We start from the raw sequence: 144,179 nt of genomic DNA, 5'->3' as shown, positions 1-144,179 counted from the left end.
CAGCCACATTACCCGTCAACTGAAGCGTCGCCGGTGGGAGTAAACCTTCCATTTTTCACTTCGTTAGCTATTCTCTAATGGTAAGTAACGATGTTCTCTTTTGGCTTGCTAATCTGTGGAGAGCTGATTTAACTTCAGATTTTTTCTCTTCATCTCTTTCAATCACTTCTGACACCATGTATTGATTTCTTTGTGGGTTCAATGACGAGACATTTATGAAAGAGAATGACTTTTAATCTAAAGCTTGTTCAACTCTTTTATACAGCTTTTACAGGAGACACGATGCTTGTGATGCATCTAGAACGAAACTGAAACTAAACTAACTGCCTTGCTTCTCTCGGTCACATGCCCTCTGCTGGTCAGGCACAAGCAATCAATACATGCAAACATGCTATTAAGGCATCATAATCGAACAGGCAAATACCATCTCTATTTGCTGATATCATTACAATCTTGGCCTCAACTCCACTTCCCTGCCCGCTCCCCATAACCCTTGACTCCCCTATAGTTCAAAAATCTGTCTGTCTCCACCTTAAATATATTCAATGACCCAGCCTCCACAGCTCTCTGGGGTAGAGAATTCTAAAGATTCACAACCCTCTGAGAGAATAAATTCTTCCTCATCTCCAATTTAAATGGGCATATTCTGAAACTATGCCCCCTAGTTCTAGATTACACCATGAGTGGAAACATCCTTTATGCACCCACCCCGTCAAACCCCCTCAGAATCTTATATGTTTCAATAAGATCACCTCTCATTCTTCTAAATTCCAATGAGTATCGGCCTAACCTGCCCAACCTTTCTTCATAAGACAACCCCCTCATCTCAGGAATCAACCTAGTGAACCTTCTCTGAACTGCCTCCAATGCAAATATATCCCTCATTAAATAAGGAGACTAAAACTGTATGCAGTGCTTCCGGTGTGGTCTCACCAATGCCCTGTACAGTTGTAGCAAGACTTCCCTACTTTTATATTCCATCCCCCTTGCAATAAAGGCCAACATTCCATTTGCCTTCCTAATTACTTGCTGTACCTGCATGCTAACTTTTTGTGTTTCATACACAAGGACCCCCAGATCCATCTGCACTGCAGCATTTTGTAGTCTCTCTCCATTTAAATAATAATTGGCTTTTTTATTCTTCGTACCAAAGTGGATAACCTCACATTTTTGCACATTATACTCCAGCTGCCAAATTTTTGCCTACTCACTTAACCTATCTATATCCCTTTGCAAATTCTTTGTGCCCTCCTCACAACTTGCTTTCCCACCTATCTTTGTATCATCAGCAAATTTGGCTACATTACACTCGGTTCCTTCATCCAAGCCATTAATATAGATTGTAAATAGTTGAGGCCCCAGCATTGATCCCTGTGGCACCCCACTAGTTACAGTTTGCCAACCTGAAAATGACCCATTTATCCCGACTCTCTGATTTCTGTTAGTTAGCCAATCCTCTATCCATGCTAATATATTACCCCCAACCCCGTGAGCTCTTATCTTGTGCAGTAACCATTTATGTGGCACCTTATTGAATGCCTTCTGGAAATCCAAATACACTACATCTACTGGTTCACCTTCATCCACCCTGCTCGTCACATCCTCAAAGAACTCTAGCAAATTGGTCAAACACGATTTCCCTTTCATAAAACCATGCTGACTCTGCTTGATTGTATTATGATTTTCTAAATGTCCTGCTATTACTTCCTTAATAATGGACTCCAGCATTTTCCCATTGACAGATGTTAGGCTAACTAGTCTATAGTTTCCTGCTTTCTGTCTCCCTCCTTTCTTGAATAGGGGCATTATAGTTGCGGTTTTCCAATCCGCTGGGACTTCTCCAGAATCCAGGGAATTTTGGTAGATTACAACCAACACATCCAACCAACACATATCTCTGCAGCTACTTCTTTTAAGACCCTAGGATGCAGGCCATCAGGTCCAGGGGACTTGTCCACCTTTAGTCCCATTAGTTTTCCTAGTACTTTTTCTCTAGTGATAATGATTGTTTTAAGTTCCTCCCTCCCGATAGCCCCTTGACTATCTATTATTGGGATGCTTTTAGTGTCTTCTACCGTGAAGACAGATACAAAATATTTGTTCAAAGTCTCTGCCATTTCCCTGTTTCCCATTATTAATTCCCCAGTCTCATCCTCTAAGGGACCAACGTTTACTTTAGCTACTCTCTTCCCTTTTATATACCTGTAGAAGCTCTTACTGTCTTTTTATATTTTTTGCTAGTTTACTCTCATAATCTATCTTCTCCTTCTTTATTATTTTTTTAGTCACCCTTTGCTGGTTTCTAAAAATTTCCCAATCCTCTGGCCTACCACTAGTCTTTGTAACATTGTATGCCTGTGTTTTCAATTTGATACCATCCTTAACTTCCTTAGTTAACCACGGATGGTTCATCCTTCTCTTAGAGTCTTTCTTTCTCACTGGAATATATCTTTGTTGAGAGTTATGAAATATCTCCTTAAATGTTTATCTACCGCCTTACCCTTTAATCTATTTTCCCAGTACACTTTAGCCAACTCTGTCTTCATACCTTTGTAATTGCCTTTATTTAAGTTCAGGACACTAGTTTGAGATCAACGTTTCTCACCCTCAAACTGAATTTGAAATTCTAACATGCTATGATCACTCTTCCCTAGAGGATCCTTTACTATGAGATAATTAATTAATCCTATCTCATTACACAATACCAGATCTAAAATAGCCTTCTCCCTGGTTGGTTCCACAATGTATTGTTCTAAGAAAACATCCAAAAAGTAAGTTTAACCTTTTTCACTTATGTTATTGTGGAGCCAGGAGGAGCAGTGATGCTCGCCAGGCTCCAGATTAAAACCATCCACCAGCCACCGCTTCTTCTCCTGGACTATCATGAGGCCCAACTGCTTACCCCCCGCAATCCTTCAGCTGCTTAAGGGGCCGTGAATGGTGCCCGCAACCTGCCCGTGACATCCTAGTAAGGCTGGCGGACCAATTTATCACAGCCCTGCTGCCAGCCTTTAAACGCAGGCAGTGTATGCTGCACCATGGTCGTGCTCTGATTCAGGTGCGATCCAATTTCTAAGCCTCAACTTTTAGTACTTTGGCTTGGATGCTGATTCATTGGGCACTCATTACATCAAATCACAGTTTTTCCATTTTTATTCCATATCCTGAAGCACTATTTTGTGCCACTGAGTTACTATTAATAAGCCTATCTGCTTTGGCCCACAATTGCGTAGACTTGCTGGAATTTCATATGGGCATCAAGGAGAAAATTAATTTTAATGGCACATCACAACTGCGGAGGTCATTGTCTCTGCAGGATTGCCAGGCAAAGTGTAGAATATTGTTAATTAATTTACTTTTCAAAAAGCACAAAAGATCTCTTTGGACACCTGACCTATTGGGGTGCTCACAATAAAGCACTGCCAACACTCCCATCCTGTGTGGAGTAATTTGCCGCACGAAGGTCGGAGGAGGTGCGCCATCTTAAAAAACTTAATGAGGCCCTGTTCATATGGGCTGGACCTCTTCCTTTGTGGCACACAACAAAAGCAATAAAAGGGTCAGTTTTGAATTCAGCGGTGTATCTTGCTGGATAGAAAAGTAGGCAGCAGAGAAGTCACTTAACACTGAGGGCATTTTGCAGTCCGTCCTCCCATCCAGCAAGTGATAACCCCAACTACTTTTGTTAACTACTAATATAAAAAATAGTATGTAACAGGAAAATGGCATATATATTGGCATGAGTTATGGAGCCACTATTGCACTCAACTGCAGGGAATTGGAAAGTTGGGTGAACAGGCCTTGGGCATGATTTGTGCCGAATTCCTTCTGCAAGTGATTTTCCTGCCTGCTGTGTTTTGTGTGCTGGAGGTTACTTGTACACATTTTGTGCCATAGTCTCTCAAAGGCCCCAGAATGCACATACGAATATTTAAATGAATATTTGGTGCAATTTCCTGACTTTTGTGACAGGAATGGACTTCTTAATTGAGAAAGCCCATTTTGAATGAGTGCAAGAGAAGCTCATGGCCAAGCTTTCGACATAGGCGGAATCATGCACAAAGGCAATCTTGAAAGAGAATCGGCTTAGGATTTTCATTTTGGTTGCAATGCTTACAGCAGCTTTTCAGTATTGTGTTTTTATTACAGATTTTTTCAATCATTTCTAACATTTTTATTGAGAAAATGTATTTTTGGAATAACCTCTGGGGGATGAATATTAATTGTGCTCCTTAAGGTAGGTTTGTTTTTTCAACATCCTGTAATAAATGATCCATTATTACCAACTAAGTTACTGGAAAGACTAACATTTACAGGATTTCACCAGAATAGGAAAGGTGAAAAAAGAGCACATGAAAAGGAATCCTTCATATTGTAGGAATCAATGGATTCCTATCTAAATCACTGAGGTCGAGTCAGTTCAATAAATTAACCGAATTTAATTCAACTGGTGAACAAAACAAAAACATGCAGGAACAACAGCAAACAGGTCTATACAGTAGCTTGTTCCACGAGGTCTGAACTCAGAACCTCCCACCTCTGACGTCATGACGTCATCACGTTTCCCGCCACTCGGGGCACCACGTGACCAATGTGATGACGTCATCGCGTTGTTTCAGGGTTTTTACAGAAAGCTTGTTTACACTCAGCAAACGGACATAGGTGCTGTAACATTGCTTTAAAGACAGTTATTCATTTGTACAGGAGTTCATTGGTGGTTTTACCACATTCGCCCCCTCCAGAAGTGTCTTTAATCATCAAAGTCAATCGCAGAGGAGGTCGGACAATCCTGTCGGAGCGACTCCGATATTCCCGGAGAGGAATGGATGGTGCAGGAGAGGAGCTGGGCCGCGGGGCCGATGGGCCAGGCGTAGCGGCCGCAGGCAGTCGCCCACGATGCGGCGGCTGCGCTGTTTCGACTGGCTGGCTGAGGTCCAGGTGTGCAGCCTTGAGGCGGTCCACGGAAATGTAGTCGGGCGTCCCGCCAACGTCTACCAGAAAACTCTTGGCGCCCACCTTCAGTACCCAGAAGGGGCCCGTGTATGGAGGCATGAGGGGACTATGGTGGGCATCGTGCCTTACAAAAACGAATTTAGCCCTCCTGAGCGTTGGCGGAACATGTGACGCAGGCAGTCCATGCTGTGAAGTCGGAATGGGCCGGAAAGCGTGCGCCGCGGCTCGGTGAGCCTCCAGTTGTTCAGTGGCGGACCACGGACGCGTCGGCGACGGGAGAAACTCGCTGGGGATCCTGAGCGGCTGGCCGTAGACCAGTTCGGCGGCCGACGCCTGCAGGTCCTCTTTAGGCACCGTGCGCAACCCGAGCATTACCCATGGCAACTTATCCATCCACGCGGTCCCTTGGAGGGTGGCCCGCAGCGATACCTTCAGAGAACGATGGAAGCGTTCGCATAACCCATTGGCCTGCAGGTGGTAAGCCGTGGTGCGATGAAGCTTGGCACCCAATTCTGAAGCCATGGCGTTCCACAAAGCAGAGGAGAACTGCGGCCCGCGGTCCGATGAAATGTCCAACGGCACGCCGAAACGGGCAACCCAGGACGAAAGAAAAGCCCGGGCGATGTCCGCGGAGGTGGTGGACGTCAATGGAATGGCCTCCGGCCATCTGGTGGTACGGTCGACGATCGTCCGCAGATGCGTGAACCCTTATGACGGTGGTAGTGGGCCCACGAGGTCGATATGAACATGATCGAATCGCCGCTCCGGTACCTTGAAAACGGCGACAGGAGCTTTAACGTGGCGCTGCACCTTCGCTCTCTGGCACACGACACAGGTGTTGGCCCAGTCGCGCACATCTTTTCGCATTCCCCTCCAGACAAACTTGGATGCTAACAACTTTTGTGAAGCCCACACACCCGGGTGGGCGAGGTTGTGCATGATATCGAAGACTTTCCTGCGCCAGGATGACGGAACGATCGGGCGTGGGTCTCCCAGGGAGACATCGCAGAGCAAGTATGTGCCATCTGAGTGGAAAAGTACATCCACTGGCCGCAGGCTGGACGAATTGGAACGGAAAGCGTGCGTCTCCGGGTCAGCCGCTTGGTCGACCGCCATTAGTGAATAGTCGAGACCCAGTTGGACGGCCGCACGTGAAAGGCAGTCGGCAACCACGTTGTCCTTGCCGGCCACATGACGGATGTCGGTGGTAAACTCGGAGATGAAAGTGAGTTGCCGTTGCTGTCGGGCCGACCACAGCTCAGTCGTCTTGGCCATGGCAAACGTCAGGGGCTTGTGATCCACGAAAGCGACGAATTGGTGTCCTTCCAATAAAAAACGAAAGTGGCGGATAGCCAGGAACAACGCCAACAGCTCTCGGTCAAATGTGCTATAGCTACGTTCGTTACTACGTAACTGGCGGCTAAAAAACGCCAGCGGTTGCCATGCCCCGTCGACCCATTGCTCTTGCATGGCGCCGACGGCGTAGTCCGACGCATCTGTAGTGAGCGCGATGGTGGCGCTGGGCAGCGGCTGCGCTAACATCGTCGCATTGGCGAGGGCCACCTTTGTGTCCCCAAATGCGCGGTCCATGACCGACGACCAGATCACCGGTTCTTTCCCCGGTTTCCCTCGGAGTGCCTCGTACAGCGGCCACGAGCTGGGCGGCCCGGGGGACAAAGCGATGGTAAAAGTTTACCATGCCGAGGAATTCTTGGAGCGCCTTGACGGATTGCGGCCGTGGGAACGCCGCGACGGCTGCCACTTTCGTCCTGAGTGGCAGTGCCCCTTCCGCGGTGATGCGGTGGCCCAGAAAATCGATCTGCCTCAGTCCAAATTGGCACTTGTTTGGGTTAACTATAAGGCCATGCTCCTGGAGACGGCGGAAAAGGATGCGCAGGTGACGTAGGTGTTCTTCATTTGACGCGCTGGCGACGAGGATGTCATCGAGGTATACGAAAAGGAATTTGAGATCCCGGAGCACCGAATCCATGAGGCGTTGGAAAGCCTGCGCCGCATTTTTAAGCCTGAAAGGCATCCGTAAAAATTCAAAAAGGCCAAATGGGGTAATGACCGCCATTTTCTGGACATCCTGAGGGTGGACGGGCACCTGGTGGTATCCGCGGACGAGGTCGACCTTGGAGAACCACGACGTGCCGGCCAAATGGGCGGAATAATCTTGAATATACGGTATCGGGTACCGGTCTGGCGTTGTGACCTCGTTGAGGCGCCGATAATCACCACAGGGCCGCCACCCACCGCCGGGCTTTGGCATGATGTGTAGCGGAGACGACCAGGGACTATCAGATCGGCGAACGATGCCCAACCACTCCATAGTGGCGAATTCCGCCTTCGCGGCCTCGAGTTTACTGGCCTCTAATCGCCGAGCCCGGGCGTAAACCGGGGGGGCCGGTCATCGCGATGTGGTGTTCAACACCGTGTTTGGCGGTCGTCGCAGAGAAAGTGGGTTGAGCGAGCTCTGGAAATTCCTTGAGCAGGCGGGCAAACTCGTCGGGCGGCGACTCGGTACGGGCAACCGCATGGGTCGTGCCGGAGCCCCGAAAACAGGGGATGGGGGCTCGTGAGGCGGCATGGATCAGGCGGCGATTACGTACGTCGACCAGTAGGTCATGCGTGCAGAAAAAATCGGCACCGAGGATTGCCAGTGGTATCATGGCGGTGATAAACTCCCAGTGGAAGAGTTGGCCGCCGAGACACAATCGGATACGCCGCTTCCCGTACGTACGGATGGCACTGCCATTGGCGGCCTGTAGTGGAGGACCGCGCCGCCCAGATCGGATGTCAAGAACCAAAACGGGGAGGATGCTGCACTGAGCGACCGTGTTGCATAAGAAACGCTGGCCCGAAATGGAGTCGGTGATGTACAACAATTTCCCGGAATCACCAACTGTCATTGTGGAGGCGAAACCGACCTCGGGGCTTCCCTTCCCATCGTGCAATCGGTGTTGCTGCTTTCTCGGTGCCGGCGGCATGAATTTACACGGGCTTTGGCAGCATCTGGCTTTCTGACCGAAACGGGCATGGCAGTAGCAAAGGCCGGTCTGTGGAGGTGCCGAGGCGGGGTTCTTGGAGGCGGGGCGCATCGAGGTGGCGCAATACTGTTGCATCACCGCGTAAATGGTGTCGGCTTCGGCCGCGAGCGCCACACCGTCCGTAGCCGTCGACCTGGCCAGGGCTGCTTGTACCTGCTCAGGGAGCTGGCTCAGGAACAGTTCACGAAATATAAAACACTGCGGCTCAGACCCGAGGAGGGTGAGCATGTGGCTCATCAACTCGGAAGGTTTAGCATCGCCTAACCCGGGGAGTGCGAGCAAGCGTCGTGCACGCTCCGCCTTTGTGAGACCGAATACTTGCATGAGGCGCGCCTTTAGCGTTTCGTACTTGTTCTCCATGGGCGGGGTCTCCAGCAGGCTGATAATGCGGGAAGCTGTCGAGCTATCTAGTGCGGAGACCACATACAGGTAACGGGTCTGATCCAGCACTATGTTTCGCAGTTGGAACTGAGCCTCCGCTTGAACGAACCAGGAGGCTGCCTGTTGTTCCCAAAATTGAGGGAGCTTCAAACTCGCTGCATTTACATCCATCTTGTTCTCGAGCTTGCCTCCACGAAAATCGTCCGCGAAGCTTCGGGGTCACCAATGTAGGAATCAACGGATTCCTATCTAAATCACGGAGGTCGAGTCAGTTCAGTAAATTAACCGAATTTAATTAAACTGGTGAACAAAACAAAAACATGCAGGAGCAACAGCAAACAGGTCTACACAGTAACTAGTTCCATGAGGTCTGAACCCAGAACCTCCCACCTCTGACGTCATGACGTCATCACGTTTCTCGCCACACCACGTGACCAACGTGATGACGTCATCGCGTTTTCAGGGTTTTTACAGAAAGCTTGTTTACACTCAGCAAACGGACATAGGTGCTGTAACATTGCTTTAAAGACAGTTATTCATTTGTACAGGAGTTCATTGGTGGTTTTACCACAATATACCAATTTTCACGGTTGCTCAGGGAGTGACAAGGTATCTAGATGCAAGGTGCAGAGTCCATTGTGGGCAGCAAGTGAAGGAAAAGTTAATGATGGAACTGGTTTTGACGCGCTCCAAAATAAAGCGATTAATGGTTGAAATGGAACAAGATGAATAAAGACATGTTAGGGCATGTGAGCTGCTCTCACCACAGTGCTGTAATGAAATCAACTGTGTCTGCCGGTGCTGCCACACCTACCTGCCAATGAACAAGGACAAATAACTCCACAGGTTTTGGGTCAGCAGGAAGTCAATTGCAGAGTTTTGTCATCTGCTGCAAGAACACTTGCAGACAACCTGCAACATAGGCACTGCACTGCCAAGGTCAGCACTACCCTCGATCGTTCTGCCTCCAATTCATTCTAGGTAGCACTGTTATGTCAGATAACATGCTGGCACCACATGCATCAAACAGTGAACTGATGCATCAGTCACTACGGCCAATGCATTCATCTTTCCTGTTAAAGAGCATCAGGAGCATGGCACGGTTGCTCAATTTGACCACCCTGCTGCTTTTGAGAAAGGAGCAGGGGTCACTGATGGCTGCCATATGGTCATCCAACCAGCAAGTTTCTGTTCCTCTGCACCTGAGCATTCTGGCTCACTCGGTACTACCACTACAAGTTCACAAACTGTATCCTCCAGGATGTGCGAAGCTTTGCTGGTTCTTGTAAGTGTTGGTGAGAAGGACCCAGGGTGCTGTCTTGCTCAGGGTTGCTAGCAGTATGGCTGGCTGCTCTTACAGACTTACAATGACACAAAAGAAACAAATGCTAGAGTGCTGGTCGCAGCAAATACCTTCAGAGGTTACCTTGCAATATATTAGTTGTGTTTGCCTGTGTGGGAAGGCAATTAGTGTGAAGAGGGCAAGACATAAGAACAGGGTGATACCAACCCAGACCTGGAGGGAAGCCTGCAGCTTCCCCGTTACTTCATATGCATCGATGTCCAGGGTAGGTTCCTCCAAAGGGGGGCGGTCTCGTGATTTATGAGCCCTTCTTCATTCAGGTCTGTTCCCTGTATTATATCACATAAGCAAAGATGTATTCTTCAGATGTTGTTAGTTGAAGGAGCACGTAAATAGTGACAGACAAAAAGTGTAGTCTGGCAGCAGATGGGGAGACCAATCAAAAACTGGATCTTTGCTACCATTGCTTGTGCAGAGGCTGTAAATTTACATTTGCCTGCAGAAGTCATGCACTTTGTGAGTCAATGGCGCTGGAGAAAGGTAAAAACACCTATAGTAAAATTATTAGATCATAATTCAGCCCATCTAAATTCTTCCATTCAGAAAGATCTTAAAGTCCTCTCATTTCAGCATCCAGTTGTTTCTTAAATGATTCCAGGGTTTTTGTCTCTACTACTCTCTCCATAAGTATGTGACTCTTTATATGAAGAATTCCCTGAACATCAGACCTAAATTTACCTTTTACTAGTGCAAGTCGTTCAGATTGTCTGACAGTTAATAGAGGTCAGACCCATGGAACAGACAACTCGAGACAGAGATTTCAGAGTAACCTATTCTTTACTTAAATCAGCAAGAGGTTACAAGTAAGCACCAAATACAACCCGTACGCAATTCATTTACTTATTACAAGTAAGCACGCACAAATCTAAATCATTTACTTTACGCTCAAGTGATCATAAGCAACCGCATACGTACTAACACCAGTGAGAGGTCAATTCAGCGATGGCTAGACGTATGACTTTAACTGGCAACTGACCAAGCTGCCCTCGACTGCAGCAATGAGTGGTCAATTTACAGCATCTTTTATACCCCAAAACTTGGCAACTCACCCACAGCATTCATGCCCTGAACTGTGTGAATAGAATTGTTTTCTCTCTCTTACTTTCTTTCCTATCTGTTTTGATGCTTGGTTAACCAAGGCCAGATGTTCAGGGGGTGTAAAAAGTCCTTGTTTATGCATCTGAGGGTGTTCTCACTGAACTTTTCAAGATCTTATCTTTTGGAGGAAAGAACAGCTTGCAAGCACATCATTTATTTTACAAATGTTTAGCTAAGAAGTCTCTTGCCCTCAAAGCTTGTCGGTAGATTTGGTCACTTTAGCTTCAATCAAGTTTACCGTGAATGGTGTATTCTTACACTAGATTGAATCTGTGTCTCCTTGTCCTATTCTTATAATTTAAAGTAATATTTCAGATTTACCTTTTTTAGTACCAATTATTTTATATACCTCTATAGGATCACCTCAGATGCCTCCTTTTTTTAAGGCTAAAAAGCCCAAATTTCTCTAGTCTTTCCTCAAAACCCATATTTTAAATACAAGGGATCGGCATCGCGATGACAACAGCTGGATCCAGTATTCAAGGAGCAGTCTGACCAGAGCAGTGTACAGTTTGGTCATAACTTCCCTCGACTTACATTTGACTGTTTTGGCTAGGTACTTCAATATTCTATTGTTTTGTCAATTGCTGCTCTGCTTTGGTTGGATATGTTTAGTCTCCAAGAGGTTCTTCAGCTTATTTAAACGCCATTCATGCGACTATTTTTTCCCCCTTCCTTTGTGCATTACTTCGCACATGTTTGCATTAAATTTCATCTGCTATTGTACTTCCCACATACAGATTTTCGTCAATTCATTCTGTAATTTCTGAGTTGCCTCCTCCAATTCTACTGCACTTCCCAGTTTGGTATTATCACAAAATTGTTACTTTGCATTGAATTTCTGAATCCAGATGGTTTATGCAAATTGGAAAGAGAAGTGGTGCCATAAGAGAACCCTCGGGCAGGGGTTTTCAAACGTTTTGCTTCTGAGGCCCTCCTCTCGTGTTATAAAAATTCCACAGATCCCTTGTAACACAGTAGTTTTTTTGTATAAAAATTAGTTATACAATTAAACATATATATTTATTATTTTTGTTTTCCATATTTAGTATGAAACTTGTTGCTGGTGTTGAGCAAAAATTCTACCAAGACGTGGAGATATCTTCGACAAGCACACGCGCATGTCAGGGTCAGTGTTCATCCTGGCTCTGTACTTTGTTTTCATTGTCATTTCTGAACATCTAGCTTCATGTAAGTAGCTTGTACTAAATGGTACCAACGCTTTCAGTGCTGCAGAAGAAGCAGTGCTGTATTCATCGGAGCATTCGCACCAAAATGTCTCCAGCGCATTTCACTGAACTTGGTCTGGTGAAATGTCAATGAGCTCTTCTAATTGTTTTGATGGGACAGAGGCTGGCAGTTTAGCTTCAATATTCTCACTAAAGGGGTTTGTAGCCCACAGGTGTGCAGCAGATTGTTCCGTCATGAGTTCTGGAAAATGAGTATGAAATTTGTTGAGTAGACTAGAAAGATGCGCTGCCAACTGTGGTTTTGATTACGTCAAAGTCAATGTTTCTTTCTTGAATGAAAGAATGTAAGCGCTCAAACATATCTTTAATCCCCACCCACCTCCCCGCAGACAAGAACTTTCCAAACTTGCAGTTTTCTTTTGAATGCGCCAATTCTTTCACCCTGGGCAAAAAAATGAATTCTCCGACTTTGCATCGTTTCATTCGGCTTATTTATTTCACTATGTCTGTGAGGTAACCCAGTTTAGCCAGCCACACGCCATGTTTCAGCACCTCGGTAAGTTCAGATTTCTTATCAGCTAAGAAGGTACATAACTCTTGAGATGAAATATATGGGTAAGCATTCTGCCTCGAAATAGCCATATTGTGGCGTACCGACCACAGAAAGGACACAATCCGCTTTTCGGTCTGTAGACTATAAATCAGGCGTCATGCATTTAAGAAACATAGAAACTAGGAGCAGGAGTAGGCCATTCGGCCCTTCGAGCCTGCTCCGCCATTCCACGAGATCATGGCTGATCATCCAAACCCTAGCACCCGGTCCCTACACCGACAGCCATCCCACCCAAGCCCTATCCCCATAACCCCACATATTTAATCCCCCCTAACACTAAGGGCCAATTTTTATCATGGCCAATCAACCTAACCCGCACATTTTTGGAGAAACTCGATCTGCAACATAGTTAAGCCCAGAGCGGGGGAGGAGGAGTCAAAGCTGTGGACTGATGAAAGGCAGTCGGACTTGGTGTAGGCTCTGACGCCATTTTGTGTTCAACATGCAGTCTCAAGTATTAAACCTTTTCTGTTGAACCTCTCTGAGTTCAGTATTTTTTGCTAGGAGTACGTAGACTCCTACATTGGTGAACCCGACGCTCAAGACAACTCCTAAGCGTAACCATGGCTGACACAAATGCAGTTTCTGTGAAGCTGCCGGAGTTCTGGGAGAACCTAGCCACCGCCTGGTTCCTTCAAGCCGAATCGCAATTCCGACTCCGCGGCATCACCGCTGACGTAACGATGTACGACTACCTCCTCGCCTCCCTGGGCAGCTCCACAATCACGAAAGTCTGGACAACACTACAACACCCTTCGGAGGAAGGCAAGTACGCACATCTCAAGGCCACGCTCCTTAAAAAATTCACAGCCTCCCAATTTTTGCGCAACTGCCACCTCCTCGACCTCCCGGGCCTCGGTGACTCCACGCCGTCAGACTTGCTCTGACACATGCTTGCTCTGACAGACGAGAAACCGCCCGGCTCCCTCTTCCGCACGCTATTTATCCGCCAACTACCTCCCAGCATCCGCCCGGCAATCATGGCGTCCAGCCTCACGGACCTTGAGGTCCTGGCCGACGAAGCCGATAAGCTCCTGTCCGCCGGCTCCAACCACGCCGTCACCCCCGACCTGGCCTCCGCAGCGTCGGCGCGCGCTCCACCCTCTATCACGTGGCCACACGGCTCGGCCATGAGGCCCCCCAGTCCCCCAAGCCCTCCGACCCAGGGCTACTGCTACTTCCATACCCGGTTCGGCACACGGGCACACCGCTGCAGCCATCCCTGCACGTTTCCAACCACCCCCACACCGGCCTACATGATGGCCGTGGGGCAAGCAGGCGCGCTGCTGTACGTTACGGACAGTGCCTCCGGACACCGTTTCCTATACGACACGGGCGCGCAGCGCAGCATCATCCCCGCGTCCGCCCTCGAGATCCAGCGAGGCGGCCGCGGCCCTGCGCTGGCTGCCGCCAACGGCACTGACATCCGGACGTACGGCACCCGCACCGTCACCATCGACCTCGCAGGCCGCCGCTACCACTGGGAGTTTATCACCGCCAAGGTGCTCTCCCCGCTCCTTGGTGCGGATTTCCTGTGCGCCCATGGGCTGTTGGTCGACATGCCTCGGCGCCGCCTCGTGGACATGAACACCATGTCACCTATCCCGGGCACCATGGCCCCCCCACAACCCGCCGAAATGGCGTGGCAGTGCCGCGCCCGCTCAATGGACGACTACTCAGCACTCCTGGCTGAGTTCCCAGCCCTCACCAACCCGACCTTCTCCGCGAAAGTTGCTAAGCACGGGGTAGAACACTTCATCCCCACCACAGGCCCACCGGTGTATGCCCACGCCCGCAGGCTGGACCCGGCCAAGCTGGAGATCGCGCAGGCCGAGTTCGCCACAATGGAACAGCTCGGCATCATCCGCCGCTCCAACAGCCCCTGGGCCTCCCCACTCCACATCGTCACCAAACCCGACGGGGGATGGCGCCCCTGCGGGGACTACTAGCGCCTAAACGATGCCACCACGCCGAATCAGTACCCCATACCGCACATTCAAGACTTCTTGGCTAGACTGGCCGGCCGCTCAGTTTTCTCCAAAGTCGACCTGGTGCGCGGTTACCATCAGGTGCCAGCCCACCCCACGGACGTTCCCAAGATGGCCATAATCACCCCTTTTGGACTATTCGAGTTCCTCCGAATGCCCTTCGGCCTCAAAAACGCGGCCCAGGCCTTCCAGCGGCTCATGGACTCGGTCCTCTGGGACCAGAAGTTCCTCTTTGTCTACCTGGATGACATCCTGGTAGCTAGTTCCTCCAAGCAGGAACACATGGAGCACCTCCGCACCCTGTTCCAGCGGCTCAGTGAGCACGGGCTCATCATCAGCCCAGCCAAGTGCCAATTTGGCCTCAGCAGGATCGAATTCCTTGGCCACCACATCACGCAGGACGGAGCCATTCCCCTGCCCGCCAAGGTGCAAGCCATCCAGCAGTTCCCCCGGCCTACCACCATCAAAGGCCTCCAGGAGTTCTTGGGGATGATCAACTTTTACAACCGCTTCATTCCCGGAGCGGCCTCCCTCATGCAGCCCCTATACGAAGCCCTCCGGGGTAAGAAAGACAGAATGGCGATTGAGTGGTCGGCGGACATGTTGACTGCTTTCGACTCGACCAAAAAGGCGCTCGCCGACGCCACCATGCTCGCTCACCCACAGCCCAACGCCAGGGTGGCCCTCACCACGGACGCCTCCGACCACGCGGTCGGCGCCGTGTACGAACAGTGGGTCGATGGGGCCTGGCAACCGCTGGCCTTTTTCAGCCGCCAACTGCGCCCCCCGGAGGCCAAATACAGCGCCTTTGACCACGAGCTCCTCGCACTGTACCTGGCAGTCCGCCATTTTAGATTTCTTCTGGAGGGCCGCCCCTTCACCGCGTTTGTCCACCACAAACCCCTGACATTCGCGATGGCAAAATCTGCAGACCCGTGGTCAGCCAGGCAACAACGCCAGCTCGCCGCGGTGTCCGAATTCACCACGGACATCCGGCACGTCTCCGGTCAAGACAACGTGGTGGCCGACTGCCTATCCCGCCCCGCCGTCCACGGCGCCCACCTGGCAGTGGACTATGCTCAACTGGCAGCGGAGAAACGCACCAACCCCGATCTGCTCTCCGCGCCCACAACCCTCCCAGGGCTGCAACTGACCGACGTCGCCTGTGGCCCATCCACCGTCACAGTCAAATGCGACACCTCCTTGGCGCAACCCCGCCCCGTAGTCCCGGCGTCCTGGCGAAAACAGATGTTCGACATCGTCCACGGCCTCTCACACCCCGGCACCCGCGCGTCCATTAGACTGGTGGCCAACCGATTTGTCTGGCGCGGCCTGCGCAAAGATGTGCGCGTCTGGTCCAGATCCTGCATAGCTTGCCAGCGTGCCAAAATCCACCAGCACGTCAAAGCCCCACTCGAGGAGTTCACCGTGCCAGAAAGAAGGTGTGACCACGTCCACATCGACCTCGTCGGCCCCCTGCCGCCATCACAAGGTCACATGCACCTGCTGACAATCGTGGACCGTACCACCCGCTGGCCCGAGGCCATTCCACTGACGTCCACCACCACCGCTGACATTGCGAGGGCGTTCATCGGTACCTGGGTCGCTCGGTTCGGCGTCCCCTTCGACATGACGTCGGATAGAGGCCCGCAGTTCACCTCTGATCTGTGGGCCGCCATCGCCCGAAACCTCGGGGTGGCCGTTCACCGCACCACGGCTTACCACCCCCAAGCCAATGGACTGTGCGAGCGATTCCACAGGTCCATGAAGGCGTCCCTCCGCGCCAGCCTCGAGGACGAGGCTTGGATCGACCGCCTCCCGTGGGTGCTACTTGGCCTACGCTCCGCGGTCAAGGAAGACCTGCAAGCCTCGGCGGCAGAACTCGTGTACGGCCAGCCGCTGCGCGTACCCGGAGAGTTCCTGCCCACCGCCACGACCCCCTGGTCGGCTGACCAGCAACGCTGCGCTTTCGCCAACCAAGCACAACAGTTCGCTCCGGTACCCACCGGCTGGCACGGCGAACCAGCAACCCGCGTACCACCTAGCCTGCACATGGCCAAATTTGTTTTCGTGCACCATGACACCCACCGAGGACCTCTACGGCCCCCATACGACGGATCCTACAAGGTACTCCAGACGGGGAACAAGTTCTTCCTCCTCGAAGTGGGCGGCAGAACTGACAAGGTGTCGGTCGACCGGCTCAAGCTGGCGCACCTAGAGCCCGATGAACCCGTTCAAGTGGGCCAACCCCCACCGCGGGGCAGACCGCCTAAGAGCCCGATGCGTCCGACCGCCCCGCTCCCGACACCAACCGCCAAGAGCCGTTCAGGCCGTGCCATCAAGCCGCCACGCCGGTTCGTACACTCCCTACTAGCGGATTCTGGGGGGAGCTGTGTGGCGTACCGACCACAGAAAGGACACAATCCGCTTTTCGGTCTGTAGACTATAAATCAGGCGTCATGCCTTTAAGAAGGATCACATCTTTAAGAAACTCGATCTGCAACATAGTTAAGCCCAGAGCGGGGGAGGAGGAGTCAAAGCTGTGGACTGATGAAAGGCAGTCGGACTTGGTGTAGGCTCTGACGCCATTTTGTGTTCAACATGCAGTCTCAAGAATTAAACCTTTTCTGTTGAACCTCTCAGAGTTCAGTATTTTTTGCTAGGAGTACGTAGACTCCCACAATATCACCTCTGTAAAGATGAGCAAGGAATTGTGCTCTGCATCCACTGCCTCAAAAAGTGCAGCAATTGTGCTGGTTTACTAAAATTAACAAGTGTTAACATTATGTTGAGAACACAGCGATGACTTGGTTCAAAATCTTTCGCAGCAAGTGCCTCTCGCTGTAAAAAGCAATCCGGCCAAATAACGCGAGGTGCAGTGGTTTTTATTTTTTGCACAATACCAGAATGCTTTCCGGTCATTGCTGCAGCCCCATCAGTGCAGACCCCAATGCAATTTATCCAGCTGATTTCTGCTACAATCATTAAATCATTTAATAATTTGAAACTACCATCTGACTTTTTTGTTGTCTTGTGCTCTTTGCAAAACAAAAAGTCTTCTTTTATTTCCTTATTTCACACATACCAAACATAGGTGAGTAAATGGGACATTTTTAAAATGCCTGTGGATTCATCAAGTTGTATAGCAAAGTCATTCTCACGCAACCGGTCAATGCACTACAAAACGATGTCTTCTCACATTAAATCAATCCGTCGTTTGACAGCGTCATTTAACATCAGTATTTTTTTTTTACAGTTCCTCAGCCTTCTGGTCTCCAAACATTTCCCTTACATTTTCAATGGCACACAGCATTATCAACTCCTCAGCAACTGTACAGGATTTTTTTTGCTTTAACAATTTTCTGCGCCACTAAGTAGGATGAGACTACAAGCTTTTATCAGCGGTAGTTGTAGATTTAATTATTGCTTTAGTACCGAGCAGTTCCTTAGCCTTTCACTAAAAACAATGAATGTTGCTTGTCCTTATATATTTCATGCTTGGTAATTAAGTGTCTCTGTAATATGGAAGGTTTCAAAGATTAATTGCACAGTACTTGTGCACAAATTACACACTGCGCTTGAGGTATGTTTCCACTTCCAGTACAAATAAAACCAAAATTCAAATAGCTGTCTTCATATTTCCTTAATTTTGCAGGGTTAATGGTGACTTTTTTTTTTACTCGCACCTCCTCGGTGTTCTTCAGCCCTTACAGTTGAACTTGATGAAGAAAGTTCTGTATCATCGCTCATATTTAAAATTAATTAAAGTACAATTTAAACATTTAAAACAAAAATTTAATATTTTGAAAAATAAATTTAAATGTTTTAAAGGGGCTAACAATAACCGTAACTTATTTTACAGATGTTTTAATGCTAAAATAATTGAATTTTTAAAATATATTCATTTAAACTCTTATGTTGGTAAAAGCAGGCCTTACGCCTGCTTTTACTAGCCCTAAGAATTTCACGGGCATTCGCTGGGCAGCAGTTGGGCAAATAGCCTAACTCTCTGCCCGCAGATGCCCTTTTCCTGGGGATGGCTACGAGCTGTCAAGAAGATTCTTGACAGATAGCAAGTTCTGGGTCTTCGTGCATGAAAACACTGAACCTGCAGGGGCCTTACGGGCGCGTACACACCATGTAGGCACTGGAAAATACGGGCCAAAATTTTTTGCACATTCTTTGGTTATTTTTGGCGGACCCCTTGAAACCTTCTCACCGGCAGCTAGGGGGCCGCGGACCCCCGGTTGAGAATCCCTGCCCTAGGGCACCCCACTGGGTGCTTCCCTGCACTCCGACATAACTCTTGTAACAAGTGCTCACCATTTTCTATCCTTCAGCCAGCTTCTTATTCATTTCCAGCGTTTATCCCAAATCCCTACAGCTTTGAGGTTAATTAATAGCCTTTTGTGCGGAACTACGTCAAATGCCTTTTGGAAGTCTATGTTGCATGGTTTTTCACAATCCACTTGGAATGCCACTTCCTCAAAGAAGCTGAAGAGGTTGGGCAGACAGGGCCTTCCCCTTCTGGAGCCACTGTTTAATAGGCTCTTGTTGCACAGATGATCCTCAAGTTTACGCCTGAAAACTGATTCCATTACATTGCATCGGATGGAAGTAAGGCTAAGTTGCCTGTGTCTGATTTTTCACTCTCCAATGTCGAGTGACTAGGGTTGCCAACCCTCCTGGATTGCCCTGGAGTCTCCAGTAAATTACAGATTAATCTCCAGGACACTGCTGCAGGCAACCCAGAAGTCACAGGAGCCTTAAAAAAGTGTTTTTTCCCCCCGTTTTCATCTTTCTTTCTTTGTCCATGTTTATTGGTTATAAAAATATTGAAGATGGACAAAAAAGGCTGTTTGACCGACAGTGAAGAATGATCCAATCGGATAACGAAGTGTCTGTTCGCATTCCAATTGGTGAGAAGGCAGTGTGCGGCAAGGTTGGACGTGTCGGGCAACCATTGGCAGGTGTACCAGGGGTGGGGCGTTTGAAGGAGGGCAGTCATGTGATGAAACCTCCAGGAATATGTCCAACCAGAGTTGGCAACCCTACCTAATGGTTGTTAAGAGTCTCACAAATCTCCTCCCTCGTCTCCTCAGAACTCTGGAATAAGTGCCATCTATCCTGGGGATTTATTTGTTTTGCGTCCTTTTAGCCTGTCCAGGATTTCCATCTCATTTATATTGAAATCATAAATGGGCTGGATTTTTCAGTCAGCGGTGAACTTGCTCAAAGATTTTTTTTATGGGCTTTTGCAGTGGAAGTTCCCGTCAGCCAACTATCGAAAAAGCACAGTGCCCGGTACAGGGTATCTGGGGACCTGCGTCAACAGGGCAAGCAACTGTGTATCTCCTTAACCAATCAGATTATAGAATCGTTAATGAGCAGCGCAGAATCTGAACCAGGAAGTGTCAGTTAGAAAATGTAATTCAATGTCCAATCAGGTACAGAAAGTGAAATAAAGAAAGGGAAAGAAAGATTGGATTAAGAGAGAGATAAAAGAGACAGTAAGGAAAAGTTTAAAAAATGTTGTATTTGAATTTATTTTTTTAACTCTCCAACACTAATTAAAATCTGAAAGATTGAGACTCCATACTTGTTAAAGTTAACTTTCAATGGCAGAGAGGTTGTTTGGCAGAAATTAAGGCTTATCACGCCGTTAAAAGGGAATTTACACTGGAATGGACAAACCTTAGCTTTTACTGGTGAGGTTAGTGTGTATATATCTGGTAAATACAGCAAGTTCACCCCATTCCATGTATGTCAATGCCGAGTCTCTCAGCGAGATGCTCATTATCACACAGCTTCTGGAGGAGCAAGGCATCTCTGACAGCAACTTCCTGATTTACATATTTAGTTGCGCGTGTGCGGTCATTAGAAGTTACTCTCTGATTTACACGGTAGTAACGGTGAGCGCTGTTAGCCTCACCATTATTTTTACTGCAAAATCCTAACTTTACTTTGGCAATTTCCTTCTGGGAAGAAGAATGTTGCTCGTGTCTTCCCTCGTGAACACTTGGAGGAAGTAATCATTCAGAATTACAGAAGACATTTTTATAACCTGCCTGATTCAAATGATTTAAGGCTACTTACATAGCCTGTTTCTCTTCTGCCTCAAACAAAAAAACACTCAAATATACCTGCAACCATTTACGTTCAGATTCCTTGACTTAATTATATAAACATTTTTTCTGGTACTATAATTGTAATTTTAAAAAACGGAATGCAGTACAATTAAATGATGTTCGGTGAGGTTCCATAACCACAAAGTGCACTCCAGTACCTAGTAGAAGGAATTTGAAATTAAATAGCAGTAAAACTCTTGCTGAGATTATTTTCCCAGAAGCCTGTGTTCGGACATGTCTGCTGCTCACTCCGCCAATAGAGCCTTTCTAGTGACTTCATTCCAATGGTTTACATTTCCCCCAATAGTTGTTCTAGAAACTTTAAATGTAGAATCATAGAATGGTTACAGCACAGAAGGCGGCCATTTGGCCCATCGAGCCCATGCCAGCTCTCTGCAAGAGCACTTCAGCTAGTCCCACTCCCTTGCCCTTTCCCTGTAGCCCTACAAATTTTTTTCCTTCAGGTATTTATCCAATTTCCTTTTGAAAGCCATGATTGAGTCTGCCTCCACCACCCTTTCAGACAGTGCATTCCAGATCCTAACCACTCGCTGCGTAAAAAAGTTTTTCCTCATGTCACCTTTGGTTCTTTTGCCAATCACCTTAAATCTGTGTCCTCTGGTTCTCGACCCTTCCTCCAATGGGAACAGTTTCTCTCCATCTGCTCTGTCTAGACCCATCATGATTTTGAACACCTCTATCAAATCTCCTCTCAACCTTTTCTGCTCCAAGGAGAAAAACCCCAGCTTCTCTACTCTATCCACATAACTGAAGTCCCTCATCCCTGGAATCATTCTCATAAATCTTTTCTGCAAACTCTCTAAGGCCTTCACATCCTTCCTAAAGTGCGGTGCCCAGAATTGAACACAATACTCCAGTTGAGGCCGAACCAGTGTTTTATAACGGTTCATAACATCTTTGCTGTGGTACACTATGGCCGTGATTTTGCCGGCACTCAGAGGGCGGGTTTGGAGGTGGGTCAGCTGTTAAAGTTGCAATGATTGACGGCGGGCGAACCTGCCTCCGTGAGTTTCAAGAGTGTCGGATCTTCCATTTCACAACAGACCTGACACCAAGCGGTGGGTAAGGGATTTAAGGCACTGAACTCCTTGTTAACTGCTATTTTGACAGCTTTTTGCTATTTTCCAACATGTTCAACGGGTTTCACGTTTGCAGATCACACCAGGTTAGTGTGTCGAGAAGACCAACGAGCTGGCTACTTCACAGCTGCAACTGCAGTCTAAAAGTTGCGCTCTCACATCTGCTCAATTTCAAATGTCAGAGGTTGCTGATTTAACGATTTGGGAGACACAGACGGCGATTTTGCCGGTGCTCAGGGGTCGGAGGCGGGACTGCTGGCAAAATCAGAAAGATTGGCAGTGGGTCCCGAACCTGCTTCCAATTAATCTTCCCGGGAGTCGGGTCCCCAATTTGTGCAGGGACCCGAATCCTAGTGGCGGGAAGAGGATTATAGCCACTTAACTGCTTGTTAACAGGCAGTTAAGAGGCTTTTTCTAATTTTGACACTTCTACTGCGGGCTTCCCGATGTCGGGAAACCCTGCCAGGGTAAGTGTGGTGTGCTGTGGCTCTACTGTAATGTTTGTGTATAGATGACAGCTGCAGAAGTGGTGTGAAGGATTCAATGGGACACTGGTGAGTTGCAGAGGTAAGAAAAGTTTTGAAGTGTTTGTGTAGTCCCAGCTCATTGGGAGAACCTCTCTCACCAGTGACAGATTGCTTCTGTAACCTCACCTGCGGCTGCCATCTGTTTTAGCCTAAGGAGAGTCACTGGAGAGCCTGGGTACAAGGGCTCACCTTTTTACAGTGATTGTCAGTGTTTGCAGCACCTCAATGCTGTCAAACACTGAAAAAATCATGTAAAAAACAAATGGTGGTGGCCCCTTTAAGAAAACCGGCAGATGATGCGTCATCAACTGACATCAGCGGACACCCGCTTTCTCTTAATTGACCGGCAAGCCCGCATGGCAGGCTTAACAAGGCCAACTGACGCAAAATAGCGTCTGTGCATCATTGGGGGCGGGACTAGAACCCGAAAGGCAGCAGTCCCGCCCCCAACGCGCCTCTTCAGGTAAGATCCCGGCCACATTCTATCTCGAGGCTGTAAGTGTGTGGTGTTAACTCTATATCCACTGTCGCCTGCATTGCTGGACATAAAAGGCACCCTCACCCTTCACTGTGCCACCTGAAATTGTGAGCACACATATGGCAACGATGTCAAACATTCATACAACATTTATTTATTCCAACAGAATAAAAGAACAAAAACTTAACATTGGATTCCAGCAGAACACCCAAGTGAGAACCCTTGTGATTATTTATGTGTCAGCTTTCTCTTACGCATGCTTCTACGTCATGCTACCCCTGTGGCTTCAGCAGATGTAGAGACAGCCTGCTCACTTTCCTGCTGCACCTGCATAGATGCCTTTGGCGGTCGTCCTCTGGGTTTTGGAGCGTGTGAAGGCCCCACCAAAGACTGCTCCTCCTGCGGCTGCACAGGGGCAGACTTGGCCATCACTGCTCAGGTAGTCATCTGGGGATTTGACCGAGTGATTGGTAAGGGGATGGAAGTATAAGCGCTTGGAGAGGAGCCCCCACTTGCCTGTAGCCTCCCACCATCATCCCTCTCATGGGTCACCCGCAGTTCAGTGCTAGCAAGTAGCTGGAGAGCATCAGTAGGGCCATGAGGACCCGTCTCTGTACCGACAGTCCTCATATCGGTGATAGAAACATAGAACATAGAAAAGTAGGAGCAGGAGTAGGCCATTCAGCCCTTCGAGCCTGCTGCACTATTCAATATGATCATGGCTGATCCTCTATCTCAATACCATATTCCCGCTCTCTCCCATACCCCTTGATGCCTTTTGTGTCTAGAAATCGATCTATCTCCTTCTTAAATATATTCAGTGGCTTGGCCTCCACAGCCTTCTGTGGTAGAGAATTCCACAGGTTCACCACCCTCTGAGTGAAGAAATTTCTCCTCATCTCAGTGCTAAATGTTCTACTCCATATCCTGAGACTGTGACCCCTCGTTCTAGACCCCCCAGCCAGGGGAAACATTCTCCCAGCATCCAGTCTGTCTAGCCCTGTCAGAATTTTATACGTTTCAATGAGATCCCCTCTCATTCTTCTAAACTCTAGTGAATACAGGCCTAGTCGACCCAATCTCTCCTCATATGACAGTCCTGCCATCCCAGGAATCAGTCTGGTGAACCTTTGCTGCACTCCCTCTATGACAAATATATTCTTTCTTAGGTAAGGAGACCAAAACCTCACACAGGTGTGGTCTCACCAAGGCCCTGTATAACTGTAGCAAGACATCCTTGCTCCTGTACTCAAATCCTCTTGCAATGAAGGCCAACATACCATTTGCCTTCCCAACTGCTTGCTGCACCTGCATGTTTGCTTTCAGTGACTGGTCACCCAGGTCCTTTTGTACATCAGCATTTCCCAATCTATCACCATTTAAATAATACTCTACCTTTTTGTTTTTCCTACCGAAGTGGATAACTTCACATTTATCCACGTTATACTGCGTCTGCCATGTATTTGCCCACTCACTCAACTTGTCTAAATTGCCTTGAAGCCTCTTTGCATCCTCCTCACAACTCTCAATCCCACCTAGTTTCGTGTTGTCAGCAAACTTGGAAATATTACATTTGGTTCCCTCATCCAAATCACTGATATATATTGTGAATAGCTGGGGCCCAAGCACTGATCCCTGCGGTACCCCACTAGTCACCGCATGTCACCCCAAAAAAGACTCATTTATTCCTACTCTCTGTTTCCTGTCTGTTAACCAATTTTCAATACATGCCAGTATATTACCCCCCAATCCCATGTGCTTTAATTTTGCACACTAACCTCTTATGTGGGACTTTATTCAAGGCCTTCTGAAAATCCAAATACACCACATCCACTGGTTCTCCCTTATCTATTCTACCAGTTACATCCTCAAAAAACTCCAGTAGGTTTGTCAAACACGATTTCCCTTTCATAAATCCATGTTGACTTTGTCTAATCCCGTTGATATTTTCTAAGTGTCCTGTTATCACATCCTTCATAATAGACTCTAGCATTTTCCCTTCTACTGATGTTAGGCTAACCGGTCTGTAGTTCCCTGTTTTCTCTCTCCCTCCTTTTTTAAATAGTGGGGTTACATTTGCTACCCTCCAATCTGCAGGAACTGTTCCATAATCTATAGAATTTTGGAAGATGACAACCAATGCATCCACTATTTCCATGGCTACCTCTTTTAGTACTCTGGGATGCAGATTATAAGGCCCATGGGATTTATCAGCTTTCAGTCCCATTAATTTCTCCAGCACTATTTTTTTTACTAATACTAATTTCCTTTAATTCCTCCTTCTCACTAGACCCTTGGTTCCCTAGCATTTCTGGAAAGTTATTTGTGTCCTCTTCCGTGAAGACAGAACCAAAGTATTTGTTTAATTGCTCTGCCATTTCCTTGTTCCCCATTATAAATTCTCCCATTTCTGACTGTAAGGGACCTACATTTGTTTTCACTAATCTTTTTCTTTTTACATACTTGTAGAAGCTTTTACAATCCGCTTTTATGTTCCTTACAAGTTTACTCTCATACTCTATTTTCCCCTCTTAATCAATCTCTTGGTCCTTTTTTGCTGAACCCTAAACTGCTTCCAATCCTCAGGCTTGCGGCTTTTTCTGGCAACTTTATATGACTCCTCTTTGGATCTAATACTATCCTTAATTTCTTTTGTTAGCCATGGCAGATGGAGAAGCATTCTGTCACTAGGTTGTTCTACTGAGCCCATCTCTGCATCCTCCACTTTGAGCTGTTCCACAGATCCAGCTATGTCAAGAGCGGCCTCCTCAGCATGGGTTAGCTGTGAGAAGGATGGTGGTCCTCCTTCTGTTCTCTCCCTCTTATTGTGGGCTTTCTTTTCCTGCAATGAGGGAAAGAAGTGGAGTTTCAGTGAGAGTGATGGAATGAGCATAAAGAATGGATACGATAGATGTTCAGAGGGAGACTGTGATGGAGTGGGTTCCCATTACCAAGTTCCCTCCTTTTGAGTTGTTAGTTGTTGTCATTGCATAACCTTGAGGGTGGGTGTGAGGGGTGCATAGTTAGATGGGGAAGTGATTCTGTACATAGGGAGAGAGGGATGGGTGATGGTGCAAGGGATGTTGGGTTGAGTTATGATGTGCAGGAGTAGGGTTGGCAATGCAGAGTGATGGGGACTGTGATGACAGGCAAAGCAGAATTAAGGTAAGTGCTTTTATACTCACTTTTCCAGAGCGCAGGAGATCATTGGACCGTTTCCTGTATTGGACCCAGGTGCGTCTGACCATGGACCTGGCATTGACCTCCTCAGCTATTCGCAGCCAGGTTGCCTTCGTCTGCTGAGGAGGTTTCCTTCTTCCATCACCTGGGTATAGGACCTCCCGACGTCCTCTGACTCCCTCCACAAGAACATGGAGGGATTCTTTGTTAAAGCGGGGAGCTGCCTTTTGTCTCTCTGCAGACATCGTGGAGAGCAGCAACAGTCAGGAGCATCAGAAACGATGTGAGATCTAATTGTGAAATGGCCCCCTTAAATACACCGGCTGCAAACGCATCAGCAGAGCAGCTCAGCAGACCCGCACCTTGTGATCAGGGCGGGTAACGCACACGGCAGGCTTAACGAACCCAATTAACGTAAAATTGTGTCAGCAGGCCGTCAGCGGGACCGGAACCCGCTGCCAACCCACCTCCAAGCAGAAAATCGTGGCCTATGCCTCTATATATGAAGCCCAGGATCCCGTTCGCTTTTTTAACTGCTTTCTCAACCTGCCCTGCCACCTTCAATGATTTGTGCACACATACCCCCAGGTCTCTCTGTTCATGCACCCACTTTAGGATTGTACCCTTTAGTTTATATTGTCTCCCCTCATTCTTCCTACTAAAATGTATCACTTCGCACTTTTCTGTGTTAAATTTCATCTGCCATGTGTCCGCCCATTTCACCAGCCTGTTTATGTCTTCCTGAAGTCCATCTCTCTCCTCTTCATTGTTCACTATACTTCCAAGTTTTGTGTCATCTGCAAATTTTGAAATTGTGCCCTGTACACCCAAGTCCATGTCATTAATATATATCAAGAAAAGCAGTGGTCCTAGTACCGACCCCTGGGGAACACCTCAGTATACCTTCCTCCAGTCCGAAAAACAACCGTTCACCACTACTCCGATAGCAAAACTCTAGAAGGGTTTCGACCCGAAACGTTGACTCTATTTCTCTCTCCACGGATGTTGCCTGGCCTGCTGAGTTTTTCCAGCATTTTCTGTTGTTATTTTGATTCACCACTACTCTCTGTTTCCTGTCACTTAGCCAATTTGGTATCCATGCTGCCACTGTCCCTTTTATTCCATGGCTTCAACTTTGCTGGCAAGCCTGTTTAGATATCTCGGATGGTTGTAGGGCTTGAGGAGATTACAGAGATAGGGAGGGACAAGGCCATGGAAGGATTTGAAAACAAGAATGAGAATTTTAGAATCGAGTCGTCGCTTTACCGGGAGCCAATGTAGGTCAGCGAGCACAAGAGTGATGGGTGAACAGGATTTGGTTTGAGTTAGCAAACGGCAGCAGAAAGTGAATGAGAATTGAGAAAGAAAAAAAATAAAAGACTTGCATTTATATTGTGCATTATTATATTATGTATAAAGCTAGTTCCTGCTTTTAGCACTACTGCTCTTCACCAAAAACATATGGTTGAAAGAAAGTCATATAATTACCACTGACAGTCACATTGAATTACAAGAGTCAACTACCTAACATACAGAGATCCAACTTGATAATTTTGACTATAGGACAATATGATTTGCCCATGCTTCACTGCATACAGTCCAAGTTATTAATATATATCAACAAAAGCAGTGGTCCTGGTACCAACCCCTGGGGAACACCACTGTATACCTTCCTCCAGTCTGAAAAACAACTGTTCACCATTACTCTGTTTCCTGTCACTTAGCCAATTTCGTATCCATGCTGCCACTGTCCCTTTTATTCCATGGACTTCAACTTTGCTGGCAAGCCTATTATGTGGCACTTTATCAAACGCCTTTTGGAAGTCCATGTACACCACGTCAACCGCATTGCCCTCATCAACCCTCCCCGTTCCCTCATCAAAAAACTTGATCAAGTTAGTTAAACACAATTTGCCTTCATCAAATCCGTGCTGGCTTTCCTTAATTCACTTGTCCAACTGACTGTTAATTTTGTCCCTGTTTATCGTTTCCAAAAGCTTCCCCATTACCAAGGTTAAACTGACCGTAGTTTATCCTTACCTCCTTTTTTGAACAAGAGTGTAACATTTACAATTCTCCAGTCCTCTGGCACCACACTCTTGTTTCTAAGGAGGATTGGAAGATTATGGATCCAGGTCCACGCTGTCCTTGGGTCCCGCTCTGTTAAAGTACTGGCGCCTCTGATGCCGACTCCTTCCAGGTCTGCGTTACCTGGATTAGCCTTATCTCAAAAGTAGCTTTTCCTTGGTGCAGTAGGAGGCTGCCTGATTTCCTCCCTCCCTTGCAGCGTGCTATTATTTTGTCCTTGATAATTTGCATTTAAGAGATTATTTTTTAAAATACCAGGCTGCATCACGGAATAATGACCAATATGGAGTTAGTATTAACACTGGATTTTCAAGAACTGGTAGCATCAACACTACAAGTTTACCGTTGGTGCTTGATGGGGTATAAAGGGCTGAATTATCCGGCCAAAGCAGGAGTGCTTCCCCTGCCCTGGACTCCCCTACTTCCCATCCGCGAGATCCTCCCGAAACCTTCTCCCTCACCACTTACTTGAAAGCTGGTGGGTGGCCAAGGGCCTCCTGATCTTTGGCAGCTGGTTGCGCCCTTTTCATGCTTGTTCTGGGGGGGACATACATTGTTGGCATTTACATAGATACATAGAAGATAGGAGCAGGAGTAGGCCATTCGGCCCTTCGTGCCTGCTCCGCCATTTAATGAGATCATGGCTGATCCTTTAATTCAGTATCCCGTCCCCGCCTTCTCTCCGTAACCCTTAACCCCTTTTGCCCGTAGAAATATATCTAATTCCCTCTTAAATATATTTAATGAGCTGGCATACACTGCCCTCTGTGGCAATGAGTTCCACAGGTTCACCACTCTCTGAGTGAAGAAATTCCCCCTCATCTCTGTCCTAAATGGTTTAGCCCTTATCCTTAAATTATGTCCTCTAGTTCTGTTCTCACCCGCCAAGGGAAACATTCCTTCTGCATCCAGTCTGTCTAGACCTGTCAGAATTTTATACACTTCTATGAGGTCCCCTCTCAATCTTCTAAACTCCAGTGTGTACATCCCTAAACTACATAGTCTCTCCTCATAGGTCATTCCCGCCATTCCTGGTATCAGCCTGGTGAATCGCCGCTGCACCCCCTCCATGGCAAGAACATCCTTCCTCAGATGAGGCGACCAAAACTGTACACAGTACTCGAGGTGTGGTCTCACCAGTGCCCTGTACAGCTGCAGCAAGGTATCCCTGTTCCTGTATTCTAACCCTTTTGCTATGAAGGCCAGCATACCGTTTGCCTTCTTGACCGCCTGTTGCACCTGCATGCTCGCCTTCAGTGACTGGTGTACAAGAACACCCAGGTCTCTCTGTACCTCCCCCTCTCCCAATCTATTGCCATTTAAATAATAATTTGCCCTCCCGTTCCTGCACCCAAGGTGGATAACTTCGCACTTGTCCACATTATAGTGCATCTGCCATTTATCCGCCCAATCGCCCAGTCTGTCCAAATCGCTCTGGAGCTTCCTGGTCTCTTCCTCTGAGCCCACCCCCCCTCCTAGTTTAGTGTCGTCTGCAAATTTGGAAATGCTGCATCCGACTCCCTGATCCAGGTCATTAATGTAAATTGTGAACAGCTGGGGGCCCAGGACAGATCCCTGTGGTACCCCACTTGTTACTGCCTGCCATTCAGAAAATGAGCCGTTTATTCCAACTCTCTGTTTTCTATCTGACAGCCAGTTCCCTATCCACGCCAAAACTTTCCCCTTTATCCCATGAGCCTCAATTTTCCATGCTAATCTTTTATGTGGGACCTTATCGAAGGCCTTTTGGAAGTCCAGGTACACCACATCTACTGGCTCTCCCCCATCTATTCTACCAGTTACTCCCTCAAAAAATTCCAATAGATTAGTCAAGCACGATTTACCCTTTGTAAATCCATGTTGACTCTGTCCTATCCTGTCCCCATTTGCTAAGTGCTCCGCTATTTCATCCTTAATGATGGACTCCAGCATTTTGCCCACAACTGATGTAAGGCTTACAGGTCTGTAATTACCTGCTTTTTCCCTACCCCCCTTTTTGAATAGTGGGGTAACGTTAGCTACCCTCCAATCCATCGGCACTGTTCCCGAGTCTAATGAATTCTGAAAAATCATCCTTAGTGCATCCGCTATCTCTAGGGCCACCTCCTTCAGTACCCTAGGATGCATGTTATCAGGCCCTGGGGATTTGTCCACCTTCAATCCCTTTAGCTTCCTTAACACCATATCCTTAGAGATATTGATTTGCGTCAGTTCCTCCTTTGCCAATGTCCCTATTTTTCCCGATATCCCAGGGAGGTTTTTTGTGTCTTCCTTCGTAAAGACTGACCCAAAGTATGCATTTAGTTGATCTGCCATTTCCTTATTTCCCATTATATATTCCCCCGTATCTGACTGCAATGGACCAACTTTGGTTTTCACCAGTCTTTTCCTTTTGATATACTTATAAAAGCTTTTGGAGTTAGTTTTTATATTTTCCGCCAGCTTGTTTTCGTAAGCTATTTTGCCCCTCTTGATCATGCCCTTTGCCCTCCTTTGCTCTATCTTAAACTGTTCCCAATCTTCCGCTCTGGCGCTTTTTTTGGCTATTTTATACGCCCTATCTTTGGATTTTATGCTGTCTCTAATTTCCCCTGTTATCCACGGTTGAGTCACCTTTTTAGATTTCCTTTTATGCCAGATTGGTATAAACAATTTTTGCAATTTTGTCATTCTATCTTTAAATGTTTGCCATTGTTTATCTACCTCCAGTCCTCCCAGGAACGTTGTCCAATCAGACCTACTCAGTTCCCGTCTCATGGCATCATAATTCCCCTTGTTTAAATTCAGGACCTTAGTCTCTGAGTCAATTTCTTCGCTCTCCATTTCGAGTGAGAAATCGATCATGTTATGATCGCTCTGACCCAAGGGTCCCCGTACAACAAGATTACTGATTAGTCCCTTCTCATTGCACAGTACCCAGTCCAATATAGCCTGTTCCCGAGTTGGTTCCTCGACATATTGATCCAGATAACCATCCCTCAAACACTCAAGGAATTCCTCCTCCTCATTATTTTTACTGATTAGGCTAGTCCAATCTATATGTAAGTTAAAGTCACCTATGATGACAGCTGTGCTCTTATTGCACGCTTCTCTAATTTCCCTCGTGATGCCCTCCCTAACCTCTATTTTACTATTTGGAGGCCTATATACCACTCCTATTAATGTTTTTCGCCCCTCGCTATTTCTTAGCTCCACCCATATAGATTCTGTATTAACTGAGTTAATATCCTTCCTTTCAATTGCATTTATCCCCTCTTTTACTAGCAATGCTACCCCTCCTCCCTTTCTTTTTTGTCGATCCTTCCTAAATACTGAATACCCCTGTATGTTAAGCTCCCAGCCCTGCTCACCCTGCAACCATGTTTCCGTAATCCCAATTAGATCATAATTATTAACCTCTATTTCCACAGCTAATTCATCTACCTTGTTCCTGATGCTTCTCGCATTAAGGTATAAAACCCTCAGGCTTTTTTTATGCTCACAATTTTTATGAATTAGTTTGGCCCTTCGTTTTTTGTTCCTCACCCTTTTACCATTTATTTCTGTCTGCCTTTCACTTTCCTCTATTTCACTACATAGGTTTCTAGCCCCCTGCCATACTAGTTTAAATGCTCCCGAACTGCTTTATCAAAAATTACCCCGAGAACATCAGTTCCATCTCTGCACAGGTGTAGACCGTCCCTTTTGTATAGGTCACACCTACCACAAAACTGGTTCCAATGCCTCAAAAATTTAAAACCCTCCCTCTTACACCACTGCTCAAGCCACGTATTTAGCCTAACTATCCTGTTCTCTGTACTCTTACTAGCACGTGGCACTGGTAGTAATCCAGAGATTACTACCTTCGAGGTCCTACTTTTTAGCTTGGCTCCTAACTCCCTAAATTCTACTTGTAGGACCTCTTCCCTTTTTTTAGCTACATCGTTGGTACCAACATGTATCACGACAACTGGCTGTTCCCCCTCCCCCTCCAGAATGTTCTGCACCCGCACGAGTTCCAGCAGTTAAAATTGCCATGGCGTCCCACTGCCCGACGGGTGGGAAATTAACTCGCCAGAAACTCACTCTGAGTTCAAATCCGCCCCAGGTCTTAAAGGTCTACAGCAGCCTAAACGGTAGTGCATTTTTCCTGTTCAAAGAGCAACGTGTCTCCATGGCAACTAAAATCTTCTGGCAATCAAGGGAGTGGTAGGCAGCCTGTTTTTGGGTGGGACTGAAAAAATCTTTGTAGAGCAATTTAGGGAGAGACGGGACGAGACTTCGCAGTTCACAATTGTAAAAACTAAACACTACTGAATGGGTATGTAAGAAGTTCAATAACCTCACTAGGTGCTCTAAAGTAGGAAACCACACTCACATCTCTATGTTTCAACTCTATAGGGCATGACCCCATCTCTCTCATCCCCCCAATCTGTCACTGCCTTGGATGCTTCCTTCAGTTAGCCATTATGCAGCAGGGAAGACTTTGGTGCACCTTCTTTCTGCTTTTCCTCACAGTCTATGAACTTCTGCTTTTTTCTCAGTTTGCTTTGCTACCTAATTTTATATCAGCAGAAAAATTCTATATTATTCCTGCTTTGCCTATGTCCAAATTATTTATATATATATGGAAAACCAAAGGGGTCCCTGCATAGATCCCTGGAAAACATCATTAACTACATCCTGCCAATCCAAAAGAAAATTGACTTCTACTCTTTGCTTTATATTCCCAAGCCATATCTCTATTCATGCATTTACATTCATTTCAATACTATGCATCTTGGATTTCTTAACAAGTCTCTCATAAAATGTCTCCCCACCCCACCTGAAAGCCACTTAATCTCCTGGAAGAGGCAAAAAACGAATAAAACCCAGACCAATTAGGGAAAGAAACCTGGAAAATTCCTCTCTGACCCCTTCAAAACTAGTCAAGGAAATCACTCTGGCCCTGATTGACGTTATACAACAACAACTTGCATTTATATAGTGCCTTTAATGTAGTAAAATGTCCCAAGGCGCTTCACAGGAGCATAATCAAATAGAATTTGACATCGAGCCACATAAGGAGATACTAGGACAGGTGACCAAAAGCTTGGTCAAAGAATTTTGTTCACTGCACAAGCCGGCAGCCTGTTCCACAGGCCCACTATTCTCTGGGAAAAGAACCACCTCCTAACATCTAACCTAGTTCTAGCCTGACATAACTTGAGATTGTGACCCCTGGTCCTACCTAACCTATTTAGTTGAAACAAACTGTCCACACAAGTACAATTCATTCCCTTCATCATCTTATAAGCCTTGATCAAATCACCCCTAAGTCTACGCTTCTCTAAAGTGTAGAGTTCCAGCTCTTTGAGCCTATCTTGGTAACTAAGATGCTTTAAACTGGGAAAACATCCATTACCAATTATTTTGATCAATATACTCTGATTGTCTCAAAAAATTAGTCAAACAGGAACTGCCCTTCAAAATCCATGTTGATATATCCCCAATTTTACCGTGCTTTTCTGTTAACGAATTAATTCCCATTTTATGGAATCTATAGCCTGGATTTTAACTCCCTGGCCTCATCTGTATGGGTTACGTCAGCCTCCCTGGGAACCAGGGGGGGCAGATTTTGGGCAGCAGGAAGCCGAAGGAAAGGTCGCCAGCTTTCAGTAAGTGCTTAGGATGGGATCAGAAGGGCATCATGGGCAGGGGAAGTGGGAGGGAAGCCCAGGCCAGGGGAAGCTCAAGGTTTCCTTGAGGCCTGGAGAAGCACTCCTTCACCTCTTGGCCTACAAGGAAACAAAGAAAAAAATGAAAATTACTTACCTTTCTGGATCCACTCGCCCCCCCCCCCCCCCCGCACCCTTGACCTGGCAGGGAACCCAGGATGACTTCACGGTGCAGGTCTCGGGTTAAAATTAGTCAGGCCCTGATGCCATTATCGGAGCCAATCTACATATTTAAAGGACTCCGCTGCTTTCTAATTGGTTAAAATTGCAACCCCCGGGAAGGCGGTGAGATTGGAGGGGGTAAGTTGTGGCCATTTTAACTAATAAATTATAGTTGGTGACTCACTATCATCTCCCTGAGCTACTTCAGTATTCTGGGATGCATACCATCTGGGCCTGATGGTTTTTCCTAGCTTTAATCCACATCCTCTTCAGATACTCTTACACCAACTTTCCTCTTCTTCTGTAAAACTGATGCAGAGTATTTATTGCAGTGTATTTTGCTTCCTTTCTATATCTTTTATAAACCTCAGGTGTTTTATGTATTACTCCCCAATATTTATCGTACGCCTATTTTTAAAAGCTCATTTTTGCTCTAACCCCTGTTTATCATTGGAATCCCTGCCTCTGATATACTTCATTTACTTCTATTTAGAATACATTTAACCTGCATCTTATTAATCTCGTATTGAAATATCTCCCACTGCGAGTCCACTGCTCGTTCTGCCATTTTTTCCAACTAAATAATCTGGGCTAGCTTCCCCTTCACCTCACTGAAATTGTCTACTTGTAAATACAACAATCTTGGATCCTATTTTCCTGAAGGATGTTCCAGGTCAGTAAACTGACAATCCTGTGTTGTCATTACATTTCTGTGATTAAACTGTTGGATTTATGAATTTTAACACAGCTAGCTGTTCAAACGTGAAAGTGCAGGTTTAATTTGGTTAGTTTCTGCTGTGTGATATTGCTGAATTTGTGAGTGATAAATTGACAACTGGAAACCCAGACGCACCCAGCAGTTTGATTAACATGTAATATTCACAAACAGAAACAGATGAATAATTATTGCTAATACAGTAAAGTCTGAGCTAGAGTTCCTGGAAATATGAGGCCTAAAGGAAGACAATGGCAATATAGAAACATAGAAGATAGGAGCAGGAGTAGGCCATTCGGCCCCTCGAGCCTACTCCGCCATTCAATGAGATCATGGCTGATCATCCAATTTCAGTACCCTGTCCCTGCCTTCTCCCCATATCCCTTGATCCCTTTAGCCTTAAGAAATATATCTAACTCCTTCTTGAATATATTTAATGAATTGGCCTCAACTGCCTTCTGTGGTACAGAATTCCACAGGTTCACCACTCTGGGTGAAGAAATTCCTCCTCATCTCTGTCCTAAATGGCTTACCCCTTATCCTTAGACTGTGACCCCTGGTTCTGGACTCCCCTGCCATCGGGAATATCCTTCCTGCATCTAGTCTGTCTAGTCCTGTTAGAATTTTGTAAGTTTCAATGAGATCCCCTCTCATTCTTCTAGACTCCAGCGAGTATAAGCCCAATCGACCCAATCTCTCCTGCCATCCCAGGTATCAGCCTGGTGAATCTTCGCTGCACTCCCTCCATGGCAAGAACATCCTTCCTCAGATAAGGCGATCAAAACTGCACACAATACTCAAGGTGTGGTCTCACCAAGGCCATGTAGAACTGCAGCAAGACATTCTTGTTCCTGTACTCGAACCCTCTCGCTACGAAGGCCAAAATACCATTTGCCTTCTTAACTGCCTGCTGCACTTGCATGCTTACCTTCAGCGACTGGTGCACAAGGACACCCAGGTCTCGTTGTACTTCCCCTTCTCCCGATCTATTGCCGTTCAGATAATAATCTGCCTTCCTGTTTGACACCAAAGTGGATAACCTCACATTTATCCACATTATACTGCATCTGCCATGCATCTGCCCAATCACCCAACCTGTCCAAATCATACTGGAGTTTCTCAGCATCCTCCTCACAGCACACACGCCCACCCAGCTTTGTGTCGCCTGCAAACTTGGAGATAGTACATCCAGTTCCCTCGTCTAGATCATTAATATATATTGTGAATAGCTGGGGTCCTAGGACCGATCCCTGCGGTACCCCACAAGTCACTGCCTGTCACACGGAAAAAGACCCGTTTATTCCAACTCTTTGCTTCCTGTCTGCCAACCAGTTCTCTATCCAAGTCAGTACCTTGCCCCCAATCTCATGTGCCTTAACTTTACACGCTAATCTCTTATGCGGGACCTTATATAAAGTCTCCTGAAAGTCCAAATACCCCACATCCACTGGTTCTCCCTTATCTATTCTACTGGTTACATCCTCAAAAAATTCCAGTAGATTAGTCAAGCACGATTTACCTTTTGTAAATCCATGTTGACTTTGTCCGATCCTGTCACTGTTTTCCAAGTGCTCTGCTATTACATCTTTTATAATAATGGACTCTAGCATTTTCCCCACTACCGATGTCAGGCTTACCGGTCTATAATTTTATGTTTTCTCTCTACCACCTTTTTTGAATAGTGGGGTAACATTAGCTACCTTCCAATCCATGGGAACTGTTCCAGAGTCTATAGAATTTTGGAAGATGACCAGCAATGCATCTACTATTTCTAGGGCCACTTCCTTAAGTACCCTAGGATGTAGATTATCAGGCCCTGGGGATTTATCGGCCTTCAATCCAGTCAATTTCCCTAACACCATTTCCCTACAAATACTGATTTCATTCAATTCCTCCCTCTCATTAGACCCTATGTTCCCCAACATCTCTGGGAGGTTATTTGTGTCCTCCTTTGTGAAGACAGAACCAAAGTATGTATTTAATTGGTCTGCCATTTCTTTGTTCCCCATTATAAATTCCCCTGATTCTGACTGCAAGGGACCTATGCTTGACTTCACCAATCTTTTTCTCTTCACATATCTATAGAAGCTTTTAGTCAGTTTTTATGTTCCCTGTAAGCTTACTCTCATACTTTATTTTCCCTCTCTTAATTAATCCCTTTGTCCTCCTTTGCTGAATCTTAAACTGCTCCCAATCCTCAGGTTTACTGCTTTTTCTGGCCAATTTATATGTCCTCTCCTTGGATCTTATGCTATCCCTAATTTCCCTGGTTAGCCACGGTTGAGTCACCTTTTTTTGTTTTATTTTTATGCCAAACAGGGATGAACAAATTCTGTAGTTCATGCAGGTAATGAATGCTGGATGGAACATGGCCTTGTATCTAAATGGACGTTGAGATAATTGGAGGTCCTGGACTCGTTTACGTGGTACATAGCACAGGTTTTAAAAGGGTAGTGCTTTTTGTTGCCAGGAAAAGAGAAAAGCCATACAAATGTACATCATTACTGTTATTATGACATATACAAGCAGTGCAATGACATTTTTACAACCTAGACTGAGTTATCACATTGAGCTAGATTTTCCTCTTTTTCTGAATAATAGATAAGTACCCAATATTTGGTGAAAAATATCAAATACAAAGCAAGATTGACACTAGCATACCGCTTTGCCTCAATTTTAGTTTTTATATCTGAATCTGTTTAAGTTAAACAGTAAAAACACCAACCTACAATAATGGTGCTTTCTCACTGCCTAAAGACTTTAATTGATACTTTAACTGGGAAAATGATTTTGTTAATCCAAAACTTACACAAAATGGCTTACAAAATATCTGAAATGCCAATTTAATCACAAGTGTTCACGACCCACTTAAGAGAGTCCCAGCTCTAACTGTGTACAATGGGAAGGATGTTCTGAAGGCTCTAACGTAAAGTTACCAGGAAGAAGAAAATAAAGGAAATATTAAAAGTTAACTGTAAAAGTTTTGAGCTAAATATTTGTAAGACTTGCAGAACTACCTATCACGTTTATTGTAATTTCAATGTGGCGGTGAATCTCTGTGACGAGGGCCTGCAGCAGAACATATATTTGCATGATGTCCTTTTTTGGATGAAAAACAAGTTTGTCAAAATTGTGCAACTGCTAATGACAATAGGAGGGAAAGAAATGAGGAGTGTTGGCAAGGGGTACCTTTATATAACACAGCGAGGAGGAATGCATTGTTCTATTCAAAGGCATACAAGATTCAGTGCTCATTTGAATTTTTACAGCTGGATAAACAATGTTTTGTTGGTATGTGAAATATAATAAAAGTAGGGATATTTCAGCTTGTTCAAACGGAACTATGGAAGACAGGAATCTGTATAATATGTGAAATACCATTTATGTCTAAACTCTACAGCACAGAATCTGGGAAATAATACATTAGATGATTCATGTTGGTAATTGAGGCGGTAAATATATAGCAGACAAAAGGTTTTAATCAGATCCATTATTTTAACAGTAAAATACACCTAAAAAGTGCACACACTAAGATTAAAGTAAATTGATATAATTTATTACCCTGTACAGCTGACTTGAGGCAAGGGTAAAGCAATGAAGCAGGAAGCCTTTGTTAATGCATTCATCTCCAGCTTCAAGTAATCGAAAGCGGGATCCCCTTAAGCAATTGTGGAAATCTGCTCCTATTGCACATTTGCCATATCTTTCTGCCCATCAATTAAACAGGTTCATTATCCACTAATGCCTTCATAAGAAATAGGAGGAGTTGGCCATTCGACCCCTCGAGCCTGCTCCGCAGAAAAGTTTTCCTGCCATTTGTCACAATCTATCCTACTGCTTTCTACAACAGCGTTCATAAATATTCATCAAACCTACAATAGATGTGTGAGGTATTACATTTTGTTAAGAAAAATAAGGAGGTCACATATTACTTAGAAAATAAGAATCTAAATGGGGTCGAGGAACAAAGGGATCTGGGCGTCAAATACACAAATCACTAAAAGTAGTGATGTAGCCATAAAAAAGCAAACCAACCACTAGCGTTTATTTCTAGAGGGATAAAATTGAAAAGTAGAGAAGTTATGCTAAACCTGTATCGAACCTTGGTTAGACTGCACTTGGAGTACTGTGTACAGTTCTAGTTGCCTTATTATAAAAAGTATATAGAGGCACTGGAGAGGGTGAAAAAAAGATTTACAAGGATGATACCGGAAATGCGAGGGTATACCAATCAGGAAAGAATGAACAGGCTGGGTCTGTTATCTCTTAAAAAGAGAAAGCTGAGGGATGACCTAATAGAGGTCTTTAAAATTATGAAAGGTTTTGATAGAGTAGAGAGAGAGAGAGAATGTTTCCACTTGTGGGGAAGAGCAAAACTAGAGGCCATCAATATAAGATAGTCACCAAGAAATCCAACAGCAAATTCAGAAAAAACGTCTTTACCCAAAGAGTGGTGAAAATGTGGAACTTGCTACAACAGGGAGTAGTTGAGGCGAATAGCATAGATGCATTTAAGGGGACGCTAGATGAGCATATGAGGGAGAAGGGAATAGAAGGTTATGTTGATAGAGTTAGATGAGGAAGGATGGGAGAAGGCTCGAGTGGAGCATAAACGCCAGCATGAACTAGTTGGGCCGAATGGCCTGTTCCTGTGCTGTATATTCTATGTAATTCTAGGTAGAACAAACATTCTTAACAAATCTTTCATGTCTTGACAAGTCAAAGAGATTGAATTGAACACATGGACCTTATCACTTAATCAGAACCAGATTACTTGAGTATATGATAGCAATTCTATTCATATATTCACATTTAAAGCAATTTTTACAATGATTTCCGGACCTATTGTCTTGCATGATTTGTTCAGTTATTCTTCTGTTTCTGGCATAGATGGAAAGGTAACATACCTTTATAGGCTTTTCTTCATTTTTCTAAAAGGTCTTTAAACCTGCAATGGCTTCTCTTCCCACTCCCACACTATTACCTCAGGAGTCCCCCAAGGATCTATCCTTGGTCCCCTCCTATTTCTCATCTACATGCTGCCCCTTGGCGACGTCATCCTAAAACATGTCAGATTCCACATGTATGCTGGCGACACTCATCTCTACCTCATCACCACCTCTCTCGAACCCTCCACTGCCTCTGATTTGTCACGCTGCTTGTCCAACATCCAGTACTGGATCAGCAGAACATTCCACCAATTAAATATTGGGAAGATAGAAGCCAGTCTTCGGTCCCTGCCACAAACTCCATTCCCTAGCCACTGTCTGAGGATGAACCAGACCAATCGCAAACTTGATGTCCTATTTGACCCTGGGCTGAGCTTCCGACCCCATATCCTCTCCATCACCAAGACCGTCTACTTCCACCTCTGTAACATCGCCCGTCTCAGCCTATCTGCTGCTGAAACCCTCATCATGCCTAGTCTCGCTCTCCTGGCCGGACACTCACTTTTCACCCTTCGTAAACTTGAGCTCCTCCCAAACTTTGCTGCCCGTATCCTAACTTGCACCAAGTCCTGTTCACCCATCACCCCTGTGCTCGCTGACCTACATTGGCTCCCAGTCCGGCAAAATCTCGATTTTAAAATTTTCAATTTTATTTTCAAATCCCTCCATGGCCTCACCCCTCCCTATCTCTGTAACCTCCTCCAGCCTGACAACCCTCTGAGATCTGTTCGCTCTTCTAATTTTGGCCTCTTGCGCATCTCCGATTTTAATTGCTCCACCATTGGCTGACGTGCCTTCAGCTGCCTAGGCCCTAAGCTCTGGAATTCCCTCACTAAACCTCTCCGCCTCTCTCTCCTGCTTTATGACGCTCTTTAAAACCTAACTCTTTCTGTCCAAATATCTCCTTACATGGCTCAATGTCAAATTCTGTTTGATTACGCTCCTGTGAAGCGCCTTGGGAGATTTTACTACATTAAAGGCACTATATAAATGCAAGTTGTTGTTGCTTTGACAATAAGTGAAATATTTGGCCCATGGGTTCTTTTTTATGCGGTCTCATTTAAATTTGAATTCATTTTAAAACTTCACACTCAAAATGCAAGTTACAAAGCAAATAATATTTTCAGAGCTGGATTTTCCTCAACAGTAAGGTTGCTAGCATGAGTCGGGGTGAGACTTGCACCAGCCAGTTTGACCCCACTGTGACCCTGTCTTGTTTTCCTAAGTCAAAGTCAATTAAGTAATCATGGTGGGCTCCCAGGACTAATGTCATTCATCACTAGGAGTCCCCCTCTGTTGGGGGGAGAAATGCTGTGCTGCAGCAGGACAGAGATGAGGAGGAATTTCTTCACCCAGAGAGTGGTGAACCTGTGGAATTCTCTACCACAGAAGGCAGTTGAGTCCAATTCATTAAATATATTCAAGAAGGAGTTAGATATATTTCTTAAGGCTAAAGGGATCAAGGGATATGGGAAGAAAGCAGGGACAGGGTACTGAATTTGGATGATCAGCCATGATCTAATTAAATGGCGGAGCAGGCTCGAGGGGCCGAATGGCCTACTCCTGCTCTTATCTTCTATGTTTCTATGCGCTCACTGCAGTAACGGCCAGGGGCCAGCCAGCAATGTTTCGTAATGCCAGGGCAAATGAATTGGCAGGAACCTTGGGGAAAATTTAGTGCTGGAGAGGGGCAGTAGTCCAGAGGTGGTGTGTTACATCATTGGAAGAAACTGATGCTTTGTAATGTCTTAGCAGTCTGGCTTCCATCACAATAGGTCCTCTATATCTTCTACGCAGGCATTGTTTACCGAAGGTGGAGCAGCAGCACAATGGAGGGGCGGGGGGGGGGGGGGGATATGGTATGGAGCCCTAATCCCCACCTACGTGCCATCATTTAAACGGGGCAGGGCAGGCATGTGATAAGCACTGCAATCCAACCCCAAGGAACTGTGCCAGAAAACATCTGCAACCAATTTTATGGGTAAGGATTTGGCAGAACGCCTCTGCACCCCATTTCCCTACATTCCCCGCCCCACCCTGGGCCACCCTGAAAACCGCTAGTTTTCCTGAGGAAAATCCACTCAGACATCTGCAGAAACACAGGAATAAATATATACTGTATTTAATATTTTGATGTTATTAAGGGTGAATGTATCACTAGAAATGAGCACTTTATCCAATCAGGAAGGCTGATTAGTTTGGTCCAGGAGTCATCAGATTGCATGAATGGTCTACAAGAAATTGTGGGCTCAATCTTACTGGGCCTGGGGGGCATTTCCAAATTTTAAGTTGGGCAGGGTGACCTGGAATTTGGGGCGGGACCAAGTTCTGCAGGGCCACCATCTCAATTTTAGATTTGATGAGAAATTCCAATGACGAATGGGAAGTGCTTCTTTTGTCTACCTCCTGTGCTAATGTCAGAAGAGGATATGAGACTGGCAGGATGACATCACCTGCCAGAAATCCCACCAGTTATGCCTCCCTTGCCCGAAACATAAAGTATGTGTGCATGGTGCATGCTGCTGTTATACTTGGATGTCACTGATCGGGAAGTGGTCCACAATTATGGCTTCTGTAATGTATATACCTTTAAGGGGGGGATCTACTTTTTACAGCTCATGTATACTGTAGCACCGGCAGTGACCACACCTGTATATTGCACTGAGTAGTAATCTGTACAGTTCAGTTCCAGAGTGAGCCACATTGAGTAAACACCTGTTGTACCGTTCTCCTGCAGTCTTGTGTCTTACTACTGACGGACACAACATTGGCGACGAGGCAAATTCGATCCTACCTGCAACTCTGCATCACCTCCCAGGGATTCGTTCCTGGAGACCAGTAGATTGGAGGTCAAGGCCAGAGACAAGGGCGTCGACCACGGGCAACCGCCCAGTCATCCAGCAGAGACTCGAGAATTGCGGGGGAGGCTGTTAAGAGCCAGGCTTGGCTTTCCAGTCGCGGTGGTCCAGTGAAACGGGCTGGCAACAGATAGTGCGCAGACCCTTCCCGGACAGCAGCGGGCTAGAGCCCGGCCGAGCGGCACAGCAAAGGGCCGAGCAGCGTTGACGGGAGAGAGAGGGCAGAGCGCACAGGGCGCAGCCGGTGTTCAGGGGCCGAGCAGCGTCGAGGAGAGGGAGAGAGACGCGCAGAAACCCGCGAGGCGCCGCCATTGCCACGAAAACCGCCGAGAGCGGTGTTGGCAGCAGCGCAGGAGAAGCGCGCGAAACTTACAGGGCGCCGCCATTGCCACGAGGACCGCCGAGAGCGGCGTTGGCAGCAGCGGGGGGAGGAAGGAAAGCGCGGGTTACGCCATTTTAATCCACACCCAAAATGCCGAAGGGTGGCAGTATCACCACATTTGACAATGAAGTCGAAGATTGGACTACATATGTCGAACGAATAGAGGTATACTGCAAGGCAAATGAGGTGTCAGATGACAAGAAAACGCCGGTATTGTTAAATTTAATGGGTGCAAAGACGTATGGCTTATTACGAAATCTAGTAACCCCAGCGAAGCCAGTGGAAGAGAGTTTTGGAGACATAGTGACGATACTACAGGAACATTTAAACCCCACACCGCTGCTGATAGCAGAAAGATTCAAGTTTCACAAATGGAACCAGCATAAGGATGAAAGCAATGCTGAATATTTAACAGAACTGCGCAAACTATCGAAACACTGCCAGTTTGGAACGGGACTGGCAGATAGCTTAAGGGACAAGTTTGTGTGTGGGCTTCAAAGTGGAGGAACCCAGAAACGGCTTTTATCTGAAAAGGACCTTACGCTGGACAAGGCTTTCAGCATTGCGGTATCATATGAAGCAGCAGCACGGGGCGCTGCAGAGATACAACAGAGACCGCAAGAATATGGCACAAACGAAATGTCATACAGAACAGAGAAGTGCTATCGCTGCGGCAGAACAACACACGACCACAATAATTGCTGGTTCAAAGACAAAGTGTGCAGACAGTGTGGAAAAGTAGGACACATAGCACGAGTCTGCAGGTCGGGAAAGAAAACCAGCAATAAGAAATCTCCAAAAGAAAAGTACAAGAAGGTACATAAGGTGACGGAGAATAGTTCAGACGAACAAAAGAGTGATACCGACTCCGAAAGCAGGGAGCTGAGTTGTCTGAAACTACATAATGTGATCACAACGGAGGATCACCGAACCATTTGGGTCACTCTCAAGATAGCAGGAGTCCAGGTAAAAATGGAATTGGACACAGGATCAGCCCTAACAGTCATAAACCGATGGGACTACAAGTGGCTATTCTCACACATACCCTTGAGAGACACAAAAATTATTTTGAAGACGTACACGGGGCAAAAAGTCTACCCCAAGGGAAAAATAAGGGTGACCGTTATATATAACGGTAAGGAAACACCAAAACTACACCTGCATGTATTGCAAGATGGAGGACCACCATTACTGGGACGTGAATGGATCCGGAAAATACAGCTGGATTGGCATTCCATACAAGCACTGACTGTGGCTGCCAAAAAGGATGATGATGTCACACCTGGGCGACTGTCAAAGATCCTAACCAACACGCAAGAAGTGTTCCAGCAAGGACTCGGAACGCTAAAAGGCATGACAGCAACAATTAAAATCGAAGAAAACGCAAGCCCAAAATTTTTTACGGCCAGCCCAGCCGTCAAAGCAGAGCTGGAGAGTTTGGAACGTTCAGGAGTACTGTCCAAGGTAGACTGGAGCGAGTGGGCTACACCCATCGTCCCTGTGATGAAAAAGTCGTTGAGCAGCACGCCTGAGGAACCAAGGAAGGTTCGCATCTGTGGGGACTTTAAGGTAACAGTGAACCCAGTCCTTCACACCGTGCAATATCCACTTCCGCGGGTTGAAGATATTTTGCCTCGCTATCTGGAGGGAAACGCTTCACTAAGATTGATCTGGCCCAGGCGTATCTGCAAATTGAGGTAGAAGAAGCATCAAAAAAAATACCTCACAATCAACACCCATAAAGGTCTCTACCAATACAACCGGCTGGTATTCGGGGTAGCATCAGCTCCAGCTATTTGGCAGAGGGCAATGGAACAAGTCCTGCAAGGGATCCCAGGGACCCAGTGTTATCTGGACGACATCCTGGTCACGGGCGAAAATGACAGTGATCACCTCGCCAACCTGGAGCAGGTGCTCACTAGATTGAAGAAATACGGGCTCCGAGCTAACCGCCCCAAATGCGAGTTTTTTAAAAAACAGATCTCGTATTGTGGCCACGTTATCGATAAAGAGGGGTTACATAAGTCCCCAGAAAAGACTGAGGCAGTAGTCAAGGGTCCAGCACCGGAAAACATGTCACAACTGAGGTCGTTCCTCGGGCTGGTAAACTACTCCCATAAGTTCTTGCCAAATTTGTCTACAATACTACACCCACTGAACACCCTACTGCAAACGGGGGTACCATGGAAGTGCAGTGACGAATGTAAACGAGCTTTCCATCGAAAGAGGTATTGGCCCATTTCAACCCAGCACTACCAATTCGGTTGGCGTGTGATACGTCACCCTACGGCAATGGAGCGGTGCTGTCGCATAAATTCTCGGATGGCTCAGAGAGGCCAATAGCCTTTGCGTCACGATCACTAACCTCAGCCGAGCGTAACTATGCCCAGATTGACAGGGAGGCCCTCAGCCTAGTGTGGGGAGTGAAAAAGTTCAATCACTATCTGCACGGGCAGAAATTCACCTTGCTGACTGACCACCAGCCTCTTGTCTCCATTTTTAATCCGAAGAAGGGCGTTCCGGTGATGACTGCGCAACGACTACAAAGATGGTTACTCTTTCCAGGGGTGCACCACTATGAGATTGAATATAAGGGCACGAAACAGCATAGAAATGCTGATGGGCTATCACGCCTGCCACTGCCTACTGCGGAGGAAGCACCAGCAGTGGATCCTGTCGAAATATTTCATTCGACTATAGTTGAATACCTACTGGTAACTAACGCTCGTATAGAAAAGGAGACCCGAAATGACCCGACACTGTCTCGGGTATATGATTTGACGGTGAAGGGATGGCCAGCACATGGCGACTCACTGTTGCCAGCATTCTCATCCAGAAGAGAACAGCTGTCAGTATGCCAGGGGACCCTGATGTGTGGATCCCGAGTGGTAATTCCACCCAAGTTAAGGGAGAGAGTGCTCAATGAGCTTCACGAAGGTCATCTGGGAGGGGTGAAAATGAAAAGCCTTGCTAGGGCTTGTGTGTGGTGGCTGGGGATCAATCAGCAAATCGAGGACCTGACAAAGAGCTGCTCAGGATGCCAGAAGGTCCAAAATGCACCACCACATGCCCCTCTACACCCATGGGAGTGGCCCTCATCTCCATGGCAACGGCTGCATATTGATTTTGCTGGTCCATTCATGGGCTCAATGTTTTTAATAGCCATGGATGCACACTCGAAATGGCCTGAGGTCATCAAAATGTCCTCCACCACCACGGAGAAAACGATTGCAGTCCTACGGACCATTTTTGCCAGGAACAGCTTGCCAGAACAGATTTGCTCCGATAACGGACCACAGTTTGTGTCCGAAGAATTCCGGAGGTTTATGAAGAAGAATGGGGTAAGGCATTAGACATCCGCCCCGTATCATCCAGCCACAAATGGATTGGCTGAGAGGTTCGTACAAACCTTTAAGGCGGCAATAAAAGCTATGTACAATGACAACATTCCACTGCAGCATAAGGTGGACAATTTCCTGTTCGCCTACCGGAATGCGACACATGCAGTCACCAACCAGGCCCCGGCCATGATGTTCTTTAACCGAAGGTTAAGATCTCGCCTGGATTTGCTCAGACCAAACGTACGAAGAGATGTTGAGAGTAAGCAATTCCAGCACATCCATGAGAAGCCAACAAGGAGCTTCAATGTAGGGCAACCAGTCTTGGCCCGCGACTATCGAACAGAAAAATGGCAGCCAGGAACGATATGCACACAGCAGGGCCCACTAATGTACACAGTGGACGTTGGGGAGAACATCATGAGACACCATGCTGACCAGATCCTAGAGTCACAGGAACAAGTCAACCCCATGCCTCGCCCATACGTGGCTGGTGAGGAACCCGACGTACAGGTCATAAGAACATAAGAAATAGGAGCAGGAGTAGGCCAATCGGCCCCTCGAGCCTGCTCCGCCATTCAATAAGATCATGGCTGATCTGATCCTAACTGCCAATCCACTATCACAGAACCATCTCCTGCATCTAACAGAATTAGACACACGAAATAGGAGCAGGATCAGGCTACACGGCCCCTGGGCCCACTCCGCTACCCACAGGGCCATGACCGATCCGAACCTAGACTCATGTCCAAATTCTTGCCCGCTCCCCGTAATCCTTAATTACCTTTACTTCTAGGAAACTGTCTATTTCTGTTTTAAATTTATGTAATGATGTAGCTTCTACAGTTTTTTGGGGCAGCATATTCCATGGACCTACCACCATCTGAGTGAAGTAGTTCCTCCTCATCTCAGTTTTGAAAGAGCAGCCCCTTATTCTAAGACTATGCCCCCTAGTTCTAGTTTCACCCATCACCGGGAACATCTTCCCGCATCCACCCGATCCAACCCCTTCACAATCTTATATGTTTCAATAAGATCGCCTCTCATTCTTCTGAACTCCAGTGAGTAGAGTCCCAATCTACTCAACCTCTCCTCATATGTCCATCCCCTCATCCCCGGGATTAACCGAGTGAACCTTCTTTGTACTGACTCGAGAGCAAGTATGTCCTTTCTTAAGTATGGACACCAAAACTGTATGCAGTATTCCAGGTGCGGTCTCACCAAGACCTTGTACAACTGAAGCAATACCTCCCTATTTTTATATTCTATCCCCCTAGCAATGAAAGCCAACATTCCATTGGCCTTCTTGATCACTTGCTGCACCTGCATACTAACCTTTTGAGTTTCGTGCACCAGGACCCCCAGATCCCTTTGTACTTCAGTACTTTCCAGTTTCTTGCCATTAAGATAATAACTTGCTCTACGATTTTTCCTGCCAAAGTGCATAACCTCACACTTTCCAGTATTGTATTCCATCTGCCAAATCTCTGCCCACTTACTTAGCCTGTCTATGTCCCCTTGAAGGTTTTTTATGTCCTCCTCACTCACTACTTTCCCCCCCATCTTAGTATCATCTGCAAACTTTGATATGTTACACTCGGTCCCCTCCTCCAAATCGTTAATATAGATTGTAAAGAGTTGGGGACCCAGCACTGACCCCTGCGGAACACCACTAGTTACTGATTGCCAGTCTGAGAATGAACCATTTATCCCAACTCTCTGCCTTCTGTTAGATAGCCAATCCTCTATCCATGCCAGAATATTACCCCCAATCCCGTGATTTTTTATCTTAAGCAATAATCTTTTGTGTGGCACCTTGTCAAATGCCTTTTGGAAGTCTAAATACACTACGTCCACTGGTTCCCCTTTATCCACCCTATATGTTACTTCCTCAAAGAACTCCAGCAAATTTGTCAAACATGACTTCGCCTTCATAAAACCATGCTGACTTTGTCCTATTAAATTATGATTATCCAAATGTCCTGTTACTGTCTCCTTAATAATGGACTCCAAAATTTTACCTACCACAGATGTTAGGCTAACCGGTCTATAGTTTCCAGCCTTCTGTCTACTGCCCTTTTTAAATAAGAGTGTTACATTAGCAGTTTTCCAGTCTGCCGGGACCATTGCCGAGTCCAGGGAGTTTTGGAAAATTATTACCAATGCATCCACAATCCCTACCGCCACTTCCCTCAAGACCCTAGGATGTAAGCCATCAGGTCCAGGTGATTTATCCGCCTTGAGTCCCATTATTTTACCGAGTACCACTTCCTTAGTGATTTTGATCGTGTTTAGCTCCTCCCCCCCCTTTAGCCCCCTGTTTGTCCAGTGTTGGGATATTCTTAGTGTCTTCTACTGTAAAGACTGATGTAAAATATTCATTCAGTGTTTTTGCCATCTCCATATTTCCCACCATTAATTTCCCAGTCTCATCCTCTAAGGGACCAACATTTACTTTAGCCACCCTTTTTCTTTTTATATAACTATAAAAACTCTTACTATCTGTTTTTATATTTTTTGCTAATTTACTTTCATAATCTATCTTCCCTTTCTTAATCAATCTTTTTGTTATTTTTTGCTGTCTTTTAAAGTTTTCCCAATCCTCTATCCTCCCACTAGATTTGGCTACCTTATATGCCCTTGTTTTTAGTCGAATACTGTCCTTAATTTCTTTACTTAGCCACGGATGGCTGTCTTTTCTTTTACACCCTTTTCTTCTCAGTGGAATATATATTTTTTGGAAGTTGTAAAATAACTCCTTAAATGTACACCACTGATCATGTATCGTCTTACCCTTTAATCTATTTTCCCAATCCACTCTACTCAATTCCGCTCTCACACCTTCATAGTCTCCTTTATTCAAGCTTAGCACGCTTGTTTGAGATCCAACCTTCTCACCCTCTAATTGAATATGGAATTCAACCATGTTATGGTCACTCATTCCAAGGGGATCCTTTACTGGGACATTTTTAATTAATCCTGTCTCGTTACACAGGACCAGATCTAAGGTTGCCTGCCCCCTGGTCGGTTCAGTTACATACTGCTCAAGAAACCCATCCCTAATACACTCAATGAACTCATCCTCAAGGCAGCCCTGCCCAATTTGATTTGTCCAATTAATATGATAGTTAAAATCCCCCATAATTATAGATGTTCCCTTATTACAAGCCTCAACTCGCATCTACCCCAGAAACAGTAGCATCGGAAGCTGATGACCCAACCGACGACAGGGTGCCAGAATCGCCTCCGCACCAAGAGCGAGACACTCAGGAAAGGCGCTATCCAGAAAGGATCAGGAAGCCTCCCCAAAGACTGAATATATAAATGGACTATTTTCAGCTAACGTTGTATGTTAAAAGTGTTAATTGTAATTAGTTTGATATTTAATTGTTAAATGAGTGTTATGGTACTGTTAATCTAAAAGGGGAGGAATTGTAATGTATATACCTTTAAGGGGGGAACTACGTTTTACAGCTCCTGTATACTGTAGTACCGGCAGTGACCACACCTGTATATAGCACTGAGTAGTAATCTGTACAGTTCAGTTCCAGAGTGAGCCACGTTGAGTAAACACCTGTTGTATCGTTCTCCTGCAGTCTTGTGTCTTACTACTGACGGACACAACAGCTTCCTAGGAAAGTAGCACCATTTTCGGCTGGAATGACCCACTACTTGCAACCCCCCCGCCGCCCCGCTCCATATGGGCTAGGCGCTCATGGGGCACGTAAATGGTGTGGCCACCAACTCCCCTTTATGTGAATGACATATCACTCGAATGTGGGACAGTCTGGCAGGTGTCAGTTGCAGTTCTGACGGCAGAGCGAGCATCCCATCAATTCTCTGTTGGTTTGCAAAGGAATCAGTCTGCTATCTGCCAAACTCTTAAAACCATGGCTTTGAAAATCCATGGATCTGTGATCTTGGCACTTAGGCTGGGATTATGCCTGCCTGAAACCTCTGCCAATGACCCTGGTGCACTTTGCAGAATCTGGAGAAGAATCCTTAATTTATCTGCAAATGGCAGGTTCCCACAGTTCTAGGGGTACATCAATGGCACCTGTCATGTTTGAGACCCCGGAAAGACTGATGGAGGAGTGCCGAGTCAGAGACGCTGCCGGGTGTTCCCCTAGAAGAAACTTCTGAATGCCCCCCTATGGTCCCATTGGTAAGGAGGCTGCTTAAAAAAAAAAGCAGGGAAAAAATTCAGCACCTGGATCTTTGAGGGGGCCAGGCCTAGACCTTGGCCTGGGCCCCCCCCCCCCCGCCACCCACCCACGGTGTGACTCACTTCAACCCCTGTCAGTAAGGTACACCTGTACTTCCACTGATCATACACCAGGTTCCAATGAAAGGTCTACAGCATAGGGACTGAGGTTCTGCATCTCCAAACTCCCGCGCCCCTCCCCACACACCCCCAGGTTAACCTCTCCTATATTGCTGGCCACCTTTGTGGCTGGCAGAAGCTCTGTCCCCAACTGGATATTCAGGAAACTTCGGCACTTGGCAGGGGGTTTGGGTCCCAGCCTAGTTCTGGTGTACCCATGGATGCCAAAATAGTTGTGAATTTTCAAGGCCCATTTGTTTTATCCCAAGTTCTACAACTAAGCTAGCAAAAGACCCCATGACTAGTCTGTTTAATCCTGTTAACTGGCTCCAGAATGCTACATCTGATCTGGTCCAATATATCTTACACTGAATCTGTTTGAAAGTTTAGTCTGTTGTGATAAGTGTCTAATGTGGCTGATATTCATCTTCCTAAGTAACCTGAGACTTAATGGAAATCCCATCTGCTATCTGGCACCAATGGAAGCTCTCATTGTTCACCTCAGGCACATAATCCCAGATTATTTTTCACACAAGATCATGTTTTGGTTCATAGAGTGAGAACTTGCCTATGGAAGTGGATTGTTTGCATTAGGGACAAGGAGAAAGTATCTGGAATGAGCATGAACTGTAACATTGTTTTCCACAGGGCCACATTATAAGGAAAAACCAGTGTTCAAACACCAGCAACCTCTTTGCGCTGTTCTTTAGGAAGGGCAATTAGGGTCTGGTTTGCACCATGAAAATCTTTAACCACATATGCAGAAGACCCATTTAACTGGGTAATCTTGGCTTTCATTTTTCTTAAAAAAAGGGAACGTGTGTCTGAGAAACAATTGTTTCAGTTTGTGCTACTGGTGAATTCATATAGTTGTGGTTGTGTGTGCATTCTTGCATCATGATGTGAAACTGAGTCACGACAGTAGTATGTGGACGAATGGAACAAGCTCTACTCGTTTAGTGCCACACTGTGGTAAAACCACCAATGAACTCCTGTACAAATGAATAACTGTCTTTAAAGCAATGTTACAGCACCTATGTCCGTTTGCCGAGTGTAAACAAGCTTTCTGTAAAAACCCTGAAACAACGCGATGACGTCATCACGTTGGTCACGTGGTGCCCCGAGTGGCAGGAAACGTGGTGACGTCAGAGGTGGGAGGTTCTGGGTTCAGATCTCGTGGAACTAGTTACTGTGTAGACCGGTTTGCTGTTGCTCCTGCATGTTTTTGTTTTGTTCACCAGTTTAATTAAATTCGGTTAATTTACTGAACTGCCTCGACCTCAGTGATTTAGATAGGAATTCGTTGATTCCTACATTGGTGACCCCGAAGCTTCGCGGACGATTTTCGCGGAGACAAGCTCGAGAACAAGATGGATGTGAATGCAGCGAGTTTGAAGCTCCCTCAATTTTGGGAACAACAGGCAGCCTCCTGGTTCGTTCAAGCGGAGGCTCAGTTCCAACTGCGAAACATAGTGCTGGATCAGACCCGTTACCTGTATGTGGTCTCCGCACTGGACAGCTCGACGGCTTCCCGCATTATCAGCCTGCTGGAGGCCCCGCCCGCGGAGAACAAATACGAAACGCTCAAGGCGCGCCTCCTGCAGGTATTCGGTCTCACAAAGGCAGCCTCCTGGTTCGTTCAAGCGGAGGCTCAGTTCCAACTGCGAAACATAGTGCTGGATCAGACCCGTTACCTGTATGTGGTCTCCGCAGTAGATAGCTCGACAGCTTCCCGCATTATCAGCCTGCTGGAGACCCCGCCCGTGGAGAACAAGTACGAAACGCTAAAGGCGCGCCTCATGCAAGTATTCGGTCTCACAAAGGCGGAGCGCGCACGACGCTTGCTCGCACTCCCCGGGTTAGGCGATGCTAAGCCTTCCGAGTTGATGAGCCATGCTCACCCTCCTCGGGTCTGAGCTGCAAGTGTTTTATATTTCGTGAACTGTTCCTCAGCCAGCTCCCTGAGCAGGTACATACAGCCCTGGCCAGGTCGACGGCTACGGATGGTGTGGCGCTCGTGGCTGAAGCCGACACCATTTACGCGGTGATGCAACAGTATTGCACCACCTCGACGCACCCTGCCTCCAAGAACCCCGCCTCGGCACCTCCACAGACCGGCTTTTGCTACTACCACGCCCATTTCGGTCAGAAAGCCAGATGCTGCCGACCCCCGTGTAAATTCGTGCCACCGGCAGCGAGAAAGCAGCAACACCGATTGCGCGACCGGAAGGGAAGCCCCGAAGTCGGTTTCGCCTCTACAATGACAGTTGGTGATTCCGGGAAATTGTTGTACATCACTGACTCCATTTCAGGCCGGTGTTTCTTATGCGACACGGGCGCTCAGTGCAGCATCCTCCACTCTTCGGTTCTCGACATCCGATCTGGGCGGCGCGGTCCTCCACGACAGGCCGCCAATGGCAGCGCCATCCGTACGTACGGGAAGCGGCGTATCCGATTGTGTCTCGGCGGCCAACTCTTCCACTGGGAATTTATCACCGTCACGATACCACTGGCAATCCTCGGTGCTGATTTTTTCTGCACGCATGACCTACTGGTCGACGTACGTAATCGCCGCCTGATCCATGCCGCCTCACGAGCCCCAATCCCCGGTTTTCGGGGCCTCGGCGCGACCCATGCGGTTGCCCGCACCGAGTCACCGCCCGACGAGTTCGCCCACCTGCTCAAAGAATTTCCGGAGCTCGCTCGACCCACTTTCTCTGCGACAACCGCCAAACACGGTGTTGAACGCCACATTGCGACAACCGGCCCCCCGGTTTACGCACGGGCTCGGCGATTAGAGGCCAGTAAACTCGAGGCCGCGAAGGGGGAATTCGCCACTATGGAGCGGTTGGGCATCGTTCGTCGATCTGACAATCCCTGATCATCCCCGCTACACATCGTGCCAAAGCCCGGCGGCGGGTGGCAGCCCTGTGGTGATTATCGGCGCCTCAATGAGGTCACAACTCCAGACCGGTACCCGATATTCAAGATTTTTCCGCCCATTTGGCCGGCACGTCGTGGTTCTCCAAGATCGACCTTGTCCGCGGATACCACCAGGTGCCCGTCCACCCTCAGGACGGCGGTCATTACCCCATTTGGCCTCTTTGAATTTTTACAGATGCCTTTCGGGCTTAAAAACGCGGCGCAGGCGTTCCAACGCCTCATGGATTCGGTGCTCCGGGACCTCAAATTCCTTTTCGTATACCTCGATGACATCCTCGTCGCCAGCGCGTCAAAGGAAGAACACCTACATCACCTGCGTGTCCTTTTCCGTCATCTCCAGGAGCATGGCCTTATAGTTAACCCAAACAAGTGCCAATTTGGTCTGAAGCAGATCGATTTTCTGGGCCACCGCATCACCACGGAAGGGGCACTGCCACTCAGGGCGAAAGTGGCAGCAGTCGCGGCGTTCCCACGGCCGCAATCCGTCCAGGCGCTCCAAGAAGTCCTCGGCATGGTAAACTTTTACCATCGCTTTGTCCCCCGGGCCGCCCAGCTTATGCGGCCGCTCTACGAGGCACTCCGAGGGAAACCGGGGAAAGAACCGGTGATCTGGTCGTCGGTCATGGACCGCGCATTTGGGGACATGAAGGAGGCCCTCGCCAATGCGACGATGTTAGCGCACCCGCTGCCCGGCGCCACCATCGCGCTCACGACAGATGCGTTGGACTATGCTGTCGGCGCCGTGCAAGAGCAATGGGTCGACGGGGCATGGCAACCGCTGGCGTTTTTTAGCCGCCAGTTACGTAGTAACGAACGTAGCTATAGCACATTTGACCGAGAGCTGTTGGCGTTGTTCCTGGCCATCCGCCACTTTCGTTTTTTATTAGGACGCCAATTCGTCGCTTTCGTGGATCACAAGCCCCTGACGTTTGCCATGACCAAGACAACTGAGCCGTGGTCGGCCCGACAGCAACGGCAACTCACGTTCATCTCTGAGTTTACCACCAACATCCGTCATGTGGCCGGCAAGGACAACGTGGTTGCCCACTGCCTTTTGCGTGCGGCCGTCCAGGCCATCCAACTGGGTCTCAACTATTCGCTAATGGCAGTCGACCAAGCGGCTGACCCGGAGACGCACGCTTTCCATTCCGATTCGTCCAGCCTGCGGCCAGTGGACGTACTTTTCCACTCAGACGGCACATCCTTGCTCTGCGATGTCTCCCTGGGAGACCCACGCCTGATCGTTCCGTCATCCTGGCGCAGGAAAGTCTTCGATATCATGCACAACCTCGCCCACCTGGGTGTGCGGGCGTCACAGAAGTTGTTAGCATCCAAGTTTGTCTGGAGGGGAATGCGAAAAGATGTGCGCGACTGGGCCAACACCTGTGTCGTGTGTCAGAGAGCGAAGGTGCAGCGGCACGTTAAAGCTCCTGTCGCCATTTGAGGTACCAGAGCGGCGATTCGATCATGTTCATATCGACCTCGTGGGCCCACTACTACCGTCACAAGGGTTCACGCATCTGCTGACAATCGTCGACCGTACCACCAGATGGCCGGAGGCCATTCCATTGACGTCCACCACCTCCGCGGACGTCGCCCGGGCTTTTCTTTCGTCCTGGGTTGCCCGTTTCGGCGTGCCATCGGACATTTCATCGGACCGCGGGCCACAGTTCTCCTCTGCTCTGTGGAACGCCGTGGCTGCAGAATTGGGCGCCAAGCTCCTTCGCACCACGGCTTACCACTCGCAGGCCAATGGGTTATGCGAACGCTTCCATCGTTCTCTGAAGGCATCGCTGCGGGCCACCCTCCAAGGGACCGCGTGGATGGATAAGTTGCCATGGGTAATGCTCGGGTTGCGCACGGCGCCTAAAGAGGACCTGCAGGCGTCGGCCGCCGAATTGGTCTACGGCCAGCCACTCAGGGTCCCCGGCGAGTTTCTCCCATCGCCGACGCGTCCGTGGTCCGCCACTGAACAGCTGAAGGCTCACCGAGCCGCGGCGCACACTTTCCGGTCCATTCCGACTTCACAGCATGGACTTCCTGCGTCACAAACTCCGCCAACGCTCATGAGGGCTAAATTCGTTTTTGTACGGCACGACACCCACCGTAGTCCCCTCATGCCTCCATACACGGGCCCCTTCCGGGTACTGAAAGCGGGCACCAAGAGTTTTCTGGTAGACGTCGGTGGGACGCCCGACTACATTTCCGTGGACCGCCTCAAGGCTGCACACTTGGACCTCAGCCAGCCAGTCGAAACAGCGCAACTGCCGCATCGTGGATGACCGCCCGCGGCCGCTACGCCTGGCCCATCAACCCCGCGGCCCAGCTCCTCTCCTGCACCATCCATTCCTCTCCGGGAATATCGGAGTCGCTCCGACAGGATTGTCCAACCTCCTCGGCGATTGACTTTGATGATTAAAGACACTCCTGGGGGGGCGCATGTGGTAAAACCACCAATGAACTCCTGTACAAATGAATAACTGTCTTTAAAGCAATGTTACAGCACCTATGTCCGTTTGCTGAGTGTAAACAAGCTTTCTGTAAAAACCCTGAAACAACGCGATGACGTCATCACGTTGGTCACGTGGTGCCCCGAGTGGCGAGAAACGTGATGACGTCATGACGTCAGAGGTGGGAGGTTCTGGGTTCAGACCTCGTGGAACTAGTTACTGTGTAGACCTGTTTGCTGTTGCTCCTGCATGTTTTTGTTTTGTTCACCAGTTTAATTAAATTTGGTTAATTTACTGAACTGCCTCGACCTCAGTGATTTAGATAGGAATCCGTTGATTCCTACAACACTGCAGAAGAAAGCTAATCTGACAGTAGCTCGTCAGACCTATGAAATTATGGGTCTCCAATCAGAAGGTGGCATCTTTAAGTACTACTGCCGGCAAGAATACCCCATCTACAGTTGATAGCAGCCCTTTAACATAAAACAACCATAAGGGGCATCCTCCACACACTGCTCGAGTGAACTGGTACCACGCCATGTATGCTGGAGGAGCCGCAGCCCTTGCTCTTGACCAACAGGTTCGAGGTTCTTACTCCCTGTGGGGACAGGAGCAGGGACTGCAGGGAGGATGAGCAACCTGGCCACAGCACCGTGGAACGGGGGGCCATTCAAGGGGGGGGGGGGGGGGAGTAAATAAAAATGTTGTAGTGGTAGAGGATAGTATTATTAGGGGGATAGATAGAGTTCTCTGCAGCCGAGAGCGAGAGTCCAAAGGCTGTGTTGCCTACCCGGTGCCAAGGTTAAGGACATCTCCTCTGGGCTGGAAAGAAACTTGCAGTGGGAGGGGGTGGATCCAGTTGTCGTGGTCCATGTTGGTACAAACGACGTAGATAGGACTAGGAAGCCAGTTCTGTTAAAGGAGTATGAGCAGCTAGCGGTCAAATTAAAAAACAGAACCTCAAGGGTAATAATCTCTGGATTATTACCTGAGCCACGAGCGAATTTGGCTAGGACAAATAAAATTAGAGAGTTAAATGCGTGGCTCAAAGACTGGTGTGGGAGAAATGGGTTTTGCTTCCTGGGACACTGGCACCAGTACTGGGGCAGGAGGGAGCTGTTCCGTCGGCACGGGCTTCACTTGGCCAGTGCTGGGACTAGAGTCCTGGCGGATCATATAACTAGGGCTGTAGAGAGGGCTTTAAACTAACTAGTGGGGGGGAGGTTCCTAGAGAGCAAATAATAAAAATGACAACAGAGAAGGTCATAGACTTAGGTAGCAGTGGGGAAATTAAAAACCAGAGCGTGTCAGGAAGGGGCAGAAGGTATGGAGTAAAAGGTAAAGTAATAAAAAGGGCAAAAGCAGGAACTAAGTGTCACAAAACATATTTGAAAGTTCTCTATCTGAATGCACGTAGCATTCGTAACAAAATAGACGAGTTAATGGCACAAATAACTACATATGGGTATGATCTTGTGGCCATTACAGAAACATGGCTGCAGGGTGACAATGCCTGGGAATTAAACATACCAGGTTATTTAACGATCAGGAAGGACAGGCAGGAAGGAAGGGGAGGTGGGGTGGCTATGTTAATAAAGGAAGGAATCACTGTAATACAGAGAAATGATATTGGGTCAAAAGATCAGGATAATGAAACAGTTTGGGTGGAGGTAAGGAATAATAAGGGGAAAAAAACACTAGTGGGCATAGTCTATAGGCCTCCGAACAGTTGCAACTCTGTTGGACGGAGTATCAATCAGGAAATAGTTGAGGCTTGTAATAAGGGAGCATCTATAATTATGGGGGATTTTAACTATCATATTAATTGGACAAATCAAATTGGGCAGGGCTGCCTTGAGGATGAGTTCATTGAGTGTATTAGGGATGGGTTTCTTGAGCAGTATGTAACTGAACTGACCAGGGGGCAGGCAACCTTAGATCTGGTCCTGTGTAACAAGACAGGATTAATTAAAAATGTCCTAGTAAAGGCATTTGACAAGGTGCCACACAAAAGATTATTGCTTAAGATAAAAAATCACGGGATTGGGGGTAATATTCTGGCATGGATAGAGGATTGGCTATCTAACAGAAGGCAGAGAGTTGGGATAAATGGTTCATTCTCAGACTGGCAATCAGTAACTAGTGGTGTTCCGCAGGGGTCAGTGCTGGGTCCCCAACTCTTTACAATCTATATTAACGATTTGGAGGAGGGGACCGAGTGTAACATATCAAAGTTTGCAGATGATACTAAGATGGGGGGGAAAGTAGTGAGTGAGGAGGACATAAAAAACCTTCAAGGGGACATAGACAGGCTAAGTAAGTGGGCAGAGATTTGGCAGATGGAATACAATACTGGAAAGTGTGAGGTTATGCACTTTGGCAGGAAAAATCGTAGAGCAAGTTATTATCTTAATGGCAAGAAACTGGAAAGTACTGAAGTACAAAGGGATCTGGGGGTCCTGGTGCACGAAACTCAAAAGGTTAGTATGCAGGTGCAGCAAGTGATCAAGAAGGCCAATGGAATGTTGGCTTTCATTGCTAGGGGGATAGAATATAAAAATAGGGAGGTATTGCTTCAGTTGTACATGGTATTGGTGAGACCGCACCTGGAATACTACATACAGTTTTGGTGTCCATACTTAAGAAAAGACATACTTGCTCTCGAGTCAGTACACAGAAGGTTCACTCGGTTAATCCCGGGGATGAGAGGATGGACATATGAGGAGAGGTTGAGTAGATTGGGACTCCACTCATTGGAGTTCAGAAGAATGAGGCGCGATCTTATTGAAACATATAAGATTGTGAAGGGGTTGGATCGGGTGGATGCGGGGAGGATGTTCTCGATGATGGGTGAAACTAGAACTAGGGGGCATAGTCTTAGAATAAGGGGCTGCTCTTTCAAAACTGAGACGAGGAGGAACTACTTCACTCAGAGGGTGGTAGGTCCATGGAATATGTTGCCCCCAAAAGCTGTAGAAGCTACATCATTACATACATTTAAAACAGAAATAGACAGTTTCCTAGAAGTAAAGGGAATAAAGGGTTATGGGGAGCGGGCAGGAATTTGGACATGAGTCTAGGTTCGGATCGGTCATGGCCCTGTGGGTAGCGGAGCGGGCCCAGGGGCCGTGTAGCCTGATTCTGCTCCTATTTCGTGTGTCTAATTCTGTTAGATTCAGGAGATGGTTCTGTGATAGTAGATTGGCGGTTAGGATCAGATCAGCCATGATCTTATTGAATGGCGGAGCAGGCTCGAGGGGCCGATTGGCCTACTCCTGCTCCTATTTCTTATGTTCTTATGCTTGGAAAAATTACATCGTGCCTTGAAACACCAAAGGGAATGAATGAGTGGAGTGTGGAGGATTCAGCCTGGACTGTTGCAATAAATCTCTTGTCTACTGGTTGCATGATGTAAATTTGGGCAGTCTCAACCCAGCTCCTACTGAGCATGACCCACTCTGTACAACGGAGGCATCACTTCCTCACTTTTGAATTTCAATCCCCTTGAGATAAAGGCCAACATTCCATTTGTTTACTTTTTGTGCCTGTGCACTAGCTTTTAGTGATGCGTACAATGACTACTAAATTCCTTTGCTCCTCCACGGCTCAGAGCCTCTCACCATTAAGAAAGCATCTTGATTTGACTTTCTTGGATCCAAAGTGCATGACCTCACACTTCCCTACATTGAATTCTATTGGCCACAGCTTTGCCCACTCACTTAATCTCCTTTGTAACTTCCTGCTCCCATCTACACAACTTAGTGCCTCCTAACTTAACTTGGATATACAATTCTCTATTCCTTCATTCAAGTCAATATATATATATAATATAATATATACATAAAAGCTGAGGCCATGGTACAGCTCCCTGGGGAACACCACTTGTCACATTCCGCCAATCAGAGAACATTTCCCTTTATCCATACTGTTTCCTACCTCTCAACCAATTATTGACCCATGTCACAAGGTTACCTCCAATTCCATGGAGTCTCATTTTTGCTAATTATCTCTTGTGCAGTTGATGCAAAATATTTTCTGTTGCACAACAATGCAAAAGCATAAGTATACCTCAGGAGGCCAATAAGCTATCTGACTGTAGTATCGCTCCAGTTGAGGTTGGGCAGACAATAACATACTGCTGGCAAAACATTCTGTACAGCTAAAAAGTAAATTAAATGCACTGCTTTTTACATTAGCTGTCTTGTTAGGCACACTTTTCATCTAAAATTTATACTTTGGGGTTTAATAGTTCGATATTAGTAAGCTCTATATATGTGAATGCTCAAGCATTCGAGTTCCACTTTGTCGATGTTTCTATTCTGCGCATGCGCATGAAACGGGCACAGCTATGCCAGTACTAAAATTGTAGATGCGCAGATGGCCCATATAATTTCATTCTTTGTGACTGCTCCACAATGAAGAAGGTACCAGTGTCAGATTGACACCTGTAGTACAATAAGCACCCTAAGTCACCTGACCTGCGATTGGTTGATCGGTACTGTTAAGTATTTGAAATGACAAATTGTGCCTGTGATATAACCAGATCCCAGCATCAGTCCATGTTAACCATTTGTTTAATATGTTCACCATAGATCAATCAAACCATTGCGAAAAAAAATTGTAACATGTACCAATCAGTACCATTACAAGTTGACTACAATATTACAAACAAGATGTTTAATACATATGCCATCTCCTTCTGCCTTGCACCATCATCCCTTTTGTCTCTTAATCTCTCCTGCCTTCCATCCTATCACAGACCTTCCCTTTTGTTCTTTCCACCCCTCCCCCCACACTTGCTTAAAAACCTGTTACATCTCCAACTTTTTCCAGTTCTGATGATGGGTCATCGACCTGAAATGTTAACTCTGTTTCTCTCTCTACAGATGCTGCCTGACCTGCTGAGTATTTCCAGCATTTTCTGTTTTTATTTCAGATTTCCAGCATCCGCAGTATTTTGCTTTTGTATTAAAGTTTAATACATACTCGTGCCTCTCTAATGCTACGGTGATTTTTATCCAGCAAGAAGCTCAGCCATACAGGTCAAGAAGGCCTGAGGTTTGATGCCTGGTCTGTACGGAGTTTGTGGAGCTCAGCCAGGGCAGCTATAGGAATGCTACAACAAGCCTAAGTGTAAAGTCTGTGGGTTGTTTAGTTAATTAATGCACAGACTCCAAGAGTAACTTAAAACAGGACTTTACTATTCGAAGGTCAGGGCGAATCTGCCCAATAACTCCTGGCACAACACTTATATACTGGTGTGGTCACCGTCGGTATTACCGTATACAGAAGCCAAACAAAGTAGTGCCACACCTAAAATAGTTCTCTTAAAGGTGAACGGTTACATACAATAGTTCTCTTAAAGGTAGACGGGTACATACACTACAATCCTCCCTTTTTAGCTTACAACATACTTATTCCCCATTAAACATAACATATAATCAACTTCATGTAAAACAATTCACAGATATAGTCTCTGCGGGAAACAGTTCACAGATTCAGTCTCTGCGGGAACAGTTCACAGATTCAGTCTCTGGTCTTGACTCGGTCCGAACAACATCTCTGTGGTGTAGCCGGTTCACATTTCTAGCGTGACTCATCCAATAGTCTTTTCCTTGGCTTAACAGCTTGAACTTCCGTCCTGCTGAACCAGCAGTGCTGACTTTTACAAACAGCTGGACTGCCTTGGTAATTTTTCCTACTTTCCAACTGATTTGGCCCCCTTCGTAGGGCCCACGTGCATGATCTGATAGAAGTGATAATGATTTAGATGGTTATCGTCTTCTGCTTTGTCTTTTTCTTTTCTGCTTCTTGGAGACTCTCAGGGCTCCCTTATCCGCTGCCAGCTGTAGCGCCACCATCTCCCTATGTTCCTTAGACTTTAAGTGCTTCATCCTGATTTCTGCACTTTGGGAGTTTTCATCACAAGCTGGGCAGACCAAGTCATCGTAATATTCCGTGTCACTCAACAGGTCATGGTAATATTCGGTGTCGTCCTGAGCTAGTCTAGCGAGAGGGCCTACTTCTTCCGTACCCAACTGGACGTTAGCCGACTGTTGTTCCCTCCCTAGACATCTTTCCTGAAGAGACTTCTTCATGCGTTCATATTCATCCCGCTCTTCCTGGGTTTCCTGCAAATCCTTCACTAATGACCTCGTTTGTGATTTCAATACTTCCCCTTCCCTCGGGGATTGATTGATCAGGCTATTCAATCCTTCTACTGGAGCAGCTGTTTCAACATTCTGCTGTTCACATTGACGTGATTCAGCGTACTTTTGGCATCCCTGTAAAATCTGTGTTGCAACCTCAGCTATTTCCATAACTTTTGAGAGCTCCGAACTCCTTCCCTTTGAAGATTGAAGCTCGTGTTCAGATTGTTCCCATGGTAGAGTCTTGTCCTTCAGCATATGAAGGAGTTGGCTGACTGTTAACTCTTCCACGGGAACACTGTGGGTCAGAGTCTTCTCCATTTCATCCACCTTTTCCTCCAATGCTTTCACCTTCTTTTCCTCTTGTACTTTGGCTTCCAGCGCTCGGAGAAGTTGCGCATTGATGCTCTCTAGCTCATGTTCAGAGGCCATTCTTACAGTCTCTGTGTTTCTTACAATTCCCTTTTCTTCCACTGAACGGATTCCCAGTTGAATCTGTTCTTCAAGTTGTTGAATCTCGGTCATTGCCGCCCCATATTTGTCTTGGGTTTCCTTTAATATTTTTATGAGCTCTTGTACATCTTGTCTTTCATGTTCTGCCATGTCTTTCACCTCTAATTTCTCATCTATGGATGGAACTTCTACCGCTGAGTCTGTCTTGGCCTTGAGCTCATCAAGAATTTCCTGCAGCCTTTGGACTTCTTGCTCATGTTCAACCTTCAGTTGCTCATATGCTTCCACTGAAACTAGCTTTTCGGAGGTTGCCGAGTTAACCCCTTCCAGAATTGTAGCCTGGGCCTGTTCATACTGTTCTTTCAACTTCTCACACTCTGCTTGTAAGGAGTCGTAGAGAAGAACTGGAATAAAATCCTGGCTTCCTGAAGATTCCTCTTCATTTGCTTCTTCCTGCAAATATTCTAACTCCTGAACAGCATAAGGGAGATGTGATCGGTAATTGGTCACGATGGCTCTATGGTCGCTCTCTGCTTGAGCTATCTGCTTCTGTTGTCTTTCCAGATTCTCCCATTCGGTGTCATAGAACTTTTTCATTGTTTTCATCTCTTGTACGAGACGGTAACTCAATTGTTCTAATTGTTGTCGTAATTTGAAATAAGTTTGAGTCCGAGCTCGGTATTCTTCCGTCATGGATATGTCTGTAACTTGAACAGGCTCAGAATTTTCTGTCAAACTAGGTTGTCGTTATTCGGTGGAGTTCTGCTCTGAAACTTTGTTCTTCTCTGGAGCATAAGCCTTCATGCATGCCTTCGTTTTTCCAACCTTCGTCGGCAAGTCCATTTCAGCCTTGTCTTTCATATTTGGGTTGGTCTTATCGTCATCCGTTTCAGAATCTGAGCTGATTGTCTGCACCGAGTCCTCACTCGTTATGGCTTTTAGATAGTGCCATTCCATGTCTATTTTCTTGATCCACTCCCGTCCTAGAAGTGGTGGTCCTCCCTCATGTAGTACGTATAAGTTCATTCTTGGGTGTTCTTTACCCCTATCTCTCACTTTGACTCTTATCTTTCCCATGGGGTATACTTTATGTCCCGTGTATGTCTGCAATACGAACTTGGTATCTCTTAAGGGTATATGTGAGAATAGCCGGTGGTAATCCCTTCGATTTATGACTGATAGAGCTGATCCAGTGTCCAACTCCATTTTCACTTGGATTCCAGCTATTTTTAGCATGACCCACATAGTTTGTAGGTCAGCTTCCTTACTCACATTGTGAATTCTCAGACTACCCAGCTCCTGGCCGTTTGGGTCCGAGTCTGAATTCTGTTCGTCTGAACTCTTCTCAGCCACCTTGTGTACCTCATTGTACTTTTCCTGTGATGGCTTCCTTTGGTTGTTGGTCCTTTTCCCTGACCGGCATACCTTAGCTATGTGACCCAGTTTGCCACATTTCCTACATTCCTGGTTCTTAAACCAGCATTGGTTCTGGTCGTGTGTTGTCTTCCCACAACGATAGCATTTTGTTGTTGTCGAGGTAATTTGATCCACACTTAGTGCTGCTGTCTTTAGCTGCATTTCCGCAGTTCCCTTTGCTGCGGCTTCGTGCGATGCTGCAATAAGGACAGCCCTGTCAAGTGTAAGGTCGTTCTCTTCGAGTAGTCGCTTTTGCGTTCCTTCCTTTACCAATCCGCACACGAACTTGTCTCGCAATGCCTCTGTCAGATTCCCTCCAAACTGGCAGTATTTCGCTAGTCTACGCAGTTCGACCAAGTATTCTGCGTTGCTTTCGTCTTTCCGTTGCGTTCTCGCATAGAATTTGAATCGTTCCGCCAACATCAACGGTGTGGGGTTCAAGTGATCCTTCAGAACAGCCACAATATCATCGAAAGTCTGATTCGCCGGTTTAGCCGGTGATAGTAGATGCTTCAAGAGCCTGTATGTCTTCGCGCCCATCGAGTTTAGCAAGGTTATAGCTTTGTCATCTTCTTCTATTTTATTGGCCTCACAATAGATCTCAATGCGTTCCACATACGTGGCCCAGTCTTCTACCTTGGAATTAAAATCGTTGATGTTACCACGCTTAGGCATCTTCCTCTCTTCCTGATAACACCACGGATTATTTCTTTAAATTTTCTTTTTTTTTTCCAAGATGGCGGTTCCCGCGAAGATGGCGGTTTCCCGCGCTTATCTTCTCTCCCCGCCCACTTCAATGGCGGTTCCCCGCTTCTGTCTTCTTCTCCGCCTAATGGCGGCTTCCCGCGTTTCTTCCCCTGGCGGGAGGGGTACACTTTCCCCACGGGCGACGGCCGCTGGCTTTCAGGTTCACAGCCTGCGCGTCAGCTTCAGTGCTTTCCCTTTTCTCAAATGTAAGAAGTCACACAACACCAGGTTATAGTCCAACAGCTTTATTTGAAATCACAAGCTTTCGGAGCGCTGCTCCTTCTTCAGGTGAAGTGGAGAAGTGCATAAAGACACAGCTTATATAGTCAGAGAATCATGTCAGATGTTTACAGGTAACCTTTCCAACTGCCATTTATCACACCTCGGCAGAGAGATAATCACAGCAGTCAAAGGTGTGAATGGTGTCCAAACAGGTCAGTCAGGGAAACATTACATCAAAGAACAATGAGGTGGGGTCACAAGGGGTCAAATATTGCAGATGCTGGGGTCTGTATGAAAAACAAAAAAAGACAAAAAACATTTTTTTTGGCTGGAAATCACAGCAGGTCCGGCCGCATCTGTGTAGAGAGAACAAGCCAATGTCGACTCGAGTCTGGATGACCCTGCATCAGGTGGGGTTACATGTAGCGTGACATGAACCCAAGATCTCGGTTGAGGCCGTCCTCATGGGTGCGGAACTTGGCTATCAGTTTCTGCTCGACGATTTTGCGTTGTCGTGTGTCTCGAAGGCCACCTTGGAGAATGCTTACCCGAAGATCGGAGGCTGAATGTCCTTGACTGCTGAAGTGTTCCCCGACTGGGAGGGAACACTCCTGCCTGGTGATTGTTGCGCGGTGTCTGTTCATCCGTTGTCGCAGTGTCTGCATGGTCTCGCCGATGTACCATGCTCCGGGTTGTTTGTCTGTTTTGTCTGTTTTTTTGTTTTTCATACAGACCCCAGCATCTGCAATATTTGACCCCTTGTGACCCCACCTCATTGTTCTTTGATGTAATGTTTCCCTGACTGACCTGTTTGGACACCATTCACACCTTTGACTGCTGTGATTATCTCTCTGCCGAGGTGTGATAAATGGCAGTTGGAAAGGTTACCTGTAAACATCTGACATGATTCTCTGACTATATAAGCTGTGTCTTTATGCATTTCTCCACTTCACCTGAAGAAGGAGCAGCGCTCCGAAAGCTTGTGATTTCAAATAAAGCTGTTGGACTATAACCTGGTGTTGTGTGACTTCTTACATTTGTCCACCCCAGTCCAACTCCGGCATCTCCACACCATGGCTTCCCTTTTCTCGGCAGGGCAACCGGCGCTGGGTACACCCCATTGACGGCGAACAGTTTCAGCCGCTGGGCTGGCTCTCGCTCAGTTCCCCTTGCTCGGGCTCTGTCTCTCTCCCGCTCGCTCGGCTCTACCGGCGCTGGGTACACCCCGTTGACGGAGAACAGTTTCAGCCGCTGGACTGGCTCTCGCTCAGTTGGCTCTGCTTCTCCCGCTCGCTCGGCTCCCAATCGCGCCTCCCAGCCCTCTCGCAGTCCGGTGCTTCCCTCCCCGGCTGCGGCTGAGTTTATCTCTTCCCGCGCCTACGTTCCCGGTCGCAGCGCTTCGTGGCTTCGGTCGCTGCCCGGCCTTTTTCGCCGGTCGCGGTCTAGCTGTCTCACGACGCCGTTGCGTCCCCCAGCCTGTCTGTACCGCGGCTTCCTTGCTCCACGCTGCCCCAGTCTCAGCGCCTCTGGACCCGACTTCTGTCCAGCTCCTTTCCCCCCTCGACCGTGGTCGAGTGCACCGCCCTTATCCTCCGGTTATTCTTTTTACTTTCCCTTACTCACAGTCACCGTGGCCGCCTTGCTTCTCGTGCTGATCGGCTCACTCCTCACCATGGCAGAAGGGACAGTCAGTGCCTGTTGCTGATGGAAGTCTTTGTCTCTAAATTCTTCCTCCTTTCTAGTTCTGCAGCCTCGAGTTTTTTTCCCAGCAGAACGACGAGGGCGGTTGCCTCTTCTCGACGCTCATTAACTGCTTCGGACATATTGTTGCCGCAGGGTACGATCGGACTCGTCGCCACTGTAAAGTCTGTGGGTTGTTTAGTTAATTAATGCACAGACTCCAAGAGTAACTTAAAACAGGACTTTACTATTCGAAGGTCAGGGCGAATCTGCCCAATAACTCCTGGCACAACACTTATATACTGGTGTGGTCACCGTCGGTATTACCGTATACAGAAGCCAAACAAAGTAGTGCCACACCTAAAATAGTTCTCTTAAAGGTGAACGGTTACATACAATAGTTCTCTTAAAGGTAGACGGGTACATACACTATACTAAGCTCCCTGGGTTAGGCAGGGGAAAATAGTTAGCTGAGCACAGGATCAGATGCAATTGTCCCACAGTTGAATAACCTGCCAAGACTAATAGTCAAGGCAAATATATGAATAATGAAGCTAATAAGAACATAAGAAATAGAAGCATGAGTAGGCCATATGGCCTATCGAGCCTACTCCGCCATTCAATAAGATCATTGCTGAATTTCTACATCAACTCCACTTTCCCGCCTTATCCCCATGTCCCTTGATTCCCTTTGTGATCAAATGGTGAGGCACTGGTAGGTAAATGCCCATGAACTGTGCCAGAGTCTGAAGTCAACTACTTTCAGGACAGAAAAAAAATTGGCAAGAAAAAAATTCCAGTCCGACAGAATGCATGCATGACCTGAAATCAATTCTTTTAATATAATTTGACAAACAATGGACCTCCCATTAAAATAAGTTAAAATGATCAATATAGATACAGCACTATTCAAAACACACACATTTGTTTCTATTTCTCCTTTATTTATTCTGAACTTAATTACAGCTAATGTTCAACAAAGATTCATTAATTACACTACCTACAGTTACCATCTTTCTTAAATTACATGGATATTTAAATGCGGTCAGCACTGACTTCAGCCCCTTCAACAACCGCACTCTCAGGTTGAATCTGACTGTTCACAATCGTTTACTTCCAGCTCTGCAACACTGCCCACCTCTACTCCATTTCAGTACCCCCATCGCTGAAATCCTTATACATGCCTTTGTCACTTTCAGATCTGACCACTCTAATGGCCTCCCACTACATGAATTCCAAAATGCACAAAATTTTGCTGTTCAGGTCCTGTACCAAGTCCCATTCATTCAAAACCCCTGCTGTCACTGATCTTCCAATGTATTAAATTTTACATACTGGTCCCGGACTATAGATCCCTCGACAGCCTTGCCCCACTGTGCCTCTGAAAGCTCATCCAGCTCTACAAGCCCTGTCAAATACTTTGTTCCTCTGAATCATACCTCCCATTCATCCCCTGCTCCTTTCAACTCACCATTGGTGGTAGAGTCTTCAGGTTCATTGGTTCGACTCTGTGGATCTCGCCACCTCTCTACCTTTAAAAACCTCAAAACCCATCCCCGCAGTAAAACTTTGTCACTATTTCTTATAAAGTCTCCAATTTCGCATCTACATGCTGCTCCTCGATGACATCATCTGAAAACACACCAGGTTCCACATGTACGCTGTTGACACCCAGCTCTACCTCATCACCACCTCTCTTGACCCCTCCACTACCTCGGTGTTGTCAGGCTGCTTGTCTGACATCCAGTCCTAGATGAGCAGAAATTTACTCCTATTAAATGTTGGCTGGGCTGAAGCCATTGTCTTCAGCCCCTGCCACAAATTCTGTTATCTAGCCACCGATTTCAATTCCCTCCCTGGCCAGTCTCAATTTGCCGACGATACAAAGATGGGAGGGAAAGCAGTGAGTGAGGAGGACATAAAAAACCTGCAAAAGGACATAGACAGGCTAAGTGAGTGGGCAAAAATTTGGCAGATGGAATATAATGTTGGAAAGTGTGAGGTTATGCACTTTGGCAGAAAAAATCAAAGAGCAAGTTATTATCTAAATGGAGAGAAACTGCAAAGTGCTACAGTACAAAGGGATCTGGGGGTCCTGGTGCATGAAACACAGAAGGTTAGTATGCAGGTGCAGCAGGTGATCAGGAAGGTCTATGGAATCTTGGCTTTTATTGCAAGGGGGATGGAGTATAAAAGCAGGGAAGTCTTGCTGCAGGGTACTGGTGAGGCCACACCTGGAAAACTGCGTACAGTTTTGGTTTCCATATTTAAGAAAAGATATACTTGCTCTCGAGGCAGTTCAGAGAAGGTTCACTCGGTTGATTCCGGAGATGAGGGGGTTGACTTATGAGGAAAGGTTAAGTAGGTTGGGCCTCTACTCATTGGAATTCAGAAGAATGAGAGGCGATCTTATCGAAACATATAAGATTGTGAGGGGGCTTGATCGGGTGGATGCGGTGAGGATGTTTCCACTGATGGGTGAGACTAGAACTAGGGGGCATAATCTTAGAATAAAGGGCTGCCCTTTCAAAACTGAGATAAGGAGAAACTTCTTCACTCAGAGGGTAGTAAATCTATGGAATTTGCTACCTCAGAGAGCTGTGGAAGCTGCGACATTAAATAAATTTAAAACGGAGATAGACAGTTTCCTAGCTGATAAGGGAATAAGGGGTTACGGGGAGAGGGCAGGGAAGTGGACGTGAATCTAAGTTGGGATCAGCCATGATCCTATTGAATGGCGGGGCAGGCCCGAGGGGCCGTATGGCCTACTCCTGCTCCTACTTCTTATGTTCTTATGTAAACTGAACCAGACTGTTTGCAATCTTGGCGTCCTATTTGGCCCTGAGCTGAGATTCCGATCCCATATCCTCTCCAGTACTAAGACTGCCTACTTCCTCCTCCGTAATTTCACCGGTCTCTGCCCCTGCTTCAGCCCATTTGCACTGAAAGCCTCATTCATGCTTTTCTTACCTCCAGCCTCGACTAGTCCAATGCTTTCCTGGTCGGCCTCCCATCTTGTACCCTCTATAAACTGGAGCTCATCCAACACTCTGCTGCCCGTATCCTAATTCGCTCAAAGTCCTGTTCACCCATAACCTGTGCTCGCTGACCTTCGTTGGCTCCCGGTCCTTTCTGCCTCTCTTTCCTCTTTTAAGACACTCGTTAAAACCCATATCTTTGACTAAGCCTTTGGTCACCTGTCCTAATGTCTCCTTCTTATGCTCAGTGTCAATTTTCCTGTCTGATTACGCTCCTTGATATTTTACTACTTTAAAGAACATATATAAATGCAAGTTGTTGTCACATTTAATCTATATTTTCCCTGCTTGCCATTTATTCCAGTGCCCATCAGTAAAGCACTGTGGGACATTTTTACAATTAAAGGCACTTTACACATTATAGTTGTTATAGACACAATGGGTGAGGTGGTGTTTTAGGTGCCTTCTGTGAGTTCTGAGTTCCCTATTGAAATCAAGACAGCTTGTCCTCAATATTACTATGACAGATACTATACACTGATGACCATTTCTGTGTTGAACATTAAATTAATGTCAAAGCTGGTTACATTGATATAATAGTATGAATATATATTGAAATTAAAATGCACCTCAACAGTTGAACCAAATGTGATTGACTTTTCTCAATTTGTAATTATAGTTTTCTTGTATGAGCCATTATGCAAATCTGCCAGTCAGAATGTGCAAATAGCTCATTAGTACATTCAGTCACCGGGACCATATTGAATTGCAGGAAGTTATTAGTAATTCTGAAGACATTCCTGATAAATGCAGGCTGCTATACTTCTATTTTAGTTGAAGCTGCTGAAATGTTTAAAGATAAACCTATTTTAAGGGGTAGCATTGTAGTACAGTAATAGTGAATTTTTAAAAATCACATGGGGAAAAAAATTGAGTTGCGCCCCCTTTGGGGCGGTAACTTCGTTGGGGCGCTACTTTTAGCTCCCCGAAAAAATTAGTGCCCAGGTAGCCTAAACTCTTCGGTAGCGCCCCGAGAAAGAAGCTGGAAGCAACCCGCCTCCCTCTTGGGGCGCTGCGAGGGAATATCGCGGTGATACGTGCCGCAGGCCACCAGGGATCGGAGTGCCGGCAAATAAACCCAGCACTCAAGAGACGTGCCAGGCTCACGGAGCACAGCCGACACTCCACGGGGGGGTGGGGCTGCTCAGGAGGCCGGGGACAGCAACGGGGGCAGGTGCTGGCAGGCGGCTAGCAACAAAAATGGCCGCCCGGCACCTCACCTTTAATTAGCGCTGCCCCGGCCGCAGGTAGGCCCCCCCTGACATACCGCCAGAGGCTAAGTCAGGGGGCGCTACCAAAGATCGCGGCCAGGGCGCTGCGCACGGCGATGACATCATTGCCAGCGGCGCAGCGCACTAACGGTTACCGCCGCCAACCTCCCGCTGAATTTCGCGGGAGGCGTTGGCGGCGCCCGGGCACTAGTTGCTTTGCACCCCGTTAGTGCCCTAACGCTAACGTGAGGCGCAAAGCAACCAAATTTTAAGGCCATTGATTTTAAATAACTATTCAATATATCTCATAAATTTAAGCAAGGTGGTTCAATAACAAGGACTGAGGAAATTGAGATTAATTTCAGAATATTTTTGAAATAAGGATATTGAAGAACAATTATGATGGTTACTATTAATGCTTTGTGTGCTATAGTATATAGAGCCTATTTGTGATTAACAGCTGATTTGATGAGAAAAAGATCAAGTATGAAACACATGATCATCATCCTTATCTTAGAAACTTAAAATTACATCGCTCACATTTGTTTTTCTAAACAAGCAGGCATAAAAAAACGACTTTACATTTCACTTGCCTTAGTTTAGATTTTTTTCTCCATCTTCAGATTTACATTGTGATACTGGAATAAAAATCCGTTAGGTGATCTGAAGCTCAAGTTGCCAACTATCCGTGCAACAATTCTTTATTGCAGTAGGATACCTGCTATCTGCTATTACCCAACATAACCTTTGTCAGATGAAACGTTCTTTATATTTTGATAATATTAAAACTGTTCACAATATACAGTAATGATCTAGACGAGGGGACTAGATGTAATATCTCCAAGTTTGCAGACAACACAAAGCTGGGTGGGCGTGTGTGCTGTGAGGAGGATGCAGAGAAACTCCAGTATGATTTGGAACGGTTGGGTGATTGGGCAGATGCAGTATAATGTGGATAAATGCGAGGTTATCTACTTTTGGTGGCAAAAATAGGAAGGCAGATTATTATCTGAACAGCAATAGATTGGGAGAAGGGGAAGTGCAACGAGACCTGGGTGTCCTTGTGCACCAGTCGCTGAAGATAAGCATGCAGGTGCAGCAGGCAGTTAAGAAGGCAAATGGTATGTTGGCCTTCATAGTGGGAGGGTTCGAGTACAGGGGCAAGGATGTCTTGCTGCAGTTGTACAGGGCCTTGGTGAGACCACACCTTGAGTATTGTGTGCCGTTTTGGTCGCCTTATCTGAGGAAGGATGTTCTTGCCATGGAGGGAGTGCAGCGAAGATTCACCAGACTGATACCTGGGATGGCAGGAATGACATATGAGGAGAGAATGGGTCGAGTTTAGAAGAATGAGAGGGGATCTCATTGAAACTTATAAAATTCTAACAGGACTAGACAGACTAGATGCAGGAAGGATGTTCCTGATGGCGGGGGAGTCCAGAACCAGGGGTCACAGTCTAAGGATAAGGGGTAAGCCATTTAGGACAGAGATGAGGAGGAATTTCTTCACCCAGAGAGTGGTGAACCTGTGGAATTCTCTACCACAGAAGGCAGTTGAGGCCAACTTATTAAATATATTCAAGAAGGAGTTAGATATATTTCTTAAGGCTAAAGGGATATGGGGAGAAGGCAGGGACAGGGTACTGAATTTGGATGATCAGCCATGATCTCATTAAATGGCAGAGCAGGCTCGAGGGGCCGAATGGCCTACTCCTGCTCCAATCTTCTATGTTTCTATGTTTAAAAGTATATTCTTGAGCCTATTACATTGTTGCAGTTGGCTATCACCAGGAAACCGAATCTAAAAGTAATGCTTATCCCACAGCTTGGAATAAAAATAAGTACAGGTAGACTACCCTTTATCCGGACTTCCGAAAACCGAAACCCTCTAAAAACCGAAGGTTTTTTCGTTCAGCGTAAGTCGTGCGTACGAACGAAAAAACCTTCGGTTTTTAGAGGGTTCCGGTTTCGGAAGTTCGGATAAAGGGTAAGTCGTGCGCACGACCCCCCGCCGACCCCGCCAGCCCCGACAACCGCCGACCCCCCCGCGGACCCCGCCGGCCCCGACAACCGCCGACCCCCCCGCGGACCCCGACTGAAACTCGGCTGGTCCCGAGGTTTTCGGATAAAGGATAGTCTACCTGTCTGGTGATACACGTGCACAGAGGTGCACTTTCCATCATGGGCCATTACATTCTGCTAATGAGCAGGACCTTAGCTCCTTTTTTTGTCCTTAGCCCAGGGAAGCGGAGACCAATTATAGCGCTTCAACTGCAACCCCGACTTAGATCAGCTAATCTGGCACAGACCAAATTACCTGAAAACCTCCTGGTCTGAATGACTCAGCATCACACTGGCCCTCTGCAAGTCTCACCCCCAGATCTTTTGCATAAACAACGCCGACCCTTTGTTGCCCTTCAATAGATCATCTACCTAGTTAATAGATAGAAAGAAAGACGACATCATTTGCATTTATATAGTGCCTTTCATGACCTCAGGACGTCCCAAAGCATTTCACAGTCAATGAAGTACTTTTGAAATGTAATCACTGTTGTAATGTAGGAAACATGGCAGTCAATTTTGCACTGCAAAGTCCCACACACAGCAATAAAATAAATGACCAGAATACCTATTTTAGGTGTAGTTTGAGGTATAACTTATTGGCCAGAACACTGGGAGAACTGTCCTGCTTTTCTTCGAATAGTGCCGTGGGATATTTCCATCCACCTGAGAGGGCAGACAGGGTCTCAGTTTAACATCTCCTCTAAAAGATGGCACCTCCAAAAGTGCAGCACTCCCTCAGTACTGTAGTGAAGTGCCAGCTTAGATTATGTGCTCAAGTCTCTGGAGTGGGGCTTGAACCCATGACTGTTTGACTCAGCGGCAAGAATGCCATCATCTAGCCAAAGTTCACACCTGATTAAGGCCCTTATCATTGTTGACTTAATTGCAGAGAAGCCTACAGACATCCTTGGTCTTACTGAGACTAGGGGCCCGATTTTTGGCTTGTGTGGGAAATGGTCGGGTTTCCCCGAATGTGGGGTTTCTGACATAAAAAAATGTCAGCCAGCTCCACACAATTTTCCCTCAAGTGGCCAATTAATTCCCAGCATGTGGGCAGCCTTGCTAATTGCCCAATTCGTGTCAGAAAGCCCCACAGTATGATGTCACCATTCATGGTGCTTTCAAAGTGTCCAGCAAGCTTCTCCACCTCTGCAGGCTTCTCAACCACTCTTGCACAATGGCAGAGGAGCCTGCACCAGCTGCTGCCAGCGGCAGAGGCCGAGCTGCGGCCAAATTCAATGAGACGTCATTGCAGACCTTGGTGGATGGGGTAAGGGCCCACAGCAAGGTCCTCTACCCTCGCTCAGGGAGGAAGAGGCCGCCCAAAGAGCCCACGGCTGCCTGGATGGAGGTGGCAGCAGAGGTAAACTCTCTGGGTGTCACCCGTCACACCTGGCTGCAGTGCAGGAAGCGCTTCCATGACCTTCACCGCACAGGGAAAGCAAGTATGAAGTTTCCATCACCCTCAACCTGATCCCCATTGCCTTCCCCTAACAGCACTCAGCTTCAGCAATCTCTTCTTTCGCATCCCACTTCACAGTCACATCCATGCACCTGTGGTAAACCACTTTTATCGTTCACTATTGTTACTCTATGGTTATCACTGTTCACACTGTTGTATCACTATACGAGGTCGCCTCTTGTCACGCTGTTATACCTGGGCTGACCACTGCTGACTCCGCCCACGGCTCCACCTACCTGCCCAGGTATAAAGGTGGTCGACTGGCTGGTATTCCTCCTTGTTGGATCCGATCACCCACGAGGGTGGGCTCTGTTATTTAGCCAATAAAAACCTATAGTTACTTTCTTAACTCGTCGCTTTTCATTGGATAAATTGATAGGTATATCAGCACCCTTACCCATTCCATCTCTCTCTACGCTCACCTTCACATAACTATTCCACCATCCAGTCTTGTAACTAGTTTTAATGCCATCATTTTCCTGTACATAAAAAATCTGGTGCCAGCTGCTGCAGTTATGGCGTCTGTCATTTGGCGAATGGGGATGTCACATAGAGGCCTTAGGATAACTTGCAGATGACTTCAAGCTGGTCAAAGTTGTTGGAAAGTGCAGGCATGGGCCACTGTCCATGGTCAGTTCAGAAGCAGTGAGGCTGCAGTGTTTGATGTACCAGGCTACGCAAATCTGCCCAGGATGAGTGCGTTCCTTGCATTCCGCCCAGCAATATTCTCGCGCACTGGTGCCGCTGGTTGGCGGGCCTCTGCAGGATGCTCGTTTCTGTCCTCCTCAGCATCATCCTCATCCGAGGCGGCTCTGTGAGGAGCCTCTTGGTCCTGCGGAATCAGCAAGCCACAACCCTGTGCCAGGTTGTGAAGCACACAGCATACCACAACGATTTTAGAGACCCTGGCTGATGAGTATTGTAGGGCTGCACCTGATCTATCGAGGCATCTGAAGCGCATCTTCAGCAATCCGATGGTTTGCTCGATAATGCATCTGGTGGTAATGTGGCTGGAGTTGTAGCGCTCCTCAGCTTCGCTGGCTGGTCTCCTCAACAGCATCATTAGCCAAGAGCGCAGGGGATATCCCTTGTCTCCAAGTAGCCATCCTTGAAGTTCGTTTGGCGGACTGAATAGCGGAGGCACAGTAGACTGGCGCAGTATGAAGGAGTCATGGCAACTGCCAGGGAACCTGGCACAAACATGCAAAATCACCTTCTTGTGGTCACACACCAGCTGAACGTTAAGGGAGTGGAAGCCCTTGCGGTTGACAAAAACTCCTGGATTGCGGTGGGGTGCCCTAAGGGCCACATGTGTGCAGTCAATGACGCCCTGCACCCTTGGAAAGTCTGCCAGCTGAGCGAATCCACGCGCTCGCGCCCTCACACTTGCGTGATCCCTGGTGAAATGGATGTGATTGTGCGCGATGGCAAAGAGGGCATCGGTTACCTGCGTGATGCATGTGTGTGCGGCAGCCTGGGAGATGCCGCTGATGTCTGCTGCTGATCCCTGGAAGGAGCCCGAGGCATAAAAGTTGAGTGCGGTGGTGACTTTGATGGCCACTGGCAAGTAGTATGGACCTGTTGCTCTGGGCTCCAGGTCTTGCCGCAGCATTGCGCAGATGTCAGTCACAACCTCTCGCGAAAGTCGGAGCTGCCTCTGGCACTGCTGCTCAGTCATGTTGAGGTAGCTGACCCTGTGTCTGTACACCCTGTTTGGGGGGTATCTCCTGCGCCGATGGCCTTCCATGTGCTGACCCCTTCTGGCCTGTGCTGCCTCAGGTGGGTGAGCCGCAGCCTGTCGCTCCTGCTGGTGCTGCTGGAGTTGCTCCAGCCTCCTCTGCTGTTGGAGATCCTCTAATGCCAGGTACCAAAGGCCTGCCATGCTTCTGGCAGATGCCTCCGCTGAGGAGGCGCTGAGTTAGGGTGGTGAGAGGGGCTTCCCAGGAGCTCACACTGGAGAAGTGTGTGAGGCTCCAACTTTCTACAGCTGTGTCTAAGCCTTCAAAAAGTTCCCCCAAGCCTTCATCAATAAGGTCCTGCAGCCTGCAAATGCTGCCTGTTTAAATCTCTTCAGTCCTCATTGACCTGCAGCTGCAAGCAAGCCAACTGTTTTCACGCCAGGTCTCATCAGCGGGGTTCCCCGCAGGCGTGTTTCATGTGGGGAAAGCCCCAAAATCGCAATGGCCCCTAAAAATCTACTTAAACAAGGTAATAATTGGTGATTTGTGTTCCGACGGCCAGTCCCGCCAGCGGCGGGCGGTACTGAAGCGGGTCGCGGAGAAACGGCGGTCCGAAAGTTGGACGGGGCGGGGAATCAGGTGGGGGGGTCGCGACCCGCTTTTTCGGCCCCCGGCCGCCTGGAAAGCCGCCCGACGGCTGGCAGAAAATCGGGGCCTAGGTCTACGGGTGGCGATATTTTCCCAATCATAGAGGCTACCCCTCCAAGTTTCTCAATCTATCACGTCTTTCACTCTAACTGCTGTGTCAATCGTTTGCTGAAGCCCCTTAGTATTTTCCTCACTGAAATGTAATTCCTTCTGTCTGCCCTCAGTCCCTGCCTGCACTGAGTGATTTCTTATCCTCTGTGATTTTAACCTCCATCTCAACTCCTCCTCTCCTACCTCCACTGATCTATTTGTCTTCCTCATGTCCCTCAACCTCACCCTCAATGCCAACTCCTCCACCCACACACACACAGTCACCTCAATCAATGGAACCATGAAATCTCCTAGATCTCCATCAATGATATAATGCTCTGGCTTCTTTCTCATCTCCATTTTTATACACATCTGACAGCCCAAACCTCCTCCACTTTTATTTTCCACTCTTGGAAAATGCAAAACATTTAGGGAGTAAATTTCCATGAGGATTCACCTGCTTATCCGCCGTAACTTCGGTGGAAGAGCTGCGGAAACCCCAGGAAAGAGGTATAAACGCCTGTACCCTAGTACTAACCTGTAACACTCTCTCCTTTTGTCGGTTCCCAGCGTTAAGGTAGGATCTGTCAATTTATTTTTGAAGCAACCTAGAGTACTATCATCTATATATTGCTTTAAAAGCAAGTGGCTAGATTCCAATTTAGTGCTGGGAACAGTTTTAGTTACGTTTCTGTAGGGGTAATTGGTGGTTGGGTGGGGGGGCGGTCATGATGCGCAATGGTCTCCACTGACCTTGCTCAGCCTCACCCACATCCTCCCTGTCCCATTTACTGCCTTGTCCGCTCCCTCACTGAGCTTCACGTTTGCAATATTCTATCTACCTCCCTCCCACCAGTTGTTCCTAAGCTTCATTCTGCCCACTCCTACCTCCTGCCAAGATCCTGTCCCCATCCCCAACCTGTGAACGTCTCTGTCCTACCTACTGCTCCTGCTTGCCAGTTTAGTCCCAAGCCCATGGCATTTTCTCCTCACTGTGCTTCCTGCCTAGTCTTGGCCTCAGCTCCAAACCAAAGCTACACTTTCTTTGCTGGTTCCCAACACGAAAGGAGTCTGGCAATACCTTAATATTAATCCTATTAAATGGTGTGAATGATTTGCTTTTGTCTGTCTTTGGGCACAATGAAAGGTATCCCTCTAGCATTTGAGCTTATACTGTGGTACTAATTCTCACTATTATCAACAGCAGTAAATATTTGTACATTATTATTACTAAGTTTTTAAAAAGGTAAAAATAAACCATAAACTTTTTATTTCCAGTTTTTGGACAGAATATTTAAAACCATTCAGAAATTTATCAAAAGTGAAAAATGATGCACAATAAAAATTCTGTACCCCACATACTGCATGATTTTGGATCAAATACTGAACAGATGCAGAAGGAAGAAATCATTAGGCAGCTTTTTTAGTCTCAAAGTTTATGTCTGAATTTTGCTAACAAAGGCAGGTGATCAGAAGAGTTGTTTTCATTGGGTAATCTATTTACAGTCCATAGATCTTGTTCAGTAAGTAGAGCAAGTTTTCCAATAAGCTGCAAGTGACCATCATGGGCAATTCCTCCTACAGAAACAAAAAAAAAAACATTACATTATGTATAATCTCCAAGAACAAGGTAAAGGGAATAATATTAAAAAGAAATCAGAAATTGAATTAAGTAAAGCACATAATTTCCAAAACTGTACTGGGCCAAAGTTTGAAAAACAAAATTCTCCATGAATATAAAAAAAGTTTCTTTATTGGATTGTTTTTCTATTTAAAATTGGATCCCTTCCCTTACACTATTCTCAGTCATCTACCAAAGCAATCTTGAGCCTTTTGCAAAATGGTTTGTCCAGCAACTTGCCTTCCTTCTTTGTTGCAAAGCATGTGGCCTCCATGATGGATCAGAGCCTACCAGAGGGGAAGATTGCAATGTGAACCCATGTCTTAAAATTCTGAGAGAGTAGACTGGAGCACAAATGCACTGTGCCACCACATTGGCTCCATTGGTTAGCCAGTTAGTACTAATTACCACATGCACAAATAATTGAGCAAACGTCTGATGCTGCCCATTTTTCTGATAAGATATTTTGTTTCTTTTTCCCTTCAGCTCTTCTGGTCTCAATGTACCATCTTCAGTTCAGTAAACTTATTCTGAAACTTCAGTCAATGTTGCTCTATAACTGACTTGGGAAATCAATGGGGTTGATTTTCAATTATATTGCACATCAGGCGGGTGCACCACTTTCCTGACGGCACTAGCAAGACACCAGAACATTTTTCGTGGTCGGATTTCATTTGAATTGGTTAAATAAGCTGCAAATGCTCAAAGGAGTCCATCCTGGAGTTAAACCTTAAAAGGGCGAGGGGGGGGGGGGGGGGGGGGCGGGAGTACAATATTTTTGTGAGGTAAGGAGGACCATTCATGCTCCACTTGGCCCCACAAAAATCAGTGGCATTGAGGACCGCTGGTTAGGCAACTCTATGTCCAGAGCAGCTGCAGTAGTTAAGATTTTGAAAGTTTATCTTAACTGGAAAAGTGCATTTTTTTTCCAGCAAAATTGGAACTGACAGGTTTAAAACATAGATTAGTAATTGGAGGCTTCTATACCACACAATCGTTAATAGCTTTCGATACCACGATCAGAAGGCGCTGAAGTAAAATTATGTTATAGCACTATTCATCTTTTGGATCACTAGGGTTAACTTTAACAACACTAAAATGCTACAGGTTTTCAAAATTCCTTTCATTGCAGGCTAGGTTTTTTCCCCAAATGAGAAGGTATGTGCATCCATTAACACGATAACTCAAAAACATATAGTAGAGCTTTCACTAAAGCTCACAAGTGACTTATTTTTTCCCAGAAGGTCCACTGGAGACCTGCACTAGTTCATAAAGCCAAGATTCCAGGCTACCCTGGGAATTAATCTATTTACACATTTTTCAGTTGGCGAGAGTTCCTTTCAAGGCCTAGTGAAAGCCCCAAAAGTCCTGCAGACAAAGGTAATTAATCCCAGAGGGGATCAATTACCTGCCCAACAGTGTCCTTTAGATCCCTTGAGTGTTTTTAAAAATTTGGCCCTGCCTGGGACTCCAATCTGCCACTGCAGCGACATAGCACCACTTCAATTTTTAAGTCCAATGTCAGGCAGGCACAAGCCACCCACCCCAGGTACATAAATAACCTCATCCCTGTAATTTCCGACAATGTTTGTGTCTTCTGTTGGCACAGCAGGACTCACAGAATTTGGGCCCCTACATGTCATGCCCACTAAACTTCTCCCTGGTCTCTCCATCTTCTGTGCCTTTCACTAGTTTTTCTCCTAGCTCCTCTCTTGCCCCGTCTGAGCTCATCTTGTCCAGGAGACCCATCTCCTGCTCTCTTGACCCCATTCTCACTAAACTGCTGACCATCCAATTTCCATTCCTGGACCCCATGCTAGCGGATATTGTAAATTTTAACCTCTCTTCAGGTACCTTGCCCGCCCTTTAAAACCGCCAAAATCACACCCCTCTTCTCAAAACACCCATCCCCAACTCCTCTGTCCATGCAAACTACCTTGAACATGTTCTTGCCTGCAGCGGTTCAAGAAGGTGGCTCACCACCACCTTCTCACGGGCAATAAATGCTGGCCTTGCCAGCAGCGCCCACATCCCATAAAAACAAATAAAATTTAAAAAAAATCTGTGCCCACCTTTCGCGCAACACCACATTTAAATCACTCCAATCAGGTTTCCACCCTTGATACAGCACTGAAATGGCCATAACCAAAGTCATAACCTCTGTGACTATGACTGTAGTGCATTATCTCTCCTCATCCTCTCTGTAGCCTTTGACATGTTCAATCACATTATTCTCCACCAATGCCTCCCCACTGATGTCCAGCTCTGTGGAATTGCCTTCACTTGGTTCAATTCTTACTTATCTGATCGCAGCCAGAGCATCTCCAGCAATAGTTTTTCTCCCCGCCCTGAGCATCATTATCTCTGGAGTCCTCCAAGGATCTATCCTTGGCCCCCTCCTCTTCCTCGTCTACATGCTGCCGCTTGCCAGCATCATCCACATGCATAGGGTTAGCTTCCAGATGTACACTGATGACAGTCAGCTCTATCTCCCTACTTTTCTCTTGACCACATCACTGCCTCTGTGTTCAAACTGTTTGTCTGATGTCCAGTCTTGGATGAACTCCACTTTCCTCTAGTTAAACATTGGGAACACCAAAGCCATCGTCATGGCCCCTGCTATAAACTCTGTACCCTTGCTACTAATTCCATCCCTGCTCCAGCAATATCTCAGGCTGAACTAGACTTTTTGAAACCTTGGCGTTCTATTCAACCCCAAGCTAAGCTTCCAACCCTATATCCTCTCTGTCACACGTACCTCCAACTCCGTAACATTGCTTTCCTCCGCTTCCACCTCCGCCCACCTGCTGCGGAAACCCCCATCCATGCCTTTGTCACCTCCAGGCACAACTAATCCAATGCGCTCCCCCCCCACCCTCTGCTCCCCATAAACTTCATCTAAAACGCTGCTGCCCGTATCCTATCTCACATCGTCCTGCTCACTCATCATCCCTGTACGCTCCGATTTACATTCGTTCCTGCTCCACCAGCACCTCAAGTTTAAAATGATCATCCTCGTGCTTCAATTCCTTCATGGCCATGCCCCTTCCTATCTCTGTAACCTCCTACAACCGCACACCCCGAACTCTCCATTACTCTATGACGCTGGCCTCTTGTGCATCTCCCCCTCCCTTCACCCCACTATTGGAGGCCATGCCTTGAGCCACCTAGGCCCTAAACTCTGGCATTTCTTCCTTAAACCCCTCTGCCTCAGCATCTCCCTCTCCTTAAAAAACACCTCTCTGACCAAGCTATTGGTTACCTCTCCTAATAACTCTTTGGTTCGTGTCCATTTTTGTCTGATTACACCTCTGCCTTGGGATATTTTTCTATCTTAAAAGGTGCAAGTTATTGTTGAATACACTTCTGTTAACTTCCACATTTCCTCAAATTCAAAATAAAGTGGCTTAGGCTGAATCATAGGCAGTTTGAATTATGAATGCAGAAACATGAATTTATAATGGAAAAACGTTGACACAAAAACCTGACAAAACAGAACATAAGGTTTTGTACACAGTTAGTGGCATACATGCAAGATTTTTTTTAAATTATAAATATATTTAAGCTAATCACTTAAAAGGGAAGTAGAGAAAATACTTTTCCCCATAAATGTTCCCTTAGTTCTTGTCGTCTTTAAAATAAATGTTCTTACTGTATAAAGATTTTTTATGCTTATATATTAGAAGCAGGTTCTGGATGCTGCTATTTAATTTGGTAACACTGTGGTAATGACATGGCATTTATTACAAGGAAGGGAGTGTGAAGCCTTCTTACAAACAATGCTTTTTAAGCAGCAGAATCAGCTGATTGTCAGTATGATTTTAGTGCATTACAAGAAAATTACAGGCTCCCTTCCTTATGAGACAGCTGCAATAAACAAATTAAAAGTATTCAATTTAAAAAGCCACATTTCTGTTACCAGCTTAAGTTAATACAGGTATAAAGACCATTTGGTTCATTTTTTCCTCTGTAATTTTGTAACAGATTTTGAAAAAAATTAAAAATTCAGATCAGCGGTTTGTTTTGGTTACCTGACTGTGCAGAGACAGTATTCTTTGCTACTGAATAGAAAATATAATCCACAGTGACAGCACTTCTGGAGTGACAGGTGGTGACCTCAGTTTTACCACTGCCTGGTATATAATGAGAGTATACAGACATTAGCCTGAACTTGTGCTGGATAGCAGATGAAGTCCTGCAAAAATCAACAGAAACGTATTACTGGTTTTCAATTGTCTGATTTATTAACGACTGCCACATACATTGATATATCACAAAAAATTTGACATCATAGTTAACCATCAGCCAGATTTCAACACATCAATAAATTTACAGGCCAGATGGTAGGTCTAATAATATGAAATCAGATTCCAATGATATGAAATTAGACTCAAAGGAAATGAAACCGATTTCAAGTTTTGTAGGCTCTTGATCAGATCTATTAGTGAAGTGTCTCAGTCTTAGAACACCGAGAGAATGAAGTAAAATAAAACTGGGCAAGTTCTCACTAAATACGCTATCAGATGACTCTGAGCATGCATTGATGGTGATAGTTTGTGATTCAGGAAGTAAAAATTCAACAGAATGGATTTATCTTTTGTTTACAATGTCAGCTGTGGCTCAGTGGGTAGCACTCGTGCCTCTGAGTCAGAAGGTTGTGGGTTCAAGTCCTACTCCAGGGACTTGAGCACATAAATCTAGGCTGACACTCCAGTGCAGTGCTGAGGGAGTGCTGCACTGTTGGAGGTGCCGTCTTTCGGATGAGACGTTAAACCGAGGCCCTGTCTGCTCTCAGGTGTACGTAAAAGATCCCATGGCATTATTCGAAGAAGAGCAGGGGCGTTATCCCCAGTGTCCTGGCCAATATTTATCCCTCAACTAACATAACAAAAACAGATCATCTGGTCATTATTACATGGCTGTTTATGGGAGCTTGCTGTGCACAAATTGGCTGCTGCGTTTCCTACATTACAACAGTGACTACGCTTCATTAAAAAAAGTACTTAATTGGCTGTAAAGCACTTTAAGATGTCCGGTGGACGTGAAAGGCGCTATATAAATGCAAGTCTTTATTTCTTTTTACTGTTATACACAATTATAATCATCAATACCAAAGGTCGATTACCTAACTTGTATGGTCTTCATTTTTCAAATGATTAGCATCCTTCATATGCCATAAAAGCTTGCCTAGTTTGATTGGGTTGGGGAAATACATATGGAAATGTTGTATTGATGTTGCAGATAGGTGCTGCATCACGTGGTTTGCTACGACTGCATCTTATAAAGTCCTAGGAAATGTATCAGTTCATTCAGACCCGAGGTTGAACTGAAACTGACTGACTAGTAATAGATTCCACACTCCAAAAATCTACAACTCAAAATCCATAGTTGGGTTTTTTGATATGTGAAGAATGCAGATCATTCAAGAATGAAGATTATTCTACAAAACAGATGATAGCATTCGGGCATTTTCTAGTGCTTTCACGTAAACAGTTTGACAACACCATCTGTAAGCAGACCACGGGGAAAATTTTAACATGTGGGAACACGTGGGATTGGGTGCGGGTTAAATGGCCAAAAAATGGAATTGTGTCAAGGAGCCGGCTCCAACCCGCTGACCTCCGGCTTTTGCTCAAGTGAGACAAGGGACGGGTAGCCAACCCGTTCCCAGGAGGCGGGTTGGCATTTTAAATATGTTAGTGAGGCTGAAAGCCTCAGATCTGTAGGTTTAACTGTGGCTGGCTGGGTTTCCCAAGGCCTGGGAAACCCAGCAGCTCCAGTGAGGCAAGTACAGCCTCGGGGAGCAGTCCTTATGGGCCAGGAGGAGCAGGAGTGCTTCCCCCCGGCTCCCAAAGATCAGACCCTACCCGCCCCCGACGGGTCAAAATGTTAAAATTTCCCCCCCATGTGTTTCTCAGACTCTGCTGTAGTGAATTAGCATAGCCTGGGTTTAACAATTAACCCCAATCATGGCAAACTGTGTACTAAAGAGCATGCAGAATGGCCACTACATCTGATAATTTGGATGGTGGAAAATATCTCAATGCTAGATCACTTCATACAGACTAAAAACTACTGATCAGATTTTATTTACACTTAGATGACTCACAAAAGCATAAATAGACAAAATAATATACAGAACGTGATAATTTAAAATACACATAATTGGGATGACTGTTTAAAAAAGTCCACAGTGTCATGAATCTTATCATGACTCATGGAAGTAACACTGGGCGGCCAGCTGGTGGCGCCGTCCAAGGAGTATAAATACTCGGGCGTGGGCCCAGCTTACTGAGGATGTTTCTGTAACCAGGAACTAGTGATTGTAACTAGAAGCCTCATGGTTTTGAAACAGTTGATTAAATTGATGTAAAAAGACGACTGAGCCTTGTTTTATACTCAAACCAAGCGCTCAGTAGTCTTTTTACATCACATAGTTCTCCCAGCTCCTTGCGGTAAAGTCTTGAGCAAATAAAACAAATTTCTAATGGTAACATGTAAGCAGTTTGTTCAATTGTGTTCACCTGCAAACATGAATCTGCTAAATAAGAGCTGTTAAACAATATAAGAGACTTAGATTTAAAGGATACTTTCCCCTATGCAATCATAAGCAACTTATTTGAGGGTGCTAAAGTAAACAGACACTGGTAAACAACGGGATGATGGCTCGGGAGTTCTGGTTGTCTCTGGGATTCTTCCGTACCTCCACTGCCTCATTACGACACAACAACAATTGGAAATTACATATTAATCTGTTCCATCACAGCACGATGAATTCAATAGAGATGAAGAACACAAAAATTGTTTTTAAACAAATTAGCATTGTCAGGTGTACCTATGGCTCACCTTTTAACTTCCCTCCCATTCTGATCAGTCATTGGTTTTGCACAATTGTTCAATGTAAGCTTCAGGAACAATATTTCATCTTTCTCCAAAGGACCGTGCAACCCTCTGATCTGAACAATGACTTCAGTAACTTCAAACTTTTGGCTTTATCCTCATTTTCAAACCTGTTTTCATCTTATACCTGACCCCAAAGTTTTCCTTTTCTCTCATTTTCTCATATTCTCCTCAGACCTCTTACTACCTTAGCTATTACACCTCCTTTTTTTCTCGAATGCCTTTTATTTCTTCAATGGTTCTACTACTTGACTGTGAAGAGCTGTTTTAACACTCCACTGATGTTTCCCCTGTGTGTATATTTGCCTGTCTGAAAGTGTATGATGGCTCATATATATATGTAAAAGGACAGGAAAGACCAGCTGACCCATCGAGCCTGTCCCATCCAGGCATGGTGTAACTTTAACACACCATCAATACTCATTCCCCCCCACCCCCATTGCAGTCACAATCTCTTGGAGATAAAAAAAAAAGCCGTAGGCCAATTTAGGTAAAAAAACTCTGGGAAATTCCTCTCCTAGCCCTTAAGGAAATCCAACAAGCTCCAGGAGCCCGCAGTGAGTGGGTAGCAGAACCTCAATACCTATCCTTGTTCTTCTGATCATTATTTTCCTTAAACCTGTAAAAATACTTCTCCTTTAGAGAAAGAGGATAATATATCTGACATTCCAGGGAAACTAATAATGAATCAAGGACTGAAACTCACTAAAGTTAACTTAAGCAAGAAAACCATATTAGAAAAAATAATAGCACTAAAGACAGACAAATCCCCAGGACCTGATGGTTTCCATCCCAGAATTTTAAAGGAAGTAGGTGAAGAAATTGCAGAAGCTTTAGCCATAATCTTCCAAAGCTCTCTCAATTCAGGAATTGTCCTTTTAGATTGGAAAATTGCAAATGTAACTCCATTATTTAAGAAAGGTGAGAGAGAAACCAGGAAATTATAGACTTGTTAGTCTAACATCTGTTGTGGGGAAGTTATTGGAATCTATAATAAAGGATAGAGTGGCTGAGCACTTAAGAGAAATGTGAACTGATTAGAGAGACAATATGGATTTGTAAAGGGTAGGGCATGTCAAAGGAACCCAAGTGATTTTTTTGAGGAAGTAACTCAAGTAGTAGACAGGGGAATGCCTATGGATGTAGTTTATATGGACTTACAGAAGGCATTCGATAAGGTTCCATGTAAGAGACTGTTAGCTCAAATCAAAGCGCATGGAATTGAAGGTAAATTACTGACCTGAGATTGGTTAGGGGGGTAGAAGACAGGGAGCAGGGATAAAGGATATGTACTCGAATTGGAAAGAAGTGACTAGTGGTGTCCCAGAAGGATCTGTGCTGGGGCCTCAACTATTCACTATATTTATTAATGACTTAGATAACACAAGAGAGCCATATATCCAAGTTTGCAGATGACATAAAGATTGGTGGCATTTTAAATAGTGTAGATGGGAGCATAAACATTACAAAGAGGCATTGATAGAGTAAGTGAGTGGGCAAAACTGTGGCAGATGGAGTTCAATGCAGATAAGTGTAAGGTCATTCATTTTGAACCAAAAAAGGATAGATCTGAGTACCTTTTAAATGGTAAAAAGCGAGGAACAGTGGAGGTCCAAAGAGATTTAGAGGTCCATGCACACAGATGACTAAAATGTAGTAGTCAGGTACAAAAAAGTCAAAAAGGCTAATGGAATGGTAGCCTTTATAACTAGAGGACTAGAATATAAAGGGGAGGAAGATTAGCTCTTGCTATACAAAGCTCTGGTTAGACCACATCTGGAGTGCTGTGTACAGTTCTGGGCCCCACACCTTAGAAAGGATATATTGGACTTGGAAGTAGTGCAGATTCATCAGAATGTTATCAGGGCTCCAAGGGTTAGAATATGAAGAGAGTTTACATAAACTAGGCTTACATTCCCTGGAATGTAGAAGTTTAAAGGGTGATTTGATTGAGGTTTTTAGGATTTTAAATGGAATTGATAAGGTAGCTAGAGAGAATTTTTTTCCACTGATGGGAGTGTCTAGGACAAGGGGACATAACCTTAAAATCAGAGCCAGGCCATTCAGGAGAGAAGTTATGAAACACTTCTTCACGCAAAGGGTGGTAGAAGTGTTGATCTCTCTCCCAACAAAAAGCAGTAGATGCTAGCTAATTAATAATTTAAAATCTGAGACTGATAGATTTTTGCTATCCAGGATATTAAGGGATATGGAGCCAAGGCGGGTGGATGGAGTTAGTATACAGATTAGCCATGATCTTATTGAACTGCAGAACAAGCTCGAGGGGCTGAATGGCCTACTTCTATTCCTATGTTCCTTTAGTCTTATTAGTCTTTGGATATGATCATTTAGACAATTTGGTTTGTTTCACAACGTGCCCTTATTTTAAAACTGAGTGAAATCAGGAAGCACTTTTTTCCCACACAAAAAGTAGTAGAAATCTGGAACTCTCTCCCCCAAAAGGCTGTGGATTCTGGGTCAAGTGAAACTTTCAAGATTGAGATTGACAGTTTTTTTTTAGGTAAGGGTATCAAAGGCGGGTAAATGGATTTTAGCAGCAGGCTCGAGGGGCTGAATGACCTACCCCTGTTGCTATGAAGTCCTTCCTTTCTGCTGAAGCAGGGATTTCAGGAACACACTTATCTAAACACGCGGTTGCTTGCAGGCCAGTGCATTTGCTGATAGCCCAACCGTAACGTCAGTAATACGCTTTAGCCTCAACCTCAGAAAAACACCCCTTCCCAATGCGTCATTCTCAAAGGTGAAGGATATTATGCTAATCCACTGCATCGTCCAATTCTCCATAATGTGCTATTCTTCAGTCAGTATGAAGTAGCAGCAAGTCCAGACATTATTGATCCTGCATAGACTGAAGAAAATTGGCTCATCTGACTGCTGATGTAGAATTCTGTTCTACCGCCACCCCTCCAAGCCTCATCCTGAGTTTCTCTTTGAGGTATCCTCCCTCCTTCAGTATCTATTTTGAGTGACTCCTCATTCGCAGTAGCTTCGACCTTCATCTTAACTCACCTTGCCCTCTCTCCTCTGATTTCACTGCCCTCCTTTAATCTCTCCTATATAAACTCTCCTACCCATATTCCCGGCCACCCTGCCATTTGACGTCGTCTCTCCACTCCCATGGTCTTCATCAGACAAGGCCATCTCCAGCCACTTTTTTGGTATCCCTCACCACTCACACCCTGCTACCCGTTTCCTACCCCACCTTCCTTCTGTGTCTGCCCCTGGAAAAAACTGTTCCCCAAGTCAGTTATAATTACCCTATCAAGTTGCCAACTGCCTAGCCTTTGGTCCTCCATTCACTATGATACTTTTGCAGCTGCTGATTTATGCAAAAACTTCATCTTCTCCACCTTTAATGTCCCTATCCACAGTAAAACTTTTGCTCTCTCTTTTCCTGATAGTTCCTCCGGTATGGCCCCTATCTTCACTTCCTCAAGGGACGCAGACTTAAACTTTCTGCAGCACAATTGGTTTAGCCATCCAGCACCAGCTCTGGCTGGGCCACAAAGCATTATTGATACTTAACCCTCCTCTGCCAAAACCACTCACTATTCCGGAATCAGCCTGGAAAGCAAGATAACCCCTGGCTTCCTTTCTCCACTAACCAATCGCCTTAAGCCTGTCTCGGCTGCTCCCTCTATGTTCACCTCCATCAAAATGTGAGGAGTTCACTGAGACCATCTGTTCAGCTGCTTTCCTCTTCCCTTGTCTACTAAGCCAAACCTCTCCCCCAAGGTTTCCCTCTGCCCTAGCCTGAACCAGTGTTCTTCTTTAGTTTCTCTCCTAGCTCCCCTGATCCCCCTCTGAAAATACACATCTTGCTCCCTTGACCCTATTTCCACTCAAGTGCTGACTGCAAAACTTCCCATCCTGGCCTCCATGCTAGCTGACACTGTAAATGGTTACCTCTCCTCTGGTTATGGTAATGAGACCCAGCTGTTAGGATCGGCAGGGCCTCCACGTTCCCGGACTCCGAGTGTGCAGCCTGCTTCGGGGCTCGCGTACACCATACCCGTCCCTCCTTTAAAATCAGGGTTTAAAGCAACTTCTATCTTCAAATTTAATTTTAAAAATAAACTTTGACTTACTTAAAAATTATCTCTATTTCTTCTGTACACTCACTATCTTAACTATGTTTATTGTCAGAAGTATTGAGCTGGAGAGCAAGTGTCAAATTTTATTAATTAATATAAAACGAAGGAGGCTGAATGTTACAAAATTATGATGAATGGGCCTCAAATCAACATTCTTCTCACCATTGAATAATTCTGAATTTTCAACAAAAAGTTAACTTACAGTTCATTCGCAGAAGAATTCTTCTTATTCGTGGCATCCTTTAACTCTTCTGAAATGTCCACAGCATCCAAAGGACATTCTTTAAATGACATAGAAAATATTAATGGAGTTAAGAACTGTGCAAAAAAATTGGTTTAGTTCAGCAGCAAATTTCTTAAATCAATGTAAACTCCATTTTTAAACTAAAACCACTGTGATACAGTTCAAAACAGGCATCCCATCACACACAGAACTGTATTGCGTTATCATATGTTTCATATGGCAGCTTGACATCAAGAAGAAACTTGGAAATCATACCTGCATCTTTCATTGTTTGCTGACTAGTTAATGTCTCATATTGACATGCTGCTGAAATCCCAAGACTTGGTGGCCAAAGTGGCTTTGTCAAAGCTCTCTGGCCCCTGTGACTTTGCTCCTGACCTGATACCTAGATGAAAGATAGTAAGTTAAAGTGTACCACAAAACATTCCTACAAAACGTATAGGAGGAATGATCAAAAGCTTGGTCAAAGGAATGGGTTTTAAGGAGGGTCTTAATGGAATGGGGAGGCAGAGGTGTTTCGAGGGAATTCTCCTAAACTTCTCTGCTTCTCGACCACTCTTTCCTTTAAAAATTGCTCAAAGTCCATCTGTTCAATGAAGCTTTGTCATTTCTCCTAATCTCTCTCTTCCTGACTCAGCTTGTTTCCTTTTCCCTATCTGTTAAGTGCCTTACGACTTCTTGTAAATATGTTAAATGTATTATATAAATGCAAGTTGTTGTTGATTACTTTCCCTCCCAATCCTGACTTCACTGGAGACGTCTGCTGTTAATTTAAAATTGGAGAATGCTCAGAGGGAGAGGGGATTTAAAATCTACAGCAGGAACCAGACTGCAGAGTTGCTATTTAATTATCATAGCACTGGAGGGCTGGGGAAATGGCTTGTGCTGGATGAAATGAGAAAGACGAGAGCAGATGCATTTTTGAATGCTAGCTGATACAAAGGCAAGTATATTATAGTAGTTTTATAATCTTACAGAAGAGTAGTGGATCTTTTAGGATTTTTAGGTGGTGTTTTGGAAGAGGGGTGCCAAGTGTCATATTGTAAAAAGTATTTACAACATATTTGGCTAAATCAGCAAAATATTGGTATGTATACTAGCTGAATAAAAGTTGAACATAATATAAAAGGTTATATTTCTATTTAATTTGTATATGGATGTTTACAGTGATACTGGGTATGCACAGAAAGAATATTTATACATTCAGAAATCGAGACAAATATAAACACTGTCATCCAGTCGCAATTTTTTTTCACAGAACTGGTGCGCTGAAGAGAACTGAGGATGATGTTTGGTAAATTCTCCAACCCTCACCTGGGAGTGAAGATCAGGAGAATATTTTAACTCTAATAAATGGAACACATTTATAAGATCTTTGCTGTATAATAGCACTGGCAAAAAGTAAACAGTTAAGTGCAACAATCAATCGTCATTGCTCTAATGACAATTAAATCATCAGGTGAAAATAACAACTATAAACAGAGTTGCACAGTGCCAATGAAATTCAGCTATAAAAACTGAGAGTGCATAAATACATATTCTGTTTTCATTTTTAACAGTGAGCTTCACTTAACTGGTCAATCAGATTGGCAGTAAGGGAATTGCCTAAAGGAAGCACAAGTTACAATTACTTTTTTTTATATTCATTCCTGGGATGTGGGGTAGCAATCCGATTGGTCAGTGGGTATTAGGTGACCTACGCTTCCAATTAGTCACTTAAAGCATTGAGGACTGCAGTCACTATTGACTACTGACTGACAAGCGTCTATGGAGTTCAAAAAAATTGAGGCTTTTTCTGAAAACGATATAGTGACTATTATTTGTCACATGGGCTCATCCATGGTTGCGACAAATATTTTAGGAGGCACAACCTGTTTTTAAATCTCATTTACATGTAACTTTGTTCTTGTCTTTTTAAAAAGACATCCATCCTCAATGTTTTTAAATAAAGATCGTAAAGAAAAGTTTATATTTTGAAAGTGTTGTTTATATGGCCCTGAGGGATTTTACACAAATTTGCAGTATTTGTCCAAGAGGATGAATGTTCTTAAGAAAGACAAAGTATTCAAAACCAACCAAAGTTTTTCTCTGAGCAATACATGGGATAACATCTAATGCATACACCACTGCAACATTTTCTTTGGCTACTAGCTATTTTCTTCCGTGATTGCAATACAAATTTTCTTTTGATAAAGTCTCATGTTTCTGTTGCAGTGTGGTGGTTAAACATGAGAGAACGTCAGTCTTAGAATTCACTAAAGCTAGAGAAAGAGGTTGGCATGGTTTCCCAACAAAGAGGTACCCACTAAGCACAATATTTTTTACCCCTTTTATGATTTGAAGTGGTTTTCTTGAGGATATTAGCAGTACCTTTCCTATTGGAAGTCCATCATAAATCAGTTTCCCATTTCTAATAAAGTTGTATAAAGGAGAACCAGGGACAGAGTTAAAGTCTCCACATAGGATGATCGGCCAGTATCCACCGTTCCCGTTAGATGCCAATTTGTGAATCTCAGCCAAGAGTATTGCAAGCTGAGCCAGCTTGATGTCCCCTCGGCGTGGATTATACAAGAGATGAGTATTTGCCACACACACAAGAGCAGCAGATCGTGAAAGAACTGGTTGCAGCAGTAGCACAAGTCCTACATTGTCTCTGTCTAGTATTTGGATCATAGGACGATAAAATTCCACTGGGCTAGCAGAGACGAGCGAAAATTTAGAGCGTTTAAAACAAATAGCACAGCCGTCCCTCTTGTTTCCTGTTCGCATTTTGTACTCACACTGATAACCTGCAGAATAAGCATCAAGACAAAAAGCTTTTTCATTATAAAAATTGGCACATGTCTATTAGAACTTGATAGAACAAATTTCAGAATATTAAATATATACAAGTGATTGTATAAAACTGGTTTAATTCCAAACTAAGACATGAAGAGGTCAGTCCCATCTATTTAACTCGAACGATAAGTAGTTTTCATGAGAGTTGTTTCTAAAAAGCCCTTATATTGCCATTTCTTCCATTGGCAAATGGGAGGGGTTATTGCCATCACCTCTACCCCGAGTTGGAGGGATTTTAATTGCTACAGCTATTAAGGTAGATCTCCAACTGGCTCACAATAAATACAATGGGTGAGATGAGCAATAACCGTTTTTCTTGCTGAAGACAAAACACTTGCTCCACTATTACATTCTGTCTGAAGCTGCAGCCAGAACATGAGAACTAAAATTTGAGAAAGCAGCTGTGAGATTATGAACTTGTATCTGCTGAGTACAAGTGTCCAAATACATTTCATTTAAGAACATTAAATGGCTGTGTAACAGATGTTCGTCTCTTCTATTATGGTTGACTTCAAAACCAACCCAGAGATAAAAATGACATGATTCAAACACACTGCAACAAAAATATTGAATTTCCTAAATTGTAAGAATCACGGAATATTTTCTTAATGTTCTTCAATCATGCAAGATAAAAAAAATGAAGTCTATCCGTAAGGGCTGAGCAAAGTTCAAGACTTATTTGCTATTAGGCTTAGAATTTTGCAACATATATAAACTGAAGGGCATCTAGGGTTAAGGCCTAGCATTTCCCCAGTAGAGTACTGTACAACAGTCAGTCTTACCCAGTGATTCCAGTACTGGCTTCAGCTGCTGTCCATAGTGGTTGTCCTGAACTTCTTGTAAACACAAGATCTAGAAAAGATCAATCAACACAAGCTACAGTGATCCCACGCGCAACAGTTTAGCCATTAGCAATTTGTTTATCATACATACTTGCCCAATACCATTTAAAATTGGTATACTCAGCAATTGCTTTGCTTTATTTTAAAGGGAGCATTACCATTGCTTTTCAGAGCTTCAGCAAAGATGTGCCAGAGGCTATTGCTTGAAAACCTCACTGATTTCCTGCCATGATGGTAGTCATAAATTGCCATTTGTACTGTGCAATAATTTAAATTAATATTGTGTAAAAACAAATTACATATCCTCTAGAGTTTTTATTCTTCAAATGATCTGCATCCTTCAAATATTGTTAGGAGTAAAGCCTAGTTAGGCCACCTGGTAGGCTTACACAGAAAATGGTATCACACATGGTCCCCTACTCCAATGCCGTATAAAGCCCAGGATCTGTGCCATAGCGCAAATTCATTTTGAATTGAAGCCAAACTGAAACTGATCAGGGATCTGTAACTCTTTTCCCTGTGCAAAAATACTCCCAGTGTGGGGCTTGCAGGGACAGGTGTGTGGGAGGAGGGGGTGTGTGATATGGTGTGCAGAGGATATTGAAGAATTATGACACTACAATGCAGGTAATCTAAATTCCTTATTCATTTTCAGACCAGAGGAGAAAGCAAAAAGGAACAAATGCAGTACAGTTCAGGGGATTATCTTGTGCTGAAGTGAAATCTAAACAGTAATGTTTATTAAATGTGTAAAGATCACTATGTGGCTGTCTTACAGAAGCTATAAATTGAAGTCTGATTAAAAGATGCCAGGAGGCAGCCACTGAATGGCTTTAAACCTGACTCAGGTTGCTTTTGCCTGATGATAACAGAGCAACCATGCATTTAGTTATCTGCTGTTTAGTTACCAATTCACATCTTTCACCACAGGAAACAAATATCTGTCACGACCCAATTAAGTGTCTTTAGGATTCGCCTACCTCAGACTTTAGTTGAAAGTGAACATCTGAGAAATACGCCTGATCCGGGGTAGCCCTAAAGGGGCTAGGACTAGTAAAAATCCCTTCATCCCGACCCCATATCTCTCCACGCCCCCTCCAATCGAGCTCCTCCCCGACCCACGAACTCTCCATGCACCCTCATTGATGTCCTCCCTGACCCACGATCTTTCTCTTCCCCCTCTATGCCTCCCGGCTGTGGCCTGGTGCCAACAGGCTGCGGCCAGGAAACAGATTTCAAAAATGGTAATCAGGTCCTGCCGTTAAATTCGTTCTTCAGCGTTATCCGACGCAAAACTGCTCCCCCACCCCACCACCAATATTGGGGCCAATGTTTTAGTTTTGACAACAAATGACAGATGATAAGTGGCAGCTGACAACAATTTCTTGATCTACATGACATCGGGATGTGATTTAGGTAAAAACTCTGGGTAAATTTTAAGATCCGCCCTATTAGAATGCCAGATCCAACATAACTGGTCTACAATATGGGCTTAAAACTAAGCCTAACCTCAGTGGTGGGCAAACTATTGGAAAAAAATACTGAGGGATAGTATTAATTGTCGTTTAGAAAGGCACGGATTAATCAAGGACAGTCAGCATGGATTTGTTAAGGGAAGGTCGTGACTCGCTTGATTGAATTTTTGGAGGAGGCAACAAGGAGGGTCGATGAGGGTAGTGCATTTGATGTAGGCTACCAGGCTTTTGACGAGGTCCCACATGGCAGACTGGTCAGAAAAGTAAAAGCCCATGGGATCCAAGGGAAAGTGGCAAGTTGGATCCAAAATTGGTTCAGTGGCAGGAAGCAAAAGGTAATGTTTTTGTGGCTGGAAGGTTATTTCCAGTGGGGTTCCGCAGGGTTCAGGAGTCGGTCCTTTGCTTTCTGTGGTATACATCAATGATTTAGACTTCAATGTAGGGGGCATGAAGAAGAAGTTTGGAGATGATACAAAAATTGGCCGTGTGGTTGAAGTGAGGAAGATAGCTGTAGACTGCAGGATGATATCAATGGACTGGTCAGGTGGGAAGAAAAGTGGCAAATGGAATTCAATCCAGAGAAGTAAGGGTACAGCAGCATAGTGGTTATGTTACTGGACTAGTAATCCAGTAATTCAGTTAATTAAATAAATCTGGAATAAAAAGCTAGTATTAGTAATGGTGACCATGAAACTGCTGGATTGTCGTAAAACCCCATCTGGTTCACTAATGTCCTTTAGGGAAGGAAATCTGCCGTCCATACCCGGTCTGGCCTATATGTGACTCTAGACCCACAGCAATGTGATTAACTCTTAACTGTCCTCTGAAATGGCCTAGCAAGCCACTCAGTTGTACCAAACCGCTACGAAAAACAATAATAAAAAAACCAGACGGACCACCCAGCATCGACTTAGACACGACAAAGGCACACCCAGTCCAGTTGGCCCTGTAATGTCCTCCTCACTAACATCTGGGGACTTGTGCCAAACTGGGAGAGCCTGACATAGTCATACTCACAGAATCGTACCTTTCAGCCAATGTCCCAGACTCCTCCATCACCATCTCAGGGTATGTCCTGTCCTACCGGCAGGACAGACCCACCAGAGGTGGCAGCACAGTGGTATATGGCAGGGAGGGAGTGACCCTGGGAGTCCTCAACATTGACTCCGGACCCCATGAAGTCTCATGGCTTCAGGTCAAGCATGGGCAAGGAAACCTCCTGCTGATTACCACCTACCGCCCTCCCTCAGCTGATGAATCAGTACTCCTCCATGTTGAACACCACTTGGAAGAAGCACTGAGGGCAGCAAGGACACAGAATGTACTCTGGGTGGGGGACTTCAATGTCAATCACCAAGAGTGGCTCGGCAGCACCACTACTGACCTAGCTTACCATGTCCTGAAGGAAATAGCTGCCAGTCTGGGAGTGCGGCAGGTGGGGAGAGAACCAACACGAGGGAAAAACCTACTTGACCTCGCCCTCACCAATCTACCTGTCACAGATGCATCTGTCCATGACAGTATTGGTGGCAGTGACCACCAGTCAGTCCTTGTTGAGATGAAGTTTATAAACCAGGGCCCTTAAATATACTATTTAATAACTGTAGTGTAATTGGTAGGATTGATTTGATTTAATTTAATTGCAATTAATTAAAGGGCAAGTCATGGCAGGACAGCCCGGCCACGTGGTATGCTCCTCCTGCGCTATGTGGGAACTCAGGGACACTTCCTGTGTCCCTGACAACTATGTGTGCAGGAAGTGTGTCCAGCTGCAGCTACTGGCAGACCGCATTGCGGCGCTGGAGCTGCGATTGGATTCATTCTGGACCATTCGCGAGGCTGAGGATGTCGTGAATAGCACGTTTGATCAGTTGGTCACACCGCAGGCAAAGGTTGGACAGGGAGAAAGGGAATGGGTGACCAACAGACAGAGTACTAGGCACAGGCAGGTAGTGCAGGGGTCCCCTGTGGCCATCCCCCTCTCAAACAGATACACCACTTTGAGTACTGTTGGGGAGGATGGCTTACCAGAGGAAGGCAGCAGCAGCCAACTTCCTGGCACCAGGGGTGGCTCTGCTGCACAGGACGGGAGGAAAGAGGGGTAGAGCTGTAGTAATAGGGGATTCTATTGTAAGGGGAATAGATAGGCGTTTCTGCGGCCGCAAACGAGACTCCAGGATGGTGTGTTGCCTCCCTGGTGCAAGGGTCAAGGATGTCTCAGAGCGGCTGCAGAACATCTTGGAAGGGGAGGGTGAACAGCCAGTTGTCATGGTGCATATAGGTACCAACGATATAGGTAAAAAGCGGGATGAGGTCCTAAAAGTGGAATATAGGGAGTTAGGAGGTAAATTAAAAAGTAGGACCTCAAAGGTAGTAACCTCAGGATTGCTACCAGTGCCACGTGCCAGTCAGAGTAGAAATAGAAAGATATTTCAGATGAATACATGGGTGGAGGAATGGTGCAAGGGGGAGGGATTCAAATTCCTGGGACATTGGAACCAGTTCTGGGGGAGGTGTGACCAGTTCAAACCGGACGGTTTGCACCTGGGCAGGGCCGGGACAGAAGTCCAAGGGGGAGTGTTTGCTAGTGCTCTGGGGAAGGGTTTAAACTAAGATGGCAGGGGGTTGGGAACCTGAGCAAGGGGACAGAGGAAAGGGAAACAAGGATAAAAGCAAAAGATAGGAAGGAGAAAAACAAAAGTGGCAGTCAGAGAAATCAACGGTTTAAATCAAACATGGCCACAGTAAATAATAATTTTAATAGGTGTAAGAGTGTTAAAAAAACAAGCCTGAAGGCCTCGTGTCTTAATGCGAGGAGCATTCGTAATAAGGTGGATGAATTAGCTGCGCAAATAGAGGTAAACGAATATGATTTGATTGGGATTACGGAAACATGGCTCCAGGGTGGCCAAGGCTGGGAACTCAACATTCAGGGGTATTCAATATTCAGGAAAGATAGGCAAAAAGGAAAGGGAGGTGGGGTAGCATTGCTGGTTAAAGAAGGGATTAACACAATTGTAAGGAAGGATATTAGCTCTGATGATGTGGAATCTGTATGGGTAGAACTGAGAAATACCATGGGGCAGAAAGCGTTAGTGGGAGTGGTATATAGACCTCCAAACAGTAATGCAGAGGTTGGGGATGGCATTGAAAGGGAAATTAGAGAAGCGTGCAATAAGGGCACAGCAGTCATCATGGGTGACTTTAATCTACATATAGATTGGACTAACCAAATTAGTAACAATACTGTGGAGGAGGAATTCCTGGAGTGTTTAAGGGATGGTTTCCTGGACCAATATGTCGAGGAGCCAACCAGAGATCAGGCCATCTTAGACTGGGTATTATGTAACGAGAAAGGATTAATTAGCAATCTTGTTGTACGAGGCCCGTTGGGTCGGAGCGATCATAATATGATCGAATTCTTCATTAAGATGGAGAATGAAGTAGTCGACTCAGAGACAAGGGTCCTAAATTTAAATAAAGGAAACTACGATGGTCTGAGGTGTGAGTTGGGTAGGATTGATTGGGAATGTCACTCAAAGGGTTGACGGTGGATAGGCAATGGCAAACATTCAAAGACTGCATGGATGAACTACAGAATTTGTTCATCCCAGTTTGGCATAAAAATAAAACAAAAAAAGGTGACTCAACCGTGGCTAACGAGGGAAATTAGGGATAGCATAAGATCCAAGGAGAGGACATATAAATTGGCCAGAAAAAGCAGTAAACCTGAGGATTGGGAGCAGTTTAGAATTCAACAAAGGAGGACAAAGGGATTAATTAAGAAAGGGAAAATAGAATATGGGAGTAAGCTTGTAGGGAACATAAAAACTGACTGTAAAGGCTTTTATAGATATGTGAAAAGAAAAAGATTGGTGAAGTCAAGCGTAGGTCCCTTGCAGTCAGAATCAGGGGAATTTATAATGGGGAACAAAGAAATGGCAGACCAATTAAATACATATTTTGGTTCTGTCTTCACAAAGGAGGACACAAATAACCTCCCAGAGATGTCGGGGAATATAGGGTCTGATGAAAGGGAGGAACTGAAAGAAATCAGTATTTGTAGGGAATGGTGTTAGGGAAATTGATGGGATTGAAGGCCGATGAATCCCCAGGGTCTGATAATCTACATCCTAGGGTACTTAAGGAAGTGGCCCTAGAAATAGTTGATGCATTGCTGATCATCTTCCAGCATTCGATGGAATCTGGAACAGTACCCATGGATTGGAGGGTAGCTAATGTTACCCCACTATTCAAAAAAGGTGGTAGAGGGAAAACAGGGAATTACAGACTGGTAAGCCTGACATCGGTAGTGGGGAAAATGCTAGAGTCCATTATAAAGGATGTAATGGCTGAGCATTTGGAAAACAGTGACAGGATCGGACAAAGTCAACATGGATTTACAAAAGGTAAATCGTGCTTGACTAATCTACTGGAATTTTTTGAGGATGTAACTGGTAAAATAGATAAGGGAGAACCAGTGGATGTAGTGTATTTGGACTTTCAGAAGGCTTTCGATAAGGTCCCGCATAAGAGATTAGCGTGTAAAGTTAAGGCACATGGGATTGGGGGCAAGGTACTGACTTGGACAGAGAACTGGTTGGCAGACAGAAAGCAAAGAGTTGGAATAAATGGGTCTTTTTCCGAGTGGCAGGCAGTGACTAGTGGGGTACCGCAGGGATCGGTCCTTGGACCCCAGCTATTCACAATATATATTAATGATCTAGATAAGGGAACTAGATGTAATATCTCCAAATTTGCAGACGACACAAAGCTGGGTGGGCGTGTGTGCTGTGAGGAGGATGCTGAGAAACTCCAAGATGATTTGGATAGGTTGGGTGATTGGGCAAAAGCATGGCAGATGCAATATAACGTGGATAAATGTGAGGTTATCCACTTTGGTGTCAAAAACAGGAAGGCAGATTATTATCTGAATGGCAATAGATTGGGAGAAGGGGAAGTGCAACGAGACCTGGGTGTCCTTGTGCACCAGTCGCTGAAGGTAAGCATGCAGGTGCAGCAGGCAGTTAAGAAGGCAAATGGCATGTTGGCCTTCGTAGCAAGAGGGTTTGAGTACAGGAACAAGGATGTCTTGCTGCAGTTATACAGGGCCTTGGTGAGACCACATCTTGAGTATTGCGTGCAGTTTTGGTCCCCTTATCTGAGGAAGGATGTTCTTGCCATGGAAGGAGTTCAGCGAAGATTCACCAGGCTGATACCTGGGATGGCAGGAATGACGTATGAGGAGAGATTAGGTCGATTGGGCTTGTACTCGCTGGAGTTTAGAAGAATGAGAGGGGATCTCATTGAAACTTATAAAATTCTGACAGGATTGGACAGACTTGATGCGGGAAGGATGTTCCTGATGGTCGGGGAGCCCAGAACCAGGGGTCACAGTCTAAGGATAAGGGGTAGGCCATTTAGGACAGAAATGAGGAGGAATTTCTTCACCCAGAGAGTGGTGAACCTGTGGAATTCTCTACCACAGAAGGCAGTAGAGGCCAATACATTAAATATATTCAAGAAGGAGTTGGATATATTTCTTAAGGCTAAAGGGATCAAGGGGTATGGGGAGAAAGCAGGGACCGGGTACTGAATTTGGATGATCAGCCATGATCGCATTGAATGGCGGAGCAGGCTCGAGGGGCCGAATGGCCTACTCCTGCTCCTATCTTCTATGTTCTATGTTTCTAGGACACCCTCCATCATGTTGTGTGGTACTACCACTGTGCTAAATGGGCTGGATTCAGAACAGATCTGGCAGCTCAAAAGTGGGCATCCATGGGGCACTGTGGACCATCAGCAGCAGCAGAATTGTATTCCACCACAATCTGTAACCTGATAGCCCGGCCGAGACTTCGAATCCAGTCATAGCCAGAGAATCTCCTGCAATGGCTTCTCTTCGCACCTCACACCATTACCTTTGGAGTCCATAAAGATCTATTCTTGGCCCTCTCCTAGTTCTCATCTAAATGTTGCTCTTCAGCAACATCATCCGAAGACGTGACATCAGGTTCCATATGTACACTGACAACATCCAGCTCCACATCAGCACCACTAACTCTCTCGACCCCAACCCCATATCCTCTCCATCACAAAGACCGCCTACTTCCACCTCTGTAACATTGCCTGTCTCCACCCCGCTTTAGTCCATCTACTGCTGAAAACCACATCAATGCTTTCATAGAATGGTTACAGCACAGAAGGAGGCCATTCGGCCCGTCGAGCCTGTGCCACCTCCAGAATCGACTATTCTGATGCTCCCCGGCCAGCCTACCAGCTTCCATCCTGCGTAAACTTAAACTCATCCAAAACTCTGCTGCCCGCATTCTAACCCGCACCAAGTCCCGTTCACCCATCAACCCTGTGCTTGGTATTCTACATTTGCTCCCATTCCAGCCACGTTTGGATTTAAAAATTCTCATCCTCATGTTCAAATCCCTCCAAGGCCTTGCCTCTCCGTTTCTCTGTAACCACCTCCAGCCCTACAAGAACTCTGTATTCCTCCAACTCTGGCCTTTAGTACATGCCTCACTCACTTTGTCCCACCGTTGGTGGCTGTGCCTTCAGCCATTTGGGCCCTAAGCTCTGCAATTCCCACCCTACACCTCTGTCTCGTCTCCTTTAAGACCGTCCTTACTATCTACCTCTTTGACTCACCCGTCCTAATATCTCCTTCTTTGGCTCAGAGTCAATTTATGTCTGATTGGGTTCCTGTGAAGCGCCTTGGGACATCTTCCTAGGTTAAAGGCGCTGTATAATTATAAGTTGTTATTGTAAATTCCTCTGCATATTTGGAGCTTTGGTTTGACAAACCTGCCTTGGGCATACTGTTGTAATTTCCCTTTTACATCCTCCACTCCACCTAGTCAGGAAAATCTTGCTCCCAATTGACTTAGCACAATAGGAAGTGCTTGAGCAGAGCCTCACGTCTCCGTTGCTTCGGGGCGCAGCAGTGGATGAATTCTGTTTGTCAAGGCCTGGATGATCTAATTAAGGGAGATAAATCAGTCATGCAAAGCTTCGGGGAAGGATGCCAGGTTTGTTTCATCTTCCTCAACTTGTCTTCCTAACAATTTTGGCAGCTTGGCTGCCTTGAGAATAGATGAGAAGAGAAACAGACAGAGACAAGTTTGGGAGGGGGTGGGGAGTGGGAGCAAAACCTTCTTAAAGGGGTGCAGGGCAGGACCCAGTTGACTATTGTGGGGATGGAGAGAGAGAGAGACATAGACCTATGACAGGGAGGACAAGACAGAGTTGTACATTTCACTACATTACTGGGAAAGAAATCATGATCCAGCTTTTTCTGTGCAAAAAGTTCAGGCACAAGAATGTGATTTTGCTTTGGCTAACAAAATGTGCCAATACAAATTTGTTTCCTTTTGTCTGTAGAACAGGGAACCATTTAAGCAAAGCTTGCATTCCAGTGTTCTTGTTAATCCTCTTTCTGTTTGCACTACTTAACATTGGTGGCCTATTCTTCAAAAACAGAGTGCTGTGCACAGTTCTGGTCTGCACATTACAAAAAGGATATAGAGGCACTGGGGAAGATACAAAAAAGATTTACAAGGATGATACCAGAACTGAAAGGTTATAACTATCAGGAAAGACTGAACAGGCTGGGGCTCTTTTTCTCTAGAAAAGAGAAGGCTGAGGGGTGACCTAATAGAGGTCTTTAAAATTATGAAGGCATTTGATAGGGAAGACGTAATGAGGATGTTTCCACTCATGGGAGAGTCCAAAACTAGGGGTCATAAATACAAGAGTCACTAATAAATCCAATAAGGAATTCAGGAGAAACTTCTTTACTCAGAGAGTGGTTAGAGTGTGGAACTTGCTACCACATGGGGTAGTTGAGGCAAATATTGTAGTATTTAAAGGGAAGCTATTGGAGGGAGAAAGGAATAGAAAGATATGCTGATAGGGTTAGATGAAGTAGGATGGGAGGAGGCTAGTGTGGAGCAAAAACACCGGCATCGACCAGATGGGCCGAATGGCCTGTTCCTGTGCTGTAAATTCTATGTAATTTCAATAGGGAATCTGTGAATGTTTCAAAGGGAGATGCCCCCAAAGTACTGGGGAGTCTAGCCAAACTGTAATTCAAGAAAGTACATCTGAGTAAACCGTCATCTGTACTCCCAGGTGCACTGTGGAGGATGGGTAAACATATAGTTAACCACAATCGCTCTGTACTGGAACCATATCTGTGAGATGATGGTTGATTGCCCATCCCCTACAGTGCAGATTAGAGTATGGGGGCTGACTTTTTTAAGACATATTTTCTTGAGTTACAGTTTGGGTAGCTTCCCAAATATCCTCCTCCAAGAGATATTAGTTTTATATTATGCTTGGTCTATCGTCTGAAGCCACCTAGGAAACTTCAAAGTCCCATTGGGGATTTTTTGTTGGGGAACCCGTCAGCAGGAAATTAGCTATCACGTTGGAGATTGTGTGTAATTTATCAGATTTACAGATCCATTTCGCAAACCCAAGGAAAATCTGGCAAGTCACAGAATGGTGATATAGCAAAAAAAAAATGTATCCAATGACCACGAGCATAAGTAACTGTGAATGTGTTGCTGCCTTTGACACAGTGTTTAAAGGCATTGGTGGACATCCTGACAGAATTGTGGAGGCTCTTAGATTTCTTTTAAGTATATGTTTCCTTGGTCAGTCTTGATTGACCACAGCCCAACTGGGGGCACATTTGGTGTGATGAATTGGTGTGCCCCGTTGTATGCCAATGCTTGCATTTTGTTTTCGTTATTTGCTGTCTATATGGCTGTTTAGGGGCGGCGCGGTTAGCAGGGGCTCCCCAACAAAAAATTCCCCAATGGGACTTTGAAATTTCCGAGGATGAGGTGCTTGGATCCCTTTTGACTCAGCATCCCTCTTGTGAGTTATTCTGAGCTTTCCCCTATGTGAAGGAAACAGCAACTAGCATTTTTACAGCTTCCCGCACATAGGGGAACATCTCAGAATAGTTCACAAGAGGGATGATGAATCAAAAGGGACCCAAGCACCCCATCCTGAATTAGCATGTTAACTCTCTTTGTAGGCAGCAAATTGTTCTTAGGAATGCAAAATTTTGCAACCTGTCACAACTAACAATATTGTGTGCCTGCAGTAAGTTTATTAATCAATTTTGTTTCGTAGCAATATGGTTGGTGGACATGTATTAAAGTGGCAAGAAAGGGGGCGATTTTCCCACTGGAGGTGGGTTGGGAGTGGGTGGGTTCCGAACCCACCTCCACTGTCAGGTGGGAGAAAGTTTGGATTTTCCCCGAATTGCCCAATTAATTCCGGGCGCGTGGGTTCCCCGGGGCCAATTACTCTTTTTGGACTGAAGCTCGCCTCTGCTGACATCACTTATGCAGCTTCATTTAAGGGCTGCTTGCTGCCTTGGCTCATTTCACTGCTGTTTTGTGGATGCTGCACACCTTGCCAAGTTTTGTTATCATAAGAAATGGCCAACTCCAAAGCCAAGTCCTCCCCGAGGTTCTCAGATGATTTGCTGAGTATTTTGGTTGAGGGGATAAGAGCAAGCAAGGAGGTGCTCTGTCCCTCATCTGGGAGGAAGAAGCCTCCCGCACACACCAAGGCTGTCTGGGTGCAGCTGGCACGGGATGTAACCTCCAGGTCTCTGTGCAGCAGAACATGGCTGTAGTGCCTCAAGAGGTTCAATGGCCATGGTCTACTCAGCTTGGCTGATCTTACATCAGCTTGACCCTCATTCTGCCCTCCTTCTGCTCTCATCACCAGCACTCTGCATTGTCAACCTTCTCCTACTCATCCCACTTTACCCTTACACCCTAACCATCCCTCTCACTCTATGAACACAATCACTTCACTATTCGACTATGCTGCCCTCACACTCCCTATCAATGCTATGCAATGACAATGACTAACAACACACAGGGAGGGCCCTTGAAAATGGAACCTCACTCCATCTTTGTCTCCTTCTAAGCATCTATGTCTGGACTCTCTACACTCACTCCATCATTCTCACTCAAACTCCACTTGTCTCCCTCATTGCAGGAAAAGAGAGCCCACAATAAAAGGGAAAGGGCGATGACTGGAGGAGGGCCACCTTCCCTCGCCCATTTGACCCAAGCTGAAGAGGCGGCCCTGGAAATCGTTAACACTGAGGTGGAGGTGGAAGTGGGGGACGGACAGACGGGCGCAGCAGAGCAAGCTGGTGACAGAATAGTTTTGCATCTCTCTCTTTTATATTGTAGGAGTCACTAAAATGGCTGCTGATGTACGTTTATAGAATGGCAATTGATCATCTGCGCTATTGCATGTATGTGCCACAGTAGCATCACATCTCTAACTCATTTCTTTACTCCCCCACAGGACCATCAACAGCCCCCCTCCCCACTGTCCAGGAGGAAGAGCCTGAGGCAGAAGACTCCTCAGAGGAACCTGCAACCTCTGAGGGCGCAGTGTCAGCAGATGTAAGCGCACCCTGCACCAGCGCAGCTACGCACACCTCGGGGGGACCTTTGCAACATAGTGTTGTCACCTGGTGTATCACAGCTCACAAGTGAGCATCAGCAGGTGGTGGAGACAGAGACAGCAGTGGAGAGTCCTCGTCGGAGGTCGCAGGACTCTCCTAGCTCTGCTCAGCTGCATGTGGACCCTGTGCCTTTGGGTCCATCCAGGAGAGCGGTGCTGGAACTCCAGGAACAGGTGCAAGAGTCTCTGGCAGGTTTTGTCTTCAGGGTCACTGCATGTGTGGAGAGGATGGAGGAGTCCAACTCGAATATGAGCAGAGCCTTTGTGGAGTCTGTGGCGCATGAGTGCATCTCATCGGAAAGGTTGGCTACCTCCGTGGAAGCAATGTCTAACTCCGTGGTATCGATGGCTGCCTCTCTGCAGACGATTGCCATGGCCATGGGGGATAGAAGTTGCCAGAGTGTTGAAAACATGGTCAATGTTCAGATTAGACGGACATCTCTGGAGGAGCGATGGCCAGCTATTGGTCAGAGAGACCAGAGCTTCATGGAAATCCCCAGCAGTAGGGCTGCCAGTGCAGAGACGGGTCCTCATGGCCCCCCTGATGTGCAGCAAGGTGCTCTCACGCCACTTGCTAATGCTGAGGTGGGGCTGACCCATGAGAGGGATGTTGGTGGCAGGCAACAAGGAAGTGGGGGCTCCTCTCCAAGCGCTCTCACTTCCATACCACTGCGTTGCCCTCGGTCAGAGCCCCACCAGAGTCCTCACCCAACTGAGATGGGCGTCTCAGCCCCTGCACAGCCGCAGGATGAGCAGACTTTTGTTGAGCCCTCACAGGCTCACAATCCCAGAGGACACCAAAGGTGTCGAAGCAGGAGCAGCATGAAAATGAGCAAGGGGCCTCCACTTCTGCTGAAGCCACAGGGGAAGGGCCACGTAGGAGCATGCGTAAGAGGAAGATAAAGCACAAGTAGTCACACAGGCAGTCACTTGGGTGTTTTTTTGTGTATAATGATTAAATGCCATCCCTTTGTCATTGTATTAAACTCTGGTGATAGCAAACTGTTGACGTTATGGCCTATGTAATTTTGGTTTTCGAGGTTCCACTTTGCGGCCTCAGCTAGACTTGCTTGGCCAGGTTGGTGGTCAGAGTGAGGGGAAGCCAGAGAGTCATGTCCATTGTCTATCTAAGAAGGAGCCAAGCACATGAGCTAGAATGGGCAACCTAAGCAAATCTGGCCAAGATGAGTGCATCCCTTGCATTGCGGCCAACAATGTGCTCACGTGCTGTTGCTGGTAGAAGCGCACCCGCTCGGTCATCATTCTCCTCCTCTTCATCTGAGGAGGCTACGTACTGAGCCACTTGCTCCTCAGGAAGCTGCAAGCCACGATGCTGAGCGATTTTCTGCAGCGCACAGCAGACCACGACCATTCTGGAGACCCTGGCTGCTGAGTACTGCAGGGCTCCACCTGATCTGTCAAGGCATCTGAATTGCATCTTCAGCAAGCCGATGGTTTGTTTGATGATGGACCTGGTCAAAATGTGGCTTGCGTTGTAGCGCTCCTCAGCTTCGTTCGCTGGCCTCCTAATCGGCGTCATTAGCTACTTCTTCAGGGGATAGCCCTTGCCTCCAAGTAGCCATCCGTTGAGTTGGTTTGGAGAATTGAAGAGTGGAGGCACACTAGACTGCTGCAGGATGAAGGAGTCATGGCAACTGCCACAGTATTTGGCGCAAACATGCAAAATCTCCTCCTTATGGTTACACACCAGCTGTATGTTGAGAGAGTGGAGGCCCTTGCGGTTGACAAAAATAGCTGGGTTGTGATGGGGTACCCTAAGGGCCACATGTGTGCAGTCTGTGACGCCCTGCACCAGAGGCAAGCCAGCCACATTTGCTAATCCACGCGCGGTTATACTTGCTTCATCAGTTGAAAAGTGGATATATTTGTGCGCCTTTGCGAAGAGGGCATCGGTAAACTGCGTGATGCAAGTGTGTGAGGCCAACTGGGCGATGCTGCTGATGATCCCTGGAAGGAGCCTGAAGCAAAAAAGTTGAGTGCAGTGGTGACTTTGACAGCCACTGGTAATGGGTGTCCACCCACTCCTCTGGGCTCCAGGTGTTGGTGCAGCATATCGCAGATGTCTCCGACAATCTGTCGCGAAAGTCTCAGCCTCCTTTGGCACTGCTGCTCACTCATGCTGAGGAAGCTCATCCTCTGTCTGTAAACCCTGTGTTAGGAGTATCTCCTGCAGCAAGGTGCTGCCATGCGCTGGCGCCTTCTGCCCTGTGCAGAATCAGGTGGGTGAGCAGGAGGTTGGCACTCCTGCTGCTGTTCTGCCTGGTTCTGCTGCTGCCATGGCTGCTCCTCGTCCGAATCTGAAGTCCATGATGAAAGGAAATAAATGTTTCCCATGCTGCTGGTAGATACCGCCGTTGGGGAAGCGCTCATTCCAAGTGGGGAGAGGTTCCAAAGTTGATAGATCTCAGCTTCACCACCTCCGATTTCAGTAGGCCTGGAAATAGTGCTCAATGACCTGTGCAACAAAAGTTCTGCCACCTCCAAGTGATCCCTGTTGAAAGCTCTGTTTTTATGGTGGAGCTGCAACTGTGAGGAGCCCAGCCACTTGTCAACCCGCCAGGATTAGTTTGCGTGGTTTAGGAGCGGCATGCAACACAATGAAAATGTGGGAAGATAACAAAGGCCTGTCAAAATAGGATTAAAGAGGCCCTTAAGCTCTTGGTAAGGGTCTTAACTGCCAAGAGGCGGGACCAAATCGCACTCCTGAAGCCCGCCTCCGGTAAAGTTCCAAACCCGCACTCAATTTTTGCTTCTTTACCAACTGTCCTGCCTCCAAACCCGCCTCCTCAGGCCTTGGAAAATCGCCCCCTAAGATTCCAGACAATGTGAGTTTACCTTCTCATTAGCATTCCACAGGATTGTAAAAATACTGTAACATATTATGAGAATCTATTATATCTTTGATCACAAATGATCCATAGCCTATTTTGAAGGAATTAAAAGATATAAAATGCTAAACTGAGTTTAGCAGTTCTGCATTATCAATGGGTCTCACATCTATGTGCTTATATGTATAACATTTCCACCTGGAGGCCATACCTCAAAACTGCATTCTTTGTTTATCAAGGGACAAAAGAAGGTTCATTTGTTTCATCCTAAGACACTGATTCATGTTGAGAAATTTTTTTAAAAGCTATAAATAGTTTTTCTAGATTTGAAAAAACTAAATTAACCACTTACAAACTATTCTAAATGAATTGATTAGCCAGGCAGGTTGCCAGTATGATGACTCCTGTCTTCCAATTGACAAAGGACATAATAAGATCATACATATTCCAATACTCAGCATTAATGCAAAATATGTTAATTGTAAGGCATGGGGTAACACAATTGAAAACAGATTTCTGGTTCTCCAGAAGAAAAGGTTTTCTTGAGGGGAATCTGGTACAGCCACTGAAGGAGAAATAGTGTTTAAAAAGCCCTAAGCATAATAGGGCATCATAAAAACTTATGCATTAGAGTTTGAGCAATTGGTGAGCGTGGGGGTGGTAAAAAGAGAGAGCATGCACAAGCAGAAGAGGTTCAAAGCACAAAAATGCAATCTGGATGACTGACCGGATGCAGAGCAGCAAGGTCAGCTCAGGGTAGAGTAGAATGCCAGGATTATGCAACATCTGGTTCAGCACGCAGCCAGGAGGAGCCGGAGCAAGTGGCAAATAGGTACTGACTGGAACCAAAAAGAATGGCTGCAGTTTTATGCCATGCAATCTAAAGAGCAAAATTTTGCTTTTATTGACTCCTTCTTGCTGAGCCGGTAAAGAGGCTAACAGTATCAATTTTAATTTTACTTTATTTCTTGTATGTCCGAACAAGAACAGGCCAGTATGTTGAGATTTTCAAAAACAAATTGCATTTACATAGCACTTTAAATGTAGAAAAAATCTCAAGGTGTTTCAAAGGGGCATAATCAAATAAAATAGACACCAAACCAAGATATATTAGGAAGGAAAACTAAAACCTGGGTCAAACGGGTGGGTTGTAAGGAAGGTCTTACAAGGAAAAGAGGTTTAAGGAGGGAATTCTAGATTATGGATCTAGACAGCTGAAGGCACGGCTGTCAATGGTGAGGTGAGGAAGGAGGGAATACAAAAGAGGCCAGAATCAGAAGAATGGAGAATTCAGGGATGGGGTCTGAGGTTAGAAATAGGGAGAAACAAAGCCATGATTTAAACAAACGGTTGAGAATTTTAAATTTGAGGCATTAGGGGACCGGGAGCGAATGTAGGTTAGTGAAGGCAGAGTTGACAGGTGAGCGGGACTTGATGCGGAAAAGGATACGGACAGCAGAGTTTTGGATGAGCTGAAGTTTAGAGTCTTGAGGATGGGAGGGCAGTTCAGAGAGCATTGGAATAGTCAAATCTGGAGGTGACAAAGGCATGGATGAGAATTTTAGTGGCAGATGGACTGAATTAGGGGCGGAGGCGGCGCATGTTATGCAGCTGGAAGTCGGCGGTCTTTGTGATAGAGTAGAGAGGATATGGAGTTGGAAGCTCAGCTTGGCGTCGAACTGAATGCTGAGGTTGTGAACAGTCTGGCGTATCTGAAATGGTGGCCAGGGAGGGAGTGGGATGGAACGGTGGCAGGGTTACAGAGTTCAGAGCAGGGGCTGAAAATAGAAACATAGAAAAATAAGAGTAGGCCATTCGGTCCTTCGAGCCTGCTCCGCCATTCAATATGATCATGGCTGATCCTCTATCTCAATACCATATTCCCGCTCTCTCCCCATACACCTTGACGCTTTTTGTGTCTAGAAATCTATCTATCTTCTTCTTAAATATATTCAGTGACTTGGCCTCCACAGCCTTCTGTGGTAGAGAATTCCACTGGTTCACCACCTTCTAAGTGAAGAAATTTCTCCTCATCTCAGTCCTAAATGTCCTACCCCGTATCCTGAGACTGTGGCCCCTTGTTCTAGACCCCCCAGCCAGGGGAAACATCCTCCCTGCATCCAGTCTGTCTAGCCCTGCCAGAATTTTATACGTTTCAATGAGATCCCCTCTCATTCTTCTAAACTCTAGTGAATACAGGCCTAGTTGACCCAATCTCTCCTCATACGACAGTTGTGCCATCCCAGGAATCAGTCCGGTGAAGCTTCGCTGCAGTCCCTCTATGGCAAGTATATATTTTCTTAGCTAAGGAGACCAAAACTGCACACAGTACTCCAGGTGTGGTCTCACCAAGGCCCTGTATAACTGTAGTAAGACATCCTTGTTCCTGTACTCAAATCCTCTTGCAATGAAGGCCAACATTCCAGTTGCCTTCCTAACTGCTTGCTGCATTGCATGTTTGCTTTCAGTGACTGGTGTACAAGGACACCCAGGTCCCTTTGTACATCAACATTTCCCAATCTATCACCATTTAAATAATACTCTACCTTTCTGTTTTTCCTACCAAAGTGGATAACTTCACATTTATCCACGTTATACTGCATCTGCCATGTATTTGCCCACTCACTCAACTTGTCTAAATTGCTTTGAAGCCTCTTTGCATCCTCCTCACAACTCATAATCCCACCTAGTTTTGTGTCATCAGCAAACTTGGAAATATTACATTTGGTTCCCTCATCCATATCATCATTGATATATATTGTGAATAGCTGGGGCCCAAGCACTGATCCCTGCGGTACCCCACTAGTCACCGCCTGCTACCCTGAAAATGACCCATTTATTCCTACTCTGTTTCCTGTCGGTTAACCAATTTTCAATCCATGCCAATATATTACACCCAATCCCATGTGCTTTCATTCTGCACACTAACCTCTTATGTGGGACTTTATCAAAGGCCTTCTGAAAATCCAAATACACCACATCCACTGGTTCTCTCTTATCTATTCTACCAGTTACATCTTCAAAAAACTCCAGTAGGTTTGTCAAACACGATTTCCCTTTCATAAATCCATGTTGACTTTGTCTAACCCCGTTGATATTTTCTAAGTGTCCTGTTATCATATCCTTTATAATACACTCTAGTATTTTCCCTACTACTGATGTTAGGCTAACCGGTCTGTAGTTCCCTGTTTTCTCTCTCCCTCCTTTTTTAAACAGTGGGGTTACATAGTTTCAGAATAAGGGGTCGCCCATTTAAGACGGAGATGAGGAGGAATTTCTTCTCTCAGAGTGTCGTGAATCTTTGGAATTCTCTACCCCAGGGAGCTGTGGAGGCGGAGTTATTGAATATATTCAAGGCGGAGATAGACAGACATTTAAACTACAAAGGAGTCAAGGGGTCTGGAGAGAGAGCGGGAAAGTGGTGTTGAGGCCAAGATTGGATCAGCCATGATCTTATTGAATGGCGGAGCAGGCTCGAGAGGCCGATTGGCCTACTCCTGCTCCTGTTTCTTATGCTCTACATTTGCCATCAAATGATGGCTTCGACCTTCCCAACGTTTAGCTGGAGGAACTGCAGCTCATCCCAAGACTGAATGTCAGAGAAACAGTCTGACAGCACAGATTGAGAGATGTGATATAGAGGTACAGCTGTTCGCTGTTGGGGATCACACGTCACCCTCATCTGCATCTCTTCCATGCGCGGCCACTTAGTCCCTGACGTCCCGTTCTCCTTATGGCTGCCTGCAATGCTCCTCAGCAGTTTGCGGTCTTGGGTCATACCAAGTTTTTTTTTTTTAAATATTGTCGCCATCTGCTTCAGCCATTCTGAGGAGATGGGGCGAAGAAGCATCGGGGCAACAAGAGAGTGACATTAGAAACATTGAGAAGAGTGACAGCAGACAGGTGGATGGTAGAGATTGCAGAGAGGGATGAGGAGGGAAGAAAGAGACAGTTACCTGCATTGGCTCCCAGTCCATCAACACCTTGAATTTAATAATCTCAGTCTTGTGTTCAAACCCCTCCATGGCCTCGCCCCTCCCTATGTCTGTAACCTCCTCCAGCCCTACAACCATCCAAGTAATCTGTGTTCCTCCAATTCTACCCTCTTGTGCATCCCCAACTTACTTCGCCCCACCATTGACAGCTATGCCTTCAGTTGTCTTGAGGCCCAAGCTCTGGAATTCCCCCCTAAACTTCTCTGCCTCTCTTTCTCTCCTCCTTGGCTACCTCTTTGACCAAGCTTTTGATCACCTGTCCTAATTTCCCCTTTTTTGGCTCAGTGTTAATTTTTGTCTGATTACACTCCCGTGAAGCACCTTGGGATATTTTACTACGTTAAAGGCGCTATATAAATGCAAGTTGTTGTTGTTATAGGTCAAGGAGAAAGAGGTAGATAGGTCAAGAAGACAGAGAAAGATCAGGGTCAGAGAGAAAGAGAAAAATGGAGTAGCGGTCTGAGGCACAGAATGAGAGACATACACAGAGAGAGTGACAGAGTGCTCACCATGAACAAAGCAACAAGAGAAAATATATAATTTGGGATAATTTTAACTTGGGCACAGGGAAATTTGGTGACTACACAAAAGTAGAAAGTTTGGCAGAGTGAAGAGCAGAGGAAAAACTGGGGTTCTTTACATTTAAAGAAAGAAAGTCGGTGACGAAGATATCGGAAAGAAGTGTTAAAAATTATGAGGGGTGTTGTAAGGTCAAATCGGCAAGAACTATTTCCACTGGTCAGTAAGTTGGCAAGTCGAAAACATAAATTTAAGATCATAGGAACAGCAGTAGGCCATTCAGCACCTAGAGCCCGTTCCACCATTTAATGAAATCATGGCTGATCTGTACCTCAACTCTATTTACTCGCCTTTACTTGATTTCCCTTGACACCCTTACCTAACAAAAATCTATTGATCTGTCTTGAAAGTTTCTACTGATCCTGCATCCACAACCTTTTGGATGGAGGGGGGGGGGGGGGGGGGGAAAGTTCAAAGTTTTCACTACACATTGGGTGAAAAAGTGCTTCTTGATTTCACTCCTGAATGGCCTAGCTCTAATTTTAAGATCATGCCCCCTTGTTCTGGATTCCCCAACCAGAGGAAATAATTTCTCTGCATCTACCCTATCGGGTCCTTTTATCATCTCGATGAGATCATCTCTCAATCTTAAATCAGTAAATGAATGAAGGGGGAGATTTTTTTATGCAGAGGGTTGTTACAGCATGGAATGACCTACCAGAAACCATGCTGAAAACAGATCAATAAATAGCTTTTAAAAATGAAGTGGACTTTTAAAACAAAAGAAAAAATGTAAAAGTCTTTGGGCAAAGGGCAGAGGAATGGGATGACGTGAATAGCTCTTTCAGAGCAACAGATCAAATTGCCTTCTCTGCTGTAAATTTTTATGACTAACAGACTTCAGGAGGACACACAGATTAAAAGAATGAGCAGACAGGTGGCAGATGCAACTTATTGCAGCGAGAAGTGTTGAATGATGCACATTGGAAGGGAATATATATGGGAGTATACATTTGATGGAAAGGTGCTGAAGGATGTGGAGAAACAGAGCCACCTATTGGTGCAAATGCATAATACCTTGAAAGAGCCAGTGCAGATAGATAAAGCCAAAAAAAAGCCTAAAGTATTTTGGGCTTTATAAATAAGAGTACAAGAACAGAGAGGGTATGATTAGACTGCAGTTAAGATACTCTGTGCAATTTTGGGCAACCATTATAGAAAGAACATGAAAGCTGCGAGAGAGCATACAGTGTAGATTCACCAGAATGATTCCTGGGATGAGAAATTAGTTACGAGGAGTGAATGGAGATTCTGTGATTATGCACACTGGAGCAGAGAAGGCTAAAAAGAGGTTTACTAAAATGATGAAGGGCTTTGATAGGAAAAGAATATTTCCTCTGCTTGTGGAGTTAGTGACAAGAGGTCATTCATTTATAATTGACTCCGAGAGAGGGTTAAAAGCGGAGGTAAACCTGGCTGGGGATGCTTCGCCCTAAAGAGGTGTAATTTTACAACATGACAGAAGGCATGAACCTGAACTTACGAGTTCAGGTAATTACCCTAGGTGCAAGCCAAACCCTTGACATATTTGAAGTCTTGTAGATTCTGTTTAAAAACAGATCCACCTATCCTTGTCTTGTCAAAATAAAAAGGGAATTTCCTTTTTCCAGCATCCTGGAATTTGCTCCTTTCCCTTCTCTCTGATTTAATTGCAGGGCCTAAGGCCCACTCCTTCTGGGCACCTCTCAAAATTGGCACTCTTCTGGGGTTGAGAGGGGAAAATGCGCTGGAAGGGCCTGTTATACACCCCTCCTGCCTCATTAGCAAGTCATCCTTTTCCTCGAGTCTGCTGAAAAGACAAACAATCTGCCACCCGGTTCCCTGGGGAAATCTCAGAGCAACGCAAAAGGGGTGGCGATACAATCTCTCAGGTGTCCACCCCTTTTCCCTGTCCTTTGCATCTGGGAACTAATCAGCATTCAATTATAAATTACAAAATAAGTAACAGTGTTAGATTAATGTCCTATTATGCTGCAAGGGGTCTGTTCGGAATTTGTAATTTTCCCAATTCTTCTGTTGCATTACGGTGTCCTACTGACGAAGCTTAGTTCAAGAATCCAAATATTTTATCAACCATCCTCCAAGTGACAAATGTGTCAGGACAAATAGCCTCCAGACACTATAAGATCCCAAAGATTCTTAGCTGTTGGATTAACCAGACTAGAAGAGACTGCCAGTAAGGGGTAAGGATAAGGAAACCCCTCTCGAACAACAGGGGAAACCCACAGGAGTACGACAAAGGCATACAAAAAACAACACCCATAAATATTCAATTAACCTTTTTCTTCCCTTTCCTCCTAACGGAGGTCTGAGCAAAGCTCAGTAACTTTGCCTATGTAACTATGATTGTACTTCAAAAGTAATTCATAGGATGTCCCAAATTGCTTCACAACCAAAGGATTAGGAAGCTACATTATAAATACAAGTTTGTTATTTTTTCCTGTAAACCATTGGCCAGACGTCTACCCTACTAGTTTCGCTAACGTTCTAAAGCCAGAAGAGTACAGAGTTATGCCAGAGATATTGGCCTAGAAATTCGGTAGCCCCCGAAAACAGGTGCGGGGATTGCGATGTGATAGGAACCCGCGTCCGTTCGGAGGACTGCACGCAGCACGTAAAATTCGTGCTGCCTGCTACTTTGCATAATTGTAGCATTCAGTTGAGCGCTGAACATGCTGCTGTATGCTCAGCAGAGGGCCCAAGTTTGTGCGAGGATAACTCCAATTAAAGTTAGCCTGCACAACTTAAAGGCAATCTGCATCTCTTAAAGAGTTCTGCCTGCAACAGGTGGAGGAAGTGATTGTGAAGGCTGCTATCAGAAAAACAAGACTGAGTAATGGCTCAATAGGCCAGGGAAAGGGCTCCAAGATTTTCCGATGCAGCACTAGAGGCGTTGGTCCAGGAGGTCAACTCCAAGAAAGAGGTTCTCTTCCCACAGGGGGCCAGGAGGCCCGCCAGACAACAGATGAGAGTGCAGTGGGAGCAGATAGCCAACATTGTAGCCCCGAGGATGTGGACTCAGTGCAGGAAGAAGTTTAATGACCTCATGTGTAATCAAGGTCAGTGAGAATTCATCTTCAAATGTCATAGCCCACCATCTGCACCACCAGCCTCACACACTGCTCAAATGTACCACACCAGCATCATTCAACTACCAACAATCTCTACCAAACAAGATTCATACCTCACATTCATAGCTTCACCTCACCCATACGCATTTGCCATTGCTGCAAGACTCACACCCACACTGTCAGCTATTCAACTATAACAGGCACATCACCTAAACACATTAAACCACACTCACTGACACAATTCCCTTTCTCTTGCAGGAAAAGGTGGCACATAACTGCAGGCAGCAGAGCTTAACTGCTGGGGGACAGGTTCATCTGCATCAACTCACCCCCTTGGAGGTAACGGTGTTGGCCATTCTTGGCAGGGGCATGGCTCAGCCCATGGCCAGCAGCGGGGCTGAAGGAATTCAGATTGTTTGAAGACCAGGACCTCAAACCCGGCACTAAGCTCATGGTCTACAGAGCAGCAGTGATACCCGCCCTGCTGTATGCCTCAGAGACAGGGATCATGTACAGCGGGCACCTCAAAGCACTGGAGAGGTACCACCAAAGCTGCCTCCGCAAGAGCCTGCAAATCCATTAGCAGGATAGGCGCACCAATGTCAGTGTTCTCGCTCAGGCCAACATCCCCAGCATTGAAGCTTGGACCACGCTCGATCAGCTCCGATGGACGGGTCACACTGTCCGCATGCCCGATACGAGACTCCCAAAACAAGCGCTCTACTCGGAGCTCCAACACGGCAAGATAGCCCCAGGTGGGCAGAGGAAACGCTTCAAGGACACCCTCAAAGCCTCCTTGAAAAAGAGCAACATCCCCACGGACACCTGGGAATCCCCGGCCCAAGACCGCACAAAGTAGAGGAGAAGCATCCGGGAAGGTGCCGAACACCTAAAGTCTCTTCGCCGGGAGCAAGCGGAAGCCAAGCACCCCACCCACCCGCCCCTTCAACGACCGTCTACCCCACCTGTGACAGAGACTGTAGGTACCGCATTGGACTCATCAGTCACCTGAGAACTTATTTTTAATGAGGAAGCAAGTCATCCTCGGTTCCGAGGGACTGCCTAAGAGAGAAGAGAAGTGAAGGAATTCAAGATGCCGGTATCCTCATACAATATCCTCCTTCTCACATCCCACTTCTGATACAATCTGCACATGGTGTAAGCATGGAGCTATTACTTCCCGCCTCCACCGCCCCCCCCGCCCACACCTCACCACAATCTTACCCTTGTGCCTTTCTCATTTCAAACACCAAAGAATTGTATCCTGCCCAGCCAGTGGTCGAAGAACAAGAGGGAAAGGAGAGTCCAGAAGAAGAAACATTGTCACTCAATTTCACACTCCCAGCCACCAGCTCAGATACGGACACACCGTACTTTAGAGGCTAGGTTAGACGTGGGATCTGCACGTGGTGAGACAACAGGCACGAGTGGCCTGCAGCCAGGGCAGGGGGAAAGGGCGGCCTACCGAAGAAGGCTGATGGGTATGCACAATGACATGCTTGGTGCAATGGCAGGCCTGCCAGAAATAAATGTAATGTCAAGGAGCATGGAGTAGTCCAGCTCCAGCCTTGCACATGGCTTTGGGCAGAGCTTGGAGCCCATCCTTTCCAGCGTGGAAGGGCTGGGTGTTGTGTATGTAACCGTTTACCTTTAAGGGAACTATAGAATGTAACCGTTCGCCTTTAAGAGCACTACTTTAGGGTGGCACTATCTATTGGCTCATGTATACTGTAATACCGATAGTGACCACACCAGTATATAAGGGTTGTGATACGTTAACTAGGGCAGAATCGCCCGAGCCTCTGAATAGTAAAGACGTGTTTTATTTTGTTAACAGTGGAGTCTGTGATTATTTATAATACAACCCACAGACTTAACATTGGCGACGAGTCAGGATTCGAACCCTGCGGCAGTTGTTCCACGGCGGCTTCGTCCGAAGACAGGACGTTGAAGAGAGGTTTCAATCCTCACCAGTCTGGAACCGACAGGCTGGAAGCGACAGGCATTAGGACCCTGAAGCCTCCATAACCTCGTGGGTAAGCCGCAGCGTTGGCTGCAAAGACAGGGCGATCGCAATCCCTGATAAGAGCCGCGGTGAAACGCGCGAGCGGGTAAGCCAGAGCCCGGGAGGGAGCGAGCAAGAGCCGCGCGAGCGGGTGAGCCAGAGGCCGGGGGCCGCTTTCAAGTGCGAGGCGCAGCCGGGCCATCGATCGCATCCGCTGATAAGGCCCGCACTCGGGCTGAAAGTCAGCGTCGGGGAACGGGTGATAACCGCCATTGAAGTGGGCGGAGAGCGCCGAGAAGCGCGGGAAAACCGCCATCGAAGTGGGCGGGGAGAGCGAGAAGCGCGGGAAAGCCGCCATTTTTCGCGGGGAAACCGCTGAAGAAGAAGGAAGAAGCGGGAAACCGCCATCTTGGAAATTATTAAGAATTTCAGGAAAGTAATAAGATTTTTCAGAAAGGCTGGTGTGTTCTCAAGAGAGGGAAAATAAGTATAAGTACAGCAATACTTGTGGTGTTCTCAAGAAGAGAGAAGAAAATTAATAATAAGTAAAGTAATACTTGTACTGTACTCGAAAAGAGAAGAAGATGCCTAAGCGAGGAAATATTAATGACTTTAATGCTGAAATAGAAGACTGGGCCACGTATGTGGAACGCATAGAAATATATTGCGTAGCCAACGAAATTGAGGATGACAACAAGGCAATAACTTTGTTAAATTCGATGGGAGCAAAAACATACGGGCTTTTGAAACATCTAATAGCACCAGTTAAACCAGTGGACCAGACCTTCGAAGAGATCGTAACAGTGTTGAAGGATCACTTGAACCCCACACCGTTGATGCTGGCTGAACGATTTAAATTTTACGCCAGAACCCAGAGGCAAGATGAAAGCAATGCGGAATACTTAGTCGAACTGCGTAAGCTAGCGAAATACTGCCAGTTTGGAGGGAATTTGACAGAGGCGCTGCGGGACAAGTTCGTATGCGGCTTGGCCAAAGAAGGAACGCAGAAGCGACTTCTGGAAACGACCTCACACTGGACAGGGCTGTCCTCATAGCTTCATCGCACGAAGCCGCAGCGAAAGGGACGGCGGAAATGCAGCTAAAGGCGGCGGCACTCGGGGTGGACCAAATTACAGCAAGCACTCCCAAATGCTACCGTTGTGGAAAGACAACGCACGACCAGAATCAGTGCTGGTTTAAGAACCAAGAGTGCAGGAAATGTGGCAAACTGGGTCACATCGCAAAGGTATGCAGGTCCGGAAAGAAGACCAACAAGCAAAGGAAGCCACCACCACAAGAAAAGTACAACAAGGTGCATCAGGTGGCTGAAAAGAGTTCAGACGAACAAAATTCAGACTCAGACCCAAACAGCCAGGAGTTGGATAGTCTGAGAATCCACAATGTGGGTAAAGTAAATGATCTACAGACGATCTGGGTCACACTAAAAATAGCTGGAGTCCAAGTACGAATGGAGCTGGACACGGGATCAGCTGTATCAGTCATCAACCAAAAGGACTACCACCGACTATTCTCTCACATACCCTTAAGAAATACCAAGTTCGTATTACAGACATACACGGGGCATCGCGTATACCCCATGGGGAAAATAAGAGTCAAGGTGAGAGATAGGGGTAAAGTACACCCAAGAATGAATTTGTACGTACTACCTGAGGGAGGACCACCACTTCTAGGACGGGAGTGGATCAAGAAAATAGACATGGAATGGCACTACCGACAAGCAATGACGAGTGAGGACTCGGTGCAGACAAGCAGCTCAGACTCTGAGCCGGAAGACGATAAGTCCAGCTTATGTATGAAAAACAAGGTTAACATTAACTCACAGACTAAGGTTGGAAAATCGATGGCGTGCATAAAGACAGAGAATTCTGAGTCTGTTCAAGCTACAGACATATGCATTACGGAGGAACACCGGGCTCGAACTCAACGCTATTTCAAAGTACAACAACAATTAGAACAATTAAGTTACCGCCTCGTACAAGAGATGAAAACAATGAAAAAGTTCTATGACACCGAATGGGAGAGTCTGGAAAGACAACAGAACCTACTGGCTCAAGCAGAGAGCGACCATAGAGCCATCGTGACCAATTACCGATCACATCTCCCTGATGATGTTCAGGGGTTAGAATATTTGCATGATCTAGAGATACAGCAGAAGGGCAAATCACGCTGCACTGAGGATTTTGTTCTGCAATTAGAGACGGAGCTAGTGCAGGCAAAGTTAAGAGAAGTTGAATCACAGGGTGCTCTTAAGGAGATGCAGAAACAAATCTTGGACATGGAAAAGAGAAACGCTTCTTTACCTGATGAGAATAATGTGGCCATGTTGCAAGAGGAGCTTATAGGGGCGAAACTGAAAGAAGCTAAGCAAAGGATGTTGGAACTTGAAACGCAGAACCAAATCAGCGGTAATCAGCTATGTCAAGCAGAGAAGGAGTGCAAGGGTCTACATGAGAAGGTGCAATATCTCTCAGCCCAAAATAAGGGACTACTCACTCAGTTAAATGAAAGTAAACGGGAAATGGCTGAGATGGACTGCAAGAATAAAGAAGAGTTGATGGCAGTGAGACTTCGAGGCAGATAGCATAGCAGCCTTGGCTGAACTCCAACAGGAAATTGCGAAAGAAACAAATGAAGAGGAATCTTCAGGAAGCCAGGATTTTATTCCAGTTCTTCTCTACGACTCCTTACAAGCAGAGTGCGAGAAGTTGAAAAAACAGTATGAACAGGCCCAGACTACAATTCTGGAGGGGGTTAACTCAGCAACCTCCGAAAAGCTAGTTTCGTTGGAAGTATATGAGCAACTAAAGGTTGAACATGAGCAAGAAGTCCAAAGGCTGCAGGAAATTCTTGAGGAGCTCAGGGCCAAGACAGACTCATCGGTAGAAGTTCCATACATAGATGAGGATGTAGAGGTGAAAGACATGGCAGAACTCATAAAAATATGGAAGGAAGCCCAAGACAACTATGAGGCAGCCATTACCGAGGTTGACCGACTTGAAGAACAGTTTCAACTGGGAATGGGCCCTGAACATGAGCTAGAGAGCATCGAGGCGCAACTTCTCCAAGCACTGGAAGCCAAAGTACAAGAGGAAGAGAAGATGAAAGCATTGGAGAAAATGATGGATGAAATGGAGGAGTACGCTGAATTACGTCCAGGGGAACAGGAGAATGGGGAAACAGCTACTTCAGTAGAAGGATTAAATAGCCTGATAACGAAATCCCTGAAGGAAGGGAAAGGATTGAACGCACAAATGAGGCCAGGAGGGAAGGAAGGGCAGACATCCGAGGAAGAGCAGGATGAATATGATTGCTTGAAGAAGGGTTTTGACCTGTTGAGTGACACCGAATGTTATGAGGATGTGGTCCGCCCAAATTGTGATGGGAACTCCCAAAGTGCTGAAATCCTGAGGAAGCACTTAAGGTCTAAGGAACATAGAGAGTTGGTGGCGCTACAGATGGCAGCCGGGAAAAGAGCTCGGAGAGTTTCAAAAAGGCAGAAAAGAAAAAGAAGAAGCAGAAAATAATAACTGTTTAAAATATTATTACTTCTACTACCTCAGTCCGAACACTACGAAAGGTGCTAAATTTGTAAAATAAATCCAGGGACATTATCAAGACAGCCAGTGGGTTGTATAAGTCCGCACTGCTGGTTCAACAGGACGAAAGTACAAGCTGTTAAAAAAAAAGCTATTGAGGATGCTGTCTGGAACGAATTAATACCAGAGACTGAATTTATGAACTGTTCCCACAGAGACTGAACCTGATTCCACTGAGAGTATGTTTGTAAACTGTTATATGACGTTGACTCCATTGAGAGTATATCTGTAAATTGTTATATGACGTTGACTCCATCGAGAGTATATCTGCAAACTGTTTATATAAAGTTGAAGATTGTATGTTTAACGGGATTCTGTAAGTAATAAGCTAGGAAGGGAGGAGTGTTGTGTATGTAACCGTTTACCTTTAAGGGAACTATAGAATGTAACCGTTCGCCTTTAAGAGCACTACTTTAGGGTGGCACTATCTATTGGCTCATGTATACTGTAATACCGATAGTGACCACACCAGTATATAAGGGTTGTGATACGTTAACTAGGGCAGAATCGCCCGAGCCTCTGAATAGTAAAGACGTGTTTTATTTTGTTAACAGTGGAGTCTGTGATTATTTATAATACAACCCACAGACTTAACACTGGGCAGATCCATTAATGCACTTGTGGGCCCAACCATCATGCAGCATCTAATGGCCGAAGTCTCAGCTTCTATTGCAGCATAAGCACATATCACCCAATGTCTGAGTGCTGCAATGGAAGCTCAGACTGAAGTCATGCAAGCACAGACTGCTGCCATCATAGCTGGGTTTACCAGAGTTGAAAGGGGCTTGCAGGGTGTCACAGCAGCCCAGCAGTCTGTACTCCAGCAGATTACAAGGATTGCCAAGGACCCCCTGGGGAGTGGCAATGGATCAGTGGAGGCCAACCCTGCTGTCCTCTCTAAGGGTGACAGCATTAGTCCTCCCACCACTGCCACTCCACCAGTGCCCTTGCTGTTTCCTGTCAGCCAGCCATCCTAGACTGCTGCCGCCCATGCAGAGGTGGTGCAGTCTAAAGCCGAGCCTTCTAGGCCCAGAGCTGCTCGAGGTCGTCCTGCAAGCCCATCTGTAGTCTCCCCCACTGAAAGTCAGTAGCCTTCCACCAGCCATGTTGCAGCCACTGAGGTAGTACTGCACAGGAGCACTAGGATAGGCAAAGGCACACGCAAGACAGTCACTAAGGGACATTTGGATGTACTATTGGATGGATATATGGATAAAGTTTGATTGGAAAGTTTGCTTTGTGGTGGCTTTTATTTCAGCATTGTGGCCAAGATGATGCAGTAATGGTCAGTAACAGAGGGAAGGTAAGGTCTTGGACTAATGTTGAATGTGGAAAAGGGGCTGGGTTCAATCGTACCGCAGGCAGATGATTCAATCCTGGATATCCCGGCCAGAAAGGGGCTGCCTGAGTTGCCTCCTTCCTTCTGCTTCCGCCTCCTTTTCCTGCTCCTGAGCTGGTGGCCGCATCCCTGGTGGCAAGGGCTGTGCCCTCATGATGGCCAGGTTGTGGAGGATACAGCAGACCACGACGAATTGGGGCACATGCTCTGGTGAGTAATGTAGGGCTCCTCCAGAGCGATCCAGGCAGCAGAAGCATTGTTTAAGGATGCCAATGGTCTGCTCTATGATGTTTTGTGCGACAGGATGCTGCCCATGTGCGGTTGGGCTGCGGAGTGGAGTCATGAGCCAGGTAGTCAAGGGATAGCCCTTGTTGCCGAGTAGGCACCCTCTGGTTTGTCTTGGTGGCTCAAAGACTGAGGGAACAGCATACTGCCGCAGAATAAAAGCATCATGATTGCTGCCAGAATAATGGGCATTCACCATCATGATGTACTAAGCATGGTCGTACATCAACTGCACATTCAACGAGTGGTAACCTTTGCGGTTGCGGTACATCTCAGCATTTACATATAGCGTCAGCAAAGTCACACGCATGCAATCAATGGCGCCCTGCACCATGAGGAAGTCCACTATCCTAGCAAAGCCACATGCATGCTCCATCTGCTTCTCTCTGGTCAGAGGTTAGGAGACGGCGTTAGCTCCAGCGATGATGACAAAAATGGCAGCGCTGGCGTCAAATCAGTGTTGCACGTTGATTGACGTCACGATCTGCATACTTACCATACTTCTAGTGCACGCTCCCAACAGCCGCCCTAACCAAAATGGCGCCCAGCACGGCCCGCACCAGAAGTCTGTGCGCACCGTTCGGAAGTCATTTTGGTCCCAATTCAGCACCCATAGCACCCAAACAACGGGCGCTATGGAACTGAATTTCTAGGCCATTCGTTTTTGAACATTTTTAAAAAATTGTTTTGGCTAGCACTGTTGCCTCACAGCACCAGGGACCCGGGTTCAAATCCGGCCTCGGGTGACTGTCTGTGTGCAAACTCCACATTCTCCCCGTGTTTGCGTGGGTTTCCTCCGGGTGCTCCAGTTTCCTCCCACAGTCCAAAGATGTGCGGGTTAGGTTGATTGGCCATGATAAAAATTGACCCTTAGTGTTAGGGGGATTAAATACGTGGGGTTACAGGGATAGGGCTTGGGTGGGATGGCTGTCGGTGTAGGGACCGGGTGCTAGGGTTTGGATGATCAGCCATGATCTCGTTGAATGGCGGAGCAGGCTCGAAGGGCCGAATGGCCTACTCCTGCTCCTATCTTCTATGTTTCTATGCTGCCTTGTTTTTCAGTAAATTGAGTTCATTGTACTAAAAATTAAGGTTTCTGAAACACATAAAAATCACATAATTCACAAGTAGTATTGGGTTGGATAATTTTGAAATGTCATTAAAATTTCGATCTGGAGGCCAGTTCCAGTCTCAGATTTTAGCACCTTCAAACTTTAACCGTCTCCTCCATTTTTCTGCCAGTCTCTCCTACCCACTTTCTACTTAATTTCCTTCCATTTTGGAGCTGCTCTCCCTCCTCTTTGCTATTTCACTGCCTCACTGAGATGATCTTTCTATATTATCCTGCACATTCAACTTTATTTTTTTTTAAACAACAAAAGGTATTCACAGGGTGTTAAATCCATTAACTACTTCCTTATGATAGAAGTTATGTTAAACATTTATAAAACACTGGTTAGGCCTCAGCTGAAGTATTGTGTCCAATTCTGGGGACTATGCTATAGGAAGAATATCAAGCCTTAGAGGGTACAGAGGAGATTTACTAGAATGGTACCAGGGGTGAAAGACTTCAGTTACATGGAGAGACAAGAGAAACTGGGGTTGTTCCCCTTAGAGTAGAGAAGGTTATGGGGAGATTTGATAGAAGTGTTCAAAATCATGAAGAGTTTTGATAAGAATAAAAAAGGAGAAACTGTTTCCAGTGGCAGAAGGATCGGTAACCAGACGACACAGATTTAAGGTAATTGGCAAAAGAACCAGAGGCGACATGAAGAAAAAAAAATTACGCAGTGGGTCATGATGATCTGGAATGCACTGCCTGAAAGGGTGGTGGAAGCAGATTCAATAATAGCTTTCAAAAAGGAAACTGGATAAATACTTGAAGTTAAAGTTTTGCAGGGCTATGGGGAAAGAGCAGGGCAGTGGGACTAATTGAATAGCCTTTCAAAGAGCCAGCACAGGTGCAATGGGCCAAATGGTCTCCTTCTGTGGTGTATCATTCTATGTTAGCACACCTGACTCTTGACTTTCACTAATTCTTCCCTATTCTGGAATGGTCCTATAGAAGGGTCTCATTTATTGTCTAGTTTCTAGTTCTGATAAAGTGTCTGTACCCAAAATCCTAAGTTATCCTTTTGTCTTTACAGATGCTAAGATACTGACAGATCTGCTACATATTTTTAATATGTGCCCTACTGTAAGAATGTACAAGGTGTTGAACAATTACATTATTAATTTTTTAAAGGTCAGACCCATTTATGTTTGCTTACTCCTCCCCATTGTTAAACCAGCACATATATATCTTATATATCAAGAAAATAATTAACAAAATACATATTTCATCTCCTATTTATTTTAAGCTATTTTTTCCCAGTGTGGGAAGGAAACCTTCCACCAAGCTGCTCTATAAAACTGGCCGCTAAAAGGTTTGCACAAGTCACAAATTGATTTGCCTTCTTCTCTTCTCCCCTAAAGGAACATTCAAGTTTAAGAATAGGAATTAATGAATGTGAATGGGAATACATCTACCAGTCCACTGCATTACTGAGGATCTATAGCAGGTGTCCCTTTCCTCCTTACCACCCCCCCAACCTAATTTTCTCTTTAATCCTTCCCTCCTTAAATCAGTTACTTATGTTTGGGTATAACTCGACAGGCACAAGCCTCCGGACTTTCCTGAGTGACAATTTTTCCAAATGTGAATTTCAACTTAAGCATCATCTGGGTATTTGAAAGTGATGGTCAAAAGCCAAGTCCAACCCTGTTCTTACCTGACGGCCACATCTATGCACGTTTTCAGTGTGGGTGAATGAACAGCGATGAGCGAGAACCCTGTCTGATTCATAACCCTTCCTTAGGCCAGGGATACAGAGGGAAATTGCCCTTTCCTCTTTCCTGTTGCCCTGGTTGAGATCACCATGAAATGCATTAAACCACTGGGAAGATGTACAGGCATGCGCTTAATTGAACTACTTACATCTGCATCCAACTGTTTCAGTTCCTTAAGGATGTTGGGAAATCGGAATCCCCACTGCAACAATGGCTGACTGCAATGTCTATACAAGTGATCATTGTCCTCCAACAAATCCTGAGACAGAATATTGTACGACATCACTGAAAAATCAAAAACTTCCTCCTGTTTTCCATTTGAAGTTCCTTTTGATTCACTAGTATCTTGGCTGCTCTTGTACAATGAAGTAAAATCTTCCCATTTTCTATGTATTGCCCCTACTGGAAAGAGATTAGAAATGAGAAAAACTAAATTTAAGTATTCTACAGCATAATTACATAGCAGTGTTACGTGCTAATTTTTCGTTGAGACCCTTGTTCTCACATAGTATCTTAATGGCCACACTCAAGAATGCTCCAACTTGCTGTACCACAGAGTGATGAAATTTTAGGTACGTCAAACGATGAACCTGTGGCTTCAGGCATATTGCAATGGGTACTGAAGGCCAAGCATTTCCCATTTCCCACAGAGGGGGAAAAGGGAAACAAATAGCCACCTTGCACACATACCTCTTAGCAAGCAGCAACTGAATGCACCAATAAAGGCTTGGGAGCAGATCTCCTCTTTGATGAAGAAGGCAAGTGTTGCAGGGGAAGAAATGGAGAAGATTTTTAAAATATATAAAAACTAGTATGCTCGCTTGTGGTGTTCCTCATTGGTATTCTGATATCTGGAGCCAGTTTTGGATGAACTGCAGCAGCCTAAATGTAAAAGTAGCTTGGTAATACAGTAAATTTACTGAAGTACTATCACACAACCGACAAGGTAAAAATATCATATACATTACTGATACTGAAAGATACAAGTCTCAGATAGCTCTGTAATACTATTTAACAAACACTTTAGAAAACTTAAGGTGGCAGTACTGTAACTGTTTTGAGAATAAGAGATTTTGGTGAGGAAACAAAACAGCTATGCACATCATGGAATATATATTGTTTTGCCCTAGCTCCCTGGGTGGAGTTGCACTATTTGCTTAATATACAAGTGCTTCATTTATTTATTGTTCTCTCCTCAAAAATCTACTCCCCCCTCCCCTCCCTCAGTCATTTGCCATGTTCCAGTCCGAGCTGACTGCAGTTTCAATGTCCATGTCAGCATCAAAGCACCTCACCTACTCCCGTCCTGGCAGAAACATCAGTCCCGTCCAGTGACAAAAGAAACCTAGTCCCTTAGTGCAGAATCTTTATTTAAATGGTTTTAACTGTAAAAAACACTAGTTGAGGTTTCTCTCCCTCATCCACCCCACCCCCCACAGGAGCAAGGAGTAAATCTCAAACTGATGCAACACGCATAGAATTTGTCAACAGAAGCTAGAAATCCCCAGCACCAGTTGAAATTTCAAAGCAGAACACGAAGTATGAGCAGCTCATGGGTTTCTTGAAGATAGAGATCATCCACGTGGCTGCCTCTGCTACTGTTGTCACTGACTACATCAATGCCGTCATTGCTAGCTTCCCTTCTTCATCCCTCCATAAATTTAAATTTGTGCAAAACTCTGCTATATGTATCTATTCCATACGAAGTCTCATTTGTCCATCAACCCTGTCCTCACTGGCTTCCCCTCCCCAGTGTATTAAATTACAATCCTCATCTTTGTCTAAAAATCTTTCCATGGCCTTTACCCGCCCCCAACTCCAGACCCTCCCCCAGCTCTACACCACTCCCAAGTGCTCCATCCATTTGATTCAATGTTTAATTCATTATCCCCTCCCCCATCCCTTGATCCCACCACTGGTGATGCAGCCTTCAGAAGAATTGGTCTTGCTCTTTGGAACTCTCCTGACAGTGCTCTGCCTTAAAATACCGCCACAAAATCTATTTTTTCAATCATATCTCCTAAAAGTTCTCTTCCTGGCTTGGCCTCCACTTCCAATGTGTATCTGTGAACTGTCTTGGGATATTATGTTAAAAGCTTTAAATTTAAATGGCATATATGCTTGTGTAACACCAAGTCTCAATACCATCCTTTCTGGGGCATCTGTAGCACATGTAAAGCTATTCCTCCAAATTTCCAACCAGGTACAGCTTACAACTTTTTGGAGATTCCTCATGTGTACCTCCCTACAGGGCACAGCTACAGATATATGAGCTGACAAGAAAACCAAAGACTATCCTAAGATAAAACTGATCTATAGAATTCACTGAGGTTTGGCAGTATCCTTCAATCACAGCCTGGGAAGATTCTCCAGGTCTGGAGCCAATATAGAAAGTCCAGTATTCAGGACATTAACCATGAGATGCCTGAAGGGAATCTAAAAATGTGGACAACCTAGGTTGCAGGATATGCTCATAGGGTACTAGCCATGACTCACAGATCATGCTACTAACACGTTTGTCTTCCCAGGGCTACACAATTTTAGACAGTTGCTAGGTTTAGCCAAGCCTTTTTCTATGAATATTTATTGTCACTACGTGAAAATGCACAAATTCAAGATTAGATACAGGCATGCCATGATACTGCAGCAAGTGATGGTACATGCATTAGGTACCAAGCATATGTTGCATGGAATTCTGCTCAACTGCATGGTATAGTTATGTTCAGCTGAGAACTGCAGCACCAACTTCTCTATTTACCCTTGGATGGCACTGACATTTTTGGTAGTTAGAAGAAGAATCTCAGAGACTTCAAACACAAAGTCAGCAAATTAATTGCGGCATCCTTATTACAGAAACAATTATACCTTAGCTAAATAGCCTTACGGTATGGGGCGGAGTAAAAATGTCTACCCAAACAACAAATTGGGTGCTTTTACTCCCATTACATTGTGGAACTCAATAAATTGGAGTACTCCACCGCATACTGGACCTTAGGAAGTCAAATTTATTCCGAAACTAGTTCAAGATGGTCTTATACCCCACCTCACATCACCCAAGTAATACACTCTAGGGATTGGTAGCAACAAAGACTTGTAAGTGCTTGCTTTGACATCCAGTCAACACAGTTCATCCGCCTTCATTTACAAGTCATCATCTACCAGTGTAAGATCTATCAGAACTCCAACATATTCACAATGTGGTTTTCAGTAGTTACTGCGCATTTATGGATGCAGCATTCCACTTGCATGCATATTTGGATGACTAGTTAGTCAGATGGTTGAAACAGCGCTCAGCACCTTCCCAGAGTTTCATAATCACAACGCAAAACCTCAGGGCCTCATGTAGAACACATTGTTGGGACACGATTTTGTTTGATCCAAAGGAAAGAGCTCTCAGATGCACTAGCTATAAATATGGCCAGGATCAATTTGCATCATGAGTGTGATCTTCTCTCATAGCTGGAGGTGGGGAAGGAGGAGAAAAAGATCAGATTCTACTTCCCGAATCAGCATACTCACAATTGACATGATTCTTGAACACCAACAACCATTTAGGACAAGATCTCCCATCAGTGGTAGCTGATACTTTTCTTGATACCGCTGATACTGTCTCTTAACCTCTCCTGCCTTCTATCCTATCACAGACCTTCCCTTTTGTTCTTTCATCCCCTCCCCCCTTGGGTGGGCGTGTGTGCTGTGAGGAGGATGCCGAGAAACTCCAGGATGATTTGGACAGGTTGGGTGATTGGGCAAAAGCATGGCAGATGCAATATAACGTGGATAAATGCGAGGTTATCCACTTTGGTGGCAAAAACAGGAAGGCAGATTATCTGAATGGCAATAGATTGGGAGAAGGGGAAGTGCAACGAGACCTGGGTGTCCATGTACACCAGTCACTGAAGGTAAGCATGCAGGTGCAGCAGGCGGTTAAGAAGGCAAATGGTATGTTGGCCTTCGTAGCGAGAGGGTTTGAGTACAGGAACAAGAATGTCTTGCTGCAGTTATACAGGGCCTTGGTGAGACCACATCTTGAGTATTGCGTGCAGTTTTGGTCGCCTTATCTGAGGAAGGATGTTCTTGCCATGGAAGGAGTTCAGCGAAGATTCACCAGGCTGATACCTGGGATGGCAGGAATGACGTATGAGGAGAGATTGGGTCGATTGGGCTTGTACTCGCTGGAGTTTAGAAGAATGAGAGGGGATCTCATTGAAACTTATAAAATTCTGACAGGATTGGACAGACTAGATGCAGGAAGGATGTTCCCGATGGTCGGGGAGTCCAGAACCAGGGGTCACAGTCTAAGGATAGGGGGTAGGCCATTTAGGACAGAAATGAGGAGGAATTTCTTCACCCAGAGAGTGGTGAACCTGTGGAATTCTCTACCACAGAAGGCAGTAGAGGCCATTACATTAAATATATTCAAGGAGTTGGATATATTTCTTAAGGCTAAAGGGATCAAGGGGTATGGGGAGAAAGCAGGGACCGAGTACTGAATTTGGATGATCAGCCATGATCACATTGAATGGCGGAGCAGGCTCGAGGGGCCGAATGGCCTACTTCTGCTCCTATCATCTATGTTTCTTTCCCAGCTCCTACACTTGCTTAAAAATCTGTTCCATTTCCTGCTTTTTTCCAGTTCTGACGAAAGGTCATCGACCTGAAACGTTAACTCTGTTTCTCTCTTCACAGATGCTGCCTGACCTGCTGAATATCTCCAGCATTTTCTGTTTTTATTTCAGATTTCCAGCATCTGCAGTATTTTCTTTTTGTATTAGTGTTCAATTCACTGCCATCTCTCTTCCAGGAATGCCCACCTTGAAGAAGTTCTGCTCTTCTCAACGACGGGATTTCCGTTTGTCTCTTTTACCTTGTTCATCTTCATTGCTTTCTGTCTCCCTTCTCGTGTTTGATCAAGTATCTACCAAAACTCACTTTCACAGCTACATATCTTTCCTCGACAACTGTCTCCGGCTCCGACTTACTCCACGTGGATTCCAACTGAAATTCCACCCTTCGTGTTTTAGATCTACCCAGGACTACAGGATACCTCCAAGATATTCAGCGTTCCTCGAACCACTGCTCTCGCCATATCCCGAGAGCCACGCTGAATGCCATTCGCCGCCACATGAACACTCGCAAACTCTCTCTTCAGCAGCACGACTCACTCTATCTCAAAGCTGTCCTGGTCCGCAGTTCCATTTCATCCTTCGCCTCATCCGGCGCTTTAACATAAAACTTCTTTTCTTCCTTTCAGGTGTCAAGGATCGCAAGCTTCAACAACTCTTGGACACCAACGGCCCTCCAGAACCTTCTTCCCCTTCACTTTCCTCTGACCCCATCCCTTCTCTCAATCTCACCCCCTGCCGCGTTTTCACTATCCCCTCTGACCTTCCACTCTCTGACCCCGAACGATCAGTCCTTAGCAAAGGCCTGAGCTTCATCCCCTTACGCCCCCACCTCAATCAATTTCGAGCTCGGCACGATGCGGAGCTATTTTTCCGCCACCTTTGTCTCCGTGCCCACTTCTCTGGCCAGGAGTCTTCCCCCCACACCCTTTCTCCCGCTTTCAGAATTTTCGTTCTACCTGGACCCCTCCCTCTGGCCTCTTAACCTCTCTACATCTTTTCATTGCGAACTGCCGGCGTGACATCACCGTCTCCATTTCTCTGCTCCCCTCACTCACTCCAACCTACCTCCCTCTGAACTTGCAGCACTCCATTCTCTCAGATCCAACCTCAACACTGTCATTAAACCTGCTGACAAAGGTGGTGCTGTTGCTGTTTGGCGAACCGACCTCTACCTAGCGGAAGCTTAACGCCAACTCTCCGACACCTTCTCCTACCTCCGCCTGGACCATGACCCCACTACCGAACATCAAGCCACCGTTTCCAAGACTGTCACTAACCTCATCTCCTCTGGAGATCTTTCCCCCACGGCCGCCAACATCATAGTTCCCCAACCCTGCACAGCCCGCTTCTACCTCCTTCCCAAGATCCACAAACAGGACTGCCCTGGTAGACCCATCGTTTCAGCCTGTTCTTGCCCCATGGAACTTATCTCTTCCTATCTCGACTCTCTTTTCTCCCCTTGTCCAGTCTCTTCCCACCTACATCCGCGACTCTTCCGACACCTTCCATAACTTTAACAGTTTCCAGTCCCCAACCGCCTCCTTTTCACTATGGATGTACAATCCCCCTACACCTCCATCCCCCACCAGGATGGCCTGAGGGCGTTCCGCTTCTTCCTTGAACAGAGGCCCAATCAGTCCCCATCCACCACCACCCTCCTCCGCCTGGCTGAACTTGTTCACACATTGAACAACTTCTCCTTTGACTCCACTCACTTCCTCCAAATCAAAGGTGTTGCTATGGGAACCCGCATGGGTCCTAGCTATGCCTGCCTTTTCGTGGGATATGTGGAACATTCTTTGTTCCAGTCCTACTTAAGTCCCCTCCCTCACCTCTTTCCGGTACATTGATGACTGTATCGGTGCCGTTTCCTGCTCTCGCACTGAACTAGAAAATTTCATTCACTTTGCTTCCAATTTCCACCCTTCCCTCAACTTCACATGGTCCATCTCCGACTCTTCCCTTCCCTTCCTCGACTTCTCCGTCTCCATCTCTGGGGATAGATTATTGACCAACATTCACTACAAGCCCACTGACTCCCACAGCTACCTGGACTACACTTCCTCCCACCCCGCTTCCTGTAAGAACTCTATTCCATTCTCCCAGTTTCTCCGTCTCCGCTGCATCTGCTCTGACAATGCCACCTTCCATACCAGTGCTTCCGACATGTCTTCCTTTTTCCTCAACCGAGGATTTCCCTCTACTGTGGTTGACACGGCCCTTGACCGTATCCGTTCTATCTCCCGCACTTCTGCCCTCACCCCTGCCCCTCCCTCCCGGAACCACGATAGAGTTCCCCTTGTCCTCACCTTTCACCCCACCAGCCTCCACATTCAACGGATCATCCTCCACCATTTCCGCCACCTCCAGCATGATCCCACCACCAAACATATCTTCCGCTCACCTCCCCTTTCAGCATTCCGAAGGGATCGCTCCCTCCACGACACCCTGGTCCACTCCTCTATCACCCCCAACACCCCTTTCCCTTCGCCCGGCACCTTCCCGTGCAAGCGCAGGAGATGCAACACATGCCCTTATACCTCCCCCCCTTCCCACTGTCCAGGGCCCCAAATACCCCTTCCAGTTGAAACAGCGATTTACTTGTACTTCTTGCAATTTAGTATACTGTATTCGTTGCTTACGATGCGGTCTCCTCTACACTGGGGAGACCAAACGCAGATTGGGTGACTGCTTTGCGGAACACCTCTGTTCAGTCCATAAGGGGGACCCCGAGCTTCCGGTCGCCTGTCACTTTAATTCTCCGCTCCACTCCCACTCTGACCTCGGCCTCTTACACTGTTCCACTGAAGCTCAAAGTAAGCTCGAGGAACAGCACCTCATCTTTCGATTAGGCACTTTACAGCCTTCTGAACTCAACATAGAGTTCAAGAATTTCAGATCATAACCTCGGCACCTATCATATATAGATATTTTTCCCACACTTTTTGTTTGTGTCTTCTTTTCTTCTCTCCCACATGGCAGCTGTCTTCATTCTGCCAGCGCAATTTACACTTCATCTAGAGCCATCCTTTGTTTCTTAACCTGTCCCATTACCATCTCCTTTTACCTTGAATATCTCTTAATGTCTCTTAATCTCTCCTGCCTTCTATCCTATCACAGACCTTCCCTTTTGTTCTTTCATCCCCTCCCCCATTTCCCAGCTCCTACACTTGCTTAAAAATCTGTTCCATTTCCTGCTTTTTTCCAGTTCTGACGAAAGGTCATCGACCTGAAACGTTAACTCTGTTTCTCTCTTCACAGATGCTACCTGACCTGCTGAGTATCTCCAGCATTTTGTTTTTATTATAGCTGATACTTTGATTGGTTCCCATAAAACATCCACTAATAGGGCTTATAATACAAAAGGGAAACCGCTTGTTAATAGGAGTGAAACCATGAGGTCAGCTCCCCTTCGCATCCCCAAAAACTGTCATTATGGAGATCCTGTACTGCATTGCCTACCTTTGCTACAATAAGTAGGTACACATTGTAAAATGACTGAAAATTCTGACCATATTTTTGATACAATTTAATGTCAGTGTACTGGAACAGCTATCAGGACAGTAAAGAAACATCTGCTCTAAAAATGCATGAACAGAGAGAATGGGCCAGATTCTGCTGTCAAAATAACTGCGAGGCTAATGGCGCTAGCTGTTATTTATGGGTAAATGGTACAGCAACTTCAGATGAAGTGCAGATGCGCGGTCCAAAGTTTGCTGTCCAAGTTGCACTGCTCCGCTGTTCGCTTTGTGAAAGCAACACTTCACTGTCTGCTCACCATTGAATGCCGTGAGGTCGCTGTATTTGCACAGTAGATACAAACTAAACTCGCCACAGAAAGTTAAGTATCATAATTTCAAGCCTTTAAACTACGTGTTAATTACTGCCAATGATCCTCTCTGGTACTGAAAATTAATTATTACGAGTGCGAAGTCTCATTCATTCAGGTGTTAATTCGTGCCCATCTTTCCCGCAATTCCACATCTGAATCCCTCCAAATCAGGTTTCCAGCCCCGCACAGTACTAAAACGCCCCGTATCAAAGTCACAAATTACATTTTTTGTGACTGTGACCGTGGTAAACTATCCCTCCTCATCCTTCGTGACCTATCTACAGCCTTCGCCAAAGTTGACCACACCATCCTCCTCCAATGCCTCTCCTCTATCGTCCAGCTGGGTGGAACTGCCCTTGCTTGGTTCCATTCTTAGCTATCGAATCGTAGTCAGAGAATCACCTGCAATGGCTTCTCTTCCCACTTCTGCGCTATTACCTCTGGAGGCCTCCTTCTATTTCTCATCGCCATGTTATCCCTCGGTGATATCATTCGAAAACACAACATCAGGTTCCACATGTACGCTGATGACACCCAGCTCTAACTCATCACCACCTCTTTGAACCACTCCACGATCTCTGATTTGTCCCACTGCTTGTCCGACATCCAATAGTGGATGAGCAGAAATTTCCTCCAACTAAATATTGGGAAGACTGAATTGTCATTGTCTTTGGCCCCCCGCCACAAACTCCGTTCTCTTGGCACTGTTTCCACCCCGGCAACTGTCTGAAGCGGAGCCAGACCATTTGCAACCTTGGTGTTGTGTTTGAACCCAAGATGAGCTTCCGACCACATATCCGCTCCATCACCAAAGACTGCCTACTTCCACTTCCACAACATCGCCCGGCTCCGACCCTGCCTCAGCTCACGTGTTGCTGAAACCCTCATCCATACCTTTGTTACCTCTAGACTAATCTATTCCAATGCTATCCTGGCTAGCCTTCCATCTTCCACCCTACATAAACTTGTGCTCATTCAAAACTCTGCTGCCCGTAACTTAACTTGCTCCAGGTTTTGTACACCCATCACCCCTGTGCTTGCTGACTTACAATGGCTCCTGGTCTGACAACACCTCAATTTCAAAATCCTCATCTTTGTTTTCAAAACCCTCCATGGCCTCACTCCTCCCTATCTCTGTAACCTCCTCCAGCCCTAGAAGCCTTCGAGATCTCTGCACTCCTCCAATTCTGGCCTCTTGCACATCCCCGATTGCTCACCATTGGCGGCTGTTCTTTCAGCTGCCTTGGCCCTAAACTCTAGAATCCCCTCCTTAAACCTCTCCACCTCTCTCTCCTCCTTTAAGATGCTCCTTAAAACCTACCTCTTTGACCAAGTCCTGATAGCTCCTTCTATGGCTCAGTCAAAAATGTTTTTATTGATATCCCTCGTTAAGTGCCTGGAGATGTTTTGCTCTGTTAAAGGTGCTATATAAATGTAAATTGTTGTTATTGATTGTTTTTGGGAGATTTTTTAAAAAGTGACAAATTTTTAAAAATTCTCTCCGTCTTAATCCAATATTTTTTTCCCTCTCTTTTTCTCTTTCTGTGCCTGATTTGACAATAAATTCACCCACTCTAACTTACACAACCTTCTCAGTCCTTGCGCTGTTTATTTCTCAATCCTTCAATCTGATTGGATAAGGAGATACAGTTGGTTACCCTGTTCACTCAGGTCCCAGATGCCCTGTTTTCCTTGCTGCGACATTATTAGCTCACACTTAGTGGGCCAAAAAGGATGCAGGGGCAAGTCTAACCATTGGCAGAGGCCGTTAGATGCCCTGCAGCAGCAAAATCTGACTCATTATGTTCACCTGGCATACATGTTTCATGGGGGGGCGGGGGGGGGGATGGGGTCGTGTTCATATAAAACTGGATAAAAAATAGGGCGTGTGGTCCCAAAGGTATCTGTGAAATTATACGCCAAAGCTTCCCTCAAAAATGGACAAAAATACTAAAGTCTGGTTACGTCTTACACAAATCAGTAGTTGCTGTGTCAACTAGAAATACAAGTTAAATGCATAAAAACCTAAACTCCTTAGCAAGTGTTAGCAACTCCTTGTGCAAAATCTTTGTTTAAAAATGGTACAAATTGTTAAGCAGGTATTCTGAATAAAGTCAAAGTTCAGTCAAGTTTCTTACTTTTTTTGGAAAACATCTGCAAGCACTTTGTTGCCCCCCACCCCAACACACATTTAAATCTAATTTATAGCCAACTTTATCCAAACTCAGGATATAGTGTGAAAAAGACCCAGAAATAGCTGCACGCTTAGGATCATTCCTGTGCTAGATTCCAGTTTTAATGCATTTTTCATGAATAAAACATTTTTTTATATAACTATACAAATATTGGCTGTTGGGGGTTTAACATTCATTTAACATTTTTACAACAAAGCAAAACAAAAACCTTGCTAAAACCTCAAAAGTTGTAAGATTCTTCAGCTACAACTTATAAGAGTGCTTCCCAATTTTGATTGTAGGACAGCATTGTACTGTAATTTCACTTTGTACTGTAGTCAAGAGAAAGCAACCCTCTTGTGAGTACAAGTAGATACTTTTCATAAAGGATATGCCACTGTATTTAGAGGTTATCATAAGCCATTACTTTTCTTCATCATGAGATTTTTTTGCACCAAAACAGGTTAATGGGATTAAACATTAATCAGTTTTACCTTTTATGAAGTTAGTTTCTTGATCTTCACTCACTCTGGAGACACATGAATTTCCCATTTCATTGCCATGAAAAGCAACAGAGCCAGTATTCTCTTGGGCTGCATGATGCGTATTATCGGAATCTGAAGGACTCAGTTCTTTCTGATTTGCTGGATCATGCTTTCTTCGTTTAGCTTGAGGTGTATTGTCATTTGGCTCCATAGAACAGCCAGATGATTGATTTATTGAATAAGAACTTAAACCTTGGTGTGAAGATCTGCCTCCTGTCCATGAACCACCATAAAAGGTCAATGGTGGTTTGCAATGGAAAGGTGGTCTCCAATGGAAAGGCGGTCTCCAATGGAAAGGCGGTCTCCAATGGAAAGGCGGTCCGCAATGGAAAGGCGGTCCGCAATGGAAAGGTGGTCTCCAATGGAAAGGCGGTCCGCAATGGAAAGGCGGTCTCCAATGGAAAGGAAGATGACTCCTAAAACCATGTGGATTCAATGTCTCAGAAGCAAAATTGGATGACCACTGAGGACAGGGAAAATTTGAGGTTTTATAAGACCATTGCGGGACCTCTGAGCGGACAATGCAGCTCCTGCCCAAGCTCTGCAGATGACGAGTAAGCATGTGGTGGCTAGAAAACACAAACACACATGTTTCATGAAGCACATCTCTTCATCACAACAAACTTGGAATTTAAGTCTAGGTGCAATACAACAAATACATTTAAATGTTTTTAAAAGTAACTATGGTTAAAATCTACATCAGTCAAATAAAAGTAGCAACGAACAGTGTCAACTTGCTAAAATAAAGTGAATAACAGGTAAATACTGTAACTTTTAAATATGACCGTTGAAGCCTTAAAATCAATTGTACAAGTGTTTCAACTGTTTTAACGACTATAAGGATTTGCACAGCAGTGTACAGTACAAGTAAGTTGTGAAGAACGAATTTTTGAATTGACCGGCTATATTATAGCGCTCTTCAAAATTTGCTATTTCTCAGGACATGAATGAAAAAGCTCAGGTTAAAGTGCATGTATTATTCATCTGGAAGATTTAAATAGGGAGAATATAAAAAAATTGTGAAAGGATTTGAGATCACTGTAGAAATAATACAGAAAAATTGCAAATGCAGGAAATGAAATTAAAACAAAAATACACATTTGCATTAGGGAGTCGGGAGCAATTTCCCAAAAATTTTCCTGAAAGTAACCATAAGTTTTTTTTGGGTTGGTAAATTCCTGGAACCAGCATTACTAGCAATTGAGGAGAATGGTGCAGATAGGATGACCACTGATGGACCTAATGGTCTTTTCTTATCCCTTTTTGTATATTTTTCCTCAGAAATGTAAATACAGTACTCTAATCATATTGTGGATGTCAGGTTCAACATAAATAAGAATGTACAGCAAATTTGTACACAACTCCACAGATTTGGCATTTCTCCAAACATATAAATAAAATTTTGCCCATTTTTACTTACTCCCTTTTAAGAATTAAAATATAAATGCTGGCCTTGCCAGCGACGCCCACATCCCATGAACGAATAAAAAAAATAAGATGTTAGACGACTGTTCAACTTTATTGTTTCGAATTGAAACAGACTGTTGCTGTTTTTTTAAACCAAGACAGCCTATTAAATTTACCAACCCAGTCCTCCCAGGATCCCAAAGGAAATAGCCATATTGCCTAACCTATTCATAGAACTCATTAGTGACCTTCAGAAGATAGCATTGTAGGCAGAATGCCTGAAGCTTGTGTGGAAAGGCACTATGTATGGAACATACTGTATAACCAAAAAGGGATTTAAAGAACAATGAACTACAAGGGAAGGAAAGGAAGGAGGTGGGGTGGCAGTATTGGTTAAGGAGAATGTTACAGTGCTGGAGAGAGAGAGAGGATGTCCTGGAGGGGTCAAGGACAGAATCTATTTGATTAGAGTTAAGAAATAATAGAGGTGCCATTACACTACTAGGTGTATTCTATAGGTCACCAGCTAGTGGGAAAGATATAGAGGAGCAAATTTGCAGGGAAATTATAGAGAGATGCAAGAACTATAGAGTAGTGGTAATGGGGGACTTCAATTACCCTAATATAGACTGGGATAGTATTGGTGTAAAGGGCAGAGAGGGGGAAGAATTTCTGGTGTGTTCAGGAGAACTTTCTTGATCAGTACGTTTCCGGCCCAACAAGGATGGAGGCATTGCTGGATCTGGTTCTGGGGAATGCGGTGGGTCAAGTGGAGCAAGTGTCAGTAGGGGAACATAGTATCATAAGGTTTAGATTAGCTATGGAAAAGGACAGGGAGCAATCTAGAGTAAAAATACTTAATTGGAGGAGGACAAATTTCAGTAGATTGAGAGCGGATCTGATCCGGGTAAATTGGAATCAAAGATTGGCAGGCAAAACTGTAATCGAACAATGGGCTACCTTTAAAGAGATGGTTCGGGTAGAGTCGAGGTACATTCCCATGAGGGGGAAAGGTAGGGCAACCAAAGCCAGAGTTCCCTGGATGACGAAAGAGATAGACAGTAAGATAAAGCAGAAAAAGAGCTTGTATGACAGATGTCAGGTTGAGAATACAAGTGTGAATCAGGCCGAATATAGAAAGTTCAGAGGGGAAGTGAAAAAAAATAAGAGGGCAAAGAGAAAGTATGAGAATAGATTGGCAGCTAACATAAAAGAGAATTCAAAAGTCTTCTATAGGCATATATAAATAATAAACGGGTAGTAAGATGAGGGGTTGGGGCCAATTAGGGACTAAAAAAGAGACCTGTGAATGGAGGGAGGGCATGGCCGAGGTACCAAATTAGTACTTCAGCATCTGTCTTCACCAAGAAAGATGATGCTGCCAAGATCATAGTGAAAGAGGAGGTAGTGGAGATACTGGATGAGATAAAAATTGATAAAGAGGAGGTACTAGAAAGGCTGTCTGTACTTAAAGTTGGTAAGTCACCAGGACCGGATGGGATGCATCCGAGGATGTGGAGAGAAGTTAAGGCAGAAATCACGGAGGTACTGGCCATAATCTTTCAATCCTCCTTAGATACGGAGGTGATGCCAGAGGACTGGAGAACTGCAAATGTTACACCCTTGTCCAAAAAAGGGTGTAAGGATAAACTCAGCAACTACAGGCTAGTCAGTTTAACCTTGGTAGTGGGGAAACTTTTAGAAACGATAATCAGGGACAAAGTTAACAATCACTTGGACAAGTGTGGATTAATTAAGGAAAGCCAGCACGGATTTGTTAAAGGCAAATCATGTTTAACTAACTTGATCCAGTTTTTTGATGAGGTAACAGAGAGGGTTGATAAAGGCAATGCAGTTGACGTGGTGTACATAGATTTCCAAAAGACATTTGATAAAGTGCCACATAATAGGCTTACCAGCAAAGTTGAAGCTCATGGAATAAAAGGGACAGTGGCAGCCTGGGTACGGAATTGGCTAAGTGACGGGAAACAGAGAGTCGTGGTGAATGGTTGTTTATCAGACTGGAGGAAGTGGTGTTCCCAGGGGTCGGTACTAGGACCATTGCTTTTCTTGATATATATTAATGACTTGGACTTGGGTGTACAGGGCACAATTTCAAAATTTGTAGATGAAACTAAACTTGGAAGTATAGTGAACAGTGAGGAGGATAGTAATAGACTTCAAGAGGATATAGACAGGCTGGTGAAATGGGTGGACACGCGGCAGATTAAATTTTATGCAGAAAAGTGTGAAGTGATACATTTTGGTAGGAAGAACAAGGAGAGGCAATATAAACTAAAGGGTACAATCCTAAAGTGGGTGCATGAAGAGAGAGACCTGGGGGTATATGTGCACAAATCATTGAAGGTGGCAGGGCAGGTTGAGAAAGTGATAAAAAAAAGTATACGGGATCCTGGGCTTCATTAATAGAGGCATAGAGTACAAAAGCAAGGAAGTTATGATGAACCTTTATAAAACACTGGTTCGGCCACAACTGGAGTATTGTGTCCAAATCTGGACACTGCACTTTAGGAAGGATGTGAAGGCCTTAGAGAGGGTGCAGAAAAGATTTACAAGAATAATTCCAGGGATGAGGGACTTCAGTTACGTGGATAGATTGGAGAAGCTGGGGTTGTTCTTCTTAGAGCAGAGAAGGTTGAGAGGAGGGTTGAGAGGTTTTCAAAATCATGTGGGGTCTAGACAGAGTAGTTAGAGAGAAACTGTTTCCAGTGGCAGAAGGGTCAAGAACCAGTGGACACAGATTTAAGATGATTGGCAAAAGAACCAAAGGCGACATGAGGAAAATCTTTTTTACGCAGTGAGTGGTTAGGATCTGGAATGTACTGCCTGAAAGGGTGATAGAGGCAGACTCAATTGTGGCTTTCAAAGGGGAATTAGATAAGTATCTGAACCAAAATTGCTAAAAAAAAATTATCTGGCCATTTATCACACTGCTGTTTGAGACTTGGCTGTGCACAACTGACTGCACTCCAAAAGTACTTAACTAACTATAAAGCAGTTTGGGACATTTTGAGGTCATGAAAAGCGCTATGTAAATAAAAGTACTTTCTTTAACAATGTTGAATCATCTTAAAAAATGCCTCAGCATATGCAATTACACTTTTTATATCTATGCTAATTTTTAGGTTACAACTGGCCCAGCTTTGCAGAGCCTTCAAAACTCAGGCCATCTTGGTTTCAATTTGATGTGGATCCCAAGTTACCAGTAGAACATACATTCAGCTAAGGGGCAAGGTCAGTACTTAACTGTAGAAAATTCTGAGTTTCATGTTACCTGAACTCATCTACAATGAGAACTCATGTCATTGACTGATATTTTGTACAAATGCAGGAAGTTAACAGACTGCTGTGAATAGTAGCATTTTGAAAGCAATATTCATAGGGACTTAACAGGAAGTCATTTTGAGATCAAAAGTTAATTCAATTATTATGAATGCAATCCCAATATGCAGCTTGAAAGTGATGAAAACATTTCTACACTCCATGGCTATGTTTAAATAGGGGGTACACATCCATAGTGTTGAATTATGGAAAACAAAATATGGAATGATGGAAATCACATAACTTACAAGTGCTTTAACATGACCAAGTCATTGTGACTACATTAATTTACTTCTGTAATTCAGCCTCATCAAAAAGTATTTTGTTCATATCCTGCATATTAGCTTCATAAATTAAAAATTGTATGCTGCCCCAGATCAAACCTGGCCGTGGGGGTGGAGAAAAATGCGCTGTACAAGGTTGTACCGAGAAGGGAGTGTTAGCCAGGATTGCCGCTCAAAATGTGTCAAAAGCATTAGCTCAGCCTCACATCGGTTTACTGTCACTCACTGTCCAGGACCACACAGGCATTTTGGACAAGATACCACAGGATTACCTCCACCCCAATACTCATAGACCTGTAAAACTCTACAATGTCAGGAGAAGACTGGCAAGAGGAAGAACAAATAGACAATGTGGTAAAGACTAAAAAGTGTAGCCTAGTGTGCTAATTTAATATAGGGTCTTTCTATCTGGCAAATTAGTGTGGATATGAACACTAAGTGAATTCCTACCCTCTTAAGTTCTGTGTATTCAGCCTAGCAGAGTACCCAAAAGGTGTAAATCTGTTGTCATTCATTCTTCAAGAACTGCAGCAGAAACTTTGTTCTTCCAGGATCTACTGAATCAAACCCACAAGAAAATATATAAAAAATTACAACAAAAACTTAATAGTTTTACGTATCAACCATTTAATTATACAATTGCATCAGTCTTTATTGCTGGAAGGGTCATGGAATTATTAATAACGACATTTACGATCATAAAGTGTGGGGATATTAAATTCAAACACACGGAGCTGCATTTATTTTTATGCAGAGATGTATCAACAGGGATATATATACTTTAACCAAAATCAGCGGGTCGCTCTCACTCCAAGAATGGCATTCGGCTGCTGCGTTCCAGTAAAAACAATGAATGTTTTAGTAATATTTCCTGGTTCTTTCATTGGACTTTTAAACCATTAAACTTTTAAAGGAGAAACGTTGATCCTCCGCTGTAAACATTTCCCGAGTAGCTGAGCTGTGCGGGCCGGCTCATGAGTGACAGGATGCAAATTATTAAAGACAATAAACCGCCACTTACGGAGTCACCAACAGAAAATTATTGTGCTCGCTTCAAAGCACATGTTGCTGGTAATGGTATCTACTCATTAACTGATCTGAGCCGTTGAGATTTGAACCCTGAGACTCGAGCGGCCCATTCGAGCCGCTTCTCGCCGGCTCCAGGCCTCGGCTTCTCCCCACCGCCACCTGGGCTGGAGGCCAGCGCGCAATTTCAGTGCGCTAGTTCGGCATTCTGGGAGCTGTAGTCCGCCAGTCCCGAGCACCCGCTCCTTTGCCGCGGGGCGGCGCGACCCGAAAACTACATTGCGCGCCAATCCGTCTAACATTCCTACGGCGCACCGCGAGGTTCAATATAGCGGGCGCGCGAGCGAGCGAAAAAACAAATCGCAGCGTACAGAGGATTACAGAACAAAAAAAATCAAAATACTATGATAAATTCAGGCCTGCATACAAACCACAATGCGGGAGTATTTTTTAAAAACTTAAAACATCATTAGATAAATAAGTAAAATAAGGTATAAATTCTAATATTAACTTACATGTGGAAGTACATGGTTGCTGCGTCGGTGTTGTCGCAGTGTGTAACACTGGTCCGTTCCAGCACAGGTGACAATTTAACGAGTCTTTTTAATATTTTTATAACATTTTATACCAGTCCCCCAAGAAATGCCAAGTCTGCTGAAAATAATAACCTGGGATGATGGACCTCGTGAGAGGTATCGTAAAAAATTAACCAGACAAATGTTGCAGAGACACTCCAGGCTCGTTTCCATTAAATTTGTGTAGGTTCAGTCATAATTAAATTATATTTTGATTTTTTTTTTAAGTGCAATGATTGATATACTCACCCTGCCATTTGTTTTGTTACGAGTTATTTTAGATATATCGTGGTTTTATGACAATTTGAAACGATTCTGCCCAAAAGACTTTTATGAATTTGTACGTGAGATTATAGTTCAATCGAATGCACGTTGACTAATAATAAATGTACATGTTTTAAACCCTTCCATGATCGCATTATTAACATTCC

At 45.6% G+C, this 144,179-nt stretch overlaps 1 protein-coding gene across 7 annotated transcripts; it reads right to left on the bottom strand.

Annotated features, from left to right (window-relative positions):
* Positions 1 to 78,060: 78,060 nt before the first annotated feature.
* Positions 78,061 to 143,859, bottom strand: angel2 (angel homolog 2 (Drosophila)). 7 transcript variants are annotated; one of them, XM_085981226.1, is made up of 10 exons: positions 143,689 to 143,859; positions 142,598 to 142,704; positions 137,064 to 137,683; positions 126,084 to 126,337; positions 93,314 to 93,383; positions 92,064 to 92,482; positions 89,949 to 90,078; positions 89,652 to 89,730; positions 82,466 to 82,629; positions 78,061 to 78,391 (listed from the first exon to the last, which is right to left on the bottom strand). In XM_085981226.1, exons 2-10 carry the CDS (start codon positions 142,660 to 142,662, stop codon positions 78,243 to 78,245), a joined length of 1,950 nt encoding a protein of 649 aa, XP_085837352.1. In that variant the 5' UTR covers positions 142,663 to 142,704; positions 143,689 to 143,859; the 3' UTR covers positions 78,061 to 78,242. The 7 variants fall into 7 exon arrangements, with proteins under 7 accessions (XP_085837352.1, XP_085837349.1, XP_085837350.1 ...); XM_085981223.1 differs by lacking the exon at positions 143,689 to 143,859 and adding an exon at positions 143,169 to 143,440; XM_085981224.1 differs by lacking the exon at positions 143,689 to 143,859 and adding an exon at positions 143,169 to 143,440 and having other exon boundaries at positions 142,598 to 142,701.
* Between the last annotated feature and the right edge of the window lie 320 nt (positions 143,860 to 144,179).

Source organism: Somniosus microcephalus, chromosome 3 (assembly GCF_052327205.1).
Source record: "Somniosus microcephalus isolate GS21.2 chromosome 3, FLI_Smic_1.0, whole genome shotgun sequence".
Classification (NCBI taxonomy): domain Eukaryota; kingdom Metazoa; phylum Chordata; class Chondrichthyes; order Squaliformes; family Somniosidae; genus Somniosus; species Somniosus microcephalus.
Note: the sequence above shows the minus strand (reverse complement) of the source record. Positions and strands in the feature narration are given on the sequence as shown.

Bases quoted from the DNA above. Each gene is read 5' to 3' on its own strand.
- angel2 (XM_085981226.1), bottom strand. From the start codon at position 142,662: ATGAATGACAACAGATTTACACCTTTTGGGTACTCTGCTAGGCTGAAT. The intron at 93,384-126,083 runs GTAAGTAGTTCA...GATCTTTTCTAG, and splicing joins TGAAACAGTTGGATGCAGAT to ATCTTGTGTTTACAAGAAGT. The intron at 92,483-93,313 runs GTAAGACTGACT...CTTATTCTGCAG, and splicing joins GCCAGTACTGGAATCACTGG to GTTATCAGTGTGAGTACAAA.